Below are 127,882 nucleotides of genomic sequence, written 5' to 3'. Positions count from 1 at the left end.
GACGAGGGGGTGCTCGCGTCGTGCCGGGAGCTGCACACCAGGGAGGCCGACCGCGCGACCTGGCCGAGGTGGAGACGCTCGTCGCGGGACTCGAGGCAGAGTAGAATTCCTCCCTTCCCCGAGCATCAGCAACCCCCTCCTGTTTCCCCCCGCGCTGAGATAGTGCGACCACGGGGGCCCCTTTCCCACCCCCTACCAGACACTGCCCGCGAGGCCCGCGGAGTTGAGGCACCATCGCCGCTCCGCGTCTCATCACCAGACTGGTAGGCCCGACCCGGTCTCAGCCTCAGGCCCGCCTCATCCTTGAGGGTTCTCTTTTCTTTTGTTTTTGGGAATGTGTGTTGTCGGCGCCGTCTGTGAAGTAAAATTGTATAAGTGTTGCCGTGTGCTCGCGTAATCGGTATTAGATCTGCATTGTCGCATTTGCTTTTTGTGTAAAATTGCATTGTGTTTCTTTCCTTTTCTATGTGCTTTTGGTGGAATTGAATATGTGTGCTTTCCGTTCATCGCGAATAAATGTGCTTTGTGTTGAACTGTTTCCCGCTTCGCTTCGTCATTTCTTTCATTGAATCCTCATCTTGCTTCACGTAAAGGGTTGGTAGTGGGCTGAATACGCCCGATAATTAATCGAACCGTCGAGGTCGACGAATAACACCGCTCGGTTATCCCGATAGTACGGAACGGGTCGCTTAAGTGGCCCGTGTCCGAAGTCGACCTGCGGCGAGGTGCGATCGCCCGGTCTACCCTCCGTGTGGGTACTTAGGTAGGTCGAATTTGGCGAGCAACCCTATCCCACGCGGGGGCTGATTGGCTCGATCGCGGTGAGACCGAAAGGTCCACCCGTGACTGGTTCCCGGCGTTAGTCCGAGAGGGTCACGACTGGATTGTCCGTCCGGTGGGCGACGTGCCGCGATTCGAGTTACGTGGCCGTCAGCACGCCGGCGGGCGCGAATCTGCAACAATATATATTGTTACGGCTGTGGAAATTCGCAATACACCATAAAGGGTCCTTAGATCAGTTGTGACGCCAAGTTCATGTGTCGTTAGCCCAAACCCGTTGAAAAGAGGGAATATATATGATCCATTCAGGCTGCGATTCTTCAGTTTGCCGTTTTTCTTTTGCTGTCGTTATTTTGGTGCAACAACACAACAACGAACATCGCCACAACCAACATCTCAACAACGACGCCATTCACACCACGACGCCACCTTCAACAACTACACCACCACCATCTTCGCCACTCGCCATTCAACGCGCACTGCGCGGTCACGATCTCCGCGGGTCGGGTGAAAGGAGCGGGGTGGCAGTAGCAAGGGCGCGGAAAGAGAACTCCCGCCTGAATTTCTCCCGCCTGAATCTTGAGCCGGATCGTCATCGCGCTTGGTGAGAAGGGGGAGGGGTGGCGCAGCTCGCTCCCGATTGGGGGATGCGTGGTGTGACGCGGCCAGGGAGGAGGAATGCCCCCCTTCGAGACTTTTCTGGAAACGCCGCAAAGGGGTGTGGAGCAAGGAACGGGGCGGAGCGAAGGGCGGGGCCCCGCTTTACAAAAAGGCAAGCGCAAGGCAGCTGGAGAGCTGGTGGTCGAATTATATCTGGTTTCGTCTTGGTCTTGCCTGGTCTGTGGTCCCGGTTGTTGTTCCCGACTGTCGAGTCGGAGGATTGTCAGTGTCAGAGGGTCAGTCGGTGCGGTCTCGAGACCCCGCTGGTGGGATGGGGCGCCAGCCATTCCCCCCCCCCCCCCGTCCGCACCGGGATAGCGGCGAAAGCTCCGTCCGTTCGTTTCCGAACCCCCCGTTTGTGGCGTCGAACGGCGACACGTGCCAGCGCGAGGTCCGAGCTCGAGGACCACACCGGAGGGGCTCAGAGTTGAGGTCGCGCAAAGGAGGACTCGACGACACGCTCGGGGAAGTCGCGACTTCCTTTTCTTTTGGGGTTCTGTGTAAATGTGTGTGTGTATGGTGCCAGTCCGTAAAGTAGAAACTGATTAAGTGCTTGTACATTGCCTTTTATTCGGTTGTAGCTCTGCATCGTTCCTTGCTTGTGTTTTCTTGCTTGACTGTATACGTGTATTGTTTTGTATAACTGTTGCCTATTAGAAATGCGTGCTGCCGTGTGGCGCGAATAAATGTGCTTGTCCAATTGTTCCCTGTTTCGCTGCGTCCATTCCTTTGTTTGAATTTCCATATTGCATCACATAAGGGATCGATAGTGGGTGTAAGTTCCCGATAAATAATCTGAACCGTCGAGGTCGACGATAACTCCGCTCGGTTATCCCTGCAGTACGGAACGAGCCACTTAAGCGGTTCGTGTCCGGAGTCGATCTGCGGCGTGGTACAACTCCTCGGTACGCTACCCGCGCGGGTACTTAGGTAAATCGACCATTCGGCGATCGAACCATATTTCGCGCGGGTAGAATGCGGACTGGGTTGTGGTGAGGTTAAACCCCCACCCGTGACTAGCTCCCGGCGTTATTCCGAGAGGGTCACGACTGAATTGTCCGTTCCAGTGGGCGATGCGGTCGCCATTTGAGACACGTGGCCGATCGCACGCCGGACGGGCCAGAATTCGCAACACTGGTGTCAGGAGTGGGATACAAACTCTCCGTCTCCAAGCTAAATTCACGGGGGATCGGACCAGGGGTGTGTGAAGCGACCGCCCCCCCCCCCCCGTTCCCCCCAAATTACGAGCAATTTAAATTAAAACCCATACGTGAAATAAGATGATCTCAAGGCGAGCGGGAGCCGGGGGTATTACGAATGGATGTGGGATTGGTAGAATCCATGGCTCAAGATGGAAACCCCGAGCAGGACATTGGTGTTGCGGAACAATTTCCCCCCCAACCGAACCCAGATCTCGAAATGGGCGTGGCGGCCACGGCTTTCGACACCCCCCCTCCCCTCCTCCGTCAAAGTCCTCCCCCGGTCCCCGGCGAATCCACGCCTAATGATGGCGAAGCGACTGCCACAGACCCACCTAACATCGGCCAGCTATTAATGGTTTTGCTGGCAAAAATGGATGGAAATACGCAACAAATGAGCGAAATGAAAAACGAAATGAATACAAATGCACAACAGATGGAAAATAAGATGGAAGGCTTGAATAAAAAAATGGATGGAAACACAAACGGAATGAAGGAAGAAATGAGAGAAATGCGGGGTGAGATGCAGCGCGTAGGGCGATGCCTGCAGGCGGGCATAATGGCGGCGCCACGTGCTGGAGCGAACGAGCTGAGGGGGAGTGCAACGGCTGTCAGGCCCGCAATGGAGGCAGGTGAAGACAAATTAATTCGGGAGACGTGTTGGGCGAGGGTAGTGACAGAGAAAGCAACAGTGACGGTGACACGGAGGGAAAAAGTAAATGTGGTGACTGCGACGTGTAAGAGACACATGGAGACGACAGAGATAATAAAGGAAATAAAAATAACAGAGACGAGGGAGATGGAAACGGGAGGGGAGAGACTGCGCGATAAAGACGGGGTTAAAGACGAGCACACACACACACACACGGAGGTCGTGGAGGATAATGGGGTCGAGCTGGCGGAAGAGTTGGGACCCGGAGCGAGCAGCTGGGTAGCCTCCTTCGGGAACGGAGGGAGACGCTATTCTCCCTTGAAGCGAGTCACGACCAGGTGGGTTCAGTCGTGTCAAGCGAGGTTGAAGGGGCGAGTGCTGCGGACGGGTACACGAGGAGCTTGGGGGGTATGGAGGCCCCGGAACCCCTTGTAGTGGCACTAATCCCCAGTGTGAATGTTCCTGTGTGTGTGTTCACAAATGTGGTAAAATGCGTGGTGCAACGCGCACATAGCGTGGGTGCAAGGGCGTGTGTGAGAGCGACCGGGTGGGTGACAAAGACCCCGTGTGTGGATGAGACCCCGAGTGGGAGTGAGGCCCCGTGTGTGAGTGGTGTGGTTGCGAGTGTGCCGAAGTGCATGCTTCCCAGCATGCCGTGTGTGAATGAGGCACCATGTGTGAGTAGAGCCACATGTACGAGGAAGATGGCATGCGTGAGTGAACGGCCGAGTGCAAGGGAGAGCGTGTGTGTGTGAGAGAGCAGTGTGTAAGGGAGATGATGGTGGGCATGAGTGAACATGCAGCCATGTCTCCCGGCGTGAGTGTAATGGTAAGATGTGTAAGCGTCGTGACACGCAGATGCGCATGGGTCGAATGGAGACGACGACGGCGACAGAGGGACAAAGGCCGAGTAGCGGCCGTAGCTGTTTTGGGGACTGTGCCGGGTTTGCACGGCATCGCGCGCGAGGTTCGGGCCTTTCTTAGCACGTGGCCGCCACGTGCGCGCTTGCGAGAGTGAAGCCCGGTCCGTAAACGCCAGCGGTGGATGTTGCCGATCCCGCGGACGGACAAAGGCTAGGCAGGATACGGATTTGGACCGGATGGGTTCTCCATGCGAGCGTGTGTGTGAGCTCTATGTGGTCTGCGCAGTGTGTTCTGTTCGCAGAGCGCACGACACAGGTCACGGACGGGCAGAGCACATGTGTTCGTGTGGGGAACCCCTCGAAACGCGAGGCTTGTTTTTTTATGCGCTGGGTGACGTCATGGCTGCACGTATGGTTGGAATCCGGCAGGAGGGTGAATCCCTGCTGGATGGTACCGTCCAAGAGGGACGAGGTGTGTGAACAGATGCCATGACGTCACGGGCAAAGAGCGAGTTGCCGCGCTGGTGCTGCGCGGAAAAAAAAGCAACCCTTGCTTTCGGGTGAACAGGATTCCCTGGGCAAGGGGTGGAAGATCCCCTTGACCAGGACACAGGACAACTAGTAAGGGGGAAGGGTTAGTGTTAGTTAGACCGGCTTCATGGGGCAGGGGTAAGTCCTCATGGAGTCCATGGAATGGATTAGGTAGAAGGTTTTAGTTGAGCTTTAGGAAGGGGAAATGATTTTTGAGGATTTTGGAGACAGACTGTGGATGTGTAGAGGGGACGTAGCTTAGCTACGTAGGTTAAATGGAACGTGCTGTAGTGTGAGGGATGACAACGGAGCACGAGGTAGTTAGGGGATTTAGTGAGCAGAATGGCAGAGTTCAGCGATGGAGTGAAATGGAATGGAAAATGTACATGTTGAGTGAGTGAGGCCAGCGAGGCTGTGTGTATGGAGTGATTGTGGAATGCATGGTGCGATGAGTGATTGGGGGGAGGAGTGATTCCCGCCCAAGGGACCCCAGGGTCAGTGTAGAGTGAGTTAGCTGGGTTAGACAAATTCAAAAATGGAGGTCGTTTTGTTGTTAGTGGGAAAGTAGGCTCGATACCCATTTGGAGGGGTGCAGGAGCCCTGTTGACGGGCTGGGAGCGTGGCTGCGAAAGGTGAGTATCGCTGAGTGGGTACCCTGGGCACCAGGCTAGTCGGCCGTGGTGGGCCAAGGGCCCATGGGGGGCCAGGATAGCGTAGTGGATATGGGTGCGCCCGCATGATGCGGGGGGCCCGGGGCACCATTGGCCACGTGGGCAGTGTCGTGGGCACGGGTGACCCTCGGAAAGGGGCCCGGGAAGCCAGCCTGCCACGTGAGCATTTCAGGGGAGTCGCCATGGAGTGCACTCCCCGGTGTTTAGGGAGTTGGTAGGCTCGGAGGCAGTGCAGTGCCCGAGGGTGCCATCGTTGGGGAATCGGCAGAGGGTAGTGCCTGCCAAGGGAGCCACGCATCCCAGCCATGAGACCGTGTGAGGGCACGGAAGGAAAATTGGGGGGGCGAGGCCTGAAACTTGAGAGGACACCAACACAGGCGACGGGAATCTGGGTTGTTAGAACCAATAGATTAAGCGAGAGGCGCTTGTTGAAAGCCCCGGGGTAGATTAAGAGTTAATCATTAGGGTGGATTAGGAAGTGTACCCCTCCACACCATCCATCCCGTCGCTCTCGTTGTGGGCCGCTGGACCCACTTTGGGTAAAGATCGCTGAACTCCGAGGAGGCCATCCTGAGGCTTGAGTTGGGCCTCGACACAGGACGCTAGCTCTCCCTTATTCCCCTCTGGGAAGGGAACGTAGGGGTTGGGAGTAGGCTAGGACAGGATAGGTTAGCCGAACAGAGACATAAAGGGGGTTAGGGGACGAATAATAGAGGGGAAGTAAAAAATAAAAATAAAAACAAAAAAATAAGTTGGGCTAAATTGGGTTTTGACAAATTAAGGGAGTGGGTATGAACGGAGACAGGCAAAGGCGATAGGTTGGGAGGGAGATAGTCAGATAGGTCTGAGCCCACCTTCCGAGTGGCCAGCACCACCGCACTCCCTCCACCAACCTCCACTGAAAGACAAAGGCTGGCCAACTTCATCAGCTGGCTGTGTTACTTCAAGGCCTGAGCCGGCCCACTTCAACGGTTGGCTGTTTACTGCAAGGGCTGTGCCGGTTGATCGTCTGCTGGCTGTTTTTACTTCAAGGCCTGTGCCGCTCAGCTTCACTGCCGGCTGTTTTTGCTATAGCGGCCTTGTCATGCCATGCCTTGCCTGTCCACCTTTGCCATCCATGCCTACTGCCCTCGTCATCTTTTGCCCCCGTTCTGTTTTGCATCCCCCCCACCTCCCCCCTTGTTCATTGCCAGGTGCGCCAGGATCGTCGCGCAGTTTGCGAGGACTGCCCTTTTGGCAGCTACAACACAGGCCTGCAGTGGCAGCCCGTGCAATGTGTTTGCGCCCATCCATCCATCCATTAGCCTGGTGTTGGCTTAGTGGTTAGGGTGGTGGCTTGGGATCCCAGGGTCCTGAGTTCAAGCCCCGTTGGCTGCTGAATTAACACCAGGGGGTTGACTCAGCCTGTCATCCTTCCGAGGTCGGCGAAATGAGTGCCAGTGTACTGGTCTCGGTGTATGCCCTGGTTAAAATAGGTGTACCATATCCCTGTGTGTCGTAAGAAGCGACCAGGGTTGGCGTCAGGAAGGGCATCCGGCCATAAAACATTGCCTCAAGAAAAAGCCAAACCCCTGCACAGCAGGGAAAAATGGCTGTAAAAACGGTCATCCATCCATCCATTCATCCGTTGTGTTCATTGCGTGTGCCACTTGAGCTGGCACGAAGACTGTGTTTGTGCAGTCCATGCACCGTTGTGGTTCACTGCATTCATTTCCGAGGGGAAAGCCTTGGACTGCGTGTGTGCAGCCGGCCACATTCCCTGTCACCTGCATTACCTGAGCCAGAGACTGCATGCGAGCTGCCTGGCTCCCTGCTAACTGCTTTTCTCTTTGCAGAGTCCATTGATCCTGGGCCATGGTTTAGTGTAAGATTTGTAAGTTAAGATGTACTGAACAAATGAGTGCGCCCCCGGCATGTAAGTCTTAGCGCCGGCAATTTATTTAAGTCGTCCGTATGAGTGGGTTTGTTTAGTTAGTTACTCAGCCCGTAGGTTATTTATTTTGGGGACACGAATACACTGAATGTCGCACTCAGGTATCCGAAGGTAAAACGTATTCGGGGAGAACTACACATGATGGCACACGAAAATTCGACGACTCGGGACGAGTCTGTAAAAAGGGGAGGGGGTAGTGTTACGGCTGTGGAAATTCGCAATACACCATAAAGGGTCCTTAGATCAGTTATGCCGCTAAGTTCATGTGTAGTTAACCCAAACCCGTTGTATAGAGGGAATATATGTGATCCATCCGGGCTGCGATTCTTCAGTTAGCCGTTTTTCTTTTGCTGTCGTTATTTTGGTGCAACAACACAACAACGAACATTGCCACAACCAACATCTCAACAACGACGCCATTCACACCACGACGCCACCTTCAACAACTACACCACCACCATCTTCGCCACTCGCCATTCAACGCGCATCGCGCGGTCACGATCTCCGCGGGACGGGTGAAAGGATCAGGGTGGCAAAAGCAAGGGCACGGAAAGACAACTCCCGCCGGAATTTGTCCTGCCTAAATCTTGAGCCGGATCGTCGTCGTGCTTGGTGAGAAGGGGGAGGGGTGGCGCAGCTCGCTCCCGATTGGGGGATGCGTGGTGTGACTCGGCCAGGGAGGAGGAACGACCCCTTCGAGACTTTTCTGGAAACGTCGCGAAGGGGGGTGGAGCAAGGAACGGGGCGGAGCGAAGGGCGGGGCCCCGCTTTACAAAAAGGCGAGCGCAAGGTGGCTGGAGAGCTGGTCGTCGAATTGGGTCTGGTTTTGTCTTGGACTTGCCTGGTCGGTGGTCCCGGTTGTTGTTCTCGACTGTCGAGTCGGAGGATTGTCGGTGTCAGAAGATCAGTCAGTGCGGTCTCGAGACCCCGCTGGTGGAACGGAGCGCCTGCCATTCCCCCCCACCCCCCGTCCGCACCGGGATAGTGGCGAAAGCTCCGTCTGTTCGTTCCCGAACCCCATTCGTGGCGTCGAATGGCAACACATGCCAGGCCGAGGCACGAGCTCGCAGACCACGCCGGAAGGGCTCGGAGTTGAGGTCGCGCAAAGGAGGACTCGACGACATGCTCAGGGAAGTCGCGACTTCCTTTTCTTCTGGGGTTCTGTGTAAATGTGTGTGTGTGGCGCCAGTCCATAAAGTAGAAACTGATTAAGTGATTGTACATTGCCTTTTATTCGCTTGTAGCTCTGCATCGTTCCTTGCTTGTGTTTTCTTGCTTGACTGTATACCTGTATTGTTTTGTATAACTGTTGCCTATTAGAAATACGTGCTGTTGTGTGGCGCGAATAAATGTGCTTGTCCAATTGTGCCCCGCTTCGCTGCGTCCATTCCTTTGTTTGAATTTCCATCTTGCATCACGTAAGGGATCCATAGTGGGTGTAAGTTCCCGATAAATAATCTGAACCGTCGAGGTCGACGATAACTCCGCTCGGTTATCCCTGCAGTACGGAACGAGCCACTTAAGCGGTTCGTGTCCGGAGTCGACCTGCGGCGTGGTACAACTCCTCGGTACGCTACCCACACGGGTACTTAGGGAAATCGATCATTTGGCGATCGGACCCTATTTCGCGTGGGGAGAATGCGGACTGAGTTGTGGTGAGGTTAAACCCCCACCCGTGACTCGCTCCCGGCGTTGTTCCGAGAGGGTCACGACTGAATTGTCCATTCCGGTGGGCGACGCAGTCACCATTCGAGTCACGTGGCCGATCGCATGCTGGACGGGCCAGAATTCGCAACAATATATATATATATATATATATATATATATATATATATATATATATATATATATATATATATATATATTGTTATGAATCTGGAACCCATCGCACACAACATACAGGTCCTATAGAACAGTTATATCGGTAAGTATGTTAGGATTATATAGTTAGGATATAGTTAGGATTTTTTGTCAACACCATCTTCAGCAACAACGCTCTGCTCATGGCATTCTCCCAGAGCTCGCCAGCGAGTACGTGCATATCAGCACGTACGTGAGTGTGTCTGTTTCTGTGTGTCTCACACGCTGTGTGTGTGTGTTCACAAGGCCTGACGTCTCTCTCTCGCGAATCCTCGGTAGATCGCCAGGCGAGGTGGCCGTAAGTCGGTTAAAGGGCACAGAGCGAGCTCCAAGAGAAGCACAGCCAGTTCGGGGGACGTGGAATCGAGACGCCCCGACACGCCCCCCGACCAATCATGGAGAGGCGACAGAGTTCCCCCCGCCCCGAGGAGGGGCAAGTAGAAATAGACGGGACGGGCGGTGTGATAGAGATAGTCTTCTTCTTCTGGTGGTCGCCTGGTCTCTTGGTCTTCTGGACCCGTGTCGCTGCTTCTGGCTCTCGTCTCATCTCTGGCTCTGGGCTCGTCGCAGCGATCCCTCATCTCATCTCGCCGCCGCTGGATTTGGCTGCCCTGGTCCGTTCTTGCGACGGGTGCTCCAGAAAGGTGCAGACGTTGAACCTCGCGCTCGCGGTCCAGGTAGCCAGCCGTTCTGACTCCCAGTCGGTCTATCCTCTGAGCTGGAGGCCTCAATAAAGGCTGTGGCCACCGGTTCTTGGGTGTACGTGTGTGTGTGTGTGTGTGTGTGTGTGTGTGTGTGTGTGTGTGTGTGTGTGTGTGTGTGTGTGTGTGTGTGTGTGTGTGTGTGTGTGTGTGTGTGTGTGTGTGTGTGTGTGTGTGTGTGTGTGTGTGTGTGTGTGTGTGTGGCGCCAGTCTATTAAGTAGAACTGCATAAGTGCTTGTACATAATTTGCTTTTCCTTCAGTATTCGGTTAACTCTGCCTTCTTGCGTGCTCCCCTGCCCCATTATCAATAAATACATTTGTTAAATGTATCAGTTCGTTGCTGTGTTTCTTCCATTGGCTTAGCGTGACACGTGTTGGTGAATTATAAAGGCTGTTGCCGCTGTAAAAGTACATTTGGACCGACGAAACTTCGGCAACCATCCGCTCGGGTTGCGCACGCATCGGGCACACTAACGGCTCGACTCGTACGAGGGCCGTCAAGGGTGAACTTCCCCGGTAGTTTGGACGACGTGGGTATTTAGGTAAATTGAAATTGGCAATCGACCCACCCCACGTGGTCGACCTATTGGCGATCTTCGGTCCGATAAGGGACCCGTCGGCTCCGGAGTTGTCCAGGGTGACGACCTATAAATTCCGGGTGTTCGGTGGAGTCGACTCTACAGCTCCATCTTGCGGTCGTGCTCGCGGCCGATACCCGGTCTGCAACAAACTGGTAGTCAGGAGTGCGACTCGTTCCCGACGCCTCGGTAGCGAAATTCACGGATTCGGATCAGGGGTGTAGGGAGCGAACCCCCCACCTCCCCCGCTGTTTCCCCCAAATTACGAGCATTTTAAATTCTCTTCCCAACATGTGACTTGGCAAGCCAAGACGAGCTGAGGCAGGTGGGTAGAGATGTAGTGGTAGACGAGTCCATGGTCCAGGACGAAACTACCGTGCAGGTTGACCATCCCCCACAAGCGGACCCAGAGGTCGTAATGGGCACCGTGGGGGCGGCGGCAAACGAGCGCCCCCCACGTGCAATTTCCCGCACGGACTAGATGATGGAAATGATGAGACAATTGATGCAGAATATGAAAGAAATGAAAAACGAAATAAGGGGTGATATACGAGCAATGAACGACAAAATGGATGCAGACATGCAGGCATGGAGAGAGAGTATAGGCGGGCGATGGATTGGCAAATGGCGGCACGTCGTGGCGGAGCGATCGAACCAACACAGAGTGCAATGTTTCCGGACCGCGATGGAGGCGGGTAAGGTAGGGATGACGAGCGACACCGTAATTGATGGGGTGACGGAAAAATTAAAAGAGGTGACTGAGAAATTAACAGACAGAGACGCAGGAAATAAAAGAAACAAAGGAGGAAACAGCAGAGACGCGGGAGATAGACCAAGCAGAGAATGAATTAAATAAAACAAAAGTGGAACCAGAGACGCAGAAATCAATAGAGGTGAACGAAACTAAAGACGAGCACACACAGGTAGAGCTAAGAAGGGACAATGGGTTGAGCATGAGGAATGTATCGTGACCCAGTGCGAGCAGCAGGATGGTCTCCTTCAGGGACGAGGGGAGACAGTATGCCCCCTTGAGGCAGGGGGGTTAGCTTCGGGTTAGCAGCGCACGTTGTCCCACGTGGGGAATTCCTCGGAAGCGAGCGCTGTTTGTGATGCACAAGGCGATGTTAAGGCTACAGTTATCGTCTGATGGAAGGGACGAACGGGCAAGCTGTCGACCGCCATCTTGGCGGTGTAAGAGAGAAAAAAAAAATCCTCGCTCCAAGTACACGATACCCAAGCAGGAATGTGGTAGACATCCTGTTTTTGGCAAAGGAAGGACTAGTTAGTGGATGGGTTTAGCTTCGTTAGACCGGCCTCATTGGGCCAGAACAAGTCCTCATGGGGCCCGTGGACTAGTTGGAGGGAATTGTAGTCTAGATTTAGAAATGGGAAATGGATTTTTGGGGGACAGTGACAGACATGGAATGTGTAGTGGGGACGTAGCTTAGCTACGTAGATTCAATGGAACATGCATTAGAATAAGGGACAACGAGGGAGCACGAGTTAGTTAGGGGAGTTTAGTGAGGAGAATGGCAGTGTTGAGTTTTGTGGAGTAAATTGAAAGAAGCAGGTTGAGTGAGTATGGGTCAGCGGGCCCGAGTGTGTGAGTGGAGTGAATGTGGAATGCATGGTGCGAATGACTGAGTGGGGGGGGAGGAGTGAAACCCACCCAAGTGACCCCGGGGTCAGTGTAATGTTAGTTAGCGGGTTAGTCAAATTCACCAAATGGAGGTCGTTCTGTTGTTGGTGGTGTATGAAGGCACGAAACCCATTTGGAGGGGTGCAGGAGTCCATGGACCGGCTGGGATTGTGGCTGTTGAAAGGTGAGTATCGAGTAGAGGGCACCCCAGGCACTGCACTAGTCGGCCAGAGTAGGCCAAGGGTCCAAAGGACCGGGATAGTGTACTGTCATAGATAGGGCACAGGCGACCCTTGGAAGCCAGAGCACCAAAGATGCCACGTGGGCATGGAAGGGAAGCAATGCCACGAAGGGCACCCCCCCCCCCCCCCGTGTTCATAGGGAGCTTGGATAGTTCATAGTTCAATAAATCGATAGGCTTGGAGACAGACTCAGGGTCCGGGGGTGCCATGGTTTGAGTTCGGCAGATGGTAGTCCCTGCCAAGTGAGACATGCTGCCCAGCCATGAAATTGTGCAAGGGCACGAGTGAAAATTTGAGGGCTAGGCCAAAAGTTATAATGGCCACCAACACAGGCGACAGGAATTATGGTTGTTAGAACCAATAGTTTAAGGTGACAGGCATTTTGGAAAGCCCCAGGGTAGTTTAAAGTTTAATAAATGCTAGGATAGTGAGGAAATGTGCCATACCAGGCATAGTGGCGTGCGCCTGTAATCCGGCTACTCAGAGGCTTGGGTTGGAGGATCGCTTGAGGACGGGTGCTCTGTGCTGGGCCTCATTATGAGAGGGTGTAGGGCAGCCCGGAATCATGGTGAAACCCAACCCTTATCCCTGTGTCGTAAGAGGCAACCAGGGTTGTGTCAGGAAGGGCATCCGGCGTAAAACCTGTGCCAAATCAGTATGCGGATCATAACGGATGATCCGCTGTAGCGACCCCTAACGGGAGCAGCCGAAAGAAGAACAACAACAGTTAGGAAATGTACCCCTTCACCCTCCGTAGGCCACTGGACCCACCTTGGTAGGATTGCTGAAATCTGTGGGATGCCATTCGGAGGCTTCATTGGGCCTCGAGACGGGACACTAGTCTCTTCCCTATTCCCCTCCAAAATAGGAATGTAGGGGTTGGGAGTTGATTGACAGGATAGGTTAGCCGGACAAAGACGATAAAGGGGGTGAGGGAGACGAATTATATAAAATAAAATAAAAAATAATAAAAAGGGGCTAAGTTTGGTTTTGTTGGTACAAATTAAGGGAGTGGGTATGGACAGAGACAGGCAAAGGCAAAGGACAGGATAGGTTGGGGGAGACAGTAGGGTAGGTCCGAGCCCGTTTTTGGAGCGGCCGGCACCACCGCACTCCCTCCAGACCCACACGAACATACTGGAGGCCGGCCAGCTTCAGATGCCGGCCTGTGTTGTGCTACATCGCCTGGTCCGCATTGCCTTGCCATCCCTTGTTTGCCCGCCTCTGCCATGACCCCATGCCTGCTACCCTTGTTTGCATTGCCCCATTTCACCATTACCATGTGCGCCAGGACCATCTCCAGTGTTTGCAAGGACTGCCCTGCAGGCAGCGGCACATGGGGACTGCATTGGTGCAGCCCGTGCATCGTTGCATCCATTTTTGTTTTTGCATCTTCCATCCATTTCAAATGAGCCAGAGAGAAATGAGCCAGAGACTTATTTCAAATGAGTCAAATGAGCTGCATTGAGCAGCCTGGCCACATCTTTCTTCTTGCATAAAGGCCACTTCAAATGGCCTGTGGGACGGCGCATGGCCTGCCGTGTTAGGGTGAGTTGCCTCCAGCAGCTGGGGTATGAAGGAAATCGAGAAGAAGGTTCATTGGAATACTCAAGGGGGACCTTTTGAGCAGGCCCTGAGGACGACTGACCTTCTAGCTGCTGGGCACTCACCCACAGACAAACTGTTAACTTTGCCATGCCTCTTTCCCACAGATGACAGGTCCTGGGCCATGGTTAGTGTAAATATTAGTTTAGGTAAAAAAATTGTGAATAAGTTCTTTGACTCACGTGCATGTTTGTCGTAGCGCCGGCATTTTAGTTAAGTCGTCTGTATGAGTCTGATAGTTTAGTTATGCAGCGCATTAGGTTATTTATTTTTGGGACACGTATAAAAAAATGTCGCACTCAGGGATCCGAAGGTAAAACCTACTAGGGGAGAACTTACACATGCTGGTCACACGAAAATTTGACGACTCGGGACGAGTCTGTAAAAGGGGGATGGGGTAGAGTTACGAATCTGGAACCCATCGCAAACAACATACAGGTCCTATAGAACAGTTACTGTATATCGGTATGTGTTTTTAGTTAGGGTCCCCGTCCCTCGTTTAATGGGTGAATAAATGTACATGTGCTGTGAGTTATTTTTATAGTTAGGATTTTTACGAATTAGCATATTCCATTCTCGACAGGAAGCTCAATTGCCCGGATGGAGCTGAGGTGGATGAACTGGCGGGTCTGGCGTTTGACAATTACGACGAGGTCGTACATACCCTTTCTGGAGCAAACACATTGCACGATACCATGGGTATCTTTTATCAAACCATTCCCGCCTGGATAGGAGTACCCCTTGAAGAAGTGTTTCTGGAGGAGTCGATGCCCACTGTGTCGTCCCACAAACGGCGGCCAAGACGAAAAGTAAATGTCCAAATTGCGGCACTGGAGCCATACCGGAAGAAACTTCGCATGGACCGCTTCACGTACAAAAACATGGGTGTATTGAGTCTAGCTGATAAGTCTCAAAACTCTAGAAAGTTGGGCTTTATCTGGATGGCTGCACATGCTCTCGAGAGGGAAAATATTCCAATGCGGGCCGGCTTCATGAGTCATTTCTATGTTGACCACCTCCCTAAACAACGTGTCTTCTACATGAAAAACATTCCGGAGCCGCCTACGAGCAAAGATGTCATTCTCCAGACCCTCAAAGTGACACAGGCATGCTCTGCCGAGCTCGGGCAGAGGTACGGAGTCGTGACTTACGACTTGGATGTGGCAAAGAATGCTTTGAAAATCCAATCCACTGAAAGTCCAACATTTGATGATTTATTCATCCTGTTCGGTGTTTCCCATATCTCACGATGTCTATTCAGAGCAATAGGAAAGCTAATCAGTGAATCCGGAGGACCACAGCTCCTGATTGATGCAGATGTCCTTGCATCTGGCTCAGTACGTGGCTTCATCGAATGCACCAACTACACCCGCTGAAAACGTCTGCACCCAATGTTTTCCTTAGCCTTGCGCATTCTTCACTTCAGAGAATTTCTGACCACATATGAGAACTTCGACGAATTGGTTACTCTGATTCATTCCGTGGATATGACCAACGCCCAGTCAATGGACACCATGGCTGAATCTCGGGTCATTAATGCAGTACTAGATGAGTACGGGAAGTTGGTGCAGAGCACACTAGATGGCGAGTTCGGCAAAACCGCGCAGTTTTGGTTGCAGTGCGTTGGCTACGTGGATTTGTTTCTCATCATGGACAGAGCTGTCCGCACGAATGATGTTGACCTGTTCATCTGGGTGATTATACAGGTGAGTGACGTCTTCTTTGCCACAAACCGCCACTATTACTTAAGATGGATGACGAAATATCAGCTTGATTTACTGAATATCGAGTTTACACACCCTGGACTGATGGAGATGCTACGGCAAGGGCTGTTTTCGTGTCGCAGAACAGAGAACCAGTTCAGCCGACTGCCCATAGACCTGACCCTCGAGCAGATGGTCAATTGTGATGCTTCTTCAAGGCAGACGGGATTTACGGGTTTTATTCAATATGGCCAGGATGCTACGAACAAACGATGCACAGGCGGAACTGTCTGCAAGCCGCATACGGCGAGATAATACCAATCTACAGAAACTGATGAAGAGTATCCAGACATCGGCATATCCATTCAAACTCGATACTCTTGATCTGATCAACGTCAGTACGGTAAAAAGCACGACCTCTGAAATCACCGAGTCACTTCTAAATATCGTTAATGAAGGTCGCAAGCGACACATTTCATTCATCCAAGAATGCACTGAAGACGCTGACAGATTTGAGAAGCCAATCAAGAAAAACCAACTCAAGATATTTTCAAATCAGGGAGCGAAGAACCCAAGGGCGCAAAATCCCATCATCAGACAGCTTCGGTGTATCAGAGACATGTTCGGCAGAATAGCCATTGTCGCGTCACAAAGTAAAGTCGATCTCAAGTACCTGCTTTCTCACCCTCTGACGCTAGTACCTCTCACAATGTGTAAAACGGACGGAACAATAATGCACACAGAAAAGAGTGCCCTTTTCTCTGTACTTGAACAAAAGTATCACAGCATGGAAGTCCACCAGCTCTTGATGTGCACGTTAATGAAGGTAACTACCAGCTTCGACTCCTCCCACCGTCGCTCCCACCAACTTATGGAGGGTTATCGCAATCAATTCTTCACGCTGTTGTTGCGTACCCATCCACGAGGGTTGATATCGTCTTCGACACCTATGAACAACCTTGGATTAAAGACTGTGAACGGGAAAGACGCGGCGCTGAAGATGTACGCTACACGATCACTGGCCCAGATCAACTCCGCCCTAAGGATTTGAATAGTGCGCTGAAATTGACGTCATTCAAAAGCCAGCTACCGCGATTCCTTCTTAAAGATTGGGGAGACCAACGTCATGCCCATGCTAATTTCTGAGATGGCGAAGAACAGAGTATAGTTCAGGCATCAGATCAATGATTATTTATAGTTCAGATTGTCTGACATTGATTTCTGATTGGGACCAGTCTTGTACCGTGTCACTGTGTACCGTGACAAGAAAGTTTATATTGGAGGTGACGATGTCTGCGCACGCTTTGCTGTGGGGGGCGGACAGATCCATAAGTCTATAGTTGGAGAACTATGCAGCAATCATCCTGAAGGAGACACGAGAATCTGCCAGCACCTTATGCACATCAACGAGTCACGACTGTCTGATAACGATAATGTGGTGATCAGGGCATCGGACACTGATATCCTCATCATACTCCCCCATCACGTTCACGAAACGACCCTAGGTGTATGGATGGAAGTTGGCACGTCAGGTCGAGGTGACAGAAGATATGTGAACGTATCCCGGATCGCAGAGGCATGTGGACCCTTGCTATGCGCCACGCTCCCTGCGTTCAATTCATTCATGGGTTGCGATTACACTCCAGCCTTCTCACGAAAGGGGAAAAAGGGCCCGCTCGCTATTCTGGAGAAAGATCAACGGTACCAGAAAGCCTTCGCAGAACTATGTCGAGAAGCGCCCAACGAGACCGTGGTGCAAGCCATTGAAGACCACGTGTTTGTTGTACGGTGCCAAAAAGCCCATGGCGCTGAACAAATACAGACACCGTGTATTTGAAATAGCGTACGCTCCCAAGGACTCTGCCAAACCATTCGCAAAAATGATAGGTGTTGACATGAGTAGCTTACCACTTTGTGAGGCAGAGGTGAGACAGCAAATTGAAAGAACTGCGTTGGTGGTGAAATACTGGCATGATGCTCACCTCAACAGTGTGACCAAAATACCTAGTAAGGGTTGGGAGTTGATTGACGGCACTTATTGTTTTGTGTGGTTTGAAGGCGACCAACTTCCAGACGATGTTATTCCCGAAAAGCAGAAGGAAGACGATGAAAATAGTGATGGTGATGATGAAAACTAACAGATAGATGAAAGTGGTTTGTTAGATGATGATGATGACTTGGATGACATTGATGATAGCGATGACACTGCTTAATGATAGCATATGCTTGTTCTTTTCAAGTGTCTGATTTGGACCCTTTTCACCTCCTCTAATTTCGGACCTCCTCACAGCACCTCTAATTAAATTTTTCAGCACCTCTAATTTAGGCCCTTCTTGTCTCAATGGGCCAAGGTAATTTTTTTTCTTGAGCGGTGTTTTTGATGATTTGGACATTATAGTATTCTAAGACCATTTTATAGTTCGTGCTTAAAAATTTTATGAAAACAAACTGGGGGCCCTTTTTGGGGCCTTCTTGTTCAGCCAAGCCTGCATATTTTCATTCTTGAGTTGTCATTTAATGATTTCAGTTCAATAAATCGATGATTTCAATTTTCGTTTTTCTCGTGCTCGATAGTTTCACTAAAAGTACAAAAGGGGCTTTTTTCAGGGACCGAAAACCCTTGAATGCCATGGTGGCCGAACTCAAGAAATGGTTTATTTAGTTTTTCATGCCATGGGCCATCACATGACACCTTGAAACCTTTCGTGCGCAATACTTTAATTAAACGTCACTGGGCTCTCGAACTATTAAGCCAACACCAGGCATATAGTCCATCACTGCATTTGGAAAGCAACTATTTTTGAGGTCAAAAGGTTAAAGATCAACTCAAGGTCAAGTTTCTAAAATCAAATTTCATCTGAAAAATCGTCAATTTTCATCTGATTAATCTGGAAATTAAGCAGCAATTGCAGAGTACATCCCTGAATTTGGAAACCAACTATTTTTGAGGTCAAAGGTCAACTCAAAGTCAAACTTCAGAAATCATCAATTTTATTCTGAAAAATAATCAATTTCATCCACCAACTATTTTTGAGGTCAAAAAGTCAAAGGTCAACTCAAGGTCAAACTTCTAAAATCATAAATTTTATTCTGAAAAAGAATCAATTTCATCCGATTGACCTGAACTTTGATTAAGATTCTGAATTTTAATCTTAATGAAATGGACAATTTCATGTATCCATGGCAACCTTTTGTCTGTCTGTCTGTCTCTATCTGTTTGTTGCCGATGGGTCACAATTCCAAACCGATCGTCATGAAACTTTACCAAGTGTAGGTTGTCTCAACTGAGAAGTCTATTGATTTTGAGGTCAAAGGTCAAATAGAGGTCAAATTCCTGAAATTGTCATTTTTCATCCGATTGACTTGAAATTTGAACAAGATTTGCATGTTGCATCACTGAATGAGGAAACCATCTATTTTTGAGGTCAAAGGTCAATTCAAGGCCAAACTTATAAAATCATTAATTTAAATCTGAGAAATAATTTTCATCCAATTGACCTGAACTTTGAGATTGTGAATTATAATCTTAATGAAATGGACAATTTCATGTATCCATAGCAACCTTTGGAGAGGGGGTAGATTTTGAAAGTATCGTGCTCTGCACGATGTCGTTTTCTTGTTTTTAAAACATTGATCCGACCATGGAGATAGATCGGGCTTTTGCCCTCATGTGCTGCAATCTGGCCTGAAAAAAGAACTTGCTTGAGTGCTTCAGCCATTGAGCGAGTGCTCTGCAAGAAACTTGGTAATTGAACATATCCCTGTTCTCGGAGTCTCGGTTCTCGAGTCAATAAAGAGATGCAATACCGTCCAGTACTAGCGAATCTGCAGCGGGGAATTCGTTACTACGCGTGTGATTGGCCGATGTTCTGTCGCGGTGTTTTCAAGGAGTTCGCGTCACCGAATAAAGCTTTTAAACCGTGTGCCACGACGGTGTTGTGAGTTTGGTGGATGATCAGGAATTTTTATATAATGGAGTATGATATTAAATGGAAACAGCAAATGAGGCGAACAGCGTAAAGTCCCGAGGATTTATTATTTTTTTTTATATTTGGCTGTAACCGACGAGTTTGGGTTTGTGGCGTTTTTCGAGTCTCACGGCTCTGAGAGCGTCAGGAAACGCAAAAATAGGAAGAAGAATGTAAATGGCAGCAGTCTTCGTATCCACAGGAAATCGCGAGCAGTTCCGGCTTCGGTGATGACGCGTCAGGTGTATTTATCCTTGTTCCCCTGCAACAAGTGATTCTGGGTCTCCGTGTTTGCGCGATGGACGAGCGGCTGGACTGCAGGTGCAGGGCGATGTCAGTTATCATTGTGGTTGATGATCCACGGTCGTGACCTGTGGAGATGCTTCCCCGCCCCACCCCCACCCACCCCCACCTCCTCTCCCCCATCCCACCCCCACCTCCTCTCCCCCATCCCACCCCCACCCCTCTCCCCCACCCCAACTCCTCTCCCCATCCCACCCCCACCTCCTCTCCCCCACTCCAACTCCTCTCCCCCCACTCCAACTCCTCTCCCCCCCACCCAACTCCTCTCCCCCCCCCACTCCAACTCCTCTCCCCCCCACTCCAACTCCTCTCCCCCCACTCCAACTCCCCTCTCCCCCCCCTCCAACTCCTCTCCCCCCACTCCAGCTCCTCTCCCCCCACTCCAACTCCTCTCCCCCCCCCACTCCAACTCCTCTCCCCCCCCACTCCAACTCCTCTCCCCTCCCCCACTCCAACTGCTCTCCCCCTCCCCCACTCCAACTGCTCTCCCCCTCCCCCACTCCAACTGCTCTCCCCTCCCCCACTCCAACTGCTCTCCCCCTCCCCACTCCAACTGCTCTCCCCTCCCCCACTCCAACTGCTCTCCCCTCCCCCACTCCAACTGCTCTCCCCCTCCCCACTCCAACTGCTCTCCCCCCTCCCCACTCCAACTCCTCTCCCCCTCCCCCACCCAACTCCTTTCCCCCTCCCCCACCCAACTCCTCTCCCCCTCCCCACTCCAACTCCTCTCCCCCTCCCACTCCAACTGCTCTCCCTCCCCACTCCAACTGCTCTCCCCTCCCCCACTCCAACTGCTCTCCTCCCCCACTCCAACTGCTCTCCCCTCCCCACTCCAACTGCTCTCCCCCTCCCCCACCCAACTGCTCTCCCCCTCCCCCACCCAACTGCTCTCCCCCTCCCCCACTCCAACTGCTCTCCCCTCCCCCACTCCAACTCCTCTCCCCCTCCCCCACTCCAACTCCTCTCCCCCTCCCCACTCCAACTCCTCTCCCCCTCCCCACTCCAACTCCTCTCCCCTCCCCCACTCCAACTCCTCTCCCCCTCCCCCACTCCAACTCCTCTCCTCCCCCACTCCAACTCCAACTCCTCTCCCCTCCCCCACTCCAACTCCAACTCCTCTCCCCTCCCCCACTCCAACTCCAACTCCTCTCCCCTCCCCCACTCCAACTCCAACTCCTCTCCCCTCCCCCACTCCAACTCCAACTCCTCTCCCCTCCCCCACTCCAACTCCAACTCCTCTCCCCTCCCCCACTCCAACTCCAACTCCTCTCCCCCTCCCCCACTCCAACTCCAACTCCTCTCCCCTCCCCACTCCAACCCAACTCCTCTCCCCTCCCCCACTCCAACTCCAACTCCTCTCCCCCTCCCCACTCCAACTCCAACTCCTCCCCCTCCCCCACTCCAACTCCAACTCCTCTCCCCCTCCCCCACTCCAACTCCTCTCCCCTCCCCACTCCAACTCCTCTCCCCCTCCCCACTCCAACTCCTCTCCCCTCCCCCACTCCAACCCCTCTTCCCACCCCACCTCCTCTCCCCCCCACCCCCACTCCGCTTCCCACCCCTCTCCCCCCCTACCCCAACCTCCTCTCCCACCCCCCCACCTCCTCTTTCCCCCTTTATCTGTTGCTTTTACATGTATCACGTAAACAATGCCAATTACACATGGTGCACTTTCGTAGTGTTTAAATCGAATGTCGGATAATTAATTAGCAGCCGGACACGACAGGTAGTGAGGAATAAACTTGCAGAGGAGGTTGGTGCTGGCCTGCGTTGCAAATTGTGTGTGTGTGTGTGTGTGTGTGTGTGTGTGTGTGTGTGTGTGTGTGTGTGTGTGTGTGTGTGTGTGTGTGTGTGTGTGTGTGTGTGTGTGTGTGTGTGTGTGTGTGTGTGTGTGTGTGTGTGTGTGTGTGTGTTTGTGTGTTTCTGTGTTTGTGTGTTTGTGTGGTTGTGTTGTTGTTGTGTTGTTGCTGTGTTGTTGCTGTGTTGTTGCTGTGTTGTTGCTGTGTTGTTGTTGCTGTTGTTGCTGTTGTTGTAGCTGTGTTGTTGCTGTGTTGTTGTGGTGCTGTTGTTGTGGTGTTGTTGTTGTGGTGGTGTTGTTGTTGTGGTGTTGTTGTTGGGGTGGTGTTGTTGTTGTGTTGTTGTTGTGTTGTTTTTGTGGTGGTGGTGTTGTTGTGGTGGTGTTGTTGTGTTGTTGTGTTGTTGTGTTGTTGTGTTGTTGTGTTGTTGTGTTGTTGTGTTGTTGTTGTGTTGTGTTGTTGAGTTGTGTTGCGTTGTTGTGTTGTCGTGTTGGTTTGTGTTGTTGTGTTGTTGTGTTGGTTTGTGTTGTTGTGTTGTTGTGTTGTTGTGTTGTTGTGTTGTTGTGTTGTTCTGCTGTTGTGTTGTTGTGTTGTTGTGTTGTTGTTTTGTTGTGTTGTTGTGTTGTTGTGTTGTTGTGTTGTTGTGTTATTGTGTTGTTGTGTTGTTTTGTTGTTTTTTTTTTGTGTTGTTGTGTTGTTGTGTTTTTGTGTTTTTGTGTTGTTGTGTTGTTGTGTTGTTGTGTTGTTGTGTTGTTGTGTTGTTGTGTTGTTGTGTTGTTGTGTTGTTGTGTTGTTGTGTTGTTGTGTTGTTGTGTTGTTGTGTTGTTGTGTTGTTGTGTTGTTGTGTTGTTGTGTTGTTGTGTTGTTGTGTTGTTGTGTTGTTGTGTTGTTGTGTTGTTGTGTTGTTGGGTTGTTGTGTTGTAGTGTTGGTGGGATGTTGTGTTGCTGTGTCGTTGTGTTGTTGTGTTGTTGTGTTGCTGAGTTGTTGTGTTGTTGAGTTGTTGTGTTGTTGTGTTGTTGTGTTGTTGTGTTGTTGTGTTGTTGTGTTGTTGTGTTGTTGTGTTGTTGTGTTGTTGTGTTGTTGTGTTGTTGTGTTGTTGTGTTGTTGTGTTGTTGTGTTGTTGTGTTGTTGTGTTGTTGTGTTGTTGTGTTGTTGTGTTGTTGTGTTGTTGTGTTGTTGTGTTGTTGTGTTGTTGTGTTGTTGTGTTGTTGTGTTGTTGTGTTGTTGTGTTGTTGTGTTGTTGTGTTGTTGTGTTGTTGTGTTGTTGTGTTGTTGTGTTGTTGTGTTGTTGTGTTGTTGTGTTGTTGTGTTGTTGTGTTGTTGTGTTGTTGTGTTGTTGTGTTGTTGTGTTGTTGTGTTGTTGTGTTGTTGTGTTGTTGTGTTGTTGTGTTGTTGTGTTGTTGTGTTGTTGTGTTGTTGTGTTGTTGTGTTGTTGTGTTGTTGTGTTGTTGTGTTGTTGTGTTGTTGTGTTGTTGTGTTGTTGTGTTGTTGTGTTGTTGTGTTGTTGTGTTGTTGGTTGTGTTGTTGTGTTGCTGTGTTGTTGTGTTGTTGTGTTGTTGTGTTGTTGTGTTGTTGTGTTGTTGTGTTGTTGTGTTGTTGTGTTGTTGTGTTGTTGTGTTGTTGTGTTGTTGTGTTGTTGTGTTGTTGTGTTGTTGTGTTGTTGTGTTGTTGTGTTGTTGTGTTGTTTTGTTGTTGTGTTGTTGTGTTGTTGTGTTGTTGTGTTGTTGTGTTGTTGTGTTGTTGTGTTGTTGTGTTGTTGTGTTGTTGTGTTGTTGTGTTGTTGTGTTGTTGTGTTGTTGTGTTGTTGTGTTGTTGTGTTGTTGTGTTGTTGTGTTATTGTGTTGTTGTGTTGTTGTGTTGTTGTGTTGTTGTGTTGTTGTGTTGTTGTGTTGTTGTGTTGTTGTGTTGTTGTGTTGTTGTGTTGTTGTGTTGTTGTGCTGTTGTGTTGTTGTGTTGTTGTGTTGTTGTGTTGTTGTGCTGTTGTGTTGTTGTGTTGTTGTGTTGTTGTGTTGTTGTGTTGTTGTGTTGTTGTGTTGTTGTGTTGTTGTGTTGTTGTGTTGTTGTGTTGTTGTGTTGTTGTGTTGTTGTGTTGTTGTGTTGTTGTGTTGTTGTGTTGTTGTGTTGTTGTGTTGTTGTGTTGTTGTGTTGTTGTGTTGTTGTGTTGTTGTGTTGTTGTGTTGTTGTGTTGTTGTGTTGTTGTGTTGTTGTGTTGTTGTGTTGTTGTGTTGTTGTGTTGTTGTGTTGTTGTGTTGTTGTGTTGTTGTGTTGTTGTGTTGTTGTGTTGTTGTGTTGTTGTGTTGTTGTGTTGTTGTGTTGTTGTGTTGTTGTGTTGTTGTGTTGTTGTGTTGTTGTGTTGTTGTGTTGTTGTGTTGTTGTGTTGTTGTGTTGTTGTGTTGTTGTGTTGTTGTGTTGTTGTGTTGTTGTGTTGTTGTGTTGTTGTGTTGTTGTGTTGTTGTGTTGTTGTGTTGTTGTGTTGTTGTGTTGTTGTGTTGTTGTGTTGTTGTGTTGTTGTGTTGTTGTGTTGTTGTGTTGTTGTGTTGTTGTGTTGTTGTGTTGTTGTGTTGTTGTGTTGTTGTGTTGTTGTGTTGTTGTGTTGTTGTGTTGTTGTGTTGTTGTGTTGTTGTGTTGTTGTGTTGTTGTGTTGTTGTGTTGTTGTGTTGTTGTGTTGTTGTGTTGTTGTGTTGTTGTGTTGTTGTGTTGTTGTGTTGTTGTGTTGTTGTGTTGTTGTGTTGTTGTGTTGTTGTGTTGTTGTGTTGTTGTGTTGTTGTGTTGTTGTGTTGTTGTGTTGTTGTGTTGTTGTGTTGTTGTGTTGTTGTGTTGTTGTGTTGTTGTGTTGTTGTGTTGTTGTGTTGTTGTGTTGTTGTGTTGTTGTGTTGTTGTGTTGTTGTGTTGTTGTGTTGTTGTGTTGTTGTGTTGTTGTGTTGTTGTGTTGTTGTGTTGTTGTGTTGTTGTGTTGTTGTGTTGTTGTGTTGTTGTGTTGTTGTGTTGTTGTGTTGTTGTGTTGTTGTGTTGTTGTGTTGTTGTGTTGTTGTGTTGTTGTGTTGTTGTGTTGTTGTGTTGTTGTGTTGTTGTGTTGTTGTGTTGTTGTGTTGTTGTGTTGTTGTGTTGTTGTGTTGTTGTGTTGTTGTGTTGTTGTGTTGTTGTGTTGTTGTGTTGTTGTGTTGTTGTGTTGTTGTGTTGTTGTGTTGTTGTGTTGTTGTGTTGTTGTGTTGTTGTGTTGTTGTGTTGTTGTGTTGTTGTGTTGTTGTGTTGTTGTGTTGTTGTGTTGTTGTGTTGTTGTGTTGTTGTGTTGTTGTGTTGTTGTGTTGTTGTGTTGTTGTGTTGTTGTGTTGTTGTGTTGTTGTTGTGTTGTTGTGTTGATGCGTTGTTGTGTTGTTGTGTTATTGTGTTGCTGTGTTGTTGTCTTGTTACATTGTTGTTCTATTGCGTTGTTGTGTTGTTGTGTTGTTATGATGTTGTGTTGTTGTGTTGTTGTGATGATGTGTTGTTGTGTTGTTGTGTTGTTGTGTTGCTGTGTTGATGTTGTGTTGTTGTGTTGTTGTTGTGTTGTTGTTGTGTTGTTGTGTTGTTGTGTTGTTGTGTTGTTGTGTTGTTGTCTTTTTGTGTTGTTGTGTTGTTGTGTTGTTGTGTTGTTGTGTTGTTGTGTTGTGTTGTTGTGTTGTTGTGTTGTTGTGTTGTTGTGTTGTTGTTGTGTTGTTGTTGTTGTGTTGTTGTTGTTGATGTTGTTGTGTAGTTGTTGTTGTTGTGTTGTTGTGTAGTTGTTGTGTTATTGTGTCGGTTTGTTGCTGTGTTGTTGTGATGTTGTTGTGTTGTTGTGTTGTTGTTGTGTTGCTGTGTTGTTGTTGTGTTGTTGTGTTGTTGTTGTGTTGTTGTGTTGTTGTTGTGTTGTTGTGTTGTTGTGTTGTTGTTGTGTTGTTGTGTTGTTGTTGTGTTGTTGTGTTGTTGTTGTGTTGTTGTGTTGTTGTTGTGTTGTTGTGTTGTTGTTGTGTTGTTGTGTTGTTGTGTTGTTGTGTTGTTGTGTTGTTGTGTTGTTGTGTTGTTGTGTTGTTGTGTTGTTGTGTTGTTGTGTTGTTGTGTTGTTGTGTTGTTGTGTTGTTGTGTTGTTGTGTTGTTGTGTTGTTGTGTTGTTGTGTTGTTGTGTTGTTGTGTTGTTGTGTTGTTGTGTTGTTGTGTTGTTGTGTTGTTGTGTTGTTGTGTTGTTGTGTTGTTGTGTTGTTGTGTTGTTGTGTTGTTGTGTTGTTGTGTTGTTGTGTTGTTGTGTTGTTGTGTTGTTGTGTTGTTGTGTTGTTGTGTTGTTGTGTTGTTGTGTTGTTGTGTTGTTGTGTTGTTGTGTTGTTGTGTTGTTGTGTTGTTGTGTTGTTGTGTTGTTGGGTTGTTGTGTTGTTGTGTTGTTGTGTTGTTTTGTTGTTGTGTTGTTGTGTTGTTGTGTTGTTGTGTTGTTGTGTTGTTGTGTTGTTGTGTTGTTGTGTTGTTGTGTTGTTTTGTTGTTGTGTTGTTGTGTTGTTTTGTTGTTGTGTTGTTGTGTTGTTTTGTTGTTGTGTTGTTGTGTTGTTGTGTTGTTTTGTTGTTGTGTTGTTGTGTTGTTGTGTTGTTTTGTTGTTTTGTTGTTTTGTTGTTTTGTTGTTTTGTTGTTGTGTTGTTGTGTTGTTGTGTTGTTGTGTTGTTTTGTTGTTGTTGTTGTTGTTGTGTGTATGGAGAGTGTCTGTGTCCGTATGGGGGTTTCAGCAGGTGGAACGGAGCCCACCCCCCCCCCCTTTCAAGTGTCCACCCTCGTTTCGGTGAAGGATCCTGATTCATGGCCAAAGTTGTAAAGTTTTCTTGTTTCCAGAGTTTTGTTCCGAGGGCTCTTTTCAGGATCGTCATTGATCCCCTGACAGCTACAAACTGTAGTTCGTGTGTGGTAATGTTCCCGGGATGGCTTGTGGGCTAATTGTGAGGTTCTTCTTCATCATTCCAATTGCTCCAATTATCGCTGGTACAATTTTGGTGCTCTTCAATCCTCAGCTTCCAGGATCTTTTCACTTCATTCTTGAGGTCTTGATATTTGGTCATTTTCTTGATTTCTCCCTAATTTAGACCGACGTCACTATGCACTGAAACTTCAATTTAACAACGCCTTCTTTTCCTTTTTAGGTCATCTCTTCGAGCATGACCTAATAATATGGGTGTCGATGTCCATCGATCCGTCCGTCCGTCCGTCCGTTCACAATGAAGTTGAAGCGGGAGATCTGGTCATTAGTGATCCTGATAGAGGTCGATGAGACATACACCATGGTATGACTTTCAAGGTCAAGGTCACGAGCCCTTTGAAGTTGCAAAAATGACGATTTTCAAATTCTATCTCCTCCACCATTTCCAAAGCAATCTTGAATTTTATTGTGGCATATGAATCTATGGGACAATATCTAAATTTGGTCAGGCCGGATTTTCGATATTCGCTTTCGTTTTCATGTCACGTGACTTCAAAGTTGGCAAAAAATGCGAAAATGACGATTTTCAAAATCTATCTCCTCCTACATTTCTCAAGCGATCTTGAATTTGATTGTGGCAGATTAATCTATGGGACAATATCTAAATTTGGTCGGGCCGGATTTTCGAATTTCGCTTTCGTTTTCTTGTCATGTGACTTCAAAGTTTGCAAAAACTGCCCGACCTTCAGGATGCTATATATTCTCCACTGGGCATGGTCAAAGTTAGTGAATGGTGTCATTGCATAGCAGCTGACCTTGTCTTTCATGTCCATTCTTAAGAAATATCTTGGAATACGTACACGTCACGTGACTGAATTTTGCGAAAACTGCTTCATGTAGTTGCAAAATGACGATTTTCAAAATCTATCTCCTCCTACATTTCTTAAGTTATCTTGAATTTGATTGTGGCATATGAATGTATGGGACGATATCTAGATTTGGTCGGGCCGGATTTTTTTCTCGCAGAGATGACCGTCACTCCCACACGGGTGTATTTGTTAGGTCATCTCTTCGAGCATGACCTAATAATATGGGTGTCGATGTCCTTCGATCCGTCCGTTCACAATGAAGTTGAAGCGGGAGATCTGGTCATTAGTGATCCTGATAGAGGTCGATGAGACGTACACGATGGTATGACTTTCAAGGTCAAGGTCACGGGGCCTTTGAAGTTGCGAAAATGACGATTTTCAAATTCTATCTCCTCGTACATTTCTCAAGCGATCTTGAATTTGATTGTGACATATGAATCTATGGGACAATATCTAAATTTGGTCGGGCCGGATTTTCGATATTCGCTTTCGTTTTCGTGTCACGTGACTTCAAAGTTGGCAAAAAATGCGAAAATGACGATTTTCAAAATCTATCTCCTCCTACATTTCTCAAGCGATGTTGAATTTGATTGTGGCATATGAATGTATGGGACAATATCTAAATTTGGTCAGGATGGATTTTCGAATTTCGCTTTCGTTTTCGCGTCACGTGACTTCAAAGTTTGCAAAAACTGCCCTACCTTCAGGAGGCTATATATTCTCTACTGGACCTGGTAAAAGTTAGTGAATGGTGTCGTTGCATAGCAGCTGACCTTGTCTTCATGTCCATTTGAAAGAATACCGATGTCTTCGAATACGTACACGTCACGTGACTTCGAATTTTGCGAAAACTGCTTCATGTAGTTGCAAAATGACGATTTTCAAAATCTATCTCCTCCTACATTTCTTAAGTTATCTTGAATTTGATTGTGGCATATGAATCTATGGAACAATATCTAGATTTGGTCGGGCCGGATTTTCGATATTTGCTTTCGTTTTCGCATCACGTGACTTAAAAGTTGGCCAAAAATCCCTCCTGACCCGAGAACACTACACCCTAGTAACAGGAACTCATGCTTGTTTCTCGCAGAGATGACCGTCACTCCCGCACAGGTGTATTTTTTGTCAGTCACGATCGGTGATGATGGTTATACTTGTCCTCCAGAGCTATTAGATCATCCTTCACCACAATCTTAAAATTATGTCAGAATTGTGAATTACTTAACTTCTAATCTGTATCCACTTCTCTATTTTTTTTGTTTTAGTTCCTCTGACTTTGCTGCCAACAATTCCACAACAACACATGCAGCTGCTTTGCTGTCTGGTCTTGCCCAGCTTCGTTCAGGTACACGCTTCTGTGACATTCGTTTAATTGCTGGTGGGGCTGGTGTAATGTCTGGAGTACCTCCTCACCTGTGTGGAGCAGTTGGAGAAGCACCACTGGGCGGCGAATACAAGGGAGAACAAAGCGTCATCAAAGACATTCCAGATGAGGCGAAGGAAAGGATTATCGGACAACCTCATAAGGATAGGAAAACGAGGGAAGGCACACATGCTTTTCTTGCTCACAAAGCTGTGCTTGCTGCTGCAAGCCCTTACTTTTCAGCAATGTTTGATGCAGGAATGCTTGAGGCGGAGAAAAAAGAGATTACAATTTACGGGGTTGAAACGGACATCTTAGGATCACTTCTGGATTTCATTTACTCTGGTAAGTGCTTTGCTTAAAAAATGTGTGGACTCTTGTCCTTGTTATATGGAGGCATCATTTGAGGCCAACATGCTTCAGCATGATAAATTTCTGTTTCTACGGAGTTCTACATTATCTGAAATCCATGTAAATGACTGGTAATATTTTTGTGTGCCGAGGGTCGGTGGCGAGAACAGCCACTAGGTGGAGGAGGTTACGTCGTCTCCCACCGAACCGCCAGAATTGTAGGCCATCACTCCGGGAGCCATGGAACCCCAATATCTCAACCGCGTGGCGTAGGGTTATTCGTCTATAGCCAAAATACCTCGGTATCCACGCAGTCTCGACTACTGGGGATCCACGCCCTCGGAACGCCTGGTTAAACAGAATTAACTCTACCAGCAGTGGTAAAGGTTACACTTCCAACTACCGCTTTGTCACCTACCTTTCCGGCCCGTTGCAGTTGAGCGGGGTCTGCCCAGGGCGTCCCGGCTAATGTAGACTGATTACCGGGGATGAAACCCTGCTTATACTCAGACCCAGACCATGCTGGACCAATGCAAGGAGGGTCGGAAACAGACTGGGATCATGTCTAATAAATTTATTTAACAGTAAATCAAAAGACAAAAGGGGCGAGACTTCAACGAATATGCAGGCAGTATTTACAATGTTGCAAAAGCACTTGTTCAGATCTACTTACCAGACGGGCCCACACGCAGACACACGCAAAAAGAAAAGAAACCCAGAGTCTTTATTGGACCCTCGCAGCCATGAGGAGAGACGAGCTGGGGGGTGGGGGGGGTCAGAGTTCGGATGGCACCTGTGGGTCGTTGAAGGTCCCAGCCGCACGTGCGTGATCCGTGGATCGTGGCGGCACTCGCGTGGCGAATTGTCGGGGCTCACAAAACTCCTTTCCACGTAACAGCCACTGTGAACAAACTCTCTCAGCGCCAACCAACCCCATGACTCCTTGCAACCAGCACTCCTCGCAACCAGCACTCCTCGCAACCCTCCGAACTCCTCTACTGTGCACCAACCGACAACCATGACTCTTCTCTTCAGAGAGCCTCTCAGCCATATATCTCCTCCCACCACGGGGAGGGGCTCTTGACGAGAATCTCCTCATTGGCCGTCTCTCATTTGCCTACGGCCACACCTTACCGGGGCGGAGCCTTGGCCCTTGTTAAGAAACCCCAGTTATTCCTCCACATGGCTTCGCTCGCACTGAGTAACAGTGTCCGCTGAAAGAGCTACCATATAAAAACCATCCTTTGTGGGGCCCGAGGACCAGAACCGCGAGGCCCCCTCTCGGCAAGTCAAGGTATGAGTGGCCAACGGGTGGTGACTGAGCATGATGGGCAGAAGGGGTCGTGCAGATGGGGTGATTTATTCGAGATGTGATGTTTTTTTCTAGTTAGGTTATTACATCTCAACGCACACATTTGTTTCTCCCACAAAACAAAAGGAAGGGGATCTGACTACACACGTACTTACCAGCATTACTAACTTTTGGGACCTGAATGTTGGGTGCTTATTGTGAGAGATGTTTATTGAGTGGTCACATTTGATCCATAGGTGAACATTAATCCATAGTCAGTAACTATATACCAGCTAGTGCTGGATTTGAACCAGTGTGTTCCTGCTACTTTTAAAATGTATTCTGCAGACAGCTTCTTTTAGTTTGGCTTTGTCCCTGGTTTTCCTTTAGCTAAGGCCAAAAAAAAAAAATGTTGCATTGGCGTAACGGGTCACTGAAAAATAGGGTAGGTCGGTCGGGATCTTTTTTTTTTTTTTTCCTAATAAATCCCTCCCAAAATCTCCCCCGGCTCGAGTACCACCCTTTTTGTCGGCGGGTTCTGTCCGAAACACTTCCCGGTTTTTGCGATCGCGATCGCAATCAACAAGATACTTGAAAACGATAGCAAAACAACAAAAATAGCAATAAAATGTTTTTGTTTTTTTTTCAAATTTTTTCGGCAAAAATTTTCGATAGCAAAAAAACAAAAAAAAACGTAGGGTCGGCGGAATTTTTAGGGTCGGGCGGGTTACCCCAATGCAACATTTTTTTTTTTTTTTGGCCTAACCCACAGTATGTCCTTGGGTGAACTGAGATGCTGATACTCCCACGTTCCAGTTCTGGGAACAAGGGCTTTGTGTTTGTTATCAACAGGTGCCAATGATGTTTAGCACCCTCGTGTAGGGTTGCCAATTCTCCCTAAGGCCCATAGGGAGGAGGGAATGGGCTAACTGGCACATTTATTTCATTTATTTTCTTATTTCCACACCCAATTCTGCTTTTGTGTGCTTATAAATATACGTGTTTTATAGTTTGAACTTTAATGTGATTCGGAGGCCCGTTGGTTTAGGGTCGTTGCATCACATTCCGCCTGCGTGTGCTATCTTTTGAATAAACGGTATCATTCGAGAATCCTCATTCGACTCTGTCATCATACCTGGCCGGGTGAAAGGGTCCTAACGCTCATGGTTTCCAGATTCGTAACAATATAATGCAAATTCTGATACAACCTTGCCAGATAACATTATTGTTGCATTTCATTTGTGAAAGTTCAGTTCAACTTTATGAAAACCGATTGTTCGAAATTTTTTGTGAAAAAAAGTATAAGGTTGTGGATGTGGTTCTATAAGGTTGTGGATGTGGTTCATCCTGGCTGTAGGATGTGGTTGTAATTAGCCTATTTGGAGCAGCATTGTTCTTGGTGATTATGTGATCAGCAGTGAATAGCATTTTAAAACAACTAGTCCATCAATGTTGGGCTGATTGTGTGCAGCTCATCTCTCCTGAAATATTTTCTTGTTTGTGCCCTAATTGCCAAAAATATCATTCAGTGTCGCACCTGTGAACTCGTGCACATGCTCCTGCATTGTTGGTCCATCTGCGAGTAGTGGGAGACAGGGTTTTGCAATCGTTTCCTGTCTGTCTGTCTGTCTGCCTGGCTCCAGACCATAACTTTTTTATTTTTACCATTTCAGCTCTTGTCATCAAATTTTCACCAAACGCTTATTATGAGAATATGGAGAAGAATATACACTATCACGTCTGGACAGTTAAGACCGACCTGGATGGATAGCCAAGATATTTCCCTTGGAGGTGAACAGCCGAGTCCTCAGAGATGATAGTGTGCAAGGGACTGGAGACGGCAAAGCACGCACCAGAGGGGTTTACTAGGACGGAAGCACAAGGGTTATACTCGGACCCACAACGAATAAACAACACAAGCAAATTTGATGAACATAAATCAAAGTGTGATGTAATAAAAATAAATCAAAGCATGAGTTGATGAAACATGAAGTAAGTTAAAGCCTAAAGTTCAGACATCTCCACACAGACTTGAATACAAACAAGGGGAAAGAGAAAATAACAGAAAATCCTCCCTTTATTCTCCAAGCTATGCTCTGTTTCTTCCAAAAACAAAAAAAACTTCATCTTTTGTAAACATAATGCATATTTAACAAAACTGATTGGTATTCATTGTCCTTTTTAAACATTCCATGCTGAAGGGGGTTGAATCGGAGGAACCTGTTGTGATGGGGGAGGAGTGGGAGGGATTTCAGCTTGCAGTGCGTAGAAACTTGATTTCTGGAGAGGTACATCATTCTTGATAATGTAAAATGTGAATGCTCCAGCTCAGAGTGATGCTCGAAGCAATACAACACCAAGGAATAGTTTTGATGCACCCGCACAATTAAAGGTTTGTGATTTAGAGATAATATGCTCGGTATGGCAAGCACTGCACACAGTTGGGAAAGATTAGCATTGCCAGGCATTTTTATGCAGAGCATTGCATCACTGATCGCGGTACCTCATGCACTAACCTTATACCCGCTCGTTTAATAACAGACATTTTGCTGTCATTAGTTACAACCAAAGTGATGTGGCCATTATGCAAGATACAACAACATGTCTACAAACTGGTCTTGATCATTTTTATTTGTCACTGTTCACCATATTTTCTGCATCATTGCACAGCAATAATGCAGCATACTATGATTAACAAAACACCTCGTCAGCAATAACACAATAATGTGAGCCAATACATTTTCCTCAGTCTCAGGATGTGTACATGTAAAAAAAAAAATAATATGGTATGTGTTTGATCCAAAAATTCTCCAAATGTGTAATTACTTTTATTGCATGTCTTGCAAGTTACTTACCACAGTGACTTAGTCGAGTTAATCTGCATGCGAAAACCACGTGCCATTACGCATCTATTGGGTACATTTTCCTGGGCGAAAGTCTCTTGCAGACCTGATCGGGTATCTGTGCATGGTTTTATTTGACTTGGTACCAGCAAATACAACCCGTTGCTTCGCTGACAGGTATATTAAAAGGGAGGGAGAGTTGGGTGTGGGGGAAGCGAGTAAGGAGTTGGGGAAGGGAAGGCAGCATGAGGGGAGTGCAGGGGAAGGCATGGTAAGTAAGTGTCAAGGGAGGGTCCGCCTGGACATGACCACCATCCAGATACATCGAGGGAAGGCCATGTGAGGGGAGGTTCCATCCGGATACGTGTGGAGACAGAGAGGGAAAGATATATATATATATATATATATATATATATATATATATAATAAAGAAAGACCCATCCACATCTCTCACCTGTGAATGGAGGGAATAGCCAATTAGCTTTCGCCTAAAGTGCTTCCCTTGTGGAGGCCTTCTTGGGTTGCTTTATGCAGCTTCTTCAGCTGGAGGAGTGTGGGAGGTGTCAACTATTCCTACATATATATATATATATATATATATATATATATATATATATATATATATATATATATATATATATATATATATATTTCTGTGGACCCGGGGGTCAGGGATGAAGACCACGAGGGGTGAACTACCTCGGGTTCCTACCAGACTCTCCGGAATCGCAGGCCGTCACACATGAATAACGCCAATAACTCAACCACGTGACTTCGGGTCCTCCGTGTGATTAATACCATTTACCGGGGAACATGCCCTCAGTACGCACTTCCTCAAACAGGATCCCCTTACCAGATCAGATGCAGCTGAGCGGAACTGCCATGCGCGTACTGGCTAGGAAACGGATCATTGGGAATAACATCTCGGCTGGACCAATAGAAGAAAACAAAAACGAGCTGGGAACATTTCTATGCAACACATTCATTTACAATTAAGTGAGGAAAAGTATGTGGCACATTGAATGTGTTTTTATTTTATGTACAGCAGGAGATCGCAAGGAATTTGTGGGGTGTGGCAAAAGACAAAGAGCAGGATTATCCCGACTATCTTCGATAATGTTACTTACTCTAGGACAAGTGCCAACACACACACACACACACACACACACACACACACACACACACACACACACACACACACACACACACACACACACACACACACACACACACACACAGCCAAAGAGAAAGGTGAGAATCCATCCATTGGGACCCGACTCTGTGCAGAGTGTTGGTGCTGCCGAAGCAGTTTCCTTGACTGTTGGACACAATCCTGGACAGGCAGAGTCAGCCCCACCTGGAATGACTTAAACAGCCGAGGGGGATTTGAACTCGGGATCCAAGGATCCCAAGCCCAAGAGGTGAGGATGAGCGTCCTCGAAATACTTGGCGCGGTCGGCTAACCAACACTGCCCAGGACGCTTGGCGGGGTAGTTGAAAAGATTGGTGTCCATGGTGTGGGAGGTGCTATAGATGCAACGTGAGAGGTTTAGTGCTGTGCCAGAAGAAATAGGGATTGCGAGTCAGTTAAGTTTTACTTTGTGCATCCACAGAAGACCCGATAGAGGAGTGCATAAAGAGAGAGGAAAATAGATGCATGAGGAGAAAGATCCCTAACCTAGCCATGTGAAGGTCTATGTGTGGCGTGTACCTCCGTGGGATGCTCTACCTGAGTGTTCCCACCTTGTGATATGGCGCGTTCTCATTTATTTTCTGGGGCTCGTGGCAACATGTGCTCCACACTGCTCTGTCTGTCTGGCTGCGTGGAGGTGGCAGGACGTAGACAGCACGGCAGGGAGTCTCGAAGGATGGCAGTCAGCTCAAATCAGGTTCTTGAAGAAGAAGAAGAAGAAGAAGAAGAAGAAGCTCTCTGAAGAGAAGTGTGCTCTGGATGGCAATTGCACACAAATAATGTTCTGAAAAAGAGAGAGAAACTCCAACGGCTCCATACTTCTCCTTGTATAAGCCACAGGTGAAGGTTGTGGCGAGGACTGCAAAGCGACGCTCTGTGGCCCAAATCCTGATGTATTGGGCCACAGCGGCACCAGCCATGCCCTGACAGGCTCTGGTACCAGAAACCAGCTCAGATGCCTACCAGCTTCAGCACGGCTCAGAGCGCCTGACTTAGCATAGGGCATGCTCCCCGGCCCTGAACGTGCACTGAGTGCAGTCCAAATGTCAGATGACAGCGGACTTTCCCTGCCACCCACGGGCTCCCTCATGAGCCAAAATTCACACCCGGGACCCGAACCAAGCTCCCGGATCAACCTTCCCACGACCCCTCCTCGTTGCCTCATGATCTGAAGACTGGATGAGGGTTGCAACAATTCCGGACGCTCACCCAGGACCTTCCCAGTGAGATGCAGTGGAGCTATTGGCGTCTGTTGCGTGGTCGAGCATCGCGCTGTGCCGAGGACAATCCAACGCTGCGCGGTGCTCCTCAAAATACTGGTGAATTGTAGCGATGCAGAGGTACGAGGGGGTGTGGGAATATTTTTCTTGTGTGTGGGAGGTGTTTGTGGTCGAAGTGGTGACATCTGGTGAGCGAGGTGAGCAAGGTGAGGTGCCGGTTGGGAATTGGCATGCAGGTTTGAATGAAGTCACGGCACGTGATTCCCATGTGCAGGTTGTATGTTGTGCAGCGGGGATGTGGATGATCCAAGCCACGGGAGGCATCGTGGTGTGCTTATTAACCATTGTCTATTGAGTGGCGTGTGTGCTTGCATGCTTGTTGTATGCTTTGGCTAAAAGGAAAAGGTTAGAGTAGGGGTCAGAGCATGAATCGGAGATATTTATTTGACCTTACGACGAGACCCATGCAATGCACTTTGTCCCGTTAACCCACGAGACATGAGGGAAGGACGAACTACATATATACTAATGAAATAACTGCCTGGGGGTCACTATGTTGTGTGCCATTGCCTTAGAGACATGCGGTTTTGCTGAACCGCCAACACACACACACACACACACACACACACACACACATATTTGCGGGCCGAGGATCGGTGGTGAGAATGGCCACTAGGTGGGGGAAGGTTACGTCGCCTCCCACCGAACCCCCGGAATTGTAGGCCGTCACTCCGGATAACTCCGCGAGCCGGCGGGTCGCTTAACCGACCGTGGAACGCCAATATCTCGATCGCGTGGCAAAGGGTTATTTGTCTAGAGCCTAAGTATCCACGTAACCTCGTCTGGACCGGGGATCCACGCCCTCGGAACGCCTGGTCGAACCGGATTTACTCTACTGGCAGCGGTAAATTCTCATTACCGACTACCGCTTTGCCACCCACCTTTTTGGCTCGCCTGCCTGCCAATATTCATCTCCTGTTATCCATCTCCACCTGCCAATACCCACTCTTGAGGTCCAAAGTTGAGAACCATTTGAGCCTGAAACGGCGTCAAGGGTATCGTCAATTCTAGGCAGGGGATAGGAGTCTTTGAGTGTCACGTTAAGCTGGCGATAGTCCATGCAGAAACGCGTGGTCCCATCCTTCTTTTTGACCAACACAACCGGTGACATCCAAGGACTCCCTGAGGACTCAATGCCACCTGCCTTGAGCATCTTTTCTACCTGTTCATCAGCCTCCTCTCTCTTGCTCCAAGGGAGCTGTCGAGCAGGCTGACAGACAGACTGAGCCCCATCGGTGTGGATCTGATGTTTCACCAGGCCCGTACATTCAATATCCTCGGGTGAGAAGGAGAAGATATTTATGTGTGGGTCGACCAGTTTGTGTAAGGCCTCCCGCTGGGCGTTCTCTAAATCTACGCAACTCCGATTTACCATCTCCCAAATGGGATCGGGCCAATCCCTACCAGGCTCTGAAGACCCCCTCTGGGGCCGGTCTGGCTCGATGTTATCGTCCCTCAGCTCTGCGACTTGTTCCACGGGGGTTCAATCTGCCACCTTCGTGCCGCGTCCAATAGTGCGTGGTTCCCTGCTAACATTAATTACCCTGACTGGCACGACCGGCCCGTCGGTGTTTACTAGGGTGCGGCCCACGACTAAGCCCGGGGTCGATTGCCCCACCAGTAATTCAGCCAGGCCACCAGAGCCCTGCCATGTTGAGTGAGCCCGCCACCTGCCGGAATTATTTCCTCGGCACCTGGGTGGATGCTCACGGAGTTGGGACCCTCCAGCTCTACCTTCTCATCTGTGTTCATACCCCCCAGCAGCAACTCGTCACCACCCATCTGCATGACCCCTTGGCCCAAGTCGATTTTGCAACCACCGGCGGTCAGCACACCCAACCCTATTAAACATGGGTCGCACACCTCCGCCACCCAAACCTCTATTTTCCTTTTCACTAAGCCCAATTTAAGGGTCACGAAACCAAGCCCTATGATGGGGGCCGTTGCCCTGGAAGCTAGCTGCAAACTATGATTTTGTTCTCCTTCCTCTGTGGAAAAGCCATCAGAAGAATCTGGAAATTGCTGGAAACTACTGAAACTAGAAGGGCACTCGGTAGAGTGCATACCTCCGCCATGCAATGCCTAATCCACAAGAACACATCTGGCCCAATAAATTTTTGAAATATCATGCTATATATCGTTTTTGGCCTGATCTCTCAATGGTGAAGAATCACTTGGAAAAATTAAATATTTCTCGTATCCAGATGCGGATTCAGATCTTCACCAAAATTGAATCAATTTGTCCTTGCCACACACGCACGCACACACACGTGTCCACCAAGTTTTATTCGAATCCGTCTTCAACTTTTTGAGATATCGTGAGTAGAGGATAAATGGGGCTTCTGAGGCATCCATGCAAATGAATGGGGAAAAGGGGGAAAACTCTGAATCAACCCCGAAAAAACACAAAACAGGAGACTTATTCCTCCCCCCCCCCCCCACCCATACAAATGAATGGGGAAACCGTACTGATTCAAGGCTCATCAGGTTAAAACAGGAGAATGATTTTCTCCCTCTCCCATACAAGCTCATGTTAAATTGAGACTGATTTTCTCCCCCTCCCATACAAGCTCATGTTAAATTGGGTGTCTCAAAGCCCAAAAAACCCAAAATAGGAGAATGATTTTCTCCCCCCACCCCCACCCCCTGACTCTCTGACACAAGGCCCAAGAGGAGACCGATCTCTGCCCCATTGAGCACATGTTAAATTGACACTTACTGATTTCCTTTTATATTTTCATTCCACTCAAAGAGTGATCCAACAAATATTTGTGCATGTTCTTCTCGAGGTAATAAATTAATTTTCCGATTACGTTCATCACCATCGAGTATATTCACAAATAATATTTTAGAACTTAGTTCTTGGTTTATATGTTTTTGTTGAGCAGAAATAAAATGATAAACTTCTCTCAATGTTCTTGTTTGACCACCTCCTGATCCACATATCATTTTGAAATTTTAGTATATTGTTTTTCCATTGTTCAATCGATAACCATCTAAGTTTTCAGTCCATTCAAGGATATTAATTTTTTTCTTGACATCCTCCAGCTTATTTGTAATTAAATTTATTCGCTTATTTGTTTTATTTACTTTTACCACGGTTATTTCTTCAATAAGACTGATATTTCTCACATTCTTTATGTTTCCCATTTAAATACCTAGGTTGATTATATCTCCACTCTTTGGTTTGGTTATTGCTTGGTTCTATCATTTATAAATCAGTAAAAAGACGCCCCTTAACACTTATACTTATAACCATAAGGGATAGTCTTGATTCCATTCTCTAAAATATATCTTTTATCATCAAAAGCTCCTCATGCTTTCTTATTTATCTGTTCTGTATATAATTTATGTTTATATCTTCTTATTGTATTCATTTTTCTGTACTCTTTCTTCTTTAAGGTTAAACAGTTGTAATAATATTTAAAGTTTATTGTTTCCTTGATTATGTTTTTCTTTATTCCCTTTTGCTTCTTATCACACCTTTCAATGTTATTATTATCAACATACGTAAAAGCATAAGACTTTGAACCCAAACCCAGCAATTCACTCATGACCTTTCCACCCAACTCATCCTTAAACTTACCAATAACCTTTTTATTCTTTAATGAAAACTACATACTATCAGACATAATTACTTGTATCATATATATCAATATTATCAATCATATCCTCATATACATCACTTGTCTTAATTTCTAATATAAAACTATCTGTATCCATGTATAACAGACACATTATCCTGATACTTTAATTTTAAATTATGATAGTAATAGTCATACATTAACGACTTTGACAAGTCAAGAATTCATGTTCCTATATAAATAGGTTTATCCATTTCAATACTCTTTTTTTTTTTCTTCAAATGAATCGCACAAAAGTTCTCTGAAAACACCTCCGCTCGTTCAAAACTTGGTCTATTAATTAACTTTGAAGCCTGTTTCCAAGATGGAGCAAGTCTTATGCTTTGTCGATTCCTAACATTTTCCATAGTCTTTCCAAATACAGCATTATTCATTAATTTATAAAAGTCCTTCTCAAAATCTGTTTTTCCTTCTGTTCTCGTTTTTGTATTAAAATCAATATATTTCTTTAACCAAAGACTTTGTTTAAATTTCAAAATTCGATGAATTTTTCTCGCTCTCAACCCAGCAGATGAATATTGTCTCAAGTTCCTTTGATGTAAAACAAAACTTTCTTTATCATTTAATGTTGTAAATAGTTTTTTCTGGAGATTTACCTTCTATATTAAATGACTGTTGGTAATCACTTAACCATTCTTTTATTGGACTTTCTTTATCAGGGGCATAAGGTAGGTCGTTATGTTTTGTTATGAAGTTCTTCTGGATATTTCAAATCAACCTCAAAATAATATCCAACTTCAGCTTCATCCAATTATTTTTGAGAGGAGATAACAATGTCAAGTAAAACTTTTTCATAATGTTTTTCTTTAACCCATTTAAGTTTTCTATGAGGTAAAGATTGAGACATAGCCCACCCATACAAATTGTTAGCATCATAATACATCAGGTAAGAGTTGTCCTCATTCTTATTATAATCAGGAAGATATTTGTTATTTGCTTTAGCATATCTCTTGGAACATACTTGAGATATTCCTCCTCTTTTGGCCTTCTCTATCATTAAAAGCATATCTATATCACTGAGTAATTCCAAATGTTGTTTTGTCATTTTTCACATAGAATTCCAAGACAAGCCCGGGACTGTGTAATAGTGAACGGGGTCTTATCCATAAGAATTTTTAGTATGACAAACTGTTCTTAAAGTTTCAAACACATCAACCAATAACAATACATCAGTTTTAAGATACAAATCATGATATTCTCCATGATTCTTTATATTAAACTTCTCCCAAACCTTTTTAGCTTGTGCATAATCTCTATCAGAAATATGACTTTTATTTAACTTTCCATAGAAACTTTCCCTTGAAGGAAGTTGTGTTTCTTCAAACTTCTCAAATGAATCCATATAGTCATACGGATATATTCCCTTTTGTGATAAGAGATCAATCTCTTCTTGATTTGAGAAATGTGATTTAAGATTCGGTAAGTTTTTAATATTTGATACTAAGTTAGATAATGGACTTGACATAAACTTGTATATGTCAAGAAATCTGATATGGGTTATGGGGGATGTATGAATTGTTTTTGTGAATGAGATGTATTTTTGATGTGTGTTAGGAATGACAGAAATATCTCCAGATGTCTTTGAAAGTTCATTTATAAATAGATGTGTGTCATAGTGAGCGTTGTTGTGAAGAAAGACAGGAATAAAATTTGGAGGCTTGTAATGAAGATTACAATGGGAATGAGCTGGACCTTTATATTTACCAGTAAGATGACAGTGATCCCTAACCTTAACCTCTCCCTCAATTTTTCCTCACAAATATGACAGATACTGTTCTTTCTAAATTCCTTTTTCTCTCCCTTTGTTAATGACATTAGTTTATAGGTTTTAACCATTATTTCTCTTAGTCTGATAGTCTTTTTCCAATCGTCTCACAAACTCCTCTGAGGCATCTTCTCCTCTATAAAGTTCTAACTTGTTGTATTCATCACCAACAGATTTGATATAACAGAAACCACAAGGAGTATGTTTTTGATATTTATTTGTGTATGATTTATTTGGATTTGGAGAAACAGTATCTGTCTTTTCAAGGATACTTTCAAAATCAGCATATATCACAAACGGATGTTTTATAGATTTGTTAAAATCTTTGAATGATGTGTTTGAACCTGCTTTTGGTAAATTGATTACGGTTGATTTATGATTACTACAATATTTTGAATGTTGATTTTATCGTTCTTTTGTGTGAAAGAAGTTGACATCTCTTACAAGGATATGTTTTACATTTTCTCTTGTATAGTTGTGATTTGGTTAATCTTGAGAAATTTTTGATGAAAGCATCATGTGATTTTTCCTTTGAAGTAAAGTGGAGAAGGTCAATGTGTTTCATCATTTTTATAGTTTGAAAATTTTAATATCTGAACTTTGTTTGTATCCGTTAATCCATATACATTAACAGATAGATTATTCATTTTCTCCAATTTAGGAATATCTCTCAATGACATTGGAAACTTTAAATCTTTAACATTTAATGTATCCTTGTATTTCTTATAATGTTCAACCCTTTCAGGATTCCATTGTGGAGGATGTAAGTGAGCAAGAACAAACCATTGAAAACATTTATTATCTTTGTTTTGAATATTAACAACCGCTTTCTTAAGTTTTTTATCTCTTTTTATAAATCAATATAAGAAGAAGTTTGAAGAGGATCTGATTTTAAGATGTGTATATCTAAAAAAAATTTTTTTTTGTAAGAGTAAATCCACTACCTACGAGAGTGTTATCAACATCTTGTTCTTGTCTCTGGAGTTCATCGTAAACATCACATCTTACAAAATCTTGAAATGATGAGATACAGTGAGGGTTTGTCCTCGCATAGGGAGTAGTTTCATCGTCTTGTCTTACCATATTCAATTTTCCTCCCATATAAAACTTTAAAGTTTTCATTTCACTTAATGTGTTTTTAATTATAGTTTCAATACTTTGTTTCACCATATCAACAGCTTCCATGATTGAAGATGGTCCAGGGTCTTGAAAACGAAACAATCTTATTTTTATATGCCCTTTAAATGCCCCATCAGTGTTTTCAATGGAGAATTTAGCTTCCCTTTCTTCATTGTTCTTGTGTTTGCGTAATTGAAGGTGTTTATTATAAAAAAATTTTTTAAAGAATATCATTATCACAATGTTTTGTTTCTTGTACAAGTGGAGATATTTGTCTGAAAACATTGAATGTGTGTTTGTTGGTTTGAAGCTGTTTTTTTATAATATTTATATTCGTGATTACAAACATCGCAGTGTGTTGCATTCACCATATTTATATAATAAAATTTTCTTGATGAAAATTTTGTTTAATTTATAGGTGAATCTGTGCTTCAAACCATTTTATCCTCCAACTTTTTTCACTTAATAAATACAATGTATCAAGACACAAAAGACAAGTTTCAATCAATCTTTTCATTTGTAAAAGATACTGAGAAATATGTCAAGGATGTAAAATTGAACAAAGATAAATATAACAACTATTGGATAAAAACGATTATGGTGAATAATATGAGTTCTTCAATTTCCTTCAGTGGAAGGGCTTTTAGTATATCTGGAAGAACATCAATTAAAGTATCTCTCACAAAAGTTTCTCCTCTCCTTCTGGTAATATATTCAAAACTAGAAAAAGCAATGAAACAAGAAAAAGTATCAAAAAATAAAAACCTTATGGATGAAGCTTAAGAAAGAAGAGATAAGACCATCTGTAATATGCAAGGAGAAATTTGTATTTTTTTTCAACAACCCGAAAGATGTAAATCCTAATGAAATAAAGGATGTTAATATATCAGGTGAAATGACATTTCGTTCATTAGTAGTTGAGCATCATTTTAAAATTACCTTTTATATAAAAATGTCATAGTTGAATCTGTTGATGAAAAAAAGTATATCGATGGTAATGTTTTTTTTTTCTACTAATTAAATATGAGTCATTATTCAACTGAATATTTTGAAAATTATGAGTGATGACAGTGATGATACCGAGAGTTTGTGTTCAAGCGATAGTTATGAAAGTAGTTTTATAGGTGATTGTGAAAGTACCGAAGATGAATTTTAGTTTAGGTAGTTATTTTTTTATTTTTTTTTTTAACTTTATAAATATGAATAATTTACTAGATTTTGAGCCTCTTGAATTTCCTGATTCTCCATATGACAAATTTGAGAATTGTCCTGCATGTGATAGAGTGGGATTACACAGAGTCAAAAGCCTATGAACAATGTATATTCTGTGATTATATTCTAATTGATGATAATATAAAATATAAAAAGGAAAATAATTCTTTTAGTTTTACACCAAAAATGAATTGCTTTACAAGATTAATTCGAGAAGTGAATGTAAACTATGAGGGTGATAACACACCTTTCCTTCCAATGGAAGAAACTGAACATATTAGAGAAATGTTCAAAGGATTGTTGTTATATATTATTCATGATTGTCATTTTCAGGGAAATATCAACACAATATATTGTATAAATAAAATAATGGATTATCTTGAAATTAAACCCAAACTTAGGATAAAATAGAGTTTCTAAAAAAGCAAATAATAAATTAAATAACCTGTTTTCCAAATATATAAATGAATGATTTTTTTTAACCATTTGGGAAAATAAGATAAAGTTTAACAACCATAAAAATCTTCCAAATTCATTAAAATGTCTCATTGTTGGTTCAAGCGGATGTGGAAAAACCCGCTTACTTTTAAAGATGCTCCTTACTCCCAACTTTTTAGATTATGATAATTTAATAATTTTCACAAAGTCAAGTTTTCAACCTGAGTATCAACTACTCTCGCAAGGTTTTAATGCTGGTCTTCAAAAAGAAGATATTGTTGCGGTATTCGCGCCCGCCGGCGTGCTGACGGCCACGTAACTCGAATCGCGGCACGTCGCCCACCGGACGGACAATCCAGTCGTGACCCTCTCGGACTAACGCCGGGAACCAGTCACGGGTGGACCTTTCGGTCTCACCGCGATCGAGCCAATCAGCCCCCGCGTGGGATAGGGTTGCTCGCCAAATTCGACCTACCTAAGTACCCACGCGGAGGGTAGACCGGGCGATCGCACCTCGCCGCAGGTCGACTTCGGACACGGGCCACTTAAGCGACCCGTTCCGTACTATCAGAATAACCGAGCGGTGTTATCGTCGACCTCGACGGTTCGATTAATTATCGGGCGTATTCAGCCCACTACCAACCCTTTACGTGAAGCAAGATGAGGATTCAATGGGAGAAAAAGACGAAGCGAAGCGGGAGAACAGTTCAATAATAAAGCACATTTATTCGCGGCACACGGGAAGCACACATATTCAATTCCACCAAAAGCACACAGAAAAAACACAATTCCATTTACACAAAAAGCAAATATAAAAGCGAAAACACAATGCAGAGCTAATACCGACTACCGAGCACACGGCAACACTTATACAATTCTACCTCACAGACGGCGCCGACAACACATACCCAAAACCAAGGAAAAGAAATACCCTCAAGGATGAGGCGGGCCTGAGGCCGAGACCGGGTCGCGCCTACCCGTCTGGTGATGAGACGCGGAGCGGCGATGGCGCCTCACTCCGCGGGCCTCGCGGACAGTGTCTGGCAGGGGGTGGGAAAGGGGCCCCCTTGGTCGCACTATCTCAGCGCGGGGGGAAACAGGAGGGGTTGCTGATGCTCGGGGTATAGAGGATCTTTATTATCCCTGGTGTGCGTCTCCACCTCGGCCAGGTCGCGCTGCCGGCCTTCCTCGGGCGTGCAGCTCCCGGCACCGTCGCGAGCACCCCCTCGTCTGCCTTCGCCGCTGCCGCCTCTCCGCCTCTGGACTCTCCACCCTGGACTCTTCTTTGGGCTCTCCTCGTTCGACTCTCTACAGCTTCTCCAGCTACTGCAGGCTTCGGGCTCCAGACTTCCACACCGCTCTGACTGACGAACACGGTCCTTTTATCCCCCCGTAGCTTCGCCTTTGACCCCCTCCCTTTGACCTTTCACCTCGCTCCCCATTGGCCCGAGAAAAAGTGGGCGTGAAGGCTTTTTGATCCACAAATTTGCATATATCGATCGTTCTGGAGGCGGGGCCAAATCGCCCCTCGCTCACCGATTGGACGGCAAAAAGTGGGCGTGTGTCGTTTTTGATCCGTTTTTGAAGCCCAAAATCCGTGATTTTGGACACGCTGTTCGACGTGCGCCCTGCACGAGTCCAACACCGGTACCCACAGCGGGGCAAGAACGGTGGCGATGCTACGGTTACGAGGTGTGACGTGAAGGTCGTGGCGGTTGTGGTGAAGCGGTGGTTGTGGTCGGTGGTTGATGTTGTGGTTGTGATCATGGCGGTTGGTCCAAAATAAAGATAGTAAAAGAAAAACGGCTATCCTGAAGAGTCGCAGCACGCATAAATGACATGTATTCCCACTAGACAACGGGTTTGGACCTAACTACACATGTACTTACCGAGATACCTCATCTAAGGGACCTGAATGGTGGTTTGCGAATTTGGTAACCACAACACTACCCCCTTCCCTTTTTACAGACTCGTCCCGAGTCGTCAAATTTTCGTGTGCCATCATGTGTAGTTTTCCCCTAGTACATTTTACCTACGGATCCCTGAGTGCGACATTCATGGTATTCGTGTCCCCAAAATAAATAACCTGAGGGCTGCGTAACTACCGAAACAAACTCACTCACACGGACGACTTAAATAAAATTGCCGGCGCTAAGACATACATGCCGGGGGCGCACTCATATTTACAGTACATCTTAACCTTAACTTACAAATTTTACACTAAACCATGGCCCAGGATCATTGAACTCTGCAAAAAGAAAGCAGTTAGCAGGGAGCCAGGCTGCCCACATGCAGTCTCTGGCTCAAACAATGCAGGTGACAGGGAACGTGGCTGGCTGCTCACACGCAGTCCAAGGCCTTCCCTTTTGAACTGAACGCAGTGAACCACAACGGTGCATGGGCTGCACAACGCAGTCTCCGTGCCAGCTCAAGTGGCACACGCAATGAGCACAACGAATGGATGCATGAACGGTTTGAACTGAATGCAGTGAACCACAACGGTGCATGGGCTGCACAAACGCAGTCTCCGTGCCAGCTCAAGTGGCACACGCAATGAGCACAACGAATGGATGGGTGAACGGATGGATGAATGGATGGACGCAAACACGGTGCACGGGCCGCCACTGCAGGCCCGTGTTGTAGCTGCCAACGGGGCAGTTCTCGCAGCTTGCAAACTGTTGCTTTTACGATCCTGGCGCACATGGCAATGAACAAGGGGGGGGGGGGCAAAGCAAAAATTGAACGGGGCTGGTGAACGTGGGCAGTGGGCATGGCATGGCAAAGGTGCAGGCAAACACAGCCCGCAGAAGAAGGCCGCTGCAGGCAAACATAGCCGGCAGATGAACTGGCCGGCACAGGCCTTGAAGAAAAACAGCCAGCTGGCAGATGAAGTGGGCCGGCACAGGCCTTGCAGCACAACAACAGCTGCCGATGAAGTTGGCCGGCCTCTGCCTTGAAGCAAAACACGGCCAGCCGATGAAGTTGGCCAGCCTTTGCCGTTCAATGAAGGTTGGTGGAGGGAGTGCGGTGGTGCTGGCCACTTGGAAGGCGGGCTCGGACCTACCTCCCTGTCTCCCTCCCACCTATCGCCTTTGCCTGTCACTGTACATACCCACTCCCTTAATTTGTCAAACCCCAATTTAGCCCCAACTTATTTTTTTGTTGTTTTTATTTTTACTTCCCCTCTATAAATCGTCCCCTAACCCCCTTTATCGTCTTTGTTCGGCTAACCTATTCTGTCACCTAGCCTACTCCCAACCCCTACGTTCCCTTCCCGGAGGGGAATAAGGGAGAGCTAGCGTCCTGTGTCGAGGCCCAACTCAAGCCTCAGAATGGCCTCCCCAGAGTTCGGCGATCTATAACCAAAGTGGGTCCAGCGGCCCACAACGACAGCGAGGGGATGGATGGTGCGGAGGGGTACATTTCCTAATCTACCCTAACCATTTAACTGTTAAACTACCCCGGGGCTTTCAACAAGCGCCTCTCGCTTAAACTATTGGTTCTAACAACCCAGATTCCCGTCGCCTGTGTTGGTGTTCTCACAATTTCGGGCCTCGCCCCCCAATTTTCTCTCCGTGCCCTCACACGGTCTCCTGGCTGGGACACGTGGCTCCCTTTGGCAGGCACGACCCTCTGCCAATTCTCCGACGATGGCACCCCCGGGCACTACACTGCCTCTGAGCCTACCAGCTCCCTAACACCGGGGAGTGCCCCCCATGGCACCTCCCCTGAAACGCACACGTGGCAGGCCGGCCTCCCGGGCCCCTTTCCGAGGGTCACCCGTGCCCACAACACTGCCCACGCGGCTAATGGCGCCCCGGGCCCCCGCACCAAGCAGGCGCACCCGTGCCCACTACTCTATCCCGGCCCCCCATGGGCCCATGGCCTACCGCGGCCGACTAGCCTGGTGCCCGGGGTACCCACTCAGCGATACTCACCTTTCGCAGCCACGCTCCCAAGCCCGTCAACAGGGCTCCTGCACCCCTCCAAATGGGTCTCGAGCCTACTTTCCCACCAACAACAAAACGACCTCCATTTTTCAATTTGACTAACCCAGCTAACTCACTTTACTCTGACCCCGGGGTCCCTTGGGTGGGAGTCACTCCTCCCCCCAATCACTCATCGCACCATGCATTCCCCATTCACTCCATACACACAGACCCGCTGGCCTCACTCACTCACCAAGCACATGCTTCCAATTCACTCACCAACAACTCTTCAACACACACACACCACTGAACTCTGCCATCCTTCTAACTACATCCCCTAACTAACTCGTGCTCCCACGTCGTCCCTTAAACTAGTAGCACGTTCCATTTAACACTACGTAGCTAAGCTACGTCCCCACTACACATTCACCAGTCTGTCTCTGTCTCCTAACTCAAAAATTCATTTTATTTCCCAACCTAAAGCTCACTAAATCCCTCTAACTAATCCATTCCACGGACTCCATGAGGACTTACCCCTGCCCCATGAAGTCGGTCTAGCTAAGCTAACCCTTCCCCCTAACTAGTTTTCATCCTGTGCCCCGGCCAAGGGGGTCTTCCACCCCTTGCCCAGGAATCCTTTGCACCCGAAAGTGAGGCTTACTGTTTCCTTTTTATTTTTTTTCCATGCGCAGCACCTGCGCGGCAACTCAGAGCTCGCGCACTTTGCACCTGCCCGTGACGTCATGCAGCTGCACGTGTTCCTCGTCCCTCCTTGGACGGGACCATCCGGCAGAGATACCCCTCCTGCCGGATTCCAACCCCACGTGCAGCCATGACGTCACCGTGCGCATAAAAAAAAAAAACAAGCCCCACGTCTCGAGGGGTTCCCCACGCGAACACATGTGCTTTGCCCGTTGGAGCTTAACACACACGATCGCGTGGAGAACCCGTCCGGTCCAAATCCATTTACCTGCCTAAACTTTGTCCGTCCGCGGGATCGGCAAATCCACCGCGTGCGTTTCCGGACCGGGACTTCACTCTCGCAAGCGAGCACGTGGTGGTCTCGTGCGTTGTACAGCACGAACCGCGTGCTCACTGCTGGGTGAACCCGGCACGGTCCCCGAAACAACTACAGCCGCTACTCGGCTTTCTTTCTTCTGTCGCCTTCGTCGTCGCCATTCAACCCACGCACACCTGCGTGTTACGACGCACACAGTCCACTCCATCACATTCACACCGGGAGACGCGGCTGCGTGCTCCCGCATGCCAACCGACATCTCCCTCTCATACCGCTCTCTCACACACACGGTCTCCCTTGCACACAGCGACCTTGCACACGGCCGTTCACTCACACGTGCCTCACTACTCACACAAACCATACTACTCACACACGCGGGGGCACTCAACCGCTGTGCCTCACCCATACACACGGCGACACTCACACACGCGGTCTCTTCCACACACGGTGCCTCACCCACACACGCGGGGGCACTAACCCGCGGTGCCTCACTCACACTCCGTGCCTCATCCACACACGGCGTGCTGGGAAGCACGTACTCCGGCACCATCGCCACCACACCACTCACACACGGGGTCGCTTCCACACACGGGGACGCACTCACACCTTGCACCACACACACAGGGACAACCACACTGGGGATTTGTGTCCCCACAAGGGTCTCCGGGGCCTCTACACCCCCCAAGCTCTCCGTGCACCCGTCCACAGCACCCGTCCCCTCAACCTCGCAAAGCACGACCGAACTCACCTGGTCGTGACTCGCCTCAAGGGGGCATACTCCCTCCCCTTGTTCCTGGAGGAGGTCATCCAGCTGCTCGCACCGGGTCCCCACACGCTCCGCGAGCTCAACCTCACTATCCTCCACTACCTCCGTGTGTGTGTGTGCGTCACTTACCCCGTCTTCATCGTGTTGTCTCTCCTCTATTTTTTTTGTCTCCCGTGTCTCTATACATTTATAAGTTTCTGTTGTCCCCTCCTGTCTATTAGTCTCCGCTTCTTTCTGGCGTCTTTCCCTTATCTTTAAGTAGGTCAACCTTGCTTTCTCTTTATGTCGCTCCCGTCCTTCCCTGTTTTTCACTCCTTGCTCTTTCACGATCTCCGCGTACCTCATCCTTGCTTTCCGTATTAATTGTTCTTTTCTCTCCCTCGCAATTACTTTCACCTCGTCTCTTGTCTCCCGAATTACTTTTTCCTTACCCGCCTCCACCGCGGGCCTGTCAGCCGTTGCACCCCCTTCCAGCTCGTTCGTTCCGACACGTGGAGTCGCCATTTTAAGTTCCCTGCTCACGGCCTTCATGCCCGCCTGCAGGCATCGGCCCATGTTCTGCGTCTCACCCCGGAACTTTTTCATCTCTTCCCTCATTTGCTGTGTATTCGCATCCATCGTCGTTTTCACTTCATTCATTTGCTTGTTCATGTCTTTCATTTCGTTTGTATTTGCATCCATTTTTTCGATCATTTTCGCATTCATCTTTTCGTTCATTGCCGCCAGCATGGCGCATAGCTGGGCCATGTTGGATGCACTCAGCTGAGCCGTTTCGGCAAGGGTTGGGGAAGGGTTTTGGTGGAGAGGGGGGGGGAGGTGTCATACACCGCGGCCGCTGCCGCACCTTTTTCGGGCTCTGGGCTCAGTTGGGGGAGTTCATGTTCCTGCACAATCAACATTTCCTGCACGGGGATTTCATCCTGAGCCATGGATTCTACACATTCTACATCCATTTCTAATACCCCCGGCTCCCGCTCGCCTTGAGACGCCATCTTGCTTCTCGTGAAGGGTTAATTTGAATCGCTCGTAATTTGGAGGGAATCGGGGGTCGCTTCTCTCACCCCTGGACCGATTCCCGTGAATTTAGCCGGAGACAGGAGAGCCCGTTTTCCTGTTCTCCGATACCAGTGCCGCGAGGAGGGCGATGAATTTGTATCGCACGACCTGACACCAGTGTTGCGGTATTCGCGCCCGCCGGCGTGCTGACGGCCACGTAACTCGAATCGCGGCACGTCGCCCACCGGACGGACAATCCAGTCGTGACCCTCTCGGACTAACGCCGGGAACCAGTCACGGGTGGACCTTTCGGTCTCACCGCGATCGAGCCAATCAGCCCCCGCGTGGGATAGGGTTGCTCGCCAAATTCGACCTACCTAAGTACCCACGCGGAGGGTAGACCGGGCGATCGCACCTCGCCGCAGGTCGACTTCGGACACGGGCCACTTAAGCGACCCGTTCCGTACTATCAGAATAACCGAGCGGTGTTATCGTCGACCTCGACGGTTCGATTAATTATCGGGCGTATTCAGCCCACTACCAACCCTTTACGTGAAGCAAGATGAGGATTCAATGGGAGAAAAAGACGAAGCGAAGCGGGAGAACAGTTCAATAATAAAGCACATTTATTCGCGGCACACGGGAAGCACACATATTCAATTCCACCAAAAGCACACAGAAAAAACACAATTCCATTTACACAAAAAGCAAATATAAAAGCGAAAACACAATGCAGAGCTAATACCGACTACCGAGCACACGGCAACACTTATACAATTCTACCTCACAGACGGCGCCGACAACACATACCCAAAACCAAGGAAAAGAAATACCCTCAAGGATGAGGCGGGCCTGAGGCCGAGACCGGGTCGCGCCTACCCGTCTGGTGATGAGACGCGGAGCGGCGATGGCGCCTCACTCCACGGGCCTCGCGGACAGTGTCTGGCAGGGGGTGGGAAAGGGGCCCCCTTGGTCGCACTATCTCAGCACGGGGGGAAACAGGAGGGGGTTGCTGATGCTCGGGGTATAGAGGATCTTTATTATCCCTGGTGTGCGTCTCCACCTCGGCCAGGTCGCGCTGCCGGCCTTCCTCGGGCGTGCAGCTCCCGGCACCGTCGCGAGCACCCCCTCGTCTGCCTTCGCCGCTGCCGCCTCTCCGCCTCTGGACTCTCCACCCTGGACTCTTCTTTGGGCTCTCCTCGTTCGACTCTCCTCTACAGCTTCTCCAGCTACTGCAGGCTTCGGGCTCCAGACTTCCACACCGCTCTGACTGACGAACACGGTCCTTTTATCCCCCCGTAGCTTCGCCTTTGACCCCCTCCCTTTGACCTTTCACCTCGCTCCCCATTGGCCCGAGAAAAAGTGGGCGTGAAGGCTTTTTGATCCACAAATTTGCATATATCGATCGTTCTGGAGGCGGGGCCAAATCGCCCCTCGCTCACCGATTGGACGGCAAAAAGTGGGCGTGTGTCGTTTTTGATCCGTTTTTGAAGCCCAAAATCCGTGATTTTGTACACGCTGTTCGACGTGCGCCCTGCACGAGTCCAACACCGGTACCCACAGCGGGGCAAGAACGGTGGCGATGCTACGGTTGCGAGGTGTGACGTGAAGGTCGTGGCGGTTGTGGTGAAGCGGTGGTTGTGGTCGGTGGTTGATGTTGTGGTTGTGATCATGGCGGTTGGTCCAAAATAAAGATAGTAAAAGAAAAACGGCTATCCTGAAGAGTCGCAGCACGCATAAATGACATGTATTCCCACTAGACAACGGGTTTGGACCTAACTACACATGTACTTACCGAGATACCTCATCTAAGGGACCTGAATGGTGGTTTGCGAATTTGGTAACCACAACAATATAATCGGTTTATTTAAACTTCAAAACAAACTAAATGATTACAACATTGAAGATATTATACAACTATTTTGTGATACACAGAGATATAAAAAGAAATCAAAACCGATAACTTGTATTCTTGGTGATAATACGGATGATATACAGTACCTTCTCCCCAAGATTTGGATAAATCAAAAAAGAACCTCGTTATCTTTGATGATTGTGTTAATGAGAGAAACCAAACGGTAATGGACAGCCACTACACAAGAGGGAGACGTTCTTGTAATTGTTTTTATCTTACACAATCATAATTTCAACTCCCTCGTCGTTCCATAAGAAACAATGCTAAAACTTTTATTTTATTCAAGTTAAATTCAATAGATATAAACAATTTTTGGAGAGACAATTGTTCTACATTATGCAGTAAAAAGGAATTTGGGGATTATATGAAGCACATGACTGAAAAATATAAATATATTTTTGTGAAACAAGATATGAAGGGATATATTTTTTATTTTATAAAAAAAATACATATATAAATGACAACTATTATTATAAATCTTGTAGGCAAATCTGCTTTTGGAAAAAAAAACTTTCATAAATCAAGGTTCTTGCATAGTACAAATGACAATATTTTAACTCTGCTTAAAAAACACCTGTGATGCACATTGTATCTACAACAACTAGAGCAATAAGACCTGGAGAAGTAGAAGGTAAAGATTATTACTATATTTCAGTAGAGGAACATATGCGATTGAGGAATGAAGGTCAAATATTTGAGGAGGTTTCTCTTGGTTCAACAAAATATTCACATTGTAAGAGTGAGTTAAAGAAACTAAAATCTGGTGGTCTTGGGATATTAGAAACTAATCCAGAAGGAATGAGACAAATTATTAAACATCTGAGTGGGGTTAAGATTTTATCATTCTGTTTTGATGTTGATGAAGAAACTCAACGCAAATGTATGAAAAGCAGAGATGCAAGTATTCGTGAAGAAGAAATTACAACTCGTGTTAATGTTAATGTTAATTAAGAATTTAAAGAAAAGGACTTATTTGAACACATCTACTTTAATGATGAAGAAAAGGAAAATTTCCCTGTTGATCTTTACAATTCATTAAATTATATTTTCCAATAAATAAATGGATGAGCAAGAAGATTTAAAGAGCATCAAGAGTTGGTTTCAAAAGTTGTAAAACAACAGGAAGACATAAAGAAGAAACGTAGACAGAAACTAACTGGTGAAGAAGCATTTGAAAGAAAACAAGAGAAATTTTTTAAACCACTTTTAAAAACTTCCCAAGAAAAAAATTATAGATGTTTCCACAGTTCCCACAATAGAATATACTTCTAAAAAACTTTGAATGTTAAAAGATTTCAGTCAAATGACTGAGGAAGAATTAGAGCATATAGGAGAATTAGAATATGATGATGAAGGATTATTTCAACAACTGGAAGAGATTAATCAACCCCCTGATTATGTTGTGAATGCTCTTCAAAACAATGAATATTCAGCGGATTCAAAAACCAAAGCAGGACTCATTCCAACAGAACAACCAGCAATATTTCATCTTGTTCAAGAAAAGGTATTGATATTTAATGATTAATTAAGGTTCTTGAGTTCTGCTCAACCTCCTGTTAAACTAACTCCAAGATTAATGTTTCTTCTCACAAAAGATGGAAGACAAGGTTCAACTGTGAGGGATGAATCAAAGTATTTTGATCAACCATTAGACATGGAAAATAATGATGATGGAGTATATATTGATCTGCTGGACTCTCTTAATTATAGGATTAGTCTTTCTGGTAAAAGTAGGAAGAATGAGAAGGAGAAACACATTATTCAGGCTTTAAGTATCCTTGGTTCAGGTGTTAGTTTTCTTCCAAATGACCCATCACAATTAGTTAATAGACTGTTATTGTTGTAAGATAGTAAGAAGGCTGGAAATAACAATTGTTTTCATGAAGCATCAGCCATTTTAGACCAGTTGATGAACATGAAAATAATTAATAAATGCCAATACAAAGGCATTTTATCTCGTATTAAATAAGAGGAGAAGCACAACCCTTAGTTTTAATTTCACAACAAGCGACTACACATCTTCATTCCCATACCCACTACAACTAGACACAACAAAAGAATATGAGGCGTCTTTATTGTCCATGGAAACTTATAATACCTTATTTAATATAACCGAGAAAAATTACAAGTTTATTTATAATCCGGGAAGTGGATACAAAACGATAACAGTTTCACCCGGAGCATATGAAATTTCTCAAATATCTTCCGAAATTGTTCGTCTTATGAAAGAACAGGGTGATGATCCAAAAAATATTGTTATAGATATTCAAAAACATACTTCAAAATCACCGATTAAACTTAAAAATAACGACAAGGTTGATTTCACAATTGATAATTCATTTAGAGAGTTATTGGGTTTCTCCTCAAAAAGAGTGAAACTAATGGGACGTTTTACAGTGATAATGTCATTCAAATATCCTCAGGAATAAATTTGGTATTAATTCACTGTGATTTGATGGTGCTTATAATAATGGAATAAAAACAAATAATATTTTCATTCAGCGCATACTCAACCCCAATTGGTTATAAATTCAATATGGAACCCAAAAATCTGGTTTATCTTCCTGTGTCAGGAAAAACCATATACAGAGTAAATTTTAGGATAACCGACCAAGATAATCACATGATTTATTTTAATGGGGAAATTATATCCATCAGAATTCACCTTTGTGAAGTTTTCCAATAAATAAATACGATGGTTATTGTGAGGAAACACGAGTTGGGAAAATATAAAATAATTACAGGGGGTGGGATGTTTGTTCCTTTCCCCATACTACAAGGGTGAAGGTATGTATTTTGGTAGAAGATACTATTAACCTAAGAGACAAAGGGGTGTCGGACGTCAATTCCGAGGAGATGGGATAATTGATACTCTCATGGTTATAGGTTCAACTATTCTTAAACATTAAGACCTAATTGGTTCAACTGCTTCTGCTGTGGGAAATGTATCGAGTGCTATAAAGAGTATAAAAGTTGCCCAAAAGGAATCTCATAAATTACAAGCAATAAAAGAAATTAAGAAAGGCAAAACTCAGTTGTCTCCCCAAGAATGACAGAAAATAATTCAAATACTTGGGTCAGGGTTTCAAAAGTTTTTCACATCTTTTTTCTTAAATAAATACAAGTATAGAAGCAATTGATAGTATCTATGATTTGGATGATACCATTGTCATCTCAAACTCCACTAAAAAAGAAGATTACTTCAAGGTAAATGCAATAACTGGAACAGACTGGAATGCAAATGGAAGAAAAAGTTTTGAAATAAATAATCAACAAGCTTCTTTGAATCTATCCAAAAGTTTCTTGTTGTGTAAATTTACATTCACTAAGGCTGGGAATAAAATAAACGCTACACTCGTAAATGATTTATTCTGGACAATGTTTGATAGTGTTTGTTTGTACATTGGAACACAAGAAGTTGAAGCGGTTGATAATGTCTCTGCTGCATCTGAAATGATGAAATTTACACTATATTCATTTGGTGATAGAATGGGGAAGGGGGCTGTCGAAGGTTTTATTCCTGTTATGTCAACGGGAACAAACACAGACCCTGGATATAGTCAAAGGAAAATAATGTATGATGATGATACAAAAGCAGGTAATAGTTTTACTGTGGCAGTTCCTCTTAAAGGTAAATTTGGATTTTGTGATAATGATAAAGTTCTGTATGGTCTTAAAATTAGATTTCAACTACAAAGGAATGATAATGAAAATAGATTACTTTTTGGTGTTGGTAATGCTTTTGGTGATCAGAATAAATTTGTAATTGATGAAATGAGTTGGTGTATTCTTGAATATACTCCTAATTTTAAAACAGAAGAGATGTTGAATGGAAGACTTAACTCCAAGAAGCCACTCAATGTATCATGCCTTCAAAGATGTCAATACGTTAAAGTTAAACTGAACCATACCACTTCCACGTGGAATTTGGGTGTCATGGAAGGAAAGCCACGATATCTGTGGATCATTTTTTAAAAACCAGATGGTGATACTGCGACTGATAATAATACATTGAGTGATAATGCTAAGGTGAAACAACTTCGTGTTTCTCCAGATGGAACATTTTATCCACGAGATAGATTGGAAATTAATTGGGGAAAAAATGATTATGCTGAAGCATACAAGTCTTACCAAAAGGTGTGTGAAAGCAATGGAAATAAAGAACCTATTTTGGATATGAAAGCATTTAAAAGTTTGTATACAATCTATGCGTTTGACCTGAGTGCTCAAAAGGAAACTATAAAGTCTAATCGAGTGGATACTTCCCTATACATTGAAAGAGGAGAGAATGAAGAAGTTGATACATATTGTTTGCTTTTGGAAGAAACAGAATTGCAGATTAATACAGATAATGGTGTTATGATTGGTCTCACATTTTTTTGTTAAATTAATGAGTGATAAAGTACCAACTGGGGTATATGTTAATCAAATCAATCTTCATAAGCTATCATCTTGTGTTCAAAATCAAAAGCCTTGTACAATTAACATTAATACAATTCAGAGAAAAGGAGCAGTAAGAATTGATGTTTTGCTCACAAGAGAACAGGTGAAAATCTTGAACGATACTGGCTCACTTAAAATTAAAATGTCAAAGCAATGTTGAAGAAATATTCAATAAGAGAGACGAGTGGAGAAATTCTCCCATTTCTAATTCCTTTATTTGCTGGTTTAAGTGCGGCTGGAGCATTGACGGGTGGTATTTCAGCAGCGGTGAAAACTTCCAACGAAAGGAAGGCTCAACTCTGGGCTCAAAAATAATTGGAAAGACATAACAAAGAGTTGGAGAAACAAATTGTAATGGAAGTGGTGTAATTGTATATTTTGCTGAAAAACTTGAAGGTCTGCCTGTAAAAGTGAGATTGTTAGTTGAAGATATACTTTCTTCTATCGCACAAGCAGGTGTAAAATTAACTAAAAGGGGTAATGGATTACATCTTTCTAATAAATAAATGAGCATTGATGAGTGGTTTAAAGAATTTGAAAAGAATACAACATCAAATTTAGAACATCAAATATTGTAAGAAATTAAAAATTTATAATGTGGTTATTTGTATGAGAGATGAATTAACAAATGTGTCTAAACATGCAAAGAATATTACTATGAACTTAGAAGATAATAATGGGAACGGGTTCTCATTGGGTTTGTATTTTTAATCGTCAAGATAAATATTATTTTGATAGTTTTGGTCTTCCACCACCTGTTGAAGTTATAAAATTCTTTTAGAATGGTGTTTATCAAACATTTCAAGTCCAAGAATTAAATTCCAAGTGTTGTGGTCAATTATGTGTCTGTGTTATTTCAACTCAACAAAAATAATTTTTTAATGACATTATTTTTAATCTAATATAAATTACTTATGTTGGTAAAGATGGTTCTTCCTTTGGTGTATCCCAAGAACTGGATATTGATTTATCAAATTATAACACAAAGGCACAGGCTGAATGACAGAAATATAGTATAACAAAAAATATTAAGATGAAAAACGCTTATAAATTAATAAATTATCCAAGCCCGACTGACGCAAATGACTTGGTAAGATTAAGTGATTTATCACAATATATATCCTTAAATAAAATGGCACGTTTTGTTAAAGGAGTAGAATTTACAACCACAACACCTGATTCAACAAACCATACACCTTTTCTTATTAAATTCAATTATCTGCTTAGTATTGAATTTTTTTTAAAGAAGGAAGAATAGTTAATTTGAGAATAGAGAAATGGAGGTATAATATGTGTGATTTTGGATATAATTGGTCTTTTTCATTCAACCGAGAAGACCTACACAATTTTATCAGTCTCGTAAAGAAGAATATTATCCTCTTGGTAATAATCAGGAGATATGTGGAAGCATGATTAGTAAACAACAAATACACGATTTCAGGATTAGGAAATTATATGATTGTGAAGCAATAGTTTATATAACAAAGAAGGAAGGAAATTGGATAAGTATACAAAGTCGAGGAATACAAACTGATTTAACAACAGGAAGATGGGGTGGTATTACGTGTCATCATATTAATCTGTCATATATTTCTGATACATAAATGACAACAAGAAGACTTCAAGAAAATTATAATTTTTGCATTCAAGGATACCTACAAGAAAAGGGTGTTCAATTTTACATTCCTTATGAATTGGAACATGGACATGGACAATTTTCAATTAAAAACTGGCCTTGTACTGATGTTAAAAAACCCACAAATAGAGATTTGATTAAAATATTAAATAACCAGAGAGTTGGTGTCAAAGCCACCCAATGCTCGCCTGTTTATTCATTTATCGTTTTTAAAAGACTAGTCTAATAGTCTAATAATATTTTTTATAAAGCATTGCAGTGAAGTCTGATCCAAATAATTTTAAAGCAATATATGCATTTGTATATTGTCATCAGTAAAAAAAAAAATAGTGTGGTAGATAAAAACATTAGAAAGGAATTAACTTGCACCAAAAGCTTTAACATTTTCACGCCGAGGGTATCGCTATCGCTCTGTTCTTCGAACAGGCGAGCTAAAAATTAACTTCTTAAGGTGATGAAATATAAAACTCTTTTGGAAATAATCATCAAATCTTATTAGTTTCCTATTATGCGAAAAATAATTGTGGATTCAAGAATATCGCAGAATCCAGATGAATATATGTATGATATTCTATGGGGTGAAAGTGATTCAAGGATAGGAAGGGATGAGGAAGGAGTTGAAGAAACTGAGACAAAGGAGGAAAAGGAGAAGAGAGAGAAGGAGAGTGAGAAGAGAGAGGAGGAAAGAGAGAGAATAAATAAATATAAAAATATGGAAACCAGTGAGATTAAAAAAAGATTGGGGTATTACAGAAAATTAATAAATCTCAATGCACCGAGGAGGAAAACAAAGAATTGACAAGTCTATTAGAAATATTTTCATCAGGACTATAAACATCGTTTTCAGGGAGAAGATATAAACGAGAAAGTGGAGATAAAGATTATATTATTGATGATGTGGTGTGATTGACTTTGAAGTTTTCCAATTTTTTTCTGAAATAAATTGAGGAGAGCATGAAGACATTTCTGAGAATTCTTTGTTTTAAAAATGAAGATTTAAATGTGCATGTTGGAAATTAAAAAGGTTTTCGCACTCTGCATGAATTTTTCTCATAAATAAATGAGTTATTGTCTAAAATGTAAAAAGGAAACTAATACTAAAAATATCTCATATTTTAAGAATTGATGTTTTGCTCACAAAAGTAAAAATAACGGTTACCAGTATACAAAAAGGTATATGTTCGGTGTGTGGCTCGAAAAAGACTAAATTTATCTCCAAACACAATCATGGAGGAGACATACAAAAGTTTTTATCAGGAAATAAATTTACAACTACTGGAATACCAGAGGAATTACATCAACCAGGGTATTCTTTCTGTGGTCCAGGCACAAACTTGGATAAAAGATTAGATGAGGCAGACAATCGTAAACCATGTAGTAAACCCATCAATAGGGTTGATGAAGTGTGCATGAGGCACGATATTGATTATGGGAATTCCACAACTTTGGAAGAAAAGCATGAAGCCGATAGAGAAATGTTGTATAATTTCTTTGATATACAAAATCTAACCTTGAGAGAAAAAGTTGATAGGTTCATCGTGAAGAAGATGATCAGTGCTAAATTGAAACGGGCTTGGAAATTCAAAAAACTTATGGGCTCTAATTATGTCATTAGGACTGAATAACAATTAGCTGATGAATTACATAAACCAATGTTCACAAAGTTTCATAGAAGGAAGGTTTATTCCAAGGAAGTTGATTATATCTGGTCCGCTGATTTGATTGAACTCAATAATGATAAGGCGTACAAGTATGCTTTAACCGTTATTGATTTGAGGAGTAGATACGCATGGGTTGTCCCTTTAAAAAAACAAAACAGGTAATACTCTTATTTTAGCCTTTCAACAGATATTTAATAAAAGTAAGAGAAAACCTAAAAAATTGTGGACTGATGAGGGGAGAGAGTTCTATAACAAGACATTAATGAATTTTCTAAAAAAATAACAGCATTACATTATACAGCACCTTAAATGAAGGAAAAGCAGTTTTTATTGAGCGCTTCAATCGCACTTTAAAAGAGAGACTATATAAAAAAAATTCACTCAATTCGGTTCTCAACAATGGTCGTCTTTCATTCAGGATATTGTAGATAAGTATAATGATACGATTCACACCTCAACGAATACCAAACCATCAGAAAAATTTACAAAATTAGAATATGAAAAAGAGATTTATCTCAAAAAGCCTAAGTTCAAAGTTGGTGATATAGTAAGAATATATAGGTGGAAATCTCATTTTGAAAAAGGTTACACAAAGCGGTGGACAAATGAGCTTTTTAAAGTCATTGATGTGATAGATACAGTTCCTTGGACTTATAAGGTATATGATTTAAAGGGGGAAGAGATTTTAGGTTCATTTTATTCACAGGAATTACAAAAGACAAAGATAAATTGAATTTTTTTTAACTCTGCCCCTTTTGACTCCGCCCACACAAACCCCGCCCACACAAGCTCCACACAACCCCATCCCACACAAGCTCCACCCACAAAAACCACATTCATCATATTCACATAATTAGTGATTAGTTAATTAGTTCCCCACACACAACATATTCATTTAATTAAAATAATTTGCTCCACCCATTCACACAAACTCCACCCACACATCCACCCATCCACACATTCACCCATCCACCCATCCACACAAGCCCCACCCACACAAACCCCACCCACATAAGCCCCGCCCACCCACCCCTCATCCCCCCTGTGCGCCCCCCACCTTTGTCCCACCACCCCCTCATCCCACCCCCACTCTTTCCCACACACACGGGAAGGGGAGGGGGGTGGTGGGTCATTGGTGGAGCGCACCTACCCCCCCCCACCCCTCCTTTACATCTCCTTTATTCTTTTCTTGTTATTCAAAATCGGATAATTATAAGGAAAGCATTTATAATTGATCAACATTAAAAATATTACACATTCAGTTATAAAAACAGATGATCTTTTCCAGCAATCTGCGCCAGATGTCTTGAGTGTCAGGTCAGATTCCACCAGACGATTAACTTGTGTGCTTGGTTCAACCAGACAGGTGTTTCAACTGAAAAATAAAAATTAATAATGAGTCAACACTCAAGAGTTGTGTAGAGACAGACAGAGACAAGCAGAGAGAGAAAGACAGACAGAGACAAGCAGAGAGAGAGAGATAGACAGATAGACACATACAGAGACAGAGACAAACAGATAGAGATGGACAGATAGAGATAGAGATACACATATATATGTGTGTGCGTTTCTTACCTTGAAGTCGGGTCTTTCAAGATTACAGGGCATGAGTACTTGTTTCATTTCTCTTCTGAAAATTTGAATCTCTTGAAGAAAGTCGTTCATTTGTATCCATTCGTTATGTAAATCAGATAATTCGTTCTCCACATCCGTAATCAACGAAACCCTTATTGGAGATAACCTGAGAAAAACACAATTATTGGTCGTACAGTGATTTAATTAATAATCAGTTGCTTCACTGTCATTCTCAGAGGAAACCAGACTTCACAATACACACACAAACTTACCAATATTGTGATGGGTTCTCTTCTTCATCAGATGAAAGATAGTTCATGTTTCAGTCATTTACCATTGGGACAAGATGTGAAAAATTAAAAAGCCATCAGACAAGATCTTCGATCGAGAGCTGACTTTTAAAGCACTGAGAGGAAGCACGATTACGTAATCTTGGAAAATAACCTAGGCTTGAACACAATGGGGCAGCTTCCTGTTTTTTTAAACAGCTCAGTAATTCTGGAAAATTTCACAAGCTTTCTGTTTTCAGCTGCACTCCGCTTACAGGATGTGTGGAAAGTATCAGACTCTCGATATAATTTTAATGAACATGAGTAAAACCAAAATATAAATTTAATTACAAATAAGTTGGAGGATGTAAAAAAAAAAAAATCATTGAATCACTCTTTGAGTGGAATGAAAATATAAAAGAAAATCGGTAAATGTCAACTTAACATGTGCTCAATGGGGCAGAGATCAGTCTCCTCTTGGGCCTTGTGTCAGAGAGTTGGGGGGGGGGGAGAAATTCATTCTCCTATTTTGGGTTTTTTGGGCCTTGAGACAGTCTCAATTTAACATGAGCTTGTATTGGGGCGTGGGGGGGGAAGGGAATCGGTCTCAATTTAACATGAGCTTGTATGGGAGAGGGAGAAAATCGTTCTCCTGTTTTAACCTGATGGGCCTTTAGTCAGAAAGGTTTCCCCATTCATTTGTATTGTGGGGGGGGGGGAGAATCAGTCTCCTGTTTTGGGTTTTTTCAGGGTTGATTCAGAGAGTTTTCCCCCTTTTCCCCATTCATTTGCATGGATGCCTCAGAAGTCCCATTTATTCTCTACTATTATATTGTATATTGGTTGAGCCCGATCTCTCAATTGTAAAAAAAAAAAATCACTTTAAAAATTATCAGATCCGAATTCGGATCTTCACAAAAATTGAATCAATTCTTCCTTCTCACACACTCAACATGTCCACCAAGTTTCATCCGAATCCGTCCACAACTTGAGATATTGTGCGATATATCGTTTTTGGCCCGATCTCTCAATGGTGAAGAATCACTTTAAACATTCTAGTAATCGGATCCAGATCTGTTCACAACTTTTTGAGATATCTTGCACACAGACAGACAGAAAGGGTTGAAAACATCACCTCCTTCACCTTTGGTGGGGAGGTAATAATTGTGGTGCATGGAAAAAAAGAAAAATACATTTGGGTTGGCAGGAATTTTTTGGGTAGATCGGGTTACTGTAATCTTGTCATTTTGTTTTTTCCTCCTGATGTAAGTTGCATTTCCAAAAAGACATTTCTTGTGTGCACAAACATGTACAGTTTCATTCACAGTTCCAGATATCCTTGGCCATAATGCTATCTGAGCTACCTGGGTTTTTACAATGTTTCTATGGATCAGCTTTATCTACAGTTGGCCCCATTGTTGTTCAATTCCTTTTAGGACAGCTGTGTGTAACAACAGAGTCTGTGGTTGATGTGCTCGTCGCTGCGGACATGTTGGGTGTGCATGGAGCAGTGACGGTATGCACAAACCTTCTTGCTGAAGTGCTGACTCCGTGGAACGTCCTGGGAGTTTGGGAACTTGCAGCAAGGATAGGTGGCTGTGGATTGCTGGTTGAACAGTGCACAGCATTTGTCGAAGAGAAGTTTTTGGAAGTTGTTCAGGTCAGAATTTGTTTTATTCATTTGTTTGTTTGTTTTTGATTATGGTGATGAAGGTGACTTATTTTTGTTTAATGACCCAAGAATTGGCTAATTTGAACTTGTAATACCTAATCGTGATTTTACAACGATATGGCGCTTTCAAAGTCATGTAATCTTCTTCAGATTGCTCAGCACGCAACGCACAAACCCCAAGTAACAACATTGATTGGGGTGACCTGGACATATTTCATGCTTTCCAGATAAGGATTGCGGAATGGAACGACTAAAAAGAAAAAAGAAAAACCTTTTAAAGAAGCTGAAAATACTTGTCAACGTACCGACGAGAAAGGGGCGTGCTTGTGCACAATGAAACAGCTGGAGAGCTTCCTGATTAACTCGTCCAAAAAGTTGATATCTTGCAGTGCGAATTGCAAAAACTCATCAACGTGTGGGCCCGTGAAAGGCCTGTAGGTTCTTTGATGGGTGCATTCCACCCACCGCTTCATGCATCAAAACACCGATTGGAAGGTTATATCTGGAACTGTTCGATGCACAAACTCATTTTAAAATCATTATATTTACTATTAATCATGTTTAGGATGAGAGTGAGGGGGTGGGAGTGGGAGTTGTGTGGGCTTGTCAGTGCCATGATACATATTGTCGCATCCAGGGCGTTAAGTTGATTTCCACCCTTGACCCAGTTGTCATGGATGGGTGGTTAACACCGACCTGGATGGATTGCAGAGCGATTCTACCTTGGAGGTGAACACATGATCCTTGGAGACGAAAGCACGTGCGGGATGGAGGGCAGCAAGGGCGTTTACCAGACGGAAGCACAAGGCTTTATACTCGAACCCATGACGAATGGACAGACACAAGTAATCTTTAATAAATAAGGGTTTAATTCACATATATGAAATATTTACAATGGAAGTAAATCAAAGCATGATAAAAACGTGAGGTAAACTAAAGCTAATTTTGAGACGTCTCAACACGGACTTCAATACAGACAAGGGGAAAGATAAAATAAAAGAAAATCCTCCTTTTATTCTGGCACTTCGGTCTGTGTCCAGAGATTATCTTTTATGAGCTTGAGGATCGAACCACGTCATCCTGCGCGGGAAACCACACCCAAAATGGCGCCAAGCCGCTCTCTGCACGGGAAACGTGCGTGAGGTAATTTGTGTGGCAGTATCCAATGCCAGGGCTCACCAATGGCTGTGCAGCTTCTTCTCACGAATGAACCTGATGACCCCGCTCCTTTCTTACACCAGGTCCACTCACAACAATGGCCCACCTTCCTCCTCGAATACACACGGGGATAATTTCTGAGGCCCACACTCTTCTTCTCTTCTCCTTTTCTCAGAAACGTACACACTTCAGGACCCAGCAATGTCAATGGCTAGCGTCTTGCTCCAGCATGCGGGCAAATTCACACAACACGAACACGAAATTCCCGCTGCTATTTCGTCATGCCGAGAGGAGAGCAAAATCCAGACCCTCTGCCTCAACCACGTACTTTACCCAACTATCTGCTCTCTGATCATTCCCTCTTGTCTCTGATGTCACACTGACCAATCATCAGCCTCGGGGGCGTGGCTTGCCGGTACCCAGCCGGGAAGGCGGGGCTTCTTGCCTGCTCAGAAATGTTTGGCTCTTTTGTTGTTGTTGAAAACGTGGTTCTTTTATACTGGTTTTGAAAATGCAAAAACATAGGAAAAGGTCACAGGGGGCAATCTCATACTGGGAGAAATTGGCCTTAAACCCTGCTTAATTAACACAGCACCACCCCCGTGTGGTGACATGTAACAACTTAAGCTGACCGTTTTCCTGACTGAAAAATTACATCGAGATGTCTCCTTCTCGTCCATGGACCATACTACACAATACAAGCCTACCTTTACTCTGAAGTTCCTCCATCTACCCCACAAACATAAATTAAAAAATATATATGTATATATATCTTTTTTGTTTGGTTCTGTGGCCACAAGATAAATTGTACGAGATTTTTGCATCTATCGGTAAAAGGAGAAGTGTGTGCCGTTGGTTATCACCTTCATGCGGGTTTCATAAGGTGTAGGTGTGTGGGTGTTGTCCAATCATGGCCGCCGCTAGCTAATTGTATTAACAGGAAATGATCAGAACCCGACTCATAATCCATGGATATGTCTCGTAATCTGATATTTCTGTGAGTCTGGCTTGCATTCAGGTACAGAACAATTTTTGCACCTCTGACCTGTAACATTTTGTGAGGTGCAGGATACAATCGTCTTATCGATCTTTGCCAAATAAAATATCTCTTGGATGCATTCTCTTATCACATGGTTTAAATTGCCGGAACCATTCATTTTGGGCACAGAGAGAATAATTCCTTATTAAAAACTCGGACTTTTTATTATTATTTTTTGCACAATTGCCGAAACGCGTAAATAAGCAGCATGTGGCTGTGACGAGGAGGAGGGGCTGGGGAAGGTTGTTGCCTGTGGTGGCATTGCATCCAAACTGAATGTCAGAGAGAAAAGTGAGCACACCAATTGTTTCATGGAAATTTAAGCGTGAACTTCCTTCTGAGGGGTGCAAAACCTTCGAGACATGTGCCATGATTGTTTATCCACAATAGAGAAAATTTTTTTTTTTTTTTTTAACCACTTGTCCGATCTATTGATAGGTAACCTTAAACATCGATATGTAACCAAACAGTCCTTTCGGAGAGACATTGTGAGAGTGTGAGATTTGTCGGGATTGAAAGACATGTTCCACGTGTTGGACCAGTTTGTGATTTTACCCAAATCTGCAGAGAGCGAAGAAGCTGCGACTTGCCGGTCTGAGGGATGACAGATGGCAGAGGGTGGAGTCATCAGCAAAGAGATAAAGAAGATTTTTCCAGAGAGTTGGTGAGATCATTTATGAAAACCAGAAAAAAAAACGGGGCCCAGAATGCTGCCTTCAGGAACTCCAGCCTGACAGGAAGAGGGGATTCAAGAACTCCATTTTGGGCCACATGTTGACTGCGACAGGAGAGCAAGTCTGCGAGCCATGAGAGGAGATGGCCTTGGATACCATTGGAAGAGTTTCGTGAGCAAGGCAGGGTGCCAGACCATGTCAAAAGCACGTGATATGTCTCGGGATATGGCTCTGATTTCATGTCGGGCATGGAGTACCTCCATCCATTTTGGGGAGAGCAGAAGCAGCATATCCAGGGCAGAGTGACCTGGTCTGAAACCAAATTGATGATGGAAAATCAAGCCATTGGAGAAGAGGAAGGATTTAATGTCTGAAGCGATGATGGATTCCATAACCTTGCTGATGATTGGGAAAAGGGTGATTGGTCTGTAGTTGCAGGGATCTGTTTTTGCACATTTTTTATGCAGGGCAGTAATGTTTGCTGATTTCCAAGCAGATGGCAGATGACCTTGAGCAAATGAAAGGGTGAATAGAACAGAGAGAGGGTGAGCAAGAGCAGAGGAGCAGGTTTTTAGGACATGTAGGCGGATGCCATCTGGACTGGTTGCAGAATCTGAGGCGAGGTTTGACAGCAAGCTCTCCACTTTGTCAGAAGAAAAGGACACAGAGTCCCGGGACAGTTGGGTGCGACTGGGTAAGGTGGGTACAGAAAGCGATGGGTTTCGGACACAAGATTTTGATGCAAACACCGAGTTTAGGCATTCAGCCTTCTCATGTGTGGTCTCAGCAGTGCAGCCATTTGAGGTAAGGGAGGGGATGGAGGGGGAATACACACCAGAAACAGATTTGATAAGATGCCACTAGGATTTGGAGGAGGGAGAGAGGTTTAAGAGTTCAGACTTGAGATGAGAAAGGTGTTGTTTTCTGGCTCTCCTGAGGGTAGATACACACTTGTTCCGAACTTTGTGGAAGGAACTGAGATTACCCTCAGTTGGGTTTGCTTTCCATGAGGAAAAGGCAAGTTGTTTCAGGACAACTGCCTCGCCACAAGCTTCAGTAAACCATGGGTGGGAGGAAGGGTAGGACAACTGAAGACAAGAGGGGATAAATCTGTGTATGAGGGAGAGCAAGTTTCTTTGAAATAATTCCCAGGATGAGTTGATGTTGGAGAAAGTAGCGATGGGAGACCAGTCTCGAAGTTTGATGGCTGCTTGGAGACCCTGCCTGTTGGCCTGAGTGAAATGCCAGACTCGACGGCACTCAGGTGGTTCTCTGATAACAGCCAGAGATGTCCACTTTGACAAGCACGTGGTCAGATGAACCGATTGGAGTGGAAGAAGAACAGATATTTTCAGGGAAATTTGTCAAAATCAGATCAAGAAGAGATAGAGTACTGTTGGTTGAGACCCGGGTGGGGAAGTTGACCGATTGCGTCAGTCCCAATGAGTCGCAGAAGTCTTTTGCTCAAGTGCCATGACAAGTGAGAGAGGTGCCCACACCCAGCCAACTGGCATTGAAGTCGGCACATATGAGGAAGAGAGAGTTCGGATGAGAGGAAAGAAGTTGGTCCATGTTTTCGGATAGTGAGGTGTAAATTGAGTCATCAGTGTTTGGTGGACGGTTCAGTGCACATATAAACATGAGAAGGGAGTGGAGGGGAAGCCGTAATCAGAGGTATTCCTGTGGGTGTGGGTGTGTAAGGGCAGTGCATGGAGAGTGAGAAATATAGTCTTTGATGAAGAGAGCAACTCCTCCACCAGGACGAGGCTCAGGTCTGTTATACCGGAGGAGGGAGTAACCAGGGAGAGATACTCGAGAGTCAGAGACGTCTTGAGGGAGGAAAGTTTCTGTTAGGCAGATTATGTTTGGTTTGTCAGTGGCAACCTGTATGGATAGATCTGTAAGATTTGAGTGAAGGCCCTGGATATTTGAGGTCCACACTGTTCAGGAAGAGGGAGGGGAGGAGGCTTTGGGTGCAGGGGATGGGATGGGAGGAGGAGGGTAGGACGAGGGAGGAGGGGGTGGGAGGTAAGGAGAGTTGCTGAAGAGCTCGGGGAGGGGGGCGGATCTGGAGGAGAAAAGGCTTTGTGGTGCTGGGTTGAGATGCAGTGGGGAGTAACAAGAGAGGAGGCAGAAGGCAGTTAATGATTTGAGGAGGTGGAGTGATGAGATGGAGGTGAGAGGGTAGGGGAAAGAGGCAGCTTTGTGGATGAGAGGAGGGGGGCAACGTTGAGAGGGGTGAGTGAGGGGGTGAACGGTGGGACAAGTGTGAGTGGGGAGAGTTGAGGGAGAAAGGTGAGGCGGGGAGTTTTTGAGAAAGGTGAGAGGGAAGCTTGGAGGGAGAAGAGTGTGATGGTTGCTTTGAGAGGGAGGGGGGAGAGGGGTGAATTTGCACTGAAATTGGAAAAAAAGAATGGTTGATGGAAAGCGAACATTCATGGCTAACTGGGTTTTTTTAATGTTTCGGTCGGAAATGCGATTAAAGACATTTCTTGAGGGATGCAATAAAGGCGAATTCTGAGAATGGAGAGAAGAAACGTTGTAACAGTTGGATTTGTTTTTTAGACAAGGTATGAAGGAAAGGTTGAATTGAGAGCAGTCTTTTGAAATAGAAATAGTTGTGAATTATGATTCAGTAAAGAGTACCATACGTGTCAAAGAGGAAGATGAAGCATGATAGGTCGTTTTTATTATTATTATTATTATTATTATTATTATTATTATTATTATTTGAGAGAATTTTCATTCGATTAGGTAACGGAAAGGTTGAAGAAAAAATCGTGAGGTGAATGGTGAATTTGAATCGGTAAACACAGAGGGTGGAAACAGATAATGTGGTTACGGGAGAAGCACGTGGTTATGGGAGGGGTGTCGTCAAAAGTGCATTTATTTTTATATATTTTTTTTTTAAAATAAGGATTGTGTAACATTTGGAAAAGGAAAGGTTGAAGTGAAATCGTGGAGGTGTAAGGTGAATTTGGAATGGTAAACGTGGAGTGAAGCTGATGGGTCAATGAAATGTATCAGGAAGATGGTAGAGAGAGATACGTGGTTACAGGAGGTGTATCGTTGGGAAGGATACAAGGGAAATTATTATTTTTTGATGGATTTTTGAAGATTAGATAAGATTTGGGAATGGAAGGTGTTGGAATAAATTATGAAGGTAATGCTAGAGTGGGTCAGCTCCTGTAGAAGAAAGATGGTGTGCCTGCAGAGGGAAGAAGAAGAAGAAGAAGAAGAAGAAGAAGAAGGATCAGCATTCGTGTGTGTGGAGTGTTGTTGGTTTTTTACTTGACGAAATGTACGATTTTGTCAAGTATGTTGGTCGGTTCAGTTTATGAGTTTGTTTCTTGACGAAATCTACGATTTTGTCAAGTATGTTGGTCGGTTCAGTTTGTGAGTTTGTTTGTGTGTACGTCTTGCTCTACAGGTCGCATTTCGAGTCGGAATGTCATGGAACTTCACCAATGGACTTATTGGCCACCAGAATAGAACCCTATAACTTTTGGCATGTCAAGGTCAGGAAAAATTCCTGAAAATCGCGAAAATCCATATCTTTTAGCATGGGCCGATTTTCAAAAATTAATGTCTCCGCCAAATCTTAATGGATTCCTTTCAAATTTGAAACACGGACGTAGGAGGAGAGTATCTTTGACTGGATTAAAAATTGGTCACATCCGTTACGGATTACGGAGGTGACAGGTATTTTAATTTAACATGGTAAGTGCGATCTACGGTTTTTCATGGTAGTCATGATCACTTATGAATCATAATGCCACCAAATATTCAGAAAAATTACCATTCACAGTGAACAATTTAACGGAATTTAAAACGAATCTCCTCGGCCTCTAATATTACACAATCCTCTCGTCGCAGATCTGAACCTCGGGGTTCAGATCTATGGGGTTCAGATCTATTCTCTCATATTGCAATTCTAGAAAAAAACCTATGAGTAGGCATCGCATAATACGCACGCAATACGCACATGAAGTCAGCAATACAAGCCACACTGGGCCTGCTTTTTTTTTTTTGTTTGTTTGTTTTTTAGAATTCAAGACAAGAAAAAGAGTGTTTAGTTGGGAGGGAGTAGATGAGAATAATTGGGAAAGTCGGGAAAATTAGAATTGAAGGTAATAGGGAGAGAATATAAATAAAAACCATCATACACCTGGAGGGGAAGGATGGGTTGGCCTCAAGGAACCTGGTAAGACAGGTTGACAAAAACTCACAAAATAGCACGATTTTTGAAACAGAACCGAACTAGGAACACACACAAAGCATGTTGGTGAAGAAATGAACAGTTAAAATGGGACAAATAACGACCGGAAACTTAACTTTGAGAAGGGCGGCGGAGAACCCTGAGAGAACTGCCGACGCTCCAAACCCAGAACCGGAAGTCAAACCAAACCACTTGAACCAGAACCAGATGACATAATTGAAACTAAGCTAAAACCTTTAAAGAACATCTTTTAAAGTGCTGAACCTATGGATCAAAACGTTAAGTATATCATCAACTACCCATAGGGATACAAGGGTGATAATTTAAATGTCATCAATCACGTGGTTTGGCAGCCATATTGGATTGAACGATAACCTTAAAATATTCCTCCTTGAACCGCCTAATCGATTGATGCGGAGTTTGACAGATAAAGTTTGAAAATATTTTCGTATTCATCTTCATTAACGCAATTTGGCCTTGGTGTGCACAAAGGTGTTCGTTAAATATCCTAATAATTGATAAATAACGCAACAGAGAATGTTAATGTATGTGCCATAATAGTCCGGGAGCTAACAGAGATTTGTACTACATCTCGAGTACAAAAGGTTTGAGAGCTAAAGTCATTAGATGGTGGGGTGGGGACCTCCAAATGGGCATTCTTAAGTTTTCCAATTGGTGCATTACATAGGGGGGCGCTGCTTAAAGTAGCCGCCAAAATCCGTTTAAATTACATTTTGAGTACATAAATCAAACTGGTGCCAAGAGTTTAATTTTAGCACTGTGATTACCGATATGTAATTCCTAAGTGACGGATTTGGTGCAAAACACATTTAAGAACGGCCTAAAGGGGGCGCCACTGTCACGTTTAAATCACATTTTGAGGACATTATTGAAACTTTGTAGAAATAATCTTTAGACCATCCTGATGAAGGATCAGTAATTCTTAAGTGACGATTTTGGTGCTAAACCCATTTAAGAACGGCCTAAAAAGGGCACTATTTTTAGCACATTTAAAACGCATCTCAAGTACATCAACGAAAAGTTGTGGAAATATTCTTTTGACCTTCATACTAAAAGGATCACTTGTTTTTAAGTGATAATTTTGGTGCAAAACCCATTTAAGAAGGTGTCAGATGCAAATACCGGTTTTCGTGATGTTAAGATCAATACAAAGCAGGTGAAACAAAGGTCATTTCTTACCGAGTAGCCCTCTGGCTCTGGGGCAGCATGCTCGAGTTACCACATGTCTGAGCACTTGGTCTAGAGGAATATTGGTTTTCCAATGTAGCAGAACATTGTCACTTTCATGGTTGTGACAGTATTACTGGATTATTTTGAATACGTTGCCTGATATAGCTGAAATACTGCTAAGTCGGGCGTTGAAATGTAATCAGTCAGTTAATCATATCGGATACATGTATTCACAACTAAACCAGTGACGTGTAAAATTCCATTAGACATAAAGCTTTTCATTACATTCTGAATTAAGGCAAATTCTGATAAATTATGGTTAAAATCCTATTTATGTTCTCTGCTAACATCATAAGACCATCTATACTTTTAAGACATGAAAGATTTAAAACATATAGAATGCATTGAAATTTGAATCTGATAGAATAGAAGAACAAAGAAACTATCAATTTTAACTTTTCTATCAATTACTTATATTTCAACAACAAAATCAAGTGTGACATGTAGATATGGCACCGATACATGGGAGGAGCACGAGTGATCAGTAAAAGTATTTGGACCTTGTCATTTTCCTGACACGTTCAGTGCATGTGGAACAAGCATCGTGAAAAATGAAAAAATAAACAGTTTTTCTACTTTAGGCAAGAAGACGTGCATCCACCAAGTAGCTGCCGTTGTAAAACACTTGTATTGAATTACATGTTGCAAAAGAACACTTACATGAATATATTTGAAGTCATTCTGCTCTTTGGAAACAAAATTTTTGTCATGTATCAATTATTTTGATGTCCATATCCATATCATGCTAAATTTTAAAATGATATCAGTGTATCCCTAAATCTTACGCGACAAAACATTAAAACTGCTGATTAGTCATACGCATACCACAGCCAGGCAAAAATGATATTCCTATACTGTGAAGACTTCCACAATTATGAGTTCACTCGTAGTTATTATTATTTGTGTAATTATGCCTCAGTCTGCCTGTCTGTTACAAGATTCTAGTTATCCTCATCAGAACTGTTATCTTCATATGATGATGCTATTTCTATGTCCTCCTCATCTTCCTCGTCCATTGCTTCTAATTCCTCTGTCTCTGGGATCAGGCTTTCGGGGAGTTGAACCCCTTCGAACCAAACTGGTTTGTAATGGTCATCAACTAACTGCCAGCCATTTTCTTCAGTGGGATGCTGCTCTATATGATTTTGATCTGCTCTTGCCCACATGTTGGCAACAAAGGCAGCACGCTTAATGTGAGTATTGAGCTCATCTTCGCAAGGTGGTAGTCCACTTGCATCCACGCCCCTTAAATTTGCTAGTAGGTTTTTTGCATTTCCTTTTGGTCCGTATGCTTTCATGAAATTGTAGTACCTACACTCATTCAGGCTGGTGTTTGTGGTATCCTTAGCTCCACATATTGCAGCTTTGAACCTCTGAAGGGCTACTCTCATGCTAGAATCTGTAGTATTTGTTGCCATCACTCTGAAAGAATTCTGGTAGTCAGGTTGTTTTTCCAGTGTTTTGAAAGGTCTGACCTTCCCTTTTCTGACAAACGCTGACGTATAATCTGATCCCGTGAAAGCATGGAAAGTCAGCAATGCAGCACAAAGGTCTGATCCCAGCTCATTACAAATTGCAGTTATGCTGACGTAACGACGGTTGTTCTTTGAAGCTGTTCCAATATCCATCCACAATGTTGACAGATTTATGGCAATGGTACAATAATATTACTGCAACATCTGTGTCAGATGCCCTGACCACTATATTTCCATGCTCATAATCAGCTGATAAGGAATGCAGACAAATCTTTGTATCAGCCTCTTCATGGTTGTTCCTTAATCCATCCACCGTGTCTCGCTGTTTTACACCCTCTTTCACCTGGAAATGATAGCATTCCCACGGGACATCCAGGAAAACTTCACGATCCCCAAAAATGCTTGCATATGAAGAATCCTGCCATTCATTGGCAATAGATATAGGTAGCTGCTTTTTGAAGGACCTGGACTTCAGGGCATCATTTAGATGTCTTGGTACTCGTCTCTGCTCTGGCCCTGTGATGACGAAAGTTCTGTTGTCGGATCCCCGCCTGTCCCTCTCCGTATCCTTAATTGAAGGCTGCGGATATATAATCATCAAAGACTATGTGTATGCGCTTGGCTGACGATGTTAAACTCTGGTTAAGAATAGTTCTGGCTAACCCTCCGTATGTGGGTGGCAAATTTGGTGGCAAGCTATGCAAAAGGAACTGGCCATCTATGATGCAAGCACTGACTTTATCTGGCCTCTCTTCAATATCTTTTACTTTACTTTCCAAGACATGAACGAGAGCACTTTTATCGGTCTTTACCATTACTTCGTCAGGACTGGCCATTGACAAAGGTACTGAAGTTAATGGGTACTGGAGAATATGCTGCAAGTAAAGTCTCTTCTTGATGGTCAGCACAAGGAGATGGCCCATCAGATCACGTGATCCTTTAAGGGCAGCAATTTTTGTGTTCCTAGTGCGACGATTGGTTGCACATCCAGCTACAAATGTTTTCACATTTTCCTTCTTTATTGGGCTTTCAAACTTGTTTGGATCATTCTCGCAAGATTTGATGAATTCCTTGTGTCTGGCTTTTCATTTGGTTGGTACATTCAGGAGGTTTTCTCAGACTTCTTCATCAGTACCTTTCCTTGTGCTTATATTGTACAATATCTGTGAAGCATTATGGGTTTCAAATGGATTGCTCGTGTCCAAGATTTGTTTGGTGATTTTCCAAAGATCCTCATTGTTCCGTTGAATTCGTCTTGGCCTTAGTTCAGCAGTGACATCTTCTTTGCTGACCAATCCTGTCATTTCTTGCAGCAGACTAATAAACGATGCCCGGGTAGCCTTTAGCCGAGATGTGGCGTCAGCATTGATGGTTTGCTCCAGTGTTAAATCAACAGGAATTCTGCTGAAATCATGTTCTGTCCTTCGCACTGTAAATGCACCCTGGGTACGTATCTCTCTGAGGCCGGGATGCATGTCATCAATATTCAACAAGTCCAGTTGGTATTTTGTTAACCAGCTCGAATCGTTGATGTGGGCTGTGGCAAAGAACAGGTCAATGATCGGTGTCAGTGTGAAGACAAAGAGTTCAATGTTATTTGTACGGATAGCTCTTTCAAGCTGGTGAAATACTTTTATGTACTCGACATACATCATCCAGAACTGGGCAGTGTATCCGTGGGCTCCTGAAAGTGTTGCATTGGTGAATTCAGAATAACCTTTAGCACAATTCTCAAAAAGATCTGTACTCATCACAAGCTCAAGCCCATGTTCTCCAGTATTGGTATTGGTTTCCACTGAAGATATCAGGGAGTGAAGCTCTTCTTTAAAATCACACATCTCCAGAAATGCCTTGAAATGCAGACTTTCAAAGGCAAGGGCAAGTAGAGGATGGAGCCTCTCCTCTTGGAGAGGATGGTTAAAGTGTTTTCCAGTGAGGAATCCATTCAAAGAACCTGGGGCAAGGACCCCAGTATCTGTAAGCATGCTAGTTCCTCCTGATTCTGCTATGAGCTTTCCAAGTGCCTTGAAGAATGCCATTTCTATATGGAAAGCACCCATCATGATGAATATCTTGTCAAATGTTGGGGATTCTCTAGCTTGGATCTGCATAGCTGGTTTTGCTGCATTAAGGTTATAAGTAACCAGTCCATAATCTTGATTGCATTCTTCAGCACACTTCTGGGTTGTCTGAAAGGTTTTCGCACTACCGACAAGCTGGTGATAGGCTCCTTAAGGTTTGGCATGTATCTCACTTCCTGTTTTTGGTAGCTCATCCTTGTAGAAGATGGCATTGAAGCCAACCCACATGGGATAAACATCAGTCTCAAACGCGTGGCACATCATCCATATGAGGTCAAGACGCCTTGCCCCAATTGCCACGTCTGGTAGGTTAAATACGGATGTGTTCTTGTAGCTGAAGACTGTCATTTTGGGTACACTGAAATACGGAGCAAGAGGAGTGTCAGTGACAGTGAGAGACCTCTTCTTATGGACAGCTTTCTTTGCTCCTGGTATTGGCTTTCTAACTGGCATTGGTGTTTCATTAAGCCTGGTGTTGGCTTAGTGGTTAGGGTGGTGGCTTGGGATCCCAGGATCCTGAGTTCAAGCCCCGTTGGCTGCTGAATTAACACCAGGGGGTTGACTCAGCCTGTCATCCATCTGAGGTCGGCAAAGTGAGTACCAGTGTACTGGTCCCGGTGTATTCCCCGGTTAGAATAGGTGTACCATATCCCTGTGTGTCGTAAGAGGCGACCAGGGTTGGCGTCAGGAAGGGCATCCGGCCATAAAAAACATGCCTCAAGAAAAAGCCCAACCCCTGCACAGCAGGGAAAAATGGCTGTAAAAACGGTCTTTTTTTTATTGGTGTTTCATTAATCTGTCGAATGCTGGTACTATCACATGGCAAGTTTTGATACAGAATTCCCATCGTATCATGAAGTGTGTTGCTCCCCGACAACGTTTGGGTCATTTCATCAAAATTGTCAAACGCAAGTCCCATCAGAAGTCCTGGCAAAGTGTTCTCAGGGCAAGCTTCTTTTCTCTCTTGGATCGCTTCAGTGGTAGCTGTTTCAAGTTTCTCCAAGCAAGAATAGTTAAGACAATGACCAAGCCTATTCAGAACTTGAACAAGTTTCTTGCTACCAGTGATAGATCTGATAGCCATACCCAGAGTGACATGTTTTGCTAGTTTTGCGTGGCCTCTTTGAACAACAAACAATGCATCCTGACTTGGTGAATCAATTCGACATTTTATCTGCTTTCCACATTGGTCAGATATTTTGCCTCTGTACAGAACTTTGAAGAAGTTCATCACGGGTTGGGGTACAATTGTGTCTCCGTCTCTGACATCATCTAGTGTTGAATTTTCTGGTACGTCTTAATGGGGAGCATTTAACAGCTGCTTTCGCAAAATAAGTGCTGCTTGTTTGAGGAGTCGTTCCTCAGACTGTGCGTAGTCATAAGCCACTCGTACGGAATCATCAGCAATTTCTGCGTTGTACAGAATGCTGCCCAATTTCTTACCTGCTGGACTCTGCATCTTGAGTTTGGACCCAAATTTATTTCTCAGGTTTCACAAAAGACTTTGCTTATGCATAGGGGACTCATCAGCAGATGAACAAAAGTCCAAATAACGTTGATAAACAGATGTCAACAGTTCTGCACGTTTGTCAACAATTACAGACTTTTCAACACATTCATGGATATGTCTAATTGCAACTGTCTTTTTCTGTGGAATGTCATCAGTATTAGAATTTCTACTGGCTGCAGGTAAGAATGCGCTCTTGCATGAGTGATGATACTTAGCTTCTTTTGCAACCAGGTCTACACCAACGACCTTGGAAAGGATAGCGTCATCCTGAAATTGCTCAGCGGCCTCTTGAATTTTATGTCCAGCCTCAAATGTCTCACACGAACCTAACAGTTCGATAGCTCCACCTTTTTTCGTCTTCCTCTTTGAATTGCAGGAAGTATTCCATATGACGAGGGTTCAGCTTCGTCATCTGCCCTTGCGTATCTAATAGTTTAATACCTGTAGCAAATGTTGGTTCCTGAGTATGCCAATGTTACTTCCTTCTTCACAAGAATTTGACCATAATTGATATTTGAACCCTTCTTAAATGGGTTTTGCACCAAAGGGGTCATTTAAAAACTACTGATCCTGCATTAGAAAGGTCAAAGGAATATTTTCACAAAGTTCCATTGATGTATACTGAACAAAAATATAAATGCACCAACCTAAATATCTAAGTCAAGATTGCCATTATGGGAAAATGGTCAAACCGATGATATGTTTGAGCAATGGTTCCTTTGTTTTGCTCAAGACAGATGTTCCCATTGAAATTGACCACTCTGAGTGTGTGGACTCACACGTTGAGTAATCCTTCCCATGAGCACCATGGGGCTTGACAGAGTGATGGTCAGTGAGCGTGACCAGGACACAAACACTCCCTATAGCTTGCCCTATAAAAGGCCTCCCCAAAATGTGGACTGGTGCCAAATGTCAACATGCCACAGATGTCACAAATCTTGAGGAAGCGCGCCATTGGCATGCTGAATGCTGGGACGTCAGTACAGGCCGTTGCAGCACACTTCAATGTCCACCACTCCACCATTAGCCGCCTGAGAACGCGCCTCAGAGAGACTGGAAGCACCGTGAACCGCCCACATGCCCGGCGACCACGTGTGACCACCGCCGGTCAGGATCGTCACATGAGGCTGCAACATCTCCGGGATCGACTCCGACCGGCCACGAGGACTGCCGATGAGACTGTCGGGCTGCATAACAGGCGCATTTCAGCCCAGACGGTGCGTAACCGCTTGAGGGAGGCCAACCTCCGAGTCCGCCGACCACACCGGGGACTCGACCTCACTGCAGTCCGGCGTCAGACCCGACTGAACTGGGCTAATGTTCACTTGCGCTGGACCCTCGCACGATGGAGGAGAGTGCTGTTCACCGATGAGTCGCGGTTCCAGCTGTATCGGGCTGATGGCGGACTCCGCGTCTGGCGTCGGGCTGGGGAGCACTACACTGACGCCAATGTCCTTCGTCGGGTGTCACACGGTGGTGCCAGTGTTATGGTGTGGGCAGGCATATGCCATGGAGAGCGCGCTCTGCTTCATTTCATTGAAGGCAACTTGAACGGGCAGCGGTACAGGGACGAGATACTCAGACCCATCATCGTGCCGTTTGTGTGCCTTCACTATGTGACGTTTCAGCACGACAATGCTTGCCCCCATGTTGCCAGGATCTGCATGGACTTCCTCGGTGAGGAGGACATTGATGTCCTCGACTGGCCTCCATATTCTCCCGACATGTCGCCCATCGAGCACCTTTGGGACGTTCTTGATCGACGCGTACGACAACGTTACGCAGTCCCAGAGAACGTCCGCCAGCTCCGTGTGGCTCTCCAGGAGGAATGGGAAAACATCCCTCAGGCCACCATCGATAATCTGGTGATGTCCATGCGCCGGAGATGCACCGCTCTGCGCGACGCCAACGGTGAACACACCCGCTACTGACTGTGTGAACTCTGACAGTGACACCTCGGTTGTGTCGGCTGTTGTAGCGCAAAGACTGTCGTCAGAATTCTCAAGGAACTCTTTGAAATTTAATGCTCAATTGTCATGGATTCTATAACCAAATTGTTGTGAAGATTTAGTATTAATGAGTTCGAGGTAAAATAGTAACAATCGCTTGGTGCGTTTATATTTTTGCGCTTGGTGCGTTTATATTTTGTTCAGTATACTTGAGATGTGTTTTAAATGTGATAAAAATAGCGCCCTCATTAGGCCGTTCTTAAATGGGTTTTGCACCAAAATCTTCACTTAAGAATTACTGATCCTTCATCAGGGTGGTCTGGAGATTATTTCTACAAAGTTTCAATAATGTACTCAAAATGTGATTTAAACGTGACAGTGGCGCCCCCTTTAGGCCGTTCTTAAATATGTTTTGCACCAAATCCGTCACTTAAGAATTACATATCAGTAATCACAGTGCCAAAATTAAACTCTTGGCATCAGTTTGATTCATGTACTCAAAATGTAATTTAAACGAATTTTGGCAGCTACTTTAAGCAGCGTTCCCTACATAATGCATCAATTGGAAAACTTAAGAATGCCCATTCGGAGGTCCCCATCCCACCATCTAATGACTTTAGCTCTCAAACCTTTTGTACTCGAGATGTAGTGCAAATCTCTGTTAGCTCCTGTATTATAATAGAATGTGTGGATGATACAGTTATATGGGTCATAAAAGTAGCATGTTCAGTTAACGATGGTATTCAGAATGAGCACACTGTGCAAGACTATGTGCTCCACCGATTGCTGTTCTCGTTGATCAAGCAGCAAGCTGCTCAGTTCACGAAAAGCTGCTTATATTGGTGATGTGGGTTCGATCGTTACATCGTTTTCATATCTGGTGTCTGTAGTCAGGTGTGAATGCCAAAGATCGACCAGGACTATTAAAAAAAAGAATACAAGGTTTCAGAAGTACAGTAATTAGTCAGTTATTTGAAAATTGTTATCGAAAGCACATGTCAGGGTATCTCTGGGAAATAGAGTTGTAATTTGAAGCAACAGCATATTGGTATGAACCCTTGCAAGTTCCCAAACATGGCTAGGTCAATATATGCATGTACTTGGCATTCAGCCCATAAACCCTTGCTTCCTCTAATGATACACAAGTGCCACATGCTGTCAAAATGGGAGTGGTGCTGAGATACACTTTGACCCAAACATTAATCCACACAAAACACTGTACAAAGCTTGCACTAAAATAATTATTGTAATCAAAGGAAGATGTGCGTTCAGGCGAAGCATTGTATCACAATGTACTGCTCCTCAGATGGGACAGAATGTATGTATGAATTCCTCAGCAAATTTTCAGATTTCAAAGTAATTCGTATTCATGTTCAGAAAATGCCATTACTTTGTGCCTCCTGCTCACCGAAGGAAGATGAATTTCTTGCACTGCCGGAGAGTACCCTTCAGCAATTGCTGGCCAGTGAGGACCTTCGGGTGGCGGAAGAGATACAAGTACTGAGTGCTGCTCTACGTTGGCTGGATTATTCTCCGGCAACTCGTCGTTCACGTATAACGAGCCTCCTTGTCCACATTAGACTTCCACTCCTTTCTCCCACTCGCACTGCCCGCCTTGTTCAGGGTGTGCCTCATTGAAATTTGCATTGCATCAGACTGAGGAGCCAGTGGTTAGCCAACTGTGCTTCTGTTTATCAAATTGAAAAATTGTTTGATGTTATTTCAGCATCATTCGGTTCTTGTTCCTGCAGATGTATCGGACCTGAGTTTGCGTGTAGCTTTACAGGTTCTTCTTGCGGATTTTTTGAGGAAGGGACCTGGCAGAAGAGTGTTTGAGGGACGAGGAAGGGCTGGCGATTGTCGGCCTGCTTTTTCCTGTTCCTTGCTCTCAAATTCTATTTCTGAACCCCGTCGCAAAGCGAGAAAGATGGTGTACGCTGTGGGTGAGTGCTGTGTACATGCAACTGGTGTCGTAAATCATGTGTGTACATTTTGTTTAATTATAATGCCATATTATCATACAAAGTTCCATGTATTTGTGTTTATTTTGGCATCTTAAAAATGTAAATCTTTAATTTCAGTTGGGTTAGTTCCAGTTTAAGACGGGTACTTCCACCGCAGGGCTCAATTTATTACCTCCTGCAACCCGTCGTTCCCCAAAGGAGATTGTTTTCAGCCCTATCTGTCTATCTCTGTTTATCTGTTTGTCTGGTTGTGTGCAGGATATATGAAAAAGTTGTGGACGGATTCGGGTGAAATTTGGTGGTGTGGGTTGGGTGTGTGACAATGACATAGTCATTATATTTTGGTGAGGATCCGGATCTGAAAATTTTTTAAAGTGATTTTTTTCCAACATTGAGAGATAGGGCTAAACCGATTACACTGAACAACACAATTTTTTACTGGAGATGTGTAAAGTGATTTAGACTAATTTGGGTACGCTGATTTCAAAAATCATAACCGTTTTGCTGTATCACGTCAGGATTTTCAGTAACAGAAATATTCCCATTGCCTAGAAGTCAGGATTTCAATGAAATTTACAAAAATTCATTTATTTCATCATGAATGCTTCAAAATTATAGAAATTACAGAAAAACTCCACTAGAATGTAATTAAAATGCTTTAGGCATTTGGCTTTGCGTTTGTGCTGCTCTGTGTCAGTTTCACGATGCAGGAACCAGCAGAAATCGCCCATCATGTTCGGGTTGTGCCGCCCTTGGTAACGCGTCTCCATGAGTGAAATCTCTTGGTGGAATCGCTCGCCGTGCTCGTCCGAGACTGCTCCCAAGTTGTCAGGGAAGAAGTTCAGGTGCTGGTGTAGGAAATGGATTTTCAGGGACATCCTGGAGCCAAGTTTCCTGAAGGACTCCAGCAGCTGCTGCACTATTTCTTCATAGTTGTCCGCACGCTCGTTCCCCAAGAAGTTGTCCGTCACAGCTTTGAAGCTCCTCCACGCTGCCAGCTCTTTGGGGTTTAGAGTTGTCGGAAAAGTTTCGTCCTTCATAATCTGTCGGATTTGCGGTCCAACAAAGACACCAGCCTTGATCTTGGCCTCCGACAAGGTGTTGCCAAACTTTTCCTTGAGGTATAAAAACCCACGCCCATTCAGATCCATTGCCCGTACAAAACTTTTCATCAAGCCGAGCTTTATGTGGAGTGGTGGAAAGAAAACCTTGGCTGGGTCGACAAGGGTGAGTGACATGCTTCACGTTGTGTCGACCAGGTACATGCTCTTTTCGCTCTTCCCAATCTTTCTTCGTCCAGTGATTCTTGTCGTCTCTGCTATCCCAGAGACAAAGGAAGCACATGTATTTTGTGTAGCCTGACTGCAGCCCTAACAACAGCGCCACCACTTTCAAGTCTCCGCAGATGTGCCAGTTGAAGTCATTGTACTTGATTGAATCAAGCAGCTGCCGCATAGTCTCATAGGTCTCTGTCATGCCGAACGCGTGAGCCAGTGGGACTGATGGTTTCTCGTTGCCATTGTGGAGCAAAACAGCCTTCAAGCTGTTCTTCCCCGAGTCGATGAAGAGGCGCCAGTCTGCAGGATCGTGATCACACCCAAGTTCTTTCAACAGACCGTTGATGTCACTGCAGAATGTCATCGTGTCTTCCATCTCAAAGAACTCAGCCATGTCTCTGTGACGTGCTCTGAACAAGGATATCTTGGTGTTAGGTTCAAGTAGATTCCACTGCTGCAGCCTTGATCCAAGCAGCTCTGCCTTCGCCTTTGACAGCGAGAGATCTCTTACAAGATCATTTAAGTCTCCCTGGTTCAGAAGGTGTGATTCTTGAGTGTCGGGTTCAAAAGGTTCATCATCACCATCCTCTTCACCACTGCTTACAGCTATGTTCTGATCAGCTGGAGGTGTTGGAACGGGGTTCTCGTCATCATGAGGCACAGGTTTACGAGCAGAGACGCAGTCAGCGTACTTGATGTGACCTTTATTCTTCTTGTTGAAGCTGGCGATGCTTGTGCAGCAGAAATAACAATCATCATGATGATTCTGCGGCTCACGCCATATCATGGGCACCGCAAATGGCATGCTCGCGCGCTTGCCCACCAACCACTGAGTCAAGGTTGTGTGACAGCTTGTGCAGCAGATGTGTGGTGCCCAGCTCTGTTCTTGGTCCCCCACCTTACACCCGAAGTAGTGAAAGTAGGCGGCCTTCATTTTCACTGCTGTAGATATACTTCGCTGTTGATCTTTTTTGGTATACCGACCACAGACATAACAGAAGTTGTCAGGATGATTGGTACAGGAACGCCTACTCATCTTTATCTGAAAGAAAGAAATATAACACAAGTTAACAACAATTGTACGAAATAGACATGTTAAAGACATAAGTAAATTTCATTGAAATCCTGACTTCTGGGCAATGGGAATATTTCTGTTCCTGAAAATCCTGACGTGATACAGCAAAACGGTTATGATTTTTGAAATCAGCGTACCCAAATTAGTCTTAATCACTTTACACATCTCCAGTAAAAAAAAAAAATTTGAAATTTGTTGTTCAGTGTTATATAGTACAATATCCCAAAAAGTTGTGGACGGATTCGGACAAAACTTGGTGTACAGGATGGGTGTGCGACAAGGACGAATTGATTCGATTTTGTTGAAGATCCAAATCCAGATCCAGATACGAGAGTATTTTTTATTATCAAAGTGACTCTTCACCATTGAGAGATTGGGCCAAAAACGATATATAGCTTGGTGTTTCAAAAATGTATTGGGCCATGTATGTTCTTGTAGATCAGACATTGCATGGCGGAGTTATGCGCTCCACTGAGATCCCTTCTACATACAGTCGTGGCCAAAAGTATTGGTACCCTTGCACTTTTTAAAAAAATAACTATTTTCTCCAAAAATAAGTTGAAATTGACAAAAGTGTTTTGTCTCCACAATTCTTGATTTCACTGTTAATATTACAGAACCTTTGGTTTTTATTCAGAACTTAATATATTGTTACGGCTGTGAAAATTCGCACTACACCATAAAGGGTCCTTTGATCAGTTATGACGATAAGTAATTGTGTAGTTAGATTTCCCCACCGTTGTTTAAAGGGAATTTCCGTGTTCACAGGGCTGCGATCTTTTGAGATAGCCGTTTTTCTTTGCTCTATCATTATTTTGGACCAATCATACCCCATCAACCAAATCGCCACCACCAACATCATTCCCAAACAACTACAACTCAAACACCACCACCTTCGCCTCTTTACCTCCACAACTCCATCCTGCAAACATCGCTTCACCGCCATTCTCAAACGATGCCCGCCAACAACCAAACTCCCACCACCTCCGCCTTTCTACCACACGTCGTGCCATGGGATGTGAATGTGTTCCTTTCGCCCCGAAAAGCGGATCAGGAATGCTTCATGCCCCCTTTTCATCCATCCAATGACCGAGCATCGGGTAGTATAGCCCCGCCTCCGAACCCGCTGTGATCCACAAATTTACATTTACGCCCTCCCCCGGGATATACAACTACGAGCTCGCGGAAGAAGAAAATTGCACAGTACGTCGGCAGAGAACCAAGAGGGCGCAGCGGAGTGGCAGCAGCAGTGTCGGCAGTCAAGCGGGAAGTCAAGGTGCGCAGTACGTCGGCAGAGAACCAAGTGGGAGCAGTGGAGTGGCAGCTGCGGAGTGTCGGGAGATGAAGTCAGTCTGCAGTGTCGGCAGGGCAGTCGAGTCGGGAGACGGAGCTCGAAGCCGACGGGAAAGGCAGACGGGGAGCGCCGGAGAGAGCTAGCCGACCCCGCCAGGGCACGAAGCCAGGCGCAGCTACGCTGACATTGCGGCTTGCCCGCCATCGCGCCACGAGGGCACGGGTAGGACCCTTCGGTCTCGTGGACCTGGCCACTCATCCAGGTTCCACGCGCATTAGGCCCACGGGCCCAGTCTGACTCCCTTGCCTTTGAGGGGGTCTTTCCTTTGCTTTTGTGTAAATGCGTGTTGTGGCGCCGTGTCTTGTAAAGTAGAAACTGTTTAAGTGCATGTAAATAAACCTTTGCTTGTCGTCGGTTGTAATTCTTGCTTTCATTGCTTTGACTGTAAATTGCATTCTTACTGTATGGCTGTGAACACGTGCTTGCCTTGTCTGAGTGTGGAATAAATGTACTTTTCGAACTATTTCCCGTTTCGTTGCGTCCTTTCCTTTGTTTGAAAGTTCCATCTTGCATCACGGAAGGAATTGGTAGAAGGGTGTTAGCATCCGGTAAATAATCACGTCCGTCGGGGCCGGCGATAACACCGCTCAGTTATCACTGAAACACGGAACGGACCGCTTTAGCGGTTCGTGTCCTAGGCAGGCCAGCGGCGAGGTACGATCGCCCGGTTAACTACCCGCGCAGGTACTTAGGTAGGTCGAGTTTGGTGAACAACCCTATCCTGCGCGGGTGGCCAATTGGCACGATTGTGGTGTGGTCGAAAGACCCACCCGTGACTAGCTCCTGGCAGTAGTTCCAAGGAGGGTCACGACTGAATTGTCCGTTCCGGTGGGCGACGCGGTCGCGATTTGAGTTACGTGGCCGATCGCACGCCGGGCGGACCGAAATTCGTAACAATATCCTTTTAAATCAGGAAAATAAAAAGAAATGGCAGAGACAAAATTGTTGACACCCTCGATTTAATATTTGGCATACGCAGCCTTTGGACAAAATCACCATGGTCAAGCGATTCCGATAGCCATGAATGAGCTTCCTACGCCTCTCGACTCGCGGTTTGACCCACTCTTGTGCAAACTGTTCCAGTTCTCCCAGATTTGAAGGGTGCCTTCTCCCAAATTGTGTTTTCAGATCTCCCCACAGGTGTTCAATGGGATTTAGATCTGGACTCATTGCTGGCCACTTCAGAACAGTCCAGCGTTTTGGCTTGAACCATTCCTGTATGCTTTTTGAAGTGCTTGGGGTCATTGCCCTGCTGCAAGACCCATTAACATTGCATTCCAAAATGCCTTGGTAATCTCCTGATTTCATGATGCAATGCACACATTCAAGGCACCCAGTGCCAAAGGCAATACAGCAACCCTAAAACATCACTGAACCTCCTCCATATTTGACTGTAGGGATGGTGTTCTTTTGTTTGAAGGCTTCATTTTGTTTTCTGTAAACATAGAGATGATGTGCTTTTCCAAAAAAGGTCTAATTTGGTCTAATATGTCCACAGGACATTCTCCCAGAAGGATTTTGGTTTGTTCAGGTATATTTTGGCAAACTTCAGTCGGGCTTTCTTATGTGTCTCTCTCAACAGTGGGGTCCTCCTGGGTCTCCTACCACAGAATGCCCTTTCATTGAGTTGGCGGTGGATGGTGTGAGTTGAAACTGTCGTACCTTGAATCTGTATGGCAGTTGATCAAGGTGCTTTCTGCACCATTCAAACAATCCTTCACTGCAATCTTCAATCAAGTTTTCTCTTGCGGCCACATCCAGAGAGGTTGGCTGCAGTGTCAATGGCCTTAAACTTCCTGATAATATTGCGTACGATGGACACGGGAACATCAAGTTCTCTGGAAATGACTTGTTGCCTTGAGATTGTCCATGCTTGGCTACAATCTTGTATCTGACCTCCTCAGACAATTCTCTCTTTTTCTTTATTTTCCCCATGCTCATTGTGGTCCACACAGTGACACAAAACAGCAGAATGACTCCTCTTCTCTATTCAAACTGGTTGAATAAAAGATTTTATTTTGCAGGCACCTGCAACCCACCACAGGTGAGTTCAATTACAAAGTAAATGAGAATCACCTGCTTGAAATCTAATTTTTTTTTTCTAACAACTTCTAAAAGGTGCCAATAATATTGTCCGGGTTTTTTAGAATTTCTGTGTGGAATAACCTAAGATTTAGTAACTTTTCAGCTTTCTTTTTTGTTTTGTTTCACTGCAAACCAAACAAATACTGTACATATGTGGATTCATATGTGAACAAAAGATTTTTTTTAATTTCAACAATTTTCTAGAAGAAATTGTGCATCATTTGAAAAAAATGCAAGCGTGCCAATACTTTTGGCCACGACTGTGTGTACTTTTTTTTTCAGGGGGTGGGGGGAACCTTTTTTTTTTTTGTTTCCCAGGGCTGCTTTTTCCCATGTTCACTAACTCTCCGTTAGGTAATTCAGTCGTGTAGTTACATTACCTTCTGTATTTGTGTCAAATTATCTTTTTAGGGTTGTTCTTATTTCATTGTCCAGCTTCCACATGTTTGGGGTATTTTCATTGGAAACAGGCTTCTCCTCCTCCTCTTCCTCCTTCTCCTCTTCCTCCTTCTCCTCCTCCTCCACCTCCCCCACCTCATCCTTCACTTCCTTCACCTCCTCTTTATTTCTTCTTCTCCTCTGTAGAAACGGTAGATGCACCTGTCTTTGTTTCAGAAGATGAGCATGATGGTGCTTTTGAAGTTTCTCTAGTGGGTTTCACATGTTTTGGTCGAATCAGAAAGCGCTCCATGGTGATACCGATTCCATCCTTTAAGATGGCATATGGTAACCCACAAAAAACCCGCTGCGCTCCGGGATGACATGACATTGTGGTCCACCACTTGCTTGAACAGTCTCCAGAGAGCAGTTCCACAAACAGGAGAAAAGAGGAATGAAAGAGCAGATGTGGGCAGTCAACCTGGATTTTGGAAGTTCAAACAGGATCAGGTTACTGGAAGAACAAGTACATCCTGGAGGAGCTTTTTGATTGACCTTTACATCAAAAATATCTCATTCATCTGTTTAATTGGTGTTCCGAGGAATTCATTTACTCCTTATACAAGGCATGCATTCTTGTTCTCATGTAATATGGTAAGATGTTCTGACGTCATCCTCGGTTCACACTGGAAGAAATGGACATCAGATTATCCATAACAACCAAGCACCAATTATATATTCATGCACCATCTTTGCTGTTGTTGCTTCCTAACCCACCTTTCTCCAGGGGGGTTTTCTCGGTGGATAGGTGCCCGGTGGAGTGATGGGCGTGCCCTTTGTGCTGTGGAACGCTTCGATACCTTTGGTGGACATTGGACCGCAGATTCCTCACTACACCAGGCACGCAGCGGCCTGGCACTCACAACCCTACACGGAGAGGTCTATGCCATTGGAGGTAATAGCTGGCAAAACAAATGTACTTCCATTCAGCATTTCACAGATATCTGGAACCTCCCAAGCCTGTTGTTCTTGATAAGTTTTTATATTACCTACACACACACACACACACACACACACACACACACACACACACACACACACACACACACACACACACACACACACACACACACACACACACACACACCCCTTGGTGACCAGCCAATTTGTTTGTTTGTTTTTTACTTCAAATGAGCATCTCATTATACTCACTCTAGCACGATTTTCTTGAGGTTGTGCTTTATATAGCTGGCAAAATGTTTGCTGGTTGTCATTACCTCCTCCTTCCCCCATGTGTTGCTAACCATCCCGGATTATCCAGACTCGTTCTGTGTTTACATTAATCCTCTGCTGTTTCGTGACAAAGGGTTAACATTCTCTAAATAGCCTGGTGTTTGCTCAACAGTTATGGTAGCTATCTTAAGATCATATGGTTTTGAGTTTTTGCCCCTCTTGTGCTGTTAAATAACACCAGGTGGATTGACTCAGATTGTCATCATTCTGAGGTCGGCAAAATGAGTTCCAACTCACTGGTAACAAGACTATGCATCAGTGGCACAGGCTGTGTATCGTTACCCTCATAACAAAAGTGCCTAAGCTTCATCAACGAATAAAATGACTTCGGCACTTTTGTTATGAGGGTGACAATATGAAATAATTATAATTCTCCAAAAAACGTGCTCAGTATGCTTATCATTTATGCAAATATTTTGCTGTAAATATCTGATTGATCATGACAGAATGATTCATGAGAGAAACATTCATCAAACACATCAGTGAGCAATCCATAAATTGTAAATGTGTATTTTGAAACTAACGAAACCTGCTTGTATTTAATTAATCCCAGAAAGAAGAGCAAAAAAAAATGTTTAAAAAAAATTGTTTAATATGGTGACGATAGCTTCCAACGGCAAGATAAGCGATCTCTCTACCATCCGGTGCTCTATCTCCACCATGTGGCGACACTGCAGGTTATTTCATCACAAAGTTTGATTTGCTGAGTGAAAGTCAACTTGCAGTTTGCGGGATTAACTCTCAAGAGTGAAATCACCACCGATAACAATTACATAAGGCAAGGCTCAAGTCCATTGTTTCAACAGCCAAATTCATCCATGTGACCCAGACTATGGGCAATGTGCACCAGATGTGAAATAACTTTGTGGCTGGAGGAGGAAGAGGGAGGGAGCAAGGGGACCAGCAAGGAGTGGGGGCAAATTTTATGCCAGCGGTAAACTGAGACCTGTGCTGTTTCATTCACGCACACATAGACGCACGTAAAAAGATAATAACCAAACAATAACAACTGCTCAAATGAACAACCATCCACATGCCACAACTTCATGCATGAAACGACGCTAGTCTCGCGAGTCGCTTGATACCACTGGTTGGTGGATAAGCTTGACATAGTGATTGGTAAAGAGCTGGTTGATGTGGGCCGAACGTCTGGTCCCAACGTCACCAGCTGTGGATAACTCTGTGGTTTGGTGGGTTGCTAAGCAAGCATGAACATCATTTAACTACGTCAACTCTTATGGTTATCCGTCGAACTCCGTTTACCTGAGCGGTTGACGAAATTAATCGAATTTCGTGCCCTCAATGCACACTCAGTGATGCAGTGAGTGTACACTGGCTATCACGAGCAAATCAATCACGTGGGTACAACATCCTATTTAACTATACTTGTACACTGTCTGACCAATGGAGGAAAGGACAACTGAAACAGATTTGAAAGAACAACCAGCAAGTATTTATTTACAATCAAGTAATGGTGAAAAGCACATCACTTACAGGTATTCATTCACAAAAGCAAGCAATCATTAAAGTGGGTATTTACAGACAAAAGGCACAGAAGAGCAGAATGAACCCGAACGTGTATTCTTAGACGATCTTATTTACACAAAAGACATGCACATCTTTCAATCCGGGAAGAAAAAAAAGGACAAGAACTGCGAGAAAAGAAAAATATGGAGTGTGGGGTCGACTCCTTCCTTCACTTCACACAGCCCAAATACACTGCGGGGTTGAGGGGGGAGTGGGAGGAGGTGTGGCAATGCAGTGTGATTGGATGTGCTTCAGCGTCTCTTATGCGTCCAGCACCAGCAGGCAAGTCCACTTCAGTGTCGCAGATATGCCAACGGCACGCCGCTCTATTTTTGCTGTGCACTCGGGACAAACAGCTCCACACGAACCAAGCTACATTCTGGGCTTTCATCTTGCTCTCCTCCACACTATGAGCTCCTTCCTTCACTTCTCCGTACTCTACTCGTTTCTACTCTTCTCCGGACAAGCTTTCAGGCAACTCTGTCCCATACGCTCTGAGCTTTTTACTCCTCATAGGACATGGCTTTCTCCCTCCCTCTTTTATGAGCTTCTTCCATTGGTGCACATCCTATGGGGGCATGTTCACAACACAACTTATAGACAATTCCATGTTATTCTGTGGTGACTGACACGAGCGCCCCCACCTCTCCTTTTACGTGCCCAAGGCAGCGACAAGGGCCCCCGCTCCCTTCCTCACAAACAAACGTTCATTCTACAGTACGCACTGTATTGTGCATGCTTGACATGCTGCACTCCACCGCACACGAGAAAAGCACTGCACTCCACCGCACACGGGAAAAGCGCTGCACCCCACTTCGTACTGAAGCGTTGTCCTGCACGACAAACGTGGACGTGCAGGAAAGCAATTTGTTGCTGGTCCAAAGGATTAATTGTTTTACAGTGGTTTATGGTAAATAATAGAAGAGGGTCTATTTGAGTGGTAAAGAAGACAAGTACCGGAGGATGAGAATAAACCTGTGAGGTTGAAAGAAAGACCGGCGGGATGAAAGAGGGGTTGTTGAATTGAGGTTTGGTGAAGGGGATTTATTGGTGGATTGAGAAAGGCTCAGGGGGGATTGTTGCAACAGACCAATGGGGTATTGAAAGAAAGATTGAAAGTAGCGGGGGGAGGGAAAGACATCACACCCAGAATACACAAACTAATCTCAACACATGCCTCCCCAAACCCTTCGACAAGGGGCAAAGGTCTACCTATGCATAGACAAATGAAATAACTCATCCTCAGGTCTCCTACATGTCCATGTATGTTCTTTCTCGGGGTACATTTCCAAAACCATCACAATATCTATCGGCATTCTCATTCCAAACTGAAAGATTGTGCTTTTTTATAAAATGATATATTGTAAATATTGTTATGAATCTGGAAACCATGGGCACTCAACATACAGGTCCCAAAGTTAGTTATGCCAGTAAGTACGTATGAGACAGGTCCCTTCCTTTTGTTTAGTGGGAGAAACGAATGTGTGCATTGCGATGTTTATTTCTCGTCAGGTTATTACATCTATCACCCCATCTGCACGACCCCTTCTGCCCATCATGCTTTGTCACCACCTGTTGGCCTCTCGTACCTTGATTTGCTGAGAGGGGGCCTCGCGGTTCCGGTCCTCGGGCCCCACAAACGATAGTTTTTGAATGATGGCTCTGTCGGCAGACCCTGTTACTCCTCGAGAGCGAGGCGACGTGGAGGGATACCCGGGATTTCCTAGCAGGGGCCACGGCTCCGCCCCGGTAGGGTACGGCCGTTGGCCAATTAAAGACTAACAGCGAGGTGATTCTCACCAAGGCCCCTCCCTGTGGTGGGAGGAGAGATATCTCTGAGACTCTCTGAGTGGTGGTCGGTACGTGCACGGAGAGGAGTCTAAGAAGAGTCGTGCTTTGCGCCGAGTCGGGTGGTGCGAGGAAAAAAGGAATCGTGGTTGTCATACGCGGAAGAGTTTGGGAGCCCCGACAATTTGCCACGCGAGTTCCGCCACAAGCCACGAGTCTGGCACGAACTCCCGGACCGTGCCCCGATGACCATTAGCCACGTGAGGTGCCGCATTACTGAGCACACTTTGCCTGCAACGACCAGGTACCCACGAATCTGACCCTCAGCTCGTCTCTCCTCACGGCTGCGAGGGTACAATAAAGACCCTGGTTTCTTTTCTTTTTGTGTGTGCGTCTGAGTGTGTGGGCCTGTCTTATAAGTAGAAACTGTATAAGTGCATTTGTATCATTGTAAATACTTCCTGCATATTCGTTCAAGTATCGCCTCTTTTGTCTTTTGATTTATTGTTCATAAATTTATTAGAAATGTCCCTAGTCTGTTTCTGTCCCTTCTGGCATTGGTCCAGCGTGGTCCGTACGGGTCTGAGTATAAGCAGGGTTTCATCCCCGACAATCGGTCAAAATAGCTGGGATGCCCTGGGCAGGCTCCTCTCGACTGCAACGGGCCGGAAAGGTAGGTGGCAAAGTGGTAGTTGGTAGTGTAACCTTTACCACTGCCGGTAGAGTAAATCCGGTTCGACCAGGCGTTCCGAGGGCGTGGATCTCCGGTAGACGAGGTCGCGTGGATACTTAGGTATTTTGGCTAAAGAAGAATAACCCTCTGCAACGCGATCGAGATATTGGCATTCCATGGTCGGTGAAGCGACCCGCCGGCTCGTGGAGGTTTCCGGAGCGACGGCCTACAATTCCGGGAGTTCGGTGGGAGACGACGTAACCTTCCCCACCTCGTGGCCATTCTCGCCACCGACCCTCGGCCCACAACAATATTAAAGAAGAACATGACATCTGCCTATTTGGGTAACCTTCAGAACTTACTGTAGGTTTGACAACCTGCAATTCAGAAAGGTTCCAGGTTAAGGGCCTGCAACCTCGATGACAAATGCTTGCTCGCTGATGATCCAGATTAGTTGGCTGAAGGACTTATTCAGGTCTTTCCTTCTTCTCCCCTATTATTGAAATGCTCTGTCGATTACAAGGAGTCCTTGACTTGCGAACGAGTTTTGTTCCGAACAATCATTCTTCAGTCGGAACTCAATTTCCCAAGATTCCGTGTTATAAATGGTGGTTCGGTTCTCCAGATAAGTCAGAATAGTCTATTTAACATGTAATTAAGTGAAGGTTCATATGCATACAAATGAAGGTTCATATCTCGGACATTTTAAAAAACAAATAATCAACATACCTGAAGGGGGTTGGTTTGGAAGTCCGGATGTTCGTAAGTCGGGGACTGTATTTTGCAGGAGAAAGCGATTCCATGATTTTTGCTTCTGTGGAACGATTTGATCCAGGGAGACACCAATGGACGAACGTTGCCTGCCTACATCATCCTCGTATGGGCCTGGGTGCTGTTGCTTGCAATGGTGCTATATATGCTTTGGGTGAGATTGGGAGTTTGGTGGTGATGGGAGAGAGCATGGATGTGCTTTGTTACGACTATTGAGTAGAGCACATAAACAGGACCGTGGGTCCTGAAGTTCACCTAGATCAGGAGCAACAGTCACTCAAACTCGCCGCAGACCCCCTTTGACCCTGAACTTTTTTTTAATGCTGTGAACAAACTTTGGTACATCACTGGTGATGAAGGTTGTGGACAAGTTTCATCGAAATCATGTGTGTAGTTTCGGAGAAAAGAGCAAATAGTTATTTTGGGGGGCTCCACCCCCGTGGTCCTCCTTTAAAGAGCACACATTTTGATGCGGGAGACACACCTTTGTTTGGCATCAGATATGAAGCTTGTGGACAAGTCTCAACAAAATAGTGTTTGGTTCAAGCAACATTGAAGTACAGTATTTACAGACTCACTCACTTACTGACACGCACTGCTTGATTGCATAAGCTCACCTGACCAAAGTCCAAATGAGCTAATAATTGCTCTGTGTTTGTGACTGGGCTGCTTTATGTTTTGGGTACCAGGTGGTTGGGTTGGAGCAGAGATTGGTCGGACAGTTGAACGATTTGATCCAGACGAGAATAAATGGGAGGAAGTCGTTGAAATGGCAACGCCACGATATCACTTCGGCTGCTGTGAAATGGGTGGTAAGTTGGCTCAAGTGAGGTGAATAAATGGGTAGGGAGCATGTGACTTTCAAAATGGCATGATCCATCCCTGAATTCTCAGCATCCATGCGCAGAAACCCCGAGTAATGAGGTCCATTGGGGCAGCCGGATGTATATCGTGTACTTCCATAGAAGAATTGAAATGTACTAGTGCGGGCCCGTAGGGACGGGTCCTGTAGGGGCGTGCCAGTATGTGCAGCTTCGTGCCTGCAATATCAAGTCCCCAGAATCAATTGTGACGTCATATCAAACGAAGAAGAAGAATTGTGACGCCCCCTCTCTCTCGCCCTCCTCTCCCCCTCCTCTCTCCCCTCCTCTGTCCCTCCCCTCTCTTGCCCCCCCTCACACCCCCTCTCGCCCCCTCTCTCGCCCTTCTCTCTCCCCCTCCTCTGTCCCCCTCCTCTCCCTCCCCTCTCTTGCCCCCCTCTCACCCCCTCTCTCGCCCTTCTCTCTCCCCCTCCTCTCTCCCTTCTCTTGCACCCCCCTCTCACCCCCTCTCTCGCCATTCTCTATCCACCCTCCTCTCTCCCCTCTCTTGCCCCCCTCTCGCCTTTCTCTCTCCCCCTCCTCTCTCCCTTCTCTCTCCCCCTCCTCTCTCCCTTCTCTCTCCCCCTCCTCTCGCCCTTCTCTCTCCCCCTCCTCTCTCCCTCCCCTCTCTTGCCACCTCCCCTCCTCTCTCCCCCTCCTCTCTCCCCTCCTCTCTCCCCTCCTCTCTCCCCCTCCTCTCTCCCCCTCCTCTCTCCCCCTCCTCTGTCCCCCCTCCTCTGTCCCCCCTCCTCTCTCCCTCCCCTCTCTTGCCCCCCCCTCTCACGTCCTTCTCTCTCGTCCCCTCTCTCCCCCTCCTCTCTCGCCCCTCTCTCTGTAAATGTATTCACAAATGTCTACCAAGCACGATTAATTCCAACCTTGGGAAAAACAGCTTTCAAACCCTTGGGAAACAGCTGTTTCCCTCGGGAAAATTCAAACCTTGGGATTAATTAATAATTTGAATAATCAAACCTTGGGAGTAAATAATTAAATAAATTAATAATTACATAATAATCAAACCTTGGGATTAATTAATTAATTCAAACCTTGGGAAAGAACATTTTTCAAACCTTGGGAGACACTTGGGAAACAGCTGAAATGGATGAGGAAGAACGATATCAAACTTTGAAAAGGCACGTACCCAGGTCCCCAGTGTCGATTGTGACGTCATACCAAACGAAGAAGAAGAATTGTGACGTTAATCCTTCAAAAGAAAAAAATTAAATAAATAAACATTAATTGTGACGTCATTCGTGATGTCATAGCACCGTGTCCTGTCATTGGTTGACAGATAAATGGCCGTAACTTGGGAACCGCTTGTCCGATTGATATCAAACCTTGAAAAGGCACATCCGCGGGGCCCCGGCAATATTCCTGGCAAGTTTCAATCCGATCGGACTGGTGGTCGTCTGGTTATTAATAATTTGGGGGAAAATGGCATGAGAAGGTGGAACGACACCTTCAGCTGCCATATATACACCTTTTCAACACTGAAAAAGCAATAAAATGGCCGTAACTTGGGAACCGCTCGTCCGATCGATATGAAACCTCGAAAAGGCACATCCGGGGGTTCCCGGCAATATTCCTGGAAAGTTTCAATGAGATCGGACCGGCGGTCGTCGAGAAACGGCGGTCGCAGACAGACAAACAGACAGACACACACAGAGATTGCTGAAAATATAGATAGATAACTCACAGAGCTTTTAAAGAAGTCAAAAATACTTGGAAACAGACCTGTGAGAAAAGGGTGTGCCTTTGCACAATAAAAGATTTGGGGAACTACCTGATCAATTCGTTCAAAAGTTGATATCTTGCAGGCCGTACTGCAAAAACTCCTGACGATATGAAATGCCCCAAGGTTCGTAGATGGGCACATTCAAACCAAACCTTCATGTTTCTTAACACTGATGGAAGGTCGTAACTGGGGCTTATCGATGCACAGAGTAATTTCAAAATGATATTTACTTTTATTTGTGTTTGTGAGGAGGAGCAGTTGGGGTGGTAGGAGTTGGAGTTGAGTGCCATTATAAATATATATTTTGTTTGGTTCCAGGACCACGAGAAGTGTGTGTGTTAATAACCGCCGCGGCCACTATTCAATTGTTAATTAACATTTAGGAGCATTGATACCGTGGGAATTGTCGAGTGCCATTATAATGTATGTGTGTGTGTGTGTGTGTGTGTGTGTGTGTGTGTGTGTGTGTGTGTGTGTGTGTGTGTGTGTGTGTGTGTGTGTGTGTGTGTGTGTGTGTGTGTGTGTGTGTGTGTGTGTGTGTATAACCACCGCAGCCACTATTTATATTAATTGTATTAACAGGAAATGGTACAAAGCCAACTCCTCTCTTCCACAGATATTTCTCCTATGACTGTCTTTCCGTGAGTTCGATTTGCATTTTGGAACAATTGTGGTTAACCATTTTAAAATTTCCACTCTTTCGTCTAAATGCTGAAAATTATGTTAAAAAGACTACTTGAATTGCAGGTTACAAATGCCCGGCAAGGACAAGCGAGTCACTGCAAACACACACAGCGCATGTGCAAAAGGCCTCCTTTAGTAGCATTCACATGTCCATGATTCTTGCCCTTGTTGAGGGCTACTTTGGCATCCTGAGATAGAGTGGTGACTTGTCCAGAATAAATTTGCAGCCATTGAAATGTTTGTCGGTAAGACTCTCACCCGTTTAGAGAGATGTCAAAGCAACATATTTATTTATTAATGACCAAGAGAAACTCTTTGTTTGAAAATGGCAACATTGACAGCAGTCGTATTCATCTTATTGACCCTGTTTCCTCCCCTTGCTCTCATTCTTCCTAATGTCCCTTATCCCTCCAGGTCTCCCTCAACTTTGTCCCTCAACCCTGCTATTGGTGTGTTCCCCCAACTCCCTCCCCTCTTGATACTGTCCTTTTCGATCTGTTACATCCTGGTCCATTGTGTGGTTCAGCTTCTCCACAAACATCGATGCATTGTTTTCATTGGAAAAGGGGAATTTGACCACCTGCTTGTTTATCTCTTCTGATACTATTATTCCCCCGCCATTACTCCTTCCATCCCCACCCACGTCCAAAAGCTTGTATCCTCCTATCAACCTCCTCAACCTGTCCCCTTTCCGTTTGGTCTCCTGCATACACAACACTTCCAAACTCCTCTGCACCATCCCCACGTTTTTGAGCCCCTTTTCCCCCCACCTCCCACTGCCTGCATTGATCCCCCATCCAAACTGCTTAGGTGGACCTCACTTCTGAATTGCTGCCCGCCTAACAGAGCGAGCTCGTATCATCTTGGATAATTTGGGACGTTCAGGTCATCAACCAGCAACGTTGACCTGCCGGACCAACTACTCAAACCTGCTGTCCCCATCGTGTGTGCACCCATCTCTTTCGCCGCTCGCCTTCGCCTCCCACCCTCCCCCCTCCCCTTTGTTCTCACTCCTCCCTCACCAAAGTTTTTTTATTTTAAATAATTTTCAAAGTAAACGCTGTCAATCACACAGTCAGAGAACTGTCAACACTCAATGTTTGACCCTCGTCTTTCTTGCACAATCCTTGTTCAGTCTCTCTGCCAAGCCTCACACTCTCAGTCCGCCAGTACACTGCCATGCAAGACCAACCCACGATGGATAACTGAGCCATGTCCACAGACCCAAGGACGAAACACAGCCGCCCCGCGGAATCGCTCCACCTCACTGTAGTGTCAAGTAGTATTGCTTGACCTTCAGGTCAGGTCAGGTATGGGAGCATGTGCCAGAACAGCGCGTCGCTGCGTCCACTTTCCGCCGGTACTCCAGGGGCCTCCCTCCATCTGGCCATCCCCCAGGCAGATGCCAGGCCCATCCCCATCTCCTTGAGATGATGGTCAACCTGCTGCAACCACGATGCACGTGGTCGGCCCACTGGCCTCCTCCACTCACAAGACTCCCCCGCTGAGAGAATCTGGTGAGCAGGATCAGCGTCAGGAAAATGAGCCACATGTCCATACAGCCGCAACTGACGCTCACGGACTATGCAGGTAACAAATCTCATCCGAGTCTCTCTCAGCAACCGCTCGTTGGACACAAAATCCGACCAGCGATAGCCAAGGATTCTCCGAAGAGACCTGGTACCAAAGGAATTAAGTCTCCGTCTCAGATCCTTGGTCAGAGTCCAAGTCTCGCATCCATAGAGCAAGACTAGAAGTACCAAGGACCTGAAGACTCGGACTTTCATCCTCCCGCACAGGTACCGGCAGCGCCACACCCGATGATCCAGTGAATCCATGACTCCCCAGGCCCGACCCAGACGTCTATTGACCTCTGACTCACAGCCAGCAGAGACATGAATATCACTGCCAAGATAAGTGAATCTCTCCACGACCTCAACATCCTCACCACAAACAGACACAGACAGGACAGCAGCATCCAAGATGTCATTGAAAGCCTGGATCTTAGTTTTGACCAAGGAAACCCATAATCCCAGGGGCTCCGACTCCTCGTTCAGCACCTCGAGGGCCCCTAAAAGGATATCCAGAATCTCTGCAAAGATGACTGCATCATCTGCGAAATCAAGGTCAGAGAGCTTGACATTCCCAAAAGATGCACCGCAGCTTCATCTTTCAGATATCCTCTCTGGAATCCAGTCCATACAAGTGCTGAAAAGTGTGGGGGCCAGTACACATCCCTGACGAACTCCAGCAACTGGACATAAGTTGGAGATGGGATCATCACATCCAGCAGAAGGTTAATGGGTGTGAACTGAGCAGCAGCAATAATTCCATACATATGTCGTACAGCATACATGCCTGCTGAATTCAAGGATGTTGAATGCATGTAACAAAAGACGCTATCGCTCAATTTGCTCTTTTTTTTTTCTTCATAATTTACCTCCTTTTACTCGAGAGACAAGTATTTGTGATCGGAGGCTCCGAGCTCAGCGGCATTTTGGGTACTGTGTAACTCGTACCTTTTCGAAGCTCGGTGTGATCTTCTTACAGAGTTCGTGCTCCGTTTGACGCACGACTCTGGCAGTCTTTGTTTATAAATATAATAATCACATGCTGCCATCCAACTCGACATTCGGAGACATCCAACTTGACAACTGGTGGATCAGCCTGGTACAGCTGCTCAAAGTAACCGGCCCGGCGGGCCTTCACTTCGGACTCCTCTGTCACGAGCCCACCACCCTCTGCTCGAACTGCAATACACCGAGGGATGGGCTTGGAGGAACGCAATGTGCAAATTCCCCCTGTAAGCAGGACGAGAATCACTTGACCACAGGCTCTATCGCCTCACACACATTGTTCTCCTTGTCCACCGTTGGCACATGTACAGTTTTCCGCCTCAGCTCCCTGAACAGCTCAGCTCTGCCATTAAGCCTGGCCCTGTGACTGGTCAATGGTATCCATTGTCCTTTGGGAGACAAAATTTCTTCTTTACTCTACGGTGAGTTCCAATACCTCCACCAGCAACATCAAGGATGGTGGTCTTGAAGGCACTCCACAACTCTTCAGGATTCCCCAAATCTCCACTCAGCTTGTTCGCAAACTCCTCAGCTACCCTCTCATCCTTGAGCTTGCCAACATCCAACCGAGGCTGGGATGGGACCATTCTCCTGGATTTAAGCTGCATCTTGAGAGTTGCTACAACAAGCCTGTGGTCGTTATTGAGGAACGGAGCACTCTGGTGTACCCTGCACTTCTGTATCACCTTCCAGTGACCATCAACAACATGGTCAATCTCCTTTGCCACACCAGCAGTGTTGGAATAACAAGTTCTTTGATGAGTCTGTGGGCACTGAAACCATGAACCAGCCACCCTACGTCCATGACTTCTTGCAAAGTCAAGGATTTAGTGCTGTTCTGGTTCTCATTTCCAGACCCATTAAGACCAACACACGTCTCATAACCATCCTTATCAGTTCCAGTCACTGCATTGAAATACCCCAAGACGAGAAGAGTATATCTTCTGGGGCACTGATCAGCAAAGTTTCGAGCGTGGCATAGAATGCATCCTTCATGGTGAGATGACGAATCCTTAGTCTCATCATACGCTAGTTGACCGGTGTTACCTCAATTATCATTGGAGTCAGCTTGTTGGACACAGCTACAGCAACTCCTTGGGCATGGTAACCATCAGAGCGACCAGACCAATAGTTGGTGTAACCTCCCGCCATGATCTCGCCGCAATCCGATCTCCGAACCTCAGAGAGTGCTGCAATACCGATGTTTAAATGCTTGAGCTCAGATGATAACAGATACAAATGACAGGTTTTTGTTTTTATTCCTGTGGGGAATATCCATACACTCTCTCCTCACCAGAAAACCTTGTGGAGGAGATGGTTTAGTCCCCGACAACCCGACCATGAAACAGGTTCGTACAGGTTTACATGGTATCTATAGCAAGTCACAGATCTAATCTGACTTGAACTGACAATAACACAAACATAAGTGTGACAAACACTGATTCGTGAATTATAGTAAGGAATTCAGATGGGAAAACTGTCTGTCTGTCTTTCATATGTCTGTCTCTGTCTGATTGTTTATCCTCGCAGAACTTTTGTGTTTTTCTCTGCAACCGCTTGTCGGATTGAGACAATTTTCACCAGAGGTGCGACTACTCGTGTAGAATGATTTGATCATAATTATGATGTCATAGGTCACATGGTGAGACAGCCATGTTGGAAAAAACTAAAAACTTTGGACCTCTATCTCTGAAACCGCCCCAAGTTAAAAATTGAAACTTGACACATGGGAAATACTCCATGATTTGTTTTATTTATGATGTCATAGGTGCCTTCGTTATGATGTCAACGACACATCTGATCAGTGAATTTTTTTGAGGGTCATCTTGTGATAAAATGGTCTGCAGAAAAAAAATTGATGACGTCATCGGTCACGTGATTTGGCAGCCACATTGTTAAAATAATAATTTTTTTTTAACTCTCAAAACATCTTATTCTCCAAAGTGGCTGAGCAGATCGAGGTGAAACTTCACATGTATTACCACCTATCCATGAGGAACAAAGGTTCACATACTGCATGACATCATCGGTCACATGGTTTGGCAGCCATATTGGATTTACCCTGACACCTATAAAAATCTTTTTCTCCAGAACGGCTGGACAGATCGAGGAGAAACTTCACACAAATGTTCCCTCAGCCTTGGTGCACAAGTTTGTTCAGGAATAATTGATAGGTCACATGGTTTGGCAGCCATATTGGATTGAAGAAAAATATTAAATGATGTTTTCTCTGGTGCTGAATCAATCGACATGAAACTTCACAATTATGATATAGAAATGATGGGGAGTACATGTTTTAAATATCAACTTAATCGGACACATGGTCTGGCAGTCAGAATAATTTAATTTTTTTTGATCTGGGTTTTTTATATTTATTTATTTATTTGAAAAAGGCTCACTTAGCTGTGCTTGGATGGGTTTGAGGGTAGAGTTATAGCTGAAATGTGAGTCCTATCCAGTTTCCTCATGATGACTTCATCTTTGCTTTTTGCTTGATTGGATTCCTTCAGATGACTCCAATGCAGACTGTACCTATTTGGTCTTCCATTTGATTTGAATTGAATTAATTTTAATCCCATTCTAAATTAAATTGAATAAGAATGAAAAACGTCATGGGTCAGGTGTCCAATCAAAGCGGGACATCTGAGTACCCGGTCATCACTGCCAGCAGTAATAAAGTGGCAGTTCTAATTATGTCTCTTATTAATCACGTAACACACTAGTACACAAACGCCACACAAAACAAGTCTTGGCGAGGGTCTGCAATCCCTGATTGCTCTCTTGTTTGAATTGTGCAAGGGTCTTTACGAACACATCTCGAGCATAAATAGGGGAATGCCTGTAGGTGTAACATGTTGGAACTTAATTCTTCAGTTGTTCATTACCCAAGCAATTAAGCAGCAAGATGTAACCATTTGAACATTGCAAACCCAAGTTTTCCTGTATTTCTACCCTTGTGACCATGCAGGTGCCATCTATGTCGTTGGTGGCCTGGATGAAAGTGGCACAGAGTTGGCATCTGCCGAGCGGTTTGATCCTCTCGTAGCACGGTGGATACCTTTAGTCTCCATGACTACGAAGCGTGCGTACCTGACATTGACGGCTGCAGGTGGGCGTCTTTTTGCCGTGGGTGGCTGGAACGAGTCAAGTGGCGCACTCAATTCCGTTGAATGCTATGATCCTGAAATTGTAAGTCTATTATTGTGTAACATGTTGTGTACATTCTTTTTAATTAACAAATGTCTCGAGACAGGTTGTAACAGTCAACCGACACTCGCTTCGTTTTTCCTCTTTTGCTTCTGACAGAATAAACTTTTACTTCCTCATATTCACTCTTTATGCAGTAAGTTTTGACAGCTAGCTTGCCGGCATTAATTGTAGTCATGTACCACTTACAGTTATCATGCACCAGATACAGTTATCACTACACTGCCTTGTTGCTCTGAGAGGAAGGATTGTTCACAAACACCTCCACTGCCCCTGCCCCCTTCCCTTCTTCCTACCATCCTCATCCCCAGCATGTGTTGCTTTCTTTGGATTCAAGTCAGGGGTGTAATTCTGTGTATTTATTTTGTCACGTTGACGTCATTAAGGCAGAAACTGCACTGTCAAGCACTGGTGTTGATGTGAATTTCTGAAAATTCAGGTGAACATTGTGGACTGTTCCATTACTTGTGTCTGTGTGCATGTTTTCTTTTTTTAATCTTTACAGATTCTTTTTTGGCTAGATAGACAAAATAAATCACAACATATAAAGGTCTGTCAACGTTGTATTGTATTAATTATCTCTCTGCTTAATGTCTGTGCACTCGAGTCGCAAATTTTGTGACTTGTTGCTTGGCATTAAAGACTTGAGCTTGTGGACAATGACGAATGAATGATCACCATCTATATCAAAAGAAATATATCTCTGTGATGTGTTTGTTCATAAATATAATCATCACATCCTACCAGACATCAAATGAAAATTAGTCGCAAAGACCGCCGGAGTCGCGTACCAAAGGGAGCACGAACTCTGTAAAGAGATCATGCCAAGCTTAGCAAAGGTATTCGTGATACACCACCCAAAGTGCTGCTGAGCTCAGAGCCTCCGATCACAAATACTTGTGTCCCGTAGAGTAAAAGGAGGTAAATTATGGAGAAAAGCAAGTAGAGCGAGATCTTTCGTTACATGGATTCTACATCCTTGAATTCAGTAGGTATGTATGAATTCTTGAATTCAGTAGGTATGTATGAATTCTTGAATTCAGTAGGTATGTATGAATTCTTGAATTCAGTAGGTATGTATGAATTCTTGAATTCAGTAGGTATGTATGAATTCTTGAATTCAGTAGGTATGTATGAATTCTTGAATTCAGTTGGTATGTATGCTGTACAACGTATGTATGGAATTTTGCTGCTGCTCAGTTCATACCCATTAACCCTCTTCGGTATTTTGTTTTTTAACATGTCGACGTATTTTATGGCTCATAATTGGACTAAAATACACACATTGGTTTGAGCTTTGAGTGGATATTCTTTCCAATACACCATTGTGACAGAGTCACTGTGGAGCTTGTTGCTACTACTCTGCACATGTGCGTTTCATTATACAGGGTTGCCAGGTTTGAAGAGTGGAAATATAGTGTTGGAACCTCAATATTATCGTATTTTCAGAAAATATGATCGTACATTTCCAACAAACTATGTTAAATTTTTTCTTTATTGTTATTTTTATTTATTTTTACTGACGTTAACCAACAATGCACATCGACATTTCAATTTGCAACCGTAGACCATCTTAGATTATATTGGTGTCATTCCAGAAACCATAATTCCTGTTACTTCCTGTTGTTTTTTTTCCTGACTGGACACTGCTTCTGCTGTACTCCTTTTCCCCTTATGAACACATCAATGCGTGAGAGTTACATAATAACACCTTAGCTATTTAAACAGCTTTCAAAAATAAAAAAATAAATCAAAACGTGGAAGAGTTTTGTGCAATATTACGCACAACCTCAGGGTAGAACGATCAAAACATCCCTATATCAGATATTAAAAGGGGAAATTATATCTTTGGAAATAGGAGATAAATGTAATGTCACATGATAACTTTCATCACTCTGTGACGTCACATTGTGGACGGATGAGCTCGACTGAAATGTCACAAAAAGTGCAGTAAAGTCAATGCAAAGAACATCAATTCCAGATTTTAAGAGGCTCATTTGAAAGTAGTTTTAAAAGATAAATTAATAATTTAAAATACATTTTCAGGTCACTTTTTGTTGAGGAAAGGGATTCTGACCCTATATTGACGATTTGGTAGCTTATTTAATGAGAAACTCTTAATTATTATTTATGCTTTAATTAGTTGTTTTTTTCTAGACCAACATACGATCACTTTCTGAACTTATTGCATTCACCTGCATACTGTGATGTCACTTTTTAAATGTCAAAGCCCTAATCATAACCCTAACCCAAACTTGACGTGTACACGTCCTCGGTCCACGTGCTCAGAAGTAGGACGTCAGAAGTGACATGTGCATTGCTTTGCTCAGTTGCTTTCGGTGCATGTACTTATGTGATGTTACACCTGCGTGAAAAATGCTGCATGAGGTGTGACTGAGAAGGCCATAATCTGCCCAGAAGACCGAGAAAATGTTATGAAATTTCAACTGAAAATTGAAGGTTAAGAACTTAATTTTTTTGGAATTGCCAGAATTATCGTACATTTTTAATTATCGACCGTACATCGTACATCATGCAAGAGGTTGAATTATCGAATAAATACGATACTTATTGGACATCTGGCAACCCCGTCACTTTGTTAACGGTAGCATGGCGGAAATTCCGAGGGTGATCCTATTTGTTTGTAAACATTTGAATCACTAACCTTCCATGTTTGGAGCGGAATCACCAAGATTAATGCCTCGCAAAAGACCGAGTCTAGTTACAGAGTTTCATTACCAATTGTAACCATTTTGTTAAATGTGAATGTGAAATTACACCTAAATGTGAAATTACACCACCGAGTCTGGTCAATGAGTTTGAATAAAAGCAATTAAACTTTGTCATTGTAATTTTTTCCATGTCATGCATTTGCACATGCCAAAAAAAGAAATCAAGCTCATATAAACAAGCAGCTTATGACTCATGTAAACCTTTTGTGTATTAAAGGCTTACACATAACCAAGGTTTATCTGTGATATAAATGACTATGACTTGAGACTTGCCCTCATGGACTTGACACTTACTTGAGATTTGACTCAGGTGACTTGTTGACATCTCTGAACTTGAAGTACACACACTCGCCTTTAAGCTGTCTAGCCTCGGTTCAAATCCTAATTTAGCTATAAACTGTCATCCCAGTGTTTTACAAGCAGGGTGATTCATCGATGTGTGTAGGCCGTTCCACGGATGGACATTAAATGGAAGTTCCTTCCCCCCAGCCTTCGTTGGTGGGTGTTAAAGATCCCACGGTGTCCTCCGCGAAGAGTAGGCGAGCTATCGCTGACACTATGGATAATTACAAAATTCCTGCCATAACTTACAGAAATCATTGCATCAGCAGCACAGCCACTCCTTCAGATAATGATGCTACCCCACAACCTTGTGTGGCATACAAAGAAAGAAGAATGATGTCTGTCTGAGAATTTCATGCATTTGCTGCATTTTTGTCTGTTTGAAAATGTTGTTTTATTTTGAATACTTGTGAGCTGAAAAGATTTTCCAGATCACTTCTTTCAATCTTAAACTTCAAGGTTTTGCCCCCCTACTCCCCCCCTTTCCCAACCCCTCTTTTAGGAGTGCTGGATTTCTGTTCCACCGATGACAGTCGGCCGTGCAAGTTGTTCTGCTGTGGGTTTCAGTGGACGACTGTTTATAGCTGGTGGGCGTGCCCCACCACCCCATGACCCTGAAGCACCTGCCATCTCTCTCAACTCCGTTGAAGTGTTTGAGTTTGTGATAGGCAGAAGGACTGGAGGTGGACAGGAAGCTGTGTGTGGCAGTTGGAGCATTGGTTCTTCCCTCATCACAGGCCGGTGTGAGGCTGGACTAGTTATCTTGTAACGGGACATTTTATTTCTTTCAACTCTCCATCTTACCCGAATGCACATTGCTTCTTATGGAGTTCAATTGGGATGGGATTCTTGGAGAAGTCGGATGGGGAATTTGACAAAGGAAGTAAAGCTTTGAAATGTGTGAAAGTGAAGTGGGGTATTTGTTTTGATGGGGAATTTCATATTTGAATGATTCGTTCATAAGTCTGCTGAAAAACGAACGGTTTTGTTATTTATTGATTTTACCTCATCTGCACTGATGTCTTTCTGTAGATTTGCCTACGACAGATTCATAAGGTTTTCATTGTCATTTCGTTTTTTTTAACCAAAGGAAATAAATTATAAATTCGGTTTTCAGATTTGTAGTCATGTTTGTTTTTTCTTTCGCTGAGCAAATGAATCTTTTTTTTTTTTTTTTTTTTTTTTTTTTTTTACATGAGCCCTGAGCATCTGGTGTCGAGCTGTAAGGTTATCTACATGAGTGTCTCTTAAAATGAGGGCAACACGACCAATTTTTAGTATTGCTGCCCAATTGGCGAGGCTCAGGATCCTAGGATCCCAAGCCCACCACCCGAACCATTAAGCCAACACCAGGCATAACATCCAGCTCCTCAGACAGTTATTTCCATAAATGAATGTTCAGAATAGACCCATCCCCTTGTCTGGTGGGATTCTAACACTGACAGTTGGAGAAGGGGAGAGAACAGGTTCCCTTTCTTTCTTATGGGATAACCTTTTCCTTTTTACGACACATTCATGACGTACGATTTTACGTCGGTTTTCATTTCTGCCTGAACGATATTCACTGTCTTCAAAGCTCATGCACATGATAAGATAGCCGTTAGCCCAACTGATACTCGTTCTATTCCCTTTCCATCAAGACATTGGGTTGGAAATACACAATTTATTTACACATTTTATTTTGGTTATCATTTTCATATTGGATTTAGAGGACATTTCAATCATTAACACACCACAAGCTTTTCCTGAACAGTTCATTGTGATAGGTCAAACATGGCTGTGGTCTCGGATCATTTTCCCACCTTTTTCTATTAACGTTTGACTCCATATTCTTTTATCGACGTTTGACACGCCACCTTTTTCCATCGGCGATCGACACCCCGTTCCACAGCTGTATGGACACTAACTGGCTCTTATTCTTATGGGGCTGAACAAAGATGTGATAATTGCCCGTTGATGTTTTGTGAGCGCTTCATGTTTTCGCTCAGTTATTCCAGCAAATGGCTGCTTTCTGGCGTTTGTGCAGCACCCAGAACATGGCGTTGTAAGCCAGGCCTGTGTTCATTGGGAGTTGCATCTCGTTCGATGGTCAGGAGAGAATGACCGTGAGAATGGACGGTTGGAGGTCTTGTGCAGCGATGCGTCAATAGGCAAGCTAGATTTGACTGAAGTCGTGCTTTCGGCTCTGCACACACTGGTCGCCTATAAAAGGACGGCAGGACTGCCTTGTTGGTGGGAGATCCTGATGGCAATTGGTGAAGAGTTCCTGATAGGAGTTGGTGACAGCAGCAACAGTGGTTGGTGACAGTTGAAATGTTCCTGGTTCTGCTTGGTACCTGGCTCTTTGCGTACCTGATTATTGGCATACCTGGCTCTTGATGCACCTGGCTATTGGTGCACCTGGTTCTTGGCGTTCCTGGTTCCTGGGTATGATGATGTGACGTCGATTGGTGTTCAAACCTGTTTGCGGGTGGGTGCACGGCGAGGCACGGCACTGGCAGTGGAAACAAGCCAAGCTGTGGCAAGCTCATTTGGAGAGGTAGACCAAGGCAACCTCACACATTTTGGGTTATTTTAGTGGATGCACGACGACTTCTGCCTTGGTAAGCCGAGACTGGATTTCTTTTCTCCCTGAATGGTCTGATGGGTACCCATGTGTCGTGTTTCATTGCTAAGTAAGCATAGTGATAAGGATCTGCTCTTTGTCTATTTTTCTATAAATGCTTGTTGAATTCTTTATTTGTTTGAGATTATTTTGTTGATTGAACATTTGATTGATTTGAATTCATCCATTTATTTGACAAGGAAATAAAAAATCCTTCAGTTTATTTTTTTTTTTTCTTCATAATTTCCTTGTTGACGTTTCAACCTGTCCGTGATTGTCATTTCCTTCCATTGATCCAGCATTGTCAGAACCAAGATAGACTGGGAGATTATAATTCCCAACCAAATTAACCTGTCATAGTCGGCGTGCACCAGCGGTAAACACTCGGCCGCATTACTTAAGATGTAATTGAGATAAGATTGGTGCATCGCCGAGGGCGCGTTCCCTGGTCAGGAGGCCACGTGAATTCCAGTTAAATGGCAAATTAGACGGTGGACATTGGAACTCGTGGTTAACTGGTAGGTGTTCGTGGTTGTTAAGCAAGCCACCGCACGATGCAATTAATTGAGCGGTGTTCCCAGGTGCAGTTCCTCCGAGGATTAACCCCCTCATAATACACTCAGTACCCTTGGCTGTAACAATATATTATGAAAATTTGAATAATGGAAAAAGTTATTCTTCCGAAAGTGAGATACTTAGACTGAACACTTAATGCCCCCCCCCCCAGGAACCATTAAAAGAAGCCTGGAAAGGCGGTACGCACCGCAGGCATGTATGCCTCCATCATGGCAACAATCTGCCGCTGATAATGCCAAGTATTCGTCGGAAACCTTGCAATGATGTCATGTGACCACACACACGACAGTGACGTCATTGTTACTAAATATGTTCAATTGCTTTCATTTTTTACCCATGCCGAAGGAGAGGGTGTTGCATTCTTTTATTATTTGCAAATGAGATGATCTGGAAAAAGTGATGATGGACTAAAATCGTCGAAACTACACGAAAAATAATTTTGTACTTTCGCAATTTACAATTCTATTTTATTACATTTATTCGTTCAGATCATGGTGAGATAAAAACATACATTCAAAATCCTATCATTTAATGGATATGAATACTGTATACTAAATAACACGTTGGCCGAAAAATGCGCACACACTTCGCACTATAATTGGGACATTCACAATGTGGCCGACAGCAGCCCGTTTTACCCGTGCCTGGGTCTCCCGTCCCATGTACATACACACCGATGAGCCAAAACATTATGACCACCTGCCTAATTTGCTGTTGGTCCTCCGTGTGCCACCAAAACAGCGCCAACCCGCCGAGACATGGACTCGACAAGACCCCTGAAGGTGTCCTGTGGTATCTGTCACCAAAACATTAGCAGCAGATCCTTCAAGTCCTGTAAGTTGCAAAGTGGAGCCGCCGTGGATTGGACTTGTCGGTGCAGCACATCCCACAGATGCTCAATCAGATTCAGATCTGGAGAATTTGGAGGCCAGGGCAACACCGTGAACACATCATGTTCCTCAAACCATTCCCGAACAATGTGTGCAGTGTGGCAGGGTGCATTATCCTGCTGAAAGAGGCCACTGCCATCAGGAAATACCATTGCCATGAAGGGGTGTACCTGGTCTGCAACGATGGTTAGGTTGGTGACACGTGTCAAATTGACGTCCACATGAATGGCTGGACCCAGGGTTTCCCAGCAGAACATTGCCCAGAGCATCACACTCTCTCCACCGGCTTATTGTCTTCCCACAGTGCATCCTGGTACCATCACTTCCCCAGGTAAACGGCGCACACGAACACAGCCATCCACGTGATCTAAAAAAAAACGGGACTCATTGGACCAGGCGACCTTCTTCCACGACTCCAAGGTCCAGTTCCGACGCTCGCATGCCCATTGTAGGCACTTTCAACAGTGGAGAGGGGTCATCATGGACACTCTGACCGGTCTGTGGCTACGCAGTCCCATACACAGCAGGGTGCGATGCACTGTGGATTGTGACACATTCCTCCCGTGACCACCATTAAAAAATTTGTGACGTGCTGCAGTAGACCTTCTGTCGGTTCGGACCAGACGGGATACCCTTCGTTGCCGTCGCGCATCAATGAGCCTTCGGCACCCAACACCCTGTCGCCGGTTTGTGGTTTGTCGCTCCTCGGACCACTGTCGGTAGGTACTCACCACTGCTGACCAAGAGCACCCCACAAGCCTTGACGTTTCAAAGATGCTCTGACCCAGTCATCTGGCCATAATAGTCCAGGAGCCTAGAAGGTTTATTCAAGTGAAAAGCGCCGGAACATTTGACCTCATGGGCTGATGGGGTCATCCACCGACATCACAAAAATGCATTGCTGCCGGGTCTGACCCGTCGCTTTCCCCCTGAAATCACTCAATTCATGACGCCATTACCGATAAACCTATTTTGCTCAATATCTGGAAAAATATGCATGAAATATAACGAATAAGGTGTCTACTCCTATGTTTTCATGGTCAGTCATTACCCTTACACCTGTATAATTGCTAGAAAATGTGTAGTTTTCCAGGTAAATGCATAGTTTACTCACTGAATTAGTGATGGCATTACCGAAAAAAACTTTTTCTCTATCTGGAGAGCTATGCATGATAATATCATGAATAAGGTGTCTATACCAATGTTTACATGGTCAGTCATTACCCTGATGCTATGCATATTGCTATAAAATGTATAGTTTCCATGTAAATGCATGGTTCATCCACGAAATTAGCGACGCCATTACCGAAACCTCACTATCTGAAAAACTGTGCATGATAATATCACAAATAAGGTGTCTCTACCGATATTTTTATGGTCAATCATTACCCTGACACCTGCGTTATTACTGGGAAATGTGTAGTTTACCATGTAAATGTGTAGCCCACCCACTCATTAAGCGACGCCATTACCGAACAACGATGTAAGGAAAACTTGCAAATGGGCAGTTCACATAATTAACTTGATGTCCTCTTGGCATTACAAGTCTTCTCTATCACTTTCGTCACTCTCATCACTGTCTTCACTCCAAGCATTATCTGACTCTTCCTCATCTACTGAATTATCTTGCACGCCATCCCCATCATCCTCATGGTGGCCTGTGAGGGACTCTGGAACTGAACTTCCTGGATACCAGTCTGGTTCAAAGCATTTTTGAGACAACTTCCATCCATAATAATCTATCGGACTTGCCCCACCAGTTGGATCTGTCTAATCAGCTCTCTTGCAGATTCTTGCCACATAGTGCGCCCTTTTCATATGATCACCAAGTGTCTTGGCGCATGGGGGAAGAGAGGCACAGTTTATCTTCTTTATTCTGGCAAGGGGCTCCTTTTCGTCACCACCACCCATTCGCATGAACGCCTTTTATCTGGCTTCATTAATGTCAGAGGTTTTGAAGCCATACAGCACGCAGACAAAGGATGTAACAGCTTGGACGTCTACCTCCTCAGCTGTTAGAGATCGCAATGCCATCACATGAGCTGCATCTGACTCCATCCACTGGAAGGGCATCACTTTGCCCTTTCTGTAGAAACAAGGTGTGAAATCACAACCAGTCAAGGCATGAAGGCCGATTAGTGCTTCAGTGATACCAGTCTGTTTCTTGTCAAGAATGTCAGCTAGTTTAGTGACATCAATGTACCTTCGGTGGTGGCCAGATCCATAGTCCACGATGATGTTTATCCCTTCCCGACCTTCCCGAAAGCCCAAGCAGAATGATGAAAACGTCCGTATCAGTGGAGCTTACTAGAATGTTACCAGTGGAAATGTTGTTTGCGTGAAAGGCAATAAGTGTGTCAGCTTCTTCATGTCGACGTTGAAGGTGATTCGGTTCCTCTATTTGCAGCACATCATCCTCGTTGTTCTTCATCTCCATACACACACCACCATGTGAGGATTTCCAGGAATCGTTCCTTTATCTTCGATATCAGACTTTGTGTTGTGTACCTATCAATGTCATCCTGTGTTCCTCCAAGAGCAAGAAACTCTTCTTTGTACAAATTGAAAATTACTGACGCCAACATGGGAGTTTTGTTTTTGACGACTTCATTTTCAAGGAACATCAACAAGTTTTTGAAGGCTTAAACGTGCATCTTCCGATTCGACGTTTGCTCTTCATCCGTCACATCCAGTCTTACATAGTCACGACGACAAGTGTTGTGGTATTTGGCTTCCTTTGCAATAAGATCTTCCCCTTGTCCAATAATCCTTGTATCACACTTTTTCTGAGCAGCAAGAAGGATTGCCTTGCTCCTGTCTGTGGTCAAACATTGGCTGAGGGGTTCATTTTTCTGCAACTTCCTCTTCCTCACCTGTCCACAAAAAAAGACTCCTGTCCAAGGAGGCCTCGTGCTGGTAGAAGGATGATCGGAACTTGAACGAGTGGTCTTCTGAGGTGGTTCGGATGGTTCTATGCTTGGAGGTGCTCCTCTCTTAACAGCACAGAATCGACTGAGGCAAACTGAGTGGTAATATTTGCCTTCTGGGCCCTCAGCTGTTCTGATCTCTTCCGAGGTGTTCGAAAACTTGTCACTTTGAATTGCCTTTCGCCGTCGAGCAGCATTCTTGGTTGTTTCCCAGTTGCTGGAATTGAAACACTTCAGGGCACGTTTCTTTTCTCCTCTTTCTTTGCAAATTATCAAACGGGAGCGTCATTTGTCATGATCTGTAAATAACAAAAAGGGACAGACACCAATGCATTATTTGCCATATTGTAACAAAAGACAGAGATGGTACGACTCCAGTAGGCAACTTTCAGGGTGAACTCAACATTTTCAAGCATTAGAGTTGGCATTGTAATATTTAACCATAAAAACATGGATATAGTAGACACCTTAGTTGTGATATTATCATGCAGTGTTTTTCAGATATTAATGAAAATGGGTTTTTCCGCAATGGCGTTGCTAACTGAGTGGATGAACTAAATATTTACATGGTAAACTATACATTTTCTAGCAATAATGCAGGTGTCAGTGTAATGATTGAAGCCTGGTGTTGGCTTCGTGGTTAGGGTGGCGGCTTGGGATCCTCGGGTCCTGAGTTCAAGCCCCATTGGCCACTGAATTAATACACCAGGAGGTTGACTCAGCCTGTCATCCTTCCGAGGTCGACAAAATGAGTGCCAGTGTACATGATGATGTACCGCTTAACAACGGAAACAATGCCATCGTGGTACTCGAGTAAATGTTGGCCAAGTTGTCGATTTCAGTTTCACTCGATCATCTTGCGACAACTTCGCCAAATAAATGTAGTGTGTTATCTTGGACTCGAATGTATGAGGACGAGGGGAAAAAAAGATAAACTAGAAGAGCACTAGGTAGAGTGCATACCTCCGCCACGCAATGCCTGATCCACGAGAACATATCGGGGTCCAATGAATTTTTCTTATATCATGCTATACAGGACTAGATCGTTTATGGCCCAATCTCTCAATGGTGAATAATCACTTGAATAATTAAATAATTCTCGTATCCAGATTCGGATTCGGATCTTCACCCAAATCAAACCAATTCGTCCTCGACACACACCCAACATGTCCACCAAGTTTCGTCCGAATCCGTACACAACTTTTTGAAATATCCTGCACACAAACAGACAGAAAGGTGTGAAAACATAACCTCCTTCCACCGTCGCTGGAGAAATTAAATAAATGAGGAGTCAGGAGGAGCTTCCTGCTAAGCTTATCTGTGGACCGTACCATTCTGTGGACCCTACCATTCAGTGGACCGTACCATTCTGTGGACCGTACCATTCTGTGGACCGTACCATTCTGTGGACCCTACCATTCTGTGGACCCTACCATTCTGTGGACCGTACCATTCTGTGGACCCTACCATTCTGTGGACCCTACCATTCTGTGGACCGTACCATTCAGTGGACCGTACCATTCTGTGGACCCTACCATTCTGTGGACTGTACCATTCAGTGGACCGTACCATTCTGTGGACCGTACCATTCTGTGGACCGTACCATTCTGTGGACCCTACCATTCTGTGGACCCTACCATTCTGTGGACCCTACCATTCTGTGGACCGTACCATTCTGTGGACCCTACCATTCTATGGACCCTACCATTCTGTGGACCGTACCATTCTATGGACCCTACCATTCTGTGGACCCTTCCATTCTGTGGACCCTTCCATTCTGCGTTTTGGGAAGGAGGGGGAGAGGGGTTGTGTATGTTTGTAGATCTTAAGGAATTTGGATGAAAAGTGGAATAAATATTAAATGATGAAATGTACGTTTTAATAATATTTTGAGTATAAACAACAATGTTCCATTGAACATTTAATTGGTTGTACTATCTTTTTGAATCCGACGATAGCAGACATTTTTGCAAACGCAACGAAGCATCTCTGAGTCGCTCGCTCCACTTGGCGAGCGGCTAGGTGAGCGGTTGATACGGAACGACTGGTTTGGAAGGTAATGGCGGCTTGCTTGTTAACGGAACACACCCCGATCACCCTGCTCGGTGGTTTGATGTGCTTGGAGCATCTGCGAAGACGTCAGGGTGGCTGGCTTGGAATCTTAGGGTCCTGAGTTCAAATCATCCCTGCCAGCCGTTGAATTAACATCAGGTGGGGTTGACAGGCCGTCATCGTTCTGAGGTCGACGAAATGAGAACCAGCGTCTGGTCGTGGAGGAATTGCATCAGCAGCACAGCCACGCCCTCAGCCGATGACGTCACCGGCATCCTTGTGCCGCACGTCAATGAGGAGGAGCATCCGCCGGCAACCATTGCACAAGCTTGATTGGCCGAATGACCTTCTCCGTCACAATTCCTTATAAGGGAACCGATGGTACAGTATATATATATATATATATATATATATATATATATATATATATATATATATATATATATATATATATATATATATATATATATATATATATATGTGTGTGTGTGTATTATCAGTCTCTTTTCCACGTGTGTCGTCATTGCCAATTGGAGGAAAAAGTGTCGTCAACGCTGAACAATCGTTCAGTTCATCTTCACCGCCGTTAACTGTCGAGTCATCGATGCACTGTTACTATAAGAGTCTGTAGAAGCGAAAATCGCCACCAAGTGGCCGTACCCGTCTCTACCACCCTATTACAGGTCCTCGGGAGGGAGGGGGCTTGAGGAGAGTACACGGCGGGAAATGGAGGGTGAAGAGAACGTCGCTGCCAGTCGAGACGAGCAAGATGTCGAGCGAGCGTCGTGTGGAGACGACGGCGATGCGCAGGGAGAAGGACGAGAGTGGTCCCGCATTCCGACCGAGTGTCTGTGTGGGCCCTGCGTACTTGGGGTCGACGAGGCGGGACGGGGCCCTGTCCTGGGTACGATCCTCGGGTCCTCGGGTCCTCTTCCACTCAAACCCCCATGATTTGAATTCGGTTTTCGTGACGCTCCATGACTGTCTCGGCTCCACGTGATTTGCTCAAAACTAATTGAAGCATTTTTCTGTGTGCGACTACGTGGTGAAACGGCGTGGATTAAACGGAGCGATTATCGTCTCGTGGTTGCCATGGAAACGTCCGACGGGAGGTCGCGTACAATTACCTTTTGGACCGTCTCGCCTCGGTTCGATTCCCGAACCAAGTACAAAATGCCCGATTGGTGTTTCCCCGTGTGGGTTTGATTTCCTATCTGACTGTAAGCGGCCGTCCTGGTGTTTCACATGTAGGCCGAGACGTCCCTCGAACGGCCACCACGCTGGTTGGCCCGTTATCACCGGCATCCTGAAACAAATTGCCAATTCCTGTCGGATTTCAGGCCTGGCATGGCCAGCCGGTTCCTGAAAGGTTTGGGTGAAAAACTTTTCGCTGGGGCCTGAGTGCCTGACCCCCGGGCCCCGGCAAGAACTGGGAACCATTGGAGCGCTGAAAGAATAACAATACAGAACTCTCTTGATTCGTTCCTTGGTCCCAAGTGCATTTTCTGAATCCTTTGCAGACTCTGTGACTTGAGACTGAGACATTCATTTGTAGACGGACACTATCGGCTTCACCTTTTACTGCCTGCTGTGCCTTGCAGGTCCCATGGTGTATGCCGCCTGTTTCTGCCCTCTCACGTGCAAGGATAACTTGGAGGAACTCAAAGTTGCAGGTGAAGTCCTGTGATGGTAAAAGTGTTTTTTTCTACTTCTTTTTTTTTTTCTTCTTTTTCTTTCTTTTTCCTCTTTTTTTTTTTTCTTCTTTTTCTTTCTACTTCAACCTCTCCCCTGCCACTCCCTGAACCTCCCACTGTATGTGCTAGTCCTTGATTAACCTCACCAGATATGGAACCTGCTGCACGTGTCTAAATCCCTCTATCACAAGCCTCGACTCGAGGGTGTTGTTACTGTATTCTTATTTAGCCCCCAATCGGGCACGTCAAAATAGGGGAGGAAGAGGAAATGGATCACTTGGAGGGGAGGGTATGGGAGTTGGGAGGGACAAAAGAGAGGAGGGATGAGAATGTATATGATGTTTATGTCATTGTGGGCGGGGGAGTGTGCAGAGAATTGCAATACGTATGGGGCTCCAAAGATGTTCAACATCTTTTTTTTTGATGAGCAATGAGGCCCGGCGTCGTCCATCAGCAATTGATGCCGATTGGACATCCTCCGGTTCTTCGTCATCGCCAGTACTCCAATTTAGCTCGTGAATGACTTGTGTTTTGAAGTACCGATGTACCAACCCTTTCAGCAATGGTCCGTTTCCAAATATAAATGAATTTGAAAAGTAATCCCTTTTTGGTACTTTCCTGTTTGCACTACAGACTCCAAGGTGTTGTCGGAGAAGCAGAGGGACGAGATTTTCCAGCGACTTCGTACTATGCCCTCCGTAGGATACCTCGTGCAAGCTCTGTCTCCCAATTACATCTCGAATTGCATGCAGCGAAGGTATTGCATCCCACTTTGGTGGTTCCTATTTGCATGTGGTGTGGTGTGGTGGCCTTTCGACCTACAAAACGGTGATAACAGATTTATGATTAGATGATGATATTTGTGCTCTGCTTGCATTTCTGAGATGGGTAGAAATGAATCTAATACGTGCCACCTCTCCACCTCCTTTCCCAAGACACAAGTACAACTTGAACGCTCTTTCCCACGATACAGCGATTGGCCTAATTCAGCGTGCACTGGATGGTGGTGTGAAGCTTGCAGAGGTTTGTGGAGTCAACCACCTGTCTGTTACAACATCGTTCTTGTACGCTCTGGCTCGCTTCATCATATCGCTGTGCTGTCTCACTCGGCGTTCTTTGGTCTTGCAATGTGTTTGTATCTTTGTTGGAATCGCATGTGATGATGATCCGTCACGTATTCACGAGATACAGCTTTGATACTTGTACAGCTTGGTGTCTGACAAATTATTTTTGCCTGATGCCTGGGGCTACGAGCGCTCTTCACTGCTAGGCTACTGGAACTGCTAGTCTTCACTGCTAGTCCATCAAATGAACACTAATTTTGTTTTGGTAGTGGTTGTACTTGTAAAAAAAGTTTAAAAACCCTCACGGTAAAATTAGCCTTTTAAAATGCTGAATGCATAAAAACGGTATCCGCTCCTACGGTGGCCTGTGAGGATCAGTGGCAGTTTATCAGCTCTTACTGGGGCCTATGAGAATGAATAGAGGTTTATTCGCTCCTACTGAGGTCTTTTTAAATAATAATAATAATAATCAACAAGATCTAAGGCTCACAGTGGTGTTGCCAAATGCACAACATGCACATCTCACACACATGGGCATACAGACGAAGACATGAGACACAACAAATGATTTTTAAATGAGATAAACAGTCACTGAGTTTGGGGGAAGTGCCGTCACTTTCTGGGGACACTCTCGGTACCAGCAACGTCACAACAATGGTGCTGCATTTCTCACCTCACTTTTTCATTTTAAATGCTGAACCTCGACCAAGGAAGCAGCACATACCATTTTAAGTCTTTGGTACGATTTGGCCGAGGTTTGAACTGCTGACCTCCCAGACTCGGTGCAAATCCATCCATTGGGACCATACTCTGTGCAGAGCGTTGGTGCTGCCTAAGCAGTCTCCTTGGCTATTGGGTACAATCCTGGACGGGTCGCCACTCCAACACAGTATACCAGCATGCTGGCACTCATTTTGCCGACCTCAGAAGGATGACAGGCAGAGTCAACCCCACATAGTATTAATTCAACAGCCGAGTGGGATTTGAACTCAGGATCCCTCGCCCACCACCCTAACCATTAAGCCAACACCAAGCATTCGGTGGAAATGCTCCAACCATTACACCACTTTGAGGACAAAAGGATGTGTATCCATTATTCCCGAGGCCTGTGCATATGAAAGTTGAATACGTGTTTTGTGAATAATTTTGATTCATAATTTTTAAACGAGGGAGTTGATAGAACACCTTATCATGCGCAGTCTTGAGAAACGAGGACCTTGTCCAGGTCTGCATGCTGCAAATTTGATTGGTCGTGGTGATGTAAAATGCTGTAATCTTTTGTCCGTGTACTGCTAAATGGAAGTGTTTGAAAGTGCATAAAGGCGATTTACGTTCTACAGTGTTCAAGTATGTAATTCAATTGAAATAAAATAAATATTTTAAAGGTCATAGAAAAAAAAAACTTTTCCCCAAAGTTCACGGCCATTGATGCAGCATCTTTTACACCACTTTATTGAACACATTACATTGGTTCTTCAAGCCTGTTGTATGTCCCATATGACATTGCTAAAAACAGTAACTTTCCTGTTTGGAATGATTTCAATTTTGTTTGACTGCCAGACAGGCAGACACACTAAGACAATTATCTCGCTCCTCTCAGCGCATGCGCGATCGGGTTGAATTCGGAGCCAAAGTACTGCCAACCTACAGGTTCGTTTTCTGATTCATGTTTTGATTCGTGTTCAAAATATAACACTCGATTGAAATTAAGTAGCTCCTCGATCATCAACTGAGGTTTGTAGACATACATACATACAGACAGACAGACACACAAAAGAGTGAACCAATTGCTTATAGTGGAGCGGTCGAGGCCAAAAAAGGGCCTTATTTAGGGAGTTACCCCTCCACACTTTAGAACAAGGCAAATTAGGTATTGTTGGATTCGTTAGGATGTCTACTTTATGAAAAACGATGTTTTGCAGTCAGATTCTAATTAAAACATGGCCATTTAACCCATAAAACGCATAAAAAAATTGAGCATTATGGAATATCTTAATAATTGTTATTTTGGCACTTACAAAGATTGAAAACTTGGTAACATCACATTAATTCCTTTCTGCCAAGTACACTCTCACAATATTTGGGGTTAATGAATTAGGGGTTAACCCACCTCAGCTGGCCCAAAATAGCCCACAATTGGGAAGTTTTAACACACTATTTACACCATCTCCGACTTCATCTCCATTTGCCACCTCACTTATCTCCATTCGATTCTCACATTCTCTACCACAGGAGCAAATGTCAATGCACTCAAGTCCAGCAATGACACACTGGCATTTCTGTCCGCGACAACCTTTGTCAGTGCAGTACAAATGAGTTAGGTCTCTAACCTCTGCTGGTACCGATTCATTCTGGTACACTGTTGGACGCACTTCATCCTTTGCATTCACATGCCAACCATGGCCAACTGCGTTCATGTTCTCAGGTTTTGCAACGTGACTCTGACACCACACTGCTACTTGGTATTGGGCCCGCAATACATGTTGTACGAAGGCATCATCTGTTGGTGGCAGTATCGATGCGGGCTTATCAGTGGTGGTGGCGAGTACGAAACGAAGCTCATTCAGTGAACTGAGATTTTTAGTTTTTTTTACCATGCATGAGAAGGACAAATCGCCTTGCGGTATCTAGGAAAGTAGGCACATCCTGGAATCCTTCCAGGCCCTGTAAGGCATCTGAATTTTTGGTGAGAGCTGAATATGCCGTTCGCTTTCCAAGTCTGTATAGAGCACTTGTCGTGTCACATCCTGACAGAGCATGCATGGCTGGTAAGGACTTGCATGCTGCTTTGCCGACTTTGGTTCTGATATGGTGAACAGGTATGAATCGTTCCTTTGAGACGAATTTCCCTGAGTGCCCAGCATGCATATATACTTCATTGGCCAGTGCTCCCCTGCTCCAGTAATACACCAACAAGACCAGGACATCCGTGTCGTCACACCGAATGATTATCCTTGGATGGTCTCTCGATAACATGATCGCATGCAATACTAGACGAGTGTCCACCTCCTCTTGTGTGCTGTACAACCCCTCAAGACTGGACACACCCACTTCATTCAGAACTTTGACCACTTCTCCATCTTCAAATCCACCTGCCAGTACTACCGATTTATCTGCAGGCAGGAGATCTTGTCCATTGTCGCAGATGTACTGACAGATGAATGAAGCGAGACTAGCCTTGTTGGTACTGGTTTTGAGGAAGTTCCTGTAGTTCGGGACGTCCCTGTTCCCTTGTATCTGGTAGTGGAATCCGGAATCCGTCATTCCTCGTCTGTGTCGTTCAGTCGACTTAATTGAATGTTCTCTGTCATACCGGTCAAAGACCAACGTCAATGGAAGGATCCATGTCACTGTTCTTCAGAAGATGCACAGTTCGGTTCAGAACCACCTTTCCAAGATCATTGAAAGTCTTGAAATGATTCTCGTTCAGGGCCTGACACATTGCCATGCCATCAATGAGGTATGCAGCAGACTGCGATGACGTCGGGGAATTCTGACTAGGAAGGACAAGAATTTCATCCGTATTTGCTTCCAGCTTTTTGGCAAGATCTGCTTTGTTGGTTTTCCTCATCAAACCATCGTCGTGGAACATTGAAGGCAGAACAGCTGCCAGTTCGTAGGAGAGGACCTTGCGCATATCCACGTCACGGTTCTTTGACACTGCAAGCAGTCTTCTGAAGAGTACCTCCGTATCGATCATTATCTTCCTATCCTTATCACTGAAAAGACACTTCCTCATAACAGAAAACGTTTTGACTACTGTCTTGGGGATTGGATCCCAGAAATTCTTCTTCTTTTCGTCCCCAAGCCTTTCTTTCGTGAACTGATTGAACATTTCCCGACCCTTTTGTGGCACTCCATTCATAGACTCTTCGACTTCTTCTGATGCCACCTGACCACTAGTTATATTAACTAGGGAGGTTGCCACACTTTCCAGGTCAAATGGATCTTGGCATTGTTCCTTGATGTATTCCTTGATGACTTTAACATCATTCTGGTCCTTGGTCACTCGAGCACGTCCAAGTTCTTCATGTGTATTCTTGGACTTGGTAGGTGTACACATTTCTTTGAATCGTTCTGCGTATTCCCCGGTTATGTGGCGGGTCAGCAGCCAGCGAACTAAGGCTCCTTTCCCCAGTGTGTAGCCGATGACACCACCTTGGCTTTTAGCCTCGCGATTGATACTCTGATCGAGAGCCTGATCCGTAGAAACGCATTTGAAAGTCCTTTCTGAGCGTTTCACAACGAAACCACCTTCCGACATGTGCTGAAACATTCGTGGAGCTGACACCTCCAAGTGACGCATTTCCGCAACATAGACTGGGGTGTATCGTGCATAGTTGCTGCGGCCTGCCAGGAAGAAGTACAGTATGACTTCAAGGACGGCGGTAAGGTGCATTTCAAAAACAGCCTCACGGTCTGCCCGAAGTAACTTCAAGAGGGTGTCACCAGCATCCAGAAAGCCAATCCAGTAACGCAATGTTGCTGATTGTTCTCTTCCTGTGTCTTTGAACTTCTTCATTGTACTGAGAAGAGAGGATGACAAGCGCATTTCAATCTGCTGACACACAGCAGTGCAGGCTTCTGGGGATTGCATTTTGAAGGTATTCTCTCGATCTGCAATGAAGTGTGTGGTCTCATCATCCAACCAGGGCAACTTGTTTTTCATTGCAAAGGTTTCGGCAGCTGATAGAAACAAGTGAAACAGTGCTTCGTGTACCAGTCTGATTCCTCTTAGACCTCTGGCATACTGCTTCCCTTGCAACATCAAACTCACGGATGCATCAGCATACACTTCAGGTACTGTCAGCATGTTGTGGAGACCACCATCACTAAACAGCTTCCCTATACTAGCTATGAAAGCTATAGTGAGAAGCATCCCACCAAGCCTCATCGTCACTCGACCAGCCAAGGGATCTGGCTCAGTCCAGAGAATCTGTTCAGCCTTGCTATATATTGCCACGTCAGCAGTGACCAGAACATGTTCTTGTCCCAATGCAGTTGCAATTTCAACCAATTTGAGCAAAGTCGTGTCGATCGTAGAGAAGTCAGAGGGTGGCACATTAATGAATGGTAGATACCATATTTGAGTCGGTGGAATTTCTCTCTCGCTAACTAGAGAATTTAATCCACCCCAAGCCGGAACATGTGAGGTATCAGGGGCACTTGCACGGGCCATTTCCCAAATCAAGTCTTTTCGTACCACATCACTCGCATACTTATCCAGTTCTTTGACTTCCCATTTCAGACATGGTTCTGGTTTAGTATGGGGTTTGTTGTAGCGTTTGATTTCATCCTCATCACAGCTCTGCGCATCCAGGGTTTTTAGGTTTGATCTTGGAATGCAAGGTGTTTCTTCTGGCCTTGGGGACCTTTGATACAACACCACAGCCATTGAATGTGTAGTGTTCTTTCCGTCTATTGTCTGTTCATTTTGATCGAAATTGTCAATTGTGGCATCAACAGTGGTCTTGATAACATTCGCAGGATCATAGACAGAAATGTCACGTGGTATATGAATGTCAGACTTGGTTGACAGCTGGTCCAAAGCAATGGCAGTGAGGAATCTACGCACTTCATCATAAGGTATGCTGTGTCCAAGAGAGGACAGGTCATCTCTCAGTTCTCGACTACCATGGTCGTGGTGCAGCTTGACACCTAAACCAAATGTTATTGGGGTATGGATTTTACAAACTAGAGAAATCATGTTGTGACATATTGCAAGAACTCTCATTTCAATGTTTCCCATGTCAGTCTCAGATTCATAGCTTGTCGCGCTGTCAAAGTCTTTCTTTGAACTACACAATGCAATGAAATCATACAAATGATTCGGAACAAAGTCCTTGCACTTTTTTGGCTCCATATTCCCACTAGAATCATAACAATCAGATTGAAATGTAATGTCACCGATACATTTCCTGATGATACCAGCTGCCTTATGCAAGACAACAGTGTCCTCTTCTGAATTGACATCATCAGAGGATTCGAGTTCACATTCACCAATTTCATTTACATGCAGTTGTAGCCTCGCAACGTGTTTCAAGGCCTCGGCAACTGTGATATCCCCTGAGCATACAAGATCAGACTTCCCAGGCTGGACGATGAATGAAATCCTGTCTCCGAAATGCTTCTGTAATTTTTCTTTCAATCTCCACGTAGTACAAGACTCGTTGGTTTTAGAGTTGACCTCTGCTGATATAGCGACCAATCGTTCATTCAGGACAGACACGGTTGTGATAGAGATGGTTTTGGACAGGACAGTCTCTTCAATCTCCTTACACAAACTTTTGAAGGCACACGCATTGTCAGATTTATCAACCTTAGCCCGAGCACTAGCAGCTTTAATATTGTTAAGCGAGATGTAATGCGAATAGCAAGAGCGATGATATTTTGCATCCATTGCAAACAAGTCAGTGTTTGACAGCATTCGCATTTGAATCTCATTGTCGTTTCTCTGAATGGCTGCATCAAGCACTCTTTGCCGAGTGGTGGCCCCCGTCCCAGTTGAGACGTTCGACAATTTCTCCTTCCAGCTATGTGATTTCCCACATATGAAATAGCCTGATCGAATGTCAAATTGCGACGTGTCATATCGCCGGAGACGAGACAGTCCAACCGTAGGCCCACTATAGTCTAGGCAATATGTGACTAAACGGAGAACAAATTGCAACAGTTTCACAATGAAGTTTTTTTTTTTTTTGGTACATATACATATTATGAAAGACATACTAAAAGTATAGGTGAATATATTTAGTGGAACAATATTTGGCAGCCATTTTAAAAATGGCTGCCGTCAAAAATTTCAATTTTTTTTTTTATATCCTTATATTTGCTTTTGTAGGTCATTAAAAGGCCATATAGGATTAATTTTGCACTGCAGCCTATGAACTTGGGTTATTATCTTATAGTTAGAATAATAAAATTTCATATTTGATATTCCCTTCATCAGCATAAATCCAATATGGCAGCCAATTTTTGCCATTTTTCATAATTTTGCAACCAAATCATTTATAATGGTGCTTTTATCTCTACTTCTAGGGTTTCATGGAAGGTGAATACATCTAGATCAAAATTAACCCATTTCAGAACTTCCTTACAGTACAGTTGGCCCATTCAAGGGTGGCTGAAGTACGGCAGTACTCGCGAGCGAAATCCAGCTTTTTGGACGACCGCTTTGAAGATATGTGAAAAATTGTGGTAAAGCACCAAATTTGCCACAAATGAGCTTGAGGAATTGCTTAGTGATTATTGATATAGTACCAAGCATGATTATTTTTTTTCCTAGAAACCCTGAAGTGCGAAAATCCAAAATGGCCGCCACGCAGAAAAATTATATATTGTCATAACTTTGTAAATATTTGTCGCAACAACATAAATGAGGTGTCCTTCTGTATGTTTTCAGACCTAAGGAATCTCATGAGACCAATGTTTACTTCATAAAATATATGTAAAGCCAGATTATATATATATATATATATATATATATATATATATATATATATATATATATATATATATATATATATATATATATATATATATATATATATATATATATATATATATATATATATATATATATATATATATATACTGTATATGTTATATCAAACATTTTATCACACCTGTTGTATATTTTAAACTATACAGTGCAGTGTCAAGTTGAACCTAGAAAAACAAATGCAAAAAGCTTCCCAATAAGACTTTTTTTGTTCATATACATGTTGTGAAAACGTACTTTAAGAAGTATCGGTAAATATATTTCATGGAACACTGATTGCTATCCACTTAAGTATGTGTGCCGTTTGATCAGATTTATGACTAAAAACTGCTATACTATGATAAGTAAGGTCAAAACAAATAACGCCACACGCTGTGGTAATGTTTACTACACATAAACTCCTTTTCTGATGTTGATGTTCTGGGAAAAGGGTGGTAGTGCAACCGAACATGTGGTGTAGGCATAGGAAGATGGTTTACCTTTGACAGTCTCACAATAATCTATTCTTCCTCCTCAGAGTCAGTGTCCGTGGCTGAGTGCGTAATATTGGCGCATTACACCTCTACATTCGCCACATGCCATAGAACAGTCCAGTCCATTTTTGCGGCATGTACATCGCATTGTGTTGCAGCCTGACTTGCAGTTGCACCTCATTATTTCGAGGAGATCTTGGGGAGCAGGCATCATGTCGGTGAGCATAGGCATCATTTGCCCATTGTTGACTTTCCAGCCCCACTGTTCAGCAGGTAAATGACTTGTATCATCGGTCCATTCTTGTACTTGGTGATAAACCCGCAGACTGTGATATTTGATGGACCCTGATGTAGGTGGCAAGGATTGAGGCTGTACCATCTCTTTTCGAGAAATGGTTTTGTCATAGAATTTGCGGAGTCTCAGATCATTGAGAGGTTCTCCTTGGCGTCCTTTGTACAGCGAGACCATTGCGTGTTCTCCTGCCACTACAATTTCTTCTTTTTTTGGCATCTTTTTCATGAAGACAGATGCTTGTTTTGCAAAGTATGAGCCTTTCTTGATTTATAGTAATGGCACCTTTTTTCCAACGCCGAACACTCGAGACATTGTGTCGCAACCAGCGATGGCATGTACAAAAGGTAGATAGTCACATACAACATCACCTAGCAATGATCTTGTTTCTCTGATATTCCAGCATCGTTGAACTTTTTGTGAGTGTGTCTTCTGCTCTGGCCTAAAGAAGATATTGTGTGATGTGTTGATTGCATGATGACACAAAAGTACCAACAGATCTGTGTCATCGCCAATTAGTACCGTGTCCATTCTTGCAGATGATGCGATAGCTGTTTTGACAATGAGGAGGTCGGCGTCCCCTCTTGCATGGAATACATCACACCCTTCTTCTTGGAGCCTCTGAGACAGCATGTTAATGAATCGCTGCTTGTTCTTCTTGTTACAGAGGAACTCTTCTTTTGTACTCTGGAGTGCCATTGTGCTTGAGAAGTGTACTTCTGCTCTTACACATCCACCATTCCTCTTTAAATGTGTGCAATCTTTGGGGCTTGGTCCATCCAAATATCCATCAAATACTATTATGGCCTTGCCATATTTGTGTTTGACGTAACTTGTGTACTGCTTGCAGATACTGTCCCATGGAGCTGCTTTTGACCATCGTATCCCGTTAAGCAAAGCACCTCCATCTAGAACATATTGCTCATCAGTTGTCGGACCAGATGCAGCTGCAATCTCTGATGTCCACAATGCATCTGCAAGGTTAGCTTTGTTGGCTAGCCTCATGAAACCATTTGATTCAAATAGAGCAGGTGGATACGTGCATAGTTCGAAACTGAAGATCTTTGACAAGTTGTCACACCTGGAACCAGCAGCGACCAAACGCTGGAAGAGAAGTTGGCTGTCGACGAGAACTTCATCGTCTCGTTTCTTGGCAGTTAGTTTGACATCCATTGTGATGGCCTGGTCCTTTTTTTTGAGGGAATGACTTGCCACTGCGTGTCCTTCCATAAATTTTCTGATTGCCTGGCCTACCATCTTGGCATCACATGCATCGACAGCTGATCCAGCGAGAACACCAGTTGCAATGTTACGCAGTGGGGATTCCGAGCTAAATGGGTTTCTTTGAGACAGATACTGCAAAATAGCTTGACAGTCATGCCTATCTCTTTTCATCCTTGCTGATGTAGCATCCTTTTGCTGTTCACTTGTTGTATACTGAATGTTGGTGAACTCTTGCATAGCAATGTTCACCGCTGCACATATGGGAGTCGAGAGTACCCATATAACGTGCTGGGCCTCAGTCAAACCTCTTCCTCTTGTCAGGCCTCCAGTTGTCTTTATGCTGCGCATCAGACATTGCTCGATGATCAAATCAGTTAAAAAAACCAGCCAAGACCTCTCTGAACATCGGATAACATGTAGTCCTAAGAAATGTCTGTAGACTTCGGGATGTTGTTCAGACAATCTACTCATCTTTTGTAGATACAGGTGTATTGATTTCAGGTGCAGGTTCTGTCCTGATGCTGCAAAATATGGCAGCATGTCATATAGGCTTTGCAGGTGTAGGGCCCAATTCCCTGTTCTCTCCCCTGTGAGGAAGCCTCGTAGCAGCTTAATCATATCAAGATACTGGAGCCAAAGCTTTGATGTCCTCAGAGATTGAAGATTTTCCTTTTTGCTAGCCATGGTATCCTCAAACCTGACCAGTACTTCGTCTGTTTCAACTTCATAAGCTGGTATGGATCCCGTGAGCAAATGTTTCATCAGCTCGGTTAACATGGACATCTCGTCTTGCTCTGACTGCTCCTCCCTGCTGATTCCCGCTGAATTGCTGTCACAGGGTTGGTCACCAACTGACATGGTGTCTCTGGATGTAGATGGCTCCTGTGTTGATTCGTCTGTGGGGATGTAAAGGCTGAGTGCTTGAGCTATCAGAAGTGCATTGAGACCAGCGTCTACCAGGAGATGCCCCCTCACAGCTCGAGATACTGCTTTGCCAGAGAGTATATGTCCTACTGCATTCTCAGCATTGATTACCTGAAGAACTTCACGCAGCCCAGGCCCT

At 44.7% G+C, this 127,882-nt stretch overlaps 2 protein-coding genes, 1 long non-coding RNA gene and 1 pseudogene across 11 annotated transcripts in view; 2 read left to right on the top strand and 2 right to left on the bottom strand.

The window, feature by feature from the left end:
* Window positions 1-19,555: 19,555 nt before the first annotated feature.
* IPP (intracisternal A particle-promoted polypeptide) lies at window positions 19,556-106,637 on the top strand. 4 transcript variants are annotated; one of them, XM_085886092.1, is made up of 10 exons: window positions 19,566-19,920; window positions 28,732-29,174; window positions 63,609-63,832; window positions 80,614-80,824; window positions 80,952-81,143; window positions 88,121-88,288; window positions 93,402-93,539; window positions 94,075-94,197; window positions 102,209-102,429; window positions 106,024-106,637. In XM_085886092.1, the coding sequence occupies exons 1-10, from the start codon at window positions 19,886-19,888 to the stop codon at window positions 106,288-106,290; spliced, it is 2,022 nt and encodes a 673-aa protein (XP_085742218.1). In that variant the 5' UTR covers window positions 19,566-19,885; the 3' UTR covers window positions 106,291-106,637. The 4 variants fall into 4 exon arrangements, with proteins under 4 accessions (XP_085742221.1, XP_085742220.1, XP_085742218.1 ...); XM_085886093.1 differs by having other exon boundaries at window positions 19,572-19,908; XM_085886094.1 differs by lacking the exon at window positions 93,402-93,539 and having other exon boundaries at window positions 19,562-19,920.
* On the bottom strand, window positions 60,158-62,307 carry LOC147025268 (uncharacterized). The gene is made up of 3 exons (XR_015059416.1): window positions 62,176-62,307; window positions 61,904-62,069; window positions 60,158-61,703 (listed from the first exon to the last, which is right to left on the bottom strand). It is a non-coding gene; the product is annotated as an uncharacterized LOC147025268 (long non-coding RNA).
* LOC147025267 (uncharacterized) lies at window positions 73,063-80,354 on the bottom strand (annotated as a pseudogene).
* An 8,242-nt stretch (window positions 106,638-114,879) lies between the features above and the next one.
* Window positions 114,880-127,882, top strand: part of RNASEH2A (ribonuclease H2 subunit A) — a 66,640-nt gene continuing 53,637 nt past the window's right edge. For 3 of the 6 annotated variants that reach the window (XM_085886077.1, XM_085886078.1, XM_085886079.1), the window contains exons 1-4: window positions 115,086-115,475; window positions 116,173-116,244; window positions 116,899-117,022; window positions 117,201-117,288. In XM_085886077.1, coding sequence (XP_085742203.1) covers window positions 115,298-115,475; window positions 116,173-116,244; window positions 116,899-117,022; window positions 117,201-117,288 — 462 coding nt within the window. In that variant the 5' untranslated portion in view covers window positions 115,086-115,297. Of the gene's footprint in view, window positions 114,953-115,083; window positions 115,476-116,172; window positions 116,245-116,898; window positions 117,023-117,200; window positions 117,289-127,882 lie in introns of those variants that run through there. The other 3 variants (XM_085886076.1, XM_085886081.1, XM_085886080.1) reach the window with 2 other exon arrangements.

This window comes from Eptatretus burgeri, chromosome 6 (assembly GCF_056783735.1).
Source record: "Eptatretus burgeri isolate ZD-2024b chromosome 6, Ebu_testis_v1, whole genome shotgun sequence".
NCBI lineage: Eukaryota > Metazoa > Chordata > Myxini > Myxiniformes > Myxinidae > Eptatretus > Eptatretus burgeri.
This window is presented reverse-complemented; position numbering and strand designations above follow the sequence as displayed.

Bases quoted from the DNA above. Each gene is read 5' to 3' on its own strand.
- IPP (XM_085886092.1), top strand. From the start codon at position 19,886: ATGGACGAGCGGCTGGACTGCAGGTGCAGGGCGAT. The intron at 63,833-80,613 runs GTCAGAATTTGT...TGCTCACCGAAG, and splicing joins AGTTTTTGGAAGTTGTTCAG to GAAGATGAATTTCTTGCACT. The intron at 94,198-102,208 runs GTAAGTTGGCTC...GTGACCATGCAG, and splicing joins CGGCTGCTGTGAAATGGGTG to GTGCCATCTATGTCGTTGGT.